This window comes from Rhinolophus sinicus, linkage group LG14 (assembly GCF_036562045.2).
Source record: "Rhinolophus sinicus isolate RSC01 linkage group LG14, ASM3656204v1, whole genome shotgun sequence".
In the NCBI taxonomy this organism is placed as follows: domain Eukaryota; kingdom Metazoa; phylum Chordata; class Mammalia; order Chiroptera; family Rhinolophidae; genus Rhinolophus; species Rhinolophus sinicus.
The window spans coordinates 54,568,979-54,703,946 of record NC_133763.1 but is presented as its reverse complement, the minus strand read 5'-3'; the positions used below and the strand labels follow the sequence as shown (position 1 = coordinate 54,703,946).

The window sequence follows — 134,968 nt, the reverse complement described above, 5'->3', positions numbered from 1 at the left end:
ATCACATTGTATCTGTCTTTCTTTGTCTGACACTCCACTCAGCAGAGTACCCTCCAGATCCATCGATGCCATCGCAGATGGCAAGAACCCATGCCCTTCCCTGGCTGAGCAATATTCCATTGTATATATACACCATCTCTTTATCCATTCATCCATCAGCGGACTCCCAGGCTGCCTCCACATCTTGGCCATTGCAAACAATGCTGCAATGAACATATGGGTTCACACACCCCTTTGAAGTAGCGTTTGGGTTTCTTCCGATAAATACCCTGAAGTGGGATTACTGGGTCCTTTTTCGTCTCTTGTTATAGCCTTTGTTTTAAAGTCTATTTTGTCTGGTATAAGTATTGCTACCTCAGCTTTTTTTTTTCCCATTTCCATTTTCATGAAATATCTTTTTCCATCCCTTTACTTTCAGTCTGTGTGTATCTTTCAATATAAAGTGAGTCTCTTCTAGGCAGCTTATGTAAGGGTTTTGTTTTCTTATCCCTTCAGCCTTCCTATGTTTTTTAAAGCAATTGTTGATAGATATGTAACTATTGCCATTTTATTATTCATATTTTTCATCTTTTTTTTTTTTTTTGTCACCTTAAAGAAGTCCCTTTACGATTTCTTGTAATACTGGTTTGGTGGTGATGAACTCCTTTAGCTTTTTCTTGTCTGGGAAGCTCTTTATCTGTCCTTTGATTCTAAATGATAGCTTTGCTGGGTAAAGTAATCTTAGTTGTAGATCCTTGCTTTTCATCATGTTGAATATTTTCTGCCAATCCCTTCTGGCCTGCAAAGTTTCTGTTGAGAAATCAGCTGACAGTCTCATGGGAATTCCCCTGTAGGGAACTGCTTTTCTCTTGCTGCTTTTAGGATTCTCTCTTTGTCTTTAACCTTTGCCATTTTAATTATGACATGTCTTGGTGTGGGCCTGTTTGGGTTTATCTTGTTTGGGACTCTCTATGCTTCCTGGACTTGTATGTCTATTTCCTTCACCAGGTTAGAAAAGTTTTCATCTATTATTTCTTCAAATAGGTTCTCAATCTCTTGCTTTCTCTCTTCTTGTGGTACCTATATAATGAGAATTCTTATATAACGAGAATGAGAATGATTCTCTATAATGAGAAAGCTGATAGGCTGCTGTGTGGGGGGCTTATCGCACTGAGTGGGATTCGCCCCAGAGGGCCCTGGTGCCTGTTGAGCCTGCCCTTTGTGTGTGCTGCTTGTGGAGCTACTCAGGTGTTGCTCTGCTGTGGGCTAAAGCCAACCTCCAAGTATGTTGGTTCTGGGGCCTCTTGGAAGGGGCTCAGTGCAGGCCCAGGTCAGCCACTGCCTGTGACTAGTCGAGGACTACCTCGTAGGAGCTACAAAGCAATCCATGATTGGTCCCTGCCTGTGCTGGACCTGGAGGCACGGGGGAGAGGCTGCGTTGCTAACTGAGGACATCTGCCACCAGTACCAGGCCTGGGGTAGCTCCACAAAAAGCCAGAACACACGGAGGCCTGCTGCCACCTGCTGCCAGTTGCTGACTCTGATAAGGTTCAGCCATGAGTTGGGTGGGGGCATGGTCCCAGCTGAGTCAGCAGGGCGGAGCTGGGGAGCTCACCAGGCCAATCAGATTCAGATTTGGCTGGAGGGGGCGGGCTCAACACAGAAAAGATGGCGCCCACCTACTGGCTGCACTGGAAAAGGATCCCACACTTGGAAATTGCCGACTGTTCTCCAGGCCGCCCCCTGAGGCCACACACCTTGGTCTGCACCCCCGTATGTCTCCAACACCCCCTGAGTCACCGTCCCTCCGCTGGAGCCCAAGGTGAGCGTCTGTGAGCAAGTGAGTCTGTGTGCAGCTGTTTAAGAGGACATTTGGGTTTCCTGCAGCTTTCCAGCCCACCCGAATGGGCGGAGTCCCCACTGTTTTTCACAGCCAGATGTTGTGGGGGCTCTTCCTCTCAGCAGGAGGAGCCTGGTGTGGGGCTGGGGGAACCTCTACAGCCGGCCGAGATATCCCTCCTGATTCTCGACTGCCACACTGACGTCTGGGGCCCGTTTTGCAGCTCTGTCCCTCCTACCCGTCTCGATGTGGCTTCTTTATATCCTCAGTTATAAAACTTCTGTTTAGTTAGACTGTAGATGGTTATCCAGGTTGATTGTTCTCTAATTTCATTGTAATTTTAACGTGTTCATGGGATGAGGCAAGCACAGCATTTATCTACTCCGCCATCTTGGATCTTCCAGGATGATACTATTTTAAAGCCACATTGATGCGCCCTCACTTTGAGCCAGTTCCTTGACACACAGGAGCTCGTCCACAGCCCACAGCAGCGTTATGACACGAGCACTATTATCTCCCATTTTCCAGATGAGGACACTGAGGCATTGGGAGGTGAAACAACCTGCTCACGGCCACATTCCAGTGAGTGGCAGCGCCAGGGCCCAGAGGCCATCGGGTCCACAAAGCGGGCCGTGGTGCTGGCCCGTGTCCTCTGCCCAGGACACGCGGCCTTGCCCACCTCCTCCCAGGTTTATAAATGAGAGTAAATGGCCGTCATTGCCCTTGTCGGTAAGTGGTGAGGGAAGAGGAACAGTTTCCTGCTCGCTTACTGTTATAGTTGGGCTCCTGTTTTAAAATCGGCTGCAAGGACTGCCTCAAGAATGCAGTATTGTGAAGACATTTTAAATTTATATTAAGGCCAGCTAAGGATGGAGGGAGGAAACAGATAGGGGAAGAGAGAGAAAGGAAAAAGCTCTCCAGGAAGTTTCGAGGCGAAAGGGGAGAGAATGTTCCAGGTGCCAGCCTAGGCGTCACTCACCTCTGTCAGGGCTTAAAAAGAAGTAAATTACTTTTACAAAGCCCGTTTTGGTTGCTTGGGCTGAGAGCTGTTATTTCCGTTTGAAATGTTGCTACTGTAACTAATTTTTTCATTGCTTTGTCTAAGCATCCAGAAGCCCTACTGGGAAAACTGAGTGAGCACAGCAGTGACCCCGGGGTCTTGGCGAGAGGAAAGCAAGTAGTGGGTGAGGCCTGGTCTTTGGGCCAGAGGTTTTGCCTCCAGATGGCATGAGACCCAGACAGCAGTCTCCAAGGCCTCTGCCAGGAGCTGCGAGGTGAGGCCAGAGACGTCATCAGTCAGCCCATCTGTTTTTCAGTTGAGGGTTCAAAGGTCCCCGGTAATAAGCTGTCCCGAGTTGCTAGGAACAGCAAAACCTGTGTATTGTCCCTATGACGGTATCAACCCCGTTCACTGTCCTCCCCCCACGTGGATGGGTGCACAGCATGCCACCCTGCAGGGCTCACTGCTGTCAGGGAGCCACCCTCTCCGGCCTCACCTGCCCTCTCACTGACAGCCCACACCTTCTCTCAGCCGTCTCACCTTTTACACTTCTCAGAAGGCCTTTCCTCCCTGCTCTGGTCCTTTCTTCCAGGCCCAGAAGAGGTTTCATCTCCCCAGTGATGAAACCCCTCCTACCTGCACCAAACAAGGGAGGTCAGGCAGGCTGGTGCTGGGGTTTGGGGGGCTGTTTTCCTCCATGTTAAAATCTTTTCCTTATCCAACCTCTCCTCCGTGTGCGACCCTGCTGGCGACCGTGCGTTCCAGTGGCTGCCGCACTCTCCTATTGCTAAGACTGTTCTTTGCAAGTCCTTTCTGGGCTCCCCTCTGCACCCCGTGTCCTGTGTTCTCCAGAACACTGGCCACACTTACTCTCCACATGTGTCCGAGATGGTTTCAGTTTGTCTTCTCTTCTTGTCTTCACCACCACTAAATGCTGACTGATCCCACATCTACACAGCCAGCCCTGACCTCTGACTAAGCTTCAGGCTCATTGGTCCGCCGGCCCTCCAAGCATCTCTGCCTGGACATGCCACAGGCATCCCAGACGTGTCGCGTCCCAGACATGGCGCGTCACACATGGAACTCTCTGTCTTGCCTCCACTGCTGCCCCTCACTCCCCTTTCCTTTCCATGACACTACAGTGCATCCAGTTACATCCAAGGGTGGGAGGCCATGCTTTCTTCTCACCTACACCCAGCCCGTCACCGAGTCCTACCAGTTTCACCTCCCAAATGTTTCTCAAACCTACACTGTTCTGGACAAGTCTACACTGCCCTAGATGAGGCCCCCACCAGCTTTTTCCATGGTCTAAGCCGGTCCCTCCCCAACCTATATTCAGTAGTGCCAGGACGGTCTGTTTAAAATGCCAATCTGATCATGTGACTTAAAACCCTTCATTAGCTCCCCTGAAGGGAGAAGTTTTTCTCTATACCCCAAGTGGTGGAAACTTATTTGACTATAATGCCATTTAAAGAGATGCAGACATACAACTAGGTATAAATATATATTTATGTCACATAAAACTATGAAAACAGTGGCAATTTACCAATTAAGTAGAAACAAAACTACGAAACCCATACATTTTTAAATAAAAATGTTAATTTACTGCGACAGATACTGTTTTGCGGAAGCTATAGCTGCACAAGCTGTGATCAGGGGGCAGGTTCTCTGGGAGTGGCGGGCGTGTCCTGACACGTCTCCCACCACTTTTCTCCAGGACGACTTCTGCTAAATTTTATCGGATGTATCGTTGGCGAACATCTTCTCCCCTTCAGCAGGTTTTCTTTTAGTTTGTTGGTGGTTTCCTTCGCTGTGTAAAAATGTTTTAGTTTGATGTAGTCCCATTTGTTTGTTTGTTTCTTTTGTTCCCCTTGCCCAGGGAGACACATCCAAAAGCATATTACTAAGAGCAATATCAAAAACTTTACTGCCTATGAGTTCATCTAGGAGTTTTATGGTGTGGGGTCTTACATTTAGGTTTTTAATCCATTTTGAGTTTATTCTTGTATACAGCATTTAAAAAGTGGTCTAGTTTAATTTTTCTGCATGTGTCTGTCCAGTTTTCCCAACACCACTTATTGAAGAGACTGTCTTTACCTAACCATTGTATATTGTTGCCTCCTTTGTCATAGATTAATTGACCATATACATGTGGGTTTATTTCTGGTCCCTGTATTCTGTTTCATTGATCTGTCTGTTTTTATGCCAGTACCATGCCGTTTTGATTACTATAGCCTTGTAGTCCAGTTTCATATCTGGTAACATGATATGAACTTTGTTCTTCTTTCTCAAGATTGTTTTGGCTATTCAGGGTCTTTTGTGGTTCCACATAAATTTTAGAATTATTTGTTCCAGTTCTGCGAAAAATGTCATTGGAATTTTGATAGGAATTGCATTGAACCTGTAGATTGCTTTAGGTAGTATGGACATTTTAATAATGTTGATTCTTCCTGTCCATTAGCACGGTATATGCTTCCATTTATTTGTATCTTCTATTTCTTTCTTCAATGTCATATAGTTTTCCACATACAGTCTTAAACCTCCTTGGTTAAATTTATTTGTGGGTATTTTATTCTTTTTGATGCAATTGTAAATGGGAATTTTTTCTTAATTTCTCATTCTGATAGTTCGTTATTGGAGTTCAAAAATGCAACCAATTTCTAAATATTAATTTTGTATCATGCTACTTTACTGAATTCATTCATCAGTTCTCATAGTTTTTTGGTGGAATCTTTAGGGATATATATATATATATATATATATATCTGTGTCATCTGCAAATAATGACAGATTTACTTCTTCTTTCCCAATTTGATGGCTTTTATTTCTTTTTGTTGTCTGATTGCTGTGGCTAAGACTACCAATACTAGGTTGAACAAAATTGGTAAAAGTGGCATCCTTGTCTTGTTCAGGATCTTCAGGAAAATGCTTTTAGCTTTTCACCGCTGAGTATGATGTTAGCTGTGGGTTGTCATATATGGCCTTTATTGTGTTGAGATATGGTCCCTCTACTCCCACTTTGCTGAGAGTTTTTAATCATAAATATTTGCTGGATTTTGTGAAACACTTTTTCTGAATCTATTGATATCATGATTTTTGTCTTTCATTTTGTTAATGTCGTGTATCCCGTTGATTTGTGGATATTGAACCAATCTTGCATCCTGGGAATAAATCCCACTTGATCATGATGTATGATCTTCTTAATATATTTCTGAATTCAGTTAATATTTGTTGAGGATTTTTACAACTATGTTCATCAAAAATATTGGCCTATAATTTTTCTTCTTTGTAATGTCTTTGTCTGGTTTTGATATCAGGGTAATCCTGGCTTCATAAAATGCACTTGGGAGCCTTCCCTTCTCTTTAATTTTTTGGAATACTTTGAGAAGGATAGGTTTTAATTCTTCTTTGAACGTTTGGTAAAATTCATCTTGGAAGCCATCTTGTCTTGGACTTCTGTTTGTTGGGAGTTCTTTGATTATTTATTCAATTTCATTAGTAGTATAGGTCTGTTCAGATTTTCTCTTTCTTCTTGACTCAGTCTTAAAAGATTGCATGTTTCTGGGAATTTATCCATTTCTTTCAGGTTTCCCAATTTGTTGGCATATAATTGTTCATAGTATTTTCTTATAATCCTTTGTATTTCTGTGTTGTCAGTTGTTACTCCTCTTCTTTCATTTCTGATTATATTTACTTGGGTGCTCTCTTTTTCTTGACGAGTCTGGCTAAAGGTTTATCAATGTTGTTTATCTTTTCAAAGAACCAGCTCTTAGTTTTACTGAGCTTTTGTATTGTTTCTGTTTTAGATTCTATTTCATTTATTTCCACCCTGATATTTGTTATTTCCTTCCTTCTACTTACTTTGGGATTTGTTGTTGTTCTTTTTCTAGCTCCTTTATGTATACCTTTAGATTGTTTGAGATTTTTCTTGTTTCTTGAGATAGGCTTCTATTGCTATGAATTGCCCTCTTAGAACTACGTTGGCTGTGTCGCATAGATTTCTTTTTTTGAGCCGTTGTGTTTTAATTTTCATTTGGCTCAAGATATCTTTTGATTTATTCCTGATATCATTTATAAAGAGAGAGAGACCAAATCTTTGAGGTGTTTTAATGAGCCTTCTGAAAAATTCCAAAGTTCTTAAAAATCTCAGGTCAAGAAAATGACTCTAATTTTGAATCTTAGGAAGTCTGTCAAACATATCAAAAGTTTTAAAACATTTGTTCAAATAAAATTATAGGTCATTATGGAATAATATTTAATAAAATAACAATGATCCATTTAACCAAGTGACAATAGGAGATTTCAAAGACAAATACAGAAGGTTACATGTTGTAACAGAATTTTAGCTCTTTTAATATTAAAAAGACTTAGTTTACTGAAGTAATTAAAGACCTTGTGATAAAGAGTACAGGAAATTCTTTAAATAAAACATAATATCTTTGTTTTCCCTTTATAATTTCTTATTAAGAGCATACCAATAGTATAGGAACATTTTGTTCTTTTAGCAGAGAAATGATATTAAGTATTAGCTTTACATAAGCACATCATTAAAATTAAAGCTTAATTTAATTTTTAAAACCCATATAATAACAATTTAACTTTAGACAGTTTAATTATAAGAGGTAAAATTCTCTTTTCTCTCTTTTGCTCTTTTCATTCTGAAACAACCAGGACCCAATTATTTTTATTTCCCTTAATGAAAGCATTTCTCCATACTTTATACCATCTTATATTGAAAACACATATTAATTCTTTCTATATTAATTAGAATTCTTAATCCTTAAAAACTCCAATTTTAGTGACAACCAAAAGTAAGCAATTATTCTTTAGACTGTCAAATTCATGAACACATTTCATAACCCCTAGAAACATGGGCTCCCTGCCTGGCAATTATATTTCATAAGTTTTAAAAATATATGCTTCCTCAACAAAACACAAATATGACCCAAATATACAAGTATTTAGTTTCTCTGCATTAAGAAGCCCAAAGTAGGAAAACTTAGATTCATTTAGCAATTAATGTTTCAGTTTTTATTTTATTTGGAAATGATCTAGATAGTCAATAATTTTCATCTTTTAATTTAACTTAGTAAAACTCTAAGTTTTCAAGTTACCAAAAGATTTGGGAAGCTATTTTAAAGTACACATACCATAAAACAATTATTACTGAAAACTTTCACCAAAAACCCTTTTATTCTATTTATATCTATTTATTAATTCTCAATAATTATATTTAAGTTACTCATGAAAATTTTATGAGACACAAAGACAATTATTATCCCAGGCTTTTCTTGTTGACATACCCTGTAACAAAGATAATAGGAAGTTACATTTTTATAAAACCAGATAAAATCAAAATATTACATTAAATGTTAATAACTTTTAAAGACATGTCTGTTTTAATTAAACTAAACTTAAAGTAGCTTTAATATTAAATATCTTCCTAGACCACATGATCCTGAAAAGCATTTGGGTTAGTTTCTCTTATTTTTCTTAATTTTATATAAGCACTTAATTTCTTTAAGCCAATGTAACAGCGTTCTTTCTATAAACGGATTCTAATAATTTCCTCTGGAGGTAAGCATAGATACACATTTATAGGCAGACACACCAGAGACCTGATAATTTCATTCAAAAAAATTTTAGCCGTGAAACAGGTACAGCAAAACCCCATTAATTTATAGCAGTTGAATCAGTTAAATTTATTCACTCAGATGGCTAAACTTTTAAAATTTGTATTTGTCTTTGATAAACAATTTTTAAGGAGATGGGGGGCTGCTGAGGCAAGGGAACTGCTTTTCTTCTCCCTTTTTTTTTCCTTTCCTTTGGCTTTTTACTCTTTTTTTTTAGTCTCAGGCTGCTGCAGGTTTTGTTTACATTTCTGATAGCTGTAGGAAGACCTTGGAAGCTACTGAGGTCAAATTTCTGATCACTGAGTTACTGAATTCTTTAAAATATCTCATCAGGTTACAGACAGGACAAACAGTAAGAAATTTTAAAGTACCTAAGTACCTACTGCCAAAATTACGTTGCCTTTTATAAACTTCTGTTTATCGATTAAAGAATGAATTTTATTGTGCCTAAGAGATTTGAATTCCTCTCCTTATAATAAACAACATAACAGGGACAGGAAAAGGAAACAAAGACATGCCACTAAATGAATATTCACCCACTGGAAATCAGTGTCCCACCACATGCCGGCACCTGGGGCAATCACCTCCACCGTTAAGGAGAAAAAAAAACCCTTATCTCATATAAAGGCATTTGAACTCAACCAATGAAGGATGGAGGTGCAAATGTAAGAGGGCTTCACCGGCAGGGAGAAAGCACTCCACGGAAGCAGCAAGTACAAGAGAGGCTCTGTAGGTACCATACCTGGTTCCAGTGCAGGCCAGGCAATAAAGGTGAGGCCACTTTAGACCCTGTTCAAAGACACCAGATATGGTAACCTAAATTAAAAGGTCTTTCAAAGTGAGAGGCAACAAGCATTGATTTGAGATCAATAAGAATAGCTATTTGGGAAGCACTGATTCAGGCAGGAGCCCAAATAGTGTTCCGATGCAGAGACAAAGGCAGTGGGTATTTATGAAAAGGGGAAGGGGAACAATTCCATCGGGAGAAGGAAGGCATTGCTATTGGTGCAGAAAAGCTAACATAGTAATGTTAATTCTAAATAATTTAAATTTTTTTCAGTCCAGTAGTCATAATAACTGCTTTCTTGTCATCTTTGGAGTGTAGCGTTGCATTGGCCCCGTCTGGAGCTTATCGTGTACTGCTTTACCATCCCAGATGTGTAAGGGCGGTCCCTGTGGCACGGCAGCTTTCACTCCATTCTAAAGCAGCTCTGTGTACACTCATGTTTACAACAGTGTCAGATGGAATGAATTATAGTACCCAGCTGGTGCTGGAGAATTGCTTGGTATGGGAAATCCCCCCATCGGAATTGGGTCATTCCAATACCCAGAAATAATATTATTAACATTTGGATGTGTTGCCTAACAGCCGTCTGTGTGTGTGTGTGTGTGTGTGTAGAAATATTTTTGTGTTTCTTGTTTTCTTTTACAAAATTGAGATACCTAACAATCATCCAGAATATAGCTGGGCTGTAATTCAATTGTTTCACATTGTCAGGCATTTTTCCAATTTTTAATGAGTATAAATAATGCTGCTGCAGAGAACACCCTTGAGGATTAGTGGATCAAAAGAGCTGCCCAATAGAATGGAATATTATTCATCCATAAAAAAGAGAGAAATCCTGCCACTTGCCACAACATGGATAGACCTTGAGGGCATTATGCTAAGAGAAGTAAGTCAGAGAAAAACAAAGACCACATGATCTCATTTACATATGTAATCTAAAAACATTGAACTCACAGAAACAGAGTAGGATAGGAGTTACCAGGGGTTGGGGGGATGTGGAAATTGGGAGATGTGGGTCAAAGGGTACAAACTTCCAGTTATCAAGATAAAAAGTTCCGGGAATACTGAACAGCATGGGTGACTATAGTTAACAATATTTTATTGTGTATTTGAAAGTTGCTATGAGAGCAGATTTTTAATGTTCTCACTATAACAACAACAAAATGGTAATTATGTGAGGTAAAGGACTCACTAACTTTATTTTGGTAAGCATTTCATAATATATACATGCATCAAATCATTGCTTTGTACACCTTAAATTTATGCAATGTTATATGTAAATTATATCTCAACAAAGCTGAGGAAAAATATACGGGGGGTGCGAAAAAATGTATACATATGACTTGTATACATCTTTTGTTATCAGTATATATTGAGTATTTACAATTTTAATACAGGTTTTTCCTTTCTTAAAATGTGTATACATTTTTTGGCACCCTCTGTATGTCCACTTTAAGGCTTTTTATTTATACTGCTAAATTGTCCCCCAAAAAGTAAAAATTAATTTGACTTCATTCACTCAGTGAGAGTTTCTATTACATGGAACTCTTCCTCTCCACACTAGATAATCTCATTTCTCTAATGCTTTGCCAATTTGATATTTACAAGCAAACAGTCTTATTTTCATCTGGACCCTCCTTAGAGAGGTTGTACATTTTTTTCGTGTGCTTACTGGTCCATCCTATGTCAATTAAACCCCCTGGCCCCATCTTCAGCCGTATTCCACCCACTTCACCCACCTCGTTTCTCATGGCTTCCCACCAATCTCTAGCCCACACAGGCTAAGCCAGTCTGGTCACACAGGTTTGTACTCTTCATACATAAGGACAGTTAACATTTAATAATTGCCTGCCATGTGTCAGGCAATGCACAAGTATTAACTCATTTAATCCTCATAACAACCCTACAAGGTAGGTATTATCATTATATCTTCATTTTAATGTAGATACAGGCATAGATAAATTAATTCACTTGCCCAAGGTCACACAGCTTAAATCTTGAAATCTGGAGGACCCAAAATTCAAACCCAGAATGTTGGCTCACGAGCCCACAACAGGAGAAAAGCACCACCCTCTGCCCTTCTAAAGATAAGCCTTCCTTTAAAATGTAATTCCACCAATAAAAATTTTTTTCAAATTTTAAGTATAGAGTTGAGGTTTAAGTTTGAAGACAAAGGGCAATGATGGAATGAGGGACTGAATTCAGTTGTTCCAACCGAAACAACTGAAAAATAGACACAATATATGAAACAAGTGTTCTCAAGACATGAGACGCCAGACAGTGAAGGGTCATGATTCCTGGGAGATGGGAAACAAACGCCGTCAGTCCTGGGCAAGGATTCCAGGCCGAGGAGCTCAGTGGTTTCCCAGAGCTCAGGGGACCTGCTGGGAGCCCCAGAGGGCCAAGGGGCTAGAGGTCAGAGGCCATGGTATAGAGAGAAGCTGAACAGAGGGGGGACACCAGAGGTCCACAGGGTCTCTGGAGTATTCAGCTGAGTTTATTTAGATCAGTTAGGAAACTATCCTAGACAGAGAAAAGTACTATCTGAAAGGATTAGAAAGAAGAGTCCTTGAAACTCACACAGAGCCAGAAATGGTGCCCGTTCCTACCAGCGAAAGTGAGAGATTTCATAACTCACAGGACATCAAATAGAGAACACAGAGGGGCAGTAGTGCATGGGGGGGGTGGGGGGGGGATCAACTCCAGACTAAATACTGTCCTCATTCCACCTGACAAAGTTTAAAAGCAGGACCTGAAAGGTCAGACTGTTTCCAAGAAACTTAACTGTGTTCCATAGCAAAATTCAAGCACATATATAGGAATGCAACTCTATCTGGCACCCAACAAGGTAAAACTCACCACATCTGGCGTCCAGTAAAAGATTGCCAGGGGTGCAAAGAAGCAGGGAATTATGGTCCATAATGAGGAAAAATATAATCCATTGAAACTGACCCAGAAATGACACATGATAGAATTAATAGACAAAAAGAGTTATAACTGTATTCTACATGTTCAAGAAGCTAGAAAAAAGACTGAGCATATTAAGTATAGATAAGAGATTTTTAGAAGAACCTAATTGAACTTCTTGGAATGAAAACTATATTATCTGAGATTAAAAATATATTGGATATGATTAACAGCAAATCAGACATAACAGAAGACAAGACTAATGGATTTGTAGATAGCAATAGAGATTATCCGAAATGAAGTGTAAAAAGACTGAAAAAAGAGTATCAGTAAGCTATAGATACTTCGAGTGGCCTAATATGCATGAGTGGTCTCCAAAGGAGAGGAAGACGATGGGGATTGATAAAACAGCTGAAGAAATAACGAACCAAAAAATTTCCAAATGAAATGAAAACTGTATCCCACAGATCCAAGAAGCTCAGTGAACCCCCTACACAACAAGAAATGTTTAAGGAAGTGCTTCTGGCAAAAAGAATGATACCAGATAAAAATCTGGATTTACACAAAGGAATGCAGGGTGCCAGAAAGAGTTACGATATGGGTGAGCATGAAGACTATATTTAATTTAATTTAAATTTAATTTAATGAAAACTAACCCACCAACCCAAGAAGCTCAATGAACCCCAACCACAAGAAACTGGAAGGAAACTACAAGCACATCTTACTCCAACTGTTTAAGGCAAGTGATAAAGAGAAGACATTAAAAAACAGCCAGAGGGGGCAAAAAAACACATTGCACACTGAGGAATGGAGATAGGGATGACAGCAGATTTCTCATCATAAAAAAATGCAAGACAGGGGAACAACATCTTTAAACTACTGAAAGAGGAAAAAATGTCAACCTAGAACCCCTTACCCCATAAAAATGTCCTTCAAAAATGAAATAAAAATGTTTTCAGACATAAAAAAATGTTGAAAGAATTCATCGCTAACAGGTCTTCACAACAAAAAATGTTAAATGTTTCAAGCAGAAAGAACGGTACCAGATGAAAATTTCAATTTGTACAAAGGAATGAAGATCACCAGATATAGTCAACTAGTTTATTTAAATCTCTTTAAAAGGCAATCAATTGTTTAAAGCAAAAATAACAGTGTACTGTAAGATTTACACCACGTGTAGAAGTAAAATGTATATATGTTAACAATAGCACAGAAGCTGAGAGATTAGCACGTGTGAGGTGGTATATCATCACTTGAAGGTAGCCAGTAATAAAATAAACATGCAACAAAAGTTACAGCCCATAAGCCAGTAAGAGAGATCAAAGTAAATCATAAAAGTGCACCTGTACCTCATAAGGAACTAGAAAAAGAAGACCAAACTGAACCCAACGCTGCAGAAGGGAAGGAATAACAACGATCAGAGTGGGCTAAGTCAAAGAGGGAATGAAAAACAAGTCAGTGAAACCATCTTAGTCACTGTGGGTTGCTATCAAAACTACTATAGACTGGGTGGCTTAAACAACGACAATTTCTCTGTTTTGGAGGCTGGGAGTCCAAGATCGGGGTGCCAGCCTGGCTAGGTTCTGGCGAGAGCCCCCTTTCACGTTGTCCACGGCCGCCTTCGCCTGGTGTCCTCACATGGTGGAAGGAGAGAGCTAGCTACTCTCTGGCCTCTCCTTATTAGGGCACTAATCCCATTTATGAGGGCTCCACTCTCATGACCTGGTTACGTCTCACACCCTACCTCCAAAACCCATCACATTGGGATTACACTTCAACATATGAATTTGGGGGGACACAAACATTCAGTCCATAACAGAAACCAAAATTTGGTTCTTTAAAAAGAGCAATAAAATCGACAAACCTTTAGCTAGATAGATGAGAGAGAGAGAGACAGAGGACTCAAATAACTAAAATGAGAAATAAAAGTGGGACAATACCAACTTTACAGAAATAGGATTAGAGTAGAATACTATGAAAAATTGTATGCCACTAAATTGGATAACCTACATGAAATGTACAAATTCCTAGACACACACAAACTACCAAAACTGACTCAGAAATAGGAAATCTGAATAGAATTGTAACTAGTAAGGAGATTGAATCAATAATCAAAAACGTCCTGCTATGGACTGAATTGTGCCCTCCGCCCCAAATTCATGTGTTGAAGCTCTAACCCCACTGTGATGGAATTGGGAGGTGGAGCTTTTGGGAGGTGATTAGGTTTGGATGAGGTCATGACAGTGGGGTGTTCATAATGGAGACACCAGAGAGCTCCCTCCCACTCTCTCCCTACCATGTGAGGACACAAGAAGGCTGCCACCTGCAAGCCAGGAAGAGGGCTCTCGCCAGACCCTGGCCAGGCTGGTATCTGCTCTTGGACTCCCAACCTCCAGAACTGAGAAAGAAGTTTCTGTTGTTTAAGCCATCCAGTCATAATATTGTGTTCTGGTAGCCTAAGCAGATTAATACAATTTCCCAACAAAGAAAAGTCCAGGACCAGATGGCTTCACTGGTGAATTCTACACAAATTTAAAGAGGAGTTAATACCAATCCCTCTCAAGCTCTTTCCCCACCGAAAAAGGAGGGAATATTTTTAATTAATTCCATGAGGCCAGTATTACAAGAATACATGAAGCAAACACAGAACTGAAAGGATAGACAAATCCATAATTATAGTTAGTTCAATCTCTCGCTCTCGCTCTCGCTCTCTCAATAATTGATAGAACAAGTACAGAGGAAAGAAGGCTTGACCAACACTATCAGCCAAATGACCTAATTGACATTTATAAAGCATTCCAGCCAACAGCGAAAGAATTAATGGGACATTTACCTAGATGGACCATATTCAGTGCCATAAAACAAGTCTCAATAAATTTAAAAGAATTTAAGTCATACAAAATATTTCTGTAACAATGTAGAAATTAAAAACAAAGATATCTGGAAAATCCCCAAATATTTAGAAACTAAATAAACCATGTGTTTGAACTGAATAAAAAAATGAAAACACAATATATCAAATTTGTGGCTTGTAGGTAAAACAGTACTTAGACATTTATAATGTGAAAATGTCTGTATTAGAAAAAAAGAAAACTCTCAAATTAATGACCTCAGCTTCAACTTTAAGAAACTATAAGAGCAAATGAAATCCAAAGTAAGCAGAAGAAAGGAAACAATACAGATCAGATCATAAATCAATGAAACAACAACAACAAAATCAATGAATCCAGAAGCTGGTTATTTGAGAAGATTAATAAAATTTATACATTGATGGTTTGAAGGCCCGCTGCCATCATGAACAACACAGTAACTCTCCGGACCAGGGAGTCCATGACCACTAGACGACTTCAACGGAAACAGATGGTCATTGACGTCCTTCACCCTGGGAAGGCAACAGTACCTAAGACAGAAATTTGGGAAAAACTAGCCAAAATGTACAAGACCACACCAGAGGTCATCTTTGTATTTGGATTCAGAACCCATTTCAGTGGTGGCGAGACAACTGGCTTTGGCGTGATTTATGATTCCTTGGATTACACAAAGAAAAATGAACCCAAACATAAACTTGCAAGACATGGCCTGTATGAGAAGAAAAAGACCTCAAGGAAACAGCGAAAGGAACGCAAGCACAGAATGAAGAAAGTTAGGGGGACTGCAAAGGCAAATGTTGGTGCTGGCAAAAAGTGAGGTAGAGATTGGATGACAGAAGGAGTAAAGATTCGTCAGTGACTTTGTGGTGATTGAGCAGATTTTTCATGAGAGGACTAATAAACTAAGAACTTTTATGTGTAAAAAAAAATTTATACATCGATAGTCAGACTGGTTGGGAAAAAAATGACAAATGCCAGTAATGAGAGAGTAGACATCACTCTAGGCTTTATACATATTAAAAATAAGGGAATATTATAAATAACTTTATGCCCATATACTCAACAACTTAGATAAAATGGACAAATTATTTACAAGACTGGATCGGTCAAAACTCACTCAAGAGAAAAAATAATCCAGGTAGCCTTATACCTATGAAAAAGATTTAATTTGTAGTTAAAACTTTACCACAAAGAAAATTCCTCCAAATGGCTTCATTGGGGGGTATTCGATAAAACACTTAAAGAAGAAATAATGCCAATTCCACACAAACTTTTCCAGAAAATTGAAGAGGAGGGAATTCTTCCCAACTCATTCTATGAAGTCAGCATTACTCAAAAACAGACAAGGACATTACAAGAAAAGAAAGTGACAGACTAATGAACATAGATGTAACAATTCTTAACAAAATTTTAGCAAATCAAATCAACATATTAAAAGATTAATATATCACACCCAGGTGGTGTTTATCCCAGAAATTCAAGACTGGTTCATTGAAAATCCACAGTATTAACAGACCAAAGAAGAAAAACCATGTGGTCATCTCAATCAATCCAGAAAAAGAATTTGATAAAATACAAACATCTAACAATAAAAAACAACCACCGTCAGCACGCCAGGAATAGAACTTCCACAATATGATAGAAGACCCATCTATGAAAAAACTATGAATAATATAATATTTAATGGTGGAAAAACAAACGCTTTCCTCCTAAGATCAGAAACAAGACAGTGATGTTTGCTCTTCCCAGTTCTATAAACATTACCCTGCAGGTTCTAGCTAGCACAATAAGACAAGAAAAAGAAATACATATGGGAAAGGAAGGAGTAAAATGGTCTTTATTCACAGACATGATCATCTATATAAAAAGTCTGATGGAATCTACAAAATAAGTGGGCTTAGCAAAATTGCAGGATACAGGATCAACATAGGAAAATAACCGTATTTCTGTCTTAGCAGTAAGCACTTAGAGATTGAAATTTTAAAAATACCCTTCAGCAATGAGTTGATATACTCTATACCCGACAACATAGATGAATCTGAGTAAAGTCATACAAAAAAGAATACATACTCTATTATTTCATTTACATAAAATTCTAAAAAATGCAAACTATAGTAACAAAAAGCAGATCAGCAATCACCCAAGGACTACAACAAGGGCGAGGGGATCCAGTGGGAGGAAAGAATTAGAACGGAGCGAAAGTAAGTTTTGAGGTAATAAATATATTCATTATCTTAATTGTGGTGATTGTTTCAAGTGTGTATAAGGTCAAAATTTATCAGGTTGTACATTTTAAGTATGTGTAATTTATTGTATGTCAATTTTATTTTAAAGGACATTTTTCACTTTTCTTTCAATTTTTAAAGCAGGCTTTGGGCAAGTTTTTTTTGTCTGTTTTTTGGTTTTTAATCCTCCCTTTGGCATCTCACCTTTTTTGTATCTCACATTTGATCCTGGGAACTTTTACTTATTCAAGGGGAAAAAAAATAACACACATACACATTCAACTTCCCAAAATATTAGCCTTCAATCTAAAACTGGTTTTCTTTCACACATTTTCCTTTACAATTTATCTTGGCACCTTCCTTGTTATTCAGTTTGTCTCAGCTACAGGGGTGTTGATGGGAGAAAGTTGGTTTCTAGGGTAACCACAGACAGGAAGGTATCAGCTTGGGAGGCTGGAGTGCATACCTGGGAGGTGATGGCGATGAAGCAAACCGCCCCTCAGTGGGAGTGAAGGTGAGAAGCCCCTCTTCCACTAAATGCCTTGGGGTCCTCAAAAGTGATGAGGGGGCAAATTTCTGGGGGCGATATTTTCAGGGATACTGAGAAAGGAGACGAAGAACTGAGAGCACTAGGTGAGACTTGCAGGTCACTGCAAGGTGGGAGAAAGAACTCTCTGGAGGGCTGAGGAGTAAACCACCGACTTCTACTTCCAGCCCCACCCTCCCGTTTCTCCCCAGCAAGCCCTGCCTGTCTGCTATCTTCCCCCGAATGCTTGGCATAGGGCCTGTAACACAGACGCAGTACGGTTGACAATTCAGTAGACTCTGGGCCCAGACTGCGTGGGTTCCCAGCTCTGTGACCCTAGGCAACTTATTTTACCTCTCTGGGCCTGTTTCCCATCTGAAAATGGGGATGATGATAACTTACACAAAAGGTTGTGGAGACGATCTAAGTCAATACTTGCATTTTATTTACTATTAGTTTAGTGCAAAAAGTAATTGCAGTTTAAAAGGTTAAAAATAATTGCAAACACCGCAATTACTTTTGTACCAACCTAATAGTTAAATTTCAATTAAAAGCCTTAACACGGTGGTGAATGGGATTGGAAAGTACCCTAATTTAATAAATGCAATCAAGGACACACTTGTTCCTTTAGATCCACCTCTGACAAGTATCTTTTCCAGTTACGACAGCCATTAACTTCCACTAAACAGTATGAGTTTTCTCACATCATTCTTTCTTTCCATCTTTTAATATTTCTACTCTTGGGCATGTTTTATAAAGTATGTAATAAAATACATGTAAATAACTGTTTAAAAAAAACATTACATAGGTTAAGAAAGCATGATAAAAAAAAGGCGACTAGTAGTGGGCCTATGGCCACAGAGGAAGTGTCACATTTGGGAGCACGATTGTGCAGGTGGTACGGGGAGGGAATTAACAAGGCCCCGGGCAGTTGGGGCTTCTTGTGTCCTTGGGAGCCCCGGCCACGGTGCGGTGGCGATGCAAGGAAGGCAGCGGGGCTTTCTTTTCAGGGCTAACCTGCACCTGGGATAGTTTAGGGGACGTTCCTGATCACTCCAAGTCCCGTCCCCCCCACCCCCGCCCCGCCCCACGTGATGCTCATTAGTCCCCTGGGCCTCTCGCCGTCTGCAAACCCACTGCCAACACTGCAGGGGCCAGTCGGCTCCCTCCTGCTGGCGCGTGCGTGTGGGTGAATCCGCACGACCTCACACTTCGTCCATCCAAGGACAACAAGGTGGTGTGGCCCGGGCACGGGCAGCCGCGCCACTGCCCGCAGGGCATTTTCCTGAAGCACCTCCCAGTCCTAGCGGCGGTTTCCTTTCTCTATTATTTTTAACCAGAACGCTGGGGACCTTCTGACTAATGTCATGTTACTTGGAAAGATGTGGAAACCGCGAGCCTACGAGAGGGGGTTATGAAAGCAGAAGTGTCCTTGAAAGGCCTTTGCCATGGAGTCCCAACACTCACAGCCCGGGGGTTAAGATGCCGGAACCAACCAGCGACGGTGTCTCCGCGGTGTCGGTGGGTTAGAAGTGGGGGGCCCAGAAGCGGGGGGCGGGCGGTCAGAAGGGCTCCGGACCCCGGGAAGGAGGCCGCGACGGATTCTGAAAAACAGACGAGCACAGAGGTGGAGGCAGCGTGAGCAGCGGCGTGGGCCGGCGCGGCGGCGCGGTGCGCGCACGGGGACACCTGGCCCCGGGGGCGGGGGGTGCACACAGGTCAGGTCTCGAGCGCAGGGCGGTTACAGGAGGACAGCGGGCGGGGCGGGGGCGGGGGCGGGGCCGGCGAGCCGCGCCGGGAGAAGCCGTGGATCCCGCTCTGCACGGGGCCGGCTAGGCCGCGCCGACGCGGGGTTGCGAGGCCGGGAGGGCGGTCCGCCCGCCGCCGGCCTGAGGAAGGGCCGCCCCGCCGCTGCGTCCCCGCGGCCTGAGGGCGAGGCCGCCCCGCCGCCCGGCCTGAGGGAAGGGCCGTCCCCGCCGCTCCGTCCCCGCGGCCTGAGGAAGGGCCGCCCCGCCGCTGCGTCCCCGCGGCCTGAGGGCGAGGCCGCCCCGCCGCTCCGTCCCCGCGGCCTGAGGGAGAGGCCGCCCCGCCGCCCGGCCTGAGGGAGAAGCCGTCCCCGCTGCCCCGCCTGAGAGAAAGGCCGCCCCGCCGTCCCCGCCGCTGCGGCGCGAGGAGGAGGAGCCTGCGGCCCCGCCCCCGCGGAGCGAGGGACGGAGACGGCTCGCGGGACGGCGGAGGGCGCGCAGGGGCGGCCGGCCGGGCCTGCGCCCGAGCGAGCGGCGAGCGAGGGGTGAGGGGCCCGGAAGGAGCCGCGCGCCCGCCTTCCCGGCCTGCGCCCGCACCCGGAGCCCGCGGCCGCCCAGGCCGGAGCGCGGCGAGCGGGCCGAGGCGAGCGGGGCTGGACCCGAGGTCGGCGGCGCCCCGCGCGGGCAGGCAGGGCGGACCGAGGCGGGGAGCCCGGCGGTCGGACCTGCCCGGAGGCGGGCGCGGAGGAGAATCCCAGCCGAACCGACCCCGCAGGACTCAGCCGGCTGGTGGGTCAGGAGCGGCCGCCAGGCCGGGCGAGCGGGCGACGGTGCGGCACGCGAGCCGGGCACCCGTTTCATGGGGGCGGAGGCGAGGCCGGCCCCGGAGCCTGGATGAGGACGAGCGGAGCAGAACCCGCGCAGGAGACGGCCTCCCGCAGCAGGCCGGACCCGGGCCGGGCCTGAGCGCCGGGCGGGGAGGCGCAGAAGCCGGGCGCTTCCAGGAAAGGGCAGGGGCCGCGGCTTCCAGGGGGTCCCTGCTTTGTGGTGGTTGCTACCATTTTAAAGGTAGAACGCTTTCATTTCAGGTGTTCTCCGATTTTTTCTTTTCTTTTTTTTTTTTTTTTTTTGATTTTTTTTTTTTTTTTTGGTGCGATCGGCTCATTTAAGAATCTCAAAACCTTTCATGTAAAAGCTTTTTTGTTTTTTAAAGGAAATTCATAATTTTGGTTCCCAGGGTCGCACTGGACTTGGAAGGAATGCCGTTGTGTACATACTATTGTATGGTTTAATTTATTTTTTTTTTTACTGTGCAAATCAGCTGGAAGATTTTTTTTTCAGGTGCCAATTCGGATTTATTCATCCTTTTTTTGTTGTTGTTCCCTCATATATATCTGTTGTCGTTTTAAGCATTGGAGACCAGAGAATATCTCCCTTTGGAGCTTAAGGCTCTCTTGCCAACAGAAGGACAGCTGGGAAAACTGGATTAAAAGGATGGTTTTTATCTGTATTTTGCAGTAAGACTGATATTTTGAAGGCATATTCTTTCTGTGATTCATTTTTTTTAGCCCATAGCGCTAACCTTGAAGAGATTTGTGGTTGGGTTTTGGTTTTCTAAGGTCATCGTTTTTCCTCTTTTTCTTTCGTTTTTCTTTTTCTTTTTAAGAGGGGGGAGGGGAAAGGGGGGCTAAGAAAGGAGACCATGTTAACTGGTAGAAGTAGAATGGAGCTTCAGTTACCAGGATCCTGAGAGCCGGAGGAAAGAGGACTCAGTCTTCAAGTTGGGAAGCCCTCCTCTCACCTTTCTTAAAAATTGCAAGGATTCGATCCTGATCAAGACGTCAAAACTACAGGACTCTGAAACCGTGGAGACACCGAGAAACCATGAGTGTAAGGTTACCACAGAGTATAGACAGGTAGGTTTGCTAATAATGGGTTTTTCAATACTTGCTTAAGGAAGGACTGGGAGGGAGAGTGTTTGTTGCGTTTTGATCACAGGTTGCAAAAGGAGGGCCTGGGTGGGCAGTGGGAATTGGGGAGGTAGGAGCATGCATTGGTCTGCGGGGACTGTCCGGCATGTGTGTTTATCTTCCCTGTGTGTGTCCATGTTCAAGACACATCTTCTGAGTCAGTGTTTTTTTTCTTCAATAGAAGCAATAGATAGTGAAGCAAGGGAAGGGGGGGGGGCAGGGGGAAGTGCCTGCAGCCGGCTTTGACTTTTGCCAGGCTGAGGCTAAATTTGAGTCCCTAACTTACCAGCCTAGCTGGTGGGAGGTGGGCACAAGTCTTGAGTCTGCAAGGGAGGGTTGGGACTGGCTGTAGGTGTTGGCGCTGCTGGGGGAAGGGCCCTGGCAGGGGCGTGGGCCTCCACTGGGCTGGTTGTTGTGGAACGGTGGGGTTTGGTGGCTCCAGTGGATCCAGGGTCTGAAATGAGGACGATGGTCGTGGCCTGAATGATGGGACAGAAGCACCCTTTGTACCCCAACAGGGCTGGGTTTTCACCAGTGGCTAATGCCCCAAAATGCATAGGTCACTTTAGAATTGTTTCCTCTCCAAGGTTAAATTTTAACTTGAGACCTGCCAACCGGCTAATGCTGTAGATTTAATCTTCCAAGGCGTTTCTAATAAGCTTGACTCTGCAAAATGGACTTTCCCTCTGTCTTGAGCCGGAAGGAGTTGTTTGGGGCTCTTCGGCCTGATGGGCAGATGCCCTGGCCCTTAGAGCCCCCCCCCCCCCAGTCTCTCCAGCCTCGTCACTGGTAACACAATGGTTCACAACTTTGGTAAGGTGTCTGCTTTTCCCTCCCTCCCATCCTTGTCCCCCCACTTTCTCCTTAAGAATCGGGAGGGGGTCATTTGGTGGGTACTGCACACATCGTGACTGGACAAGCAAATGAAAGGACTGGACCTGGAAATATATTACTGGCGAGATAAGGACGACTATTTGCAAAGGAATAGTTGCTTTCTGTGTGTCCACTTAACCTTTGCTAATCCACGCTAAGAATAATTTCTTTTTGGCTCTGGAATGTGGCCTAAGGTGCATATAATTTCTCTCTCCCAAACAGTGACCTCTGCATGGCCTCAGAGCCCTACTTAGATGGGTCCAGCAGTCCCCACACAGGGACCTGACTTGGCAGTGGAGAGGGGAAGGCAAACAGCCACAGAGAACAGAAAGTGCGCGTGGCTGGTTCGAACCTCCATCCTTCCGCTTCTTGTTGGCTTCTCTGTAGTTTGACTCTTGTAAAGGGAGAGCTGAGGCATGGCAAGGCCCGGGCTGAAGATGGTTACGTGGCTGCCGTCCCTGTCATCCTCTCGGAGTTGGGGAATTAGTGCACTTGCCTTTTTGAGATTTGGATGGTGGACTATTTCTCTGAATTCAGGGATGTGAGAAGATAGAAACCTGGGTGTTAGGGGGTGCAAACGGGGCAGCGAGGGTTCCTTTGTTGATGGGACATGTTCCTCTGGGAGTTTGGATAGCCCCACTGTTCTCGGGATTTGTATAGCATGGTACGTTTCTCTAAGTGCTTTCATAGGAACATATCTCATCCGAGCCTCGCAGTAGTTCCGTGAGGCCGACAAAGCAGAGGTTATTCTTCCCATTTCACAGAAGGGGTATTGAGGCTCAGAGAGGACACCTGGCTTGCCTGGTGTCAGACTTGCAGGTGTTCTGAATCTGGACCCGTGGCTCTTCGTGGCCCCACCTGTCTAAACAGGTGTGTGTGCTGGGCCCGTGGCGTGTGGCGGCACTGCTTCATTCTCTTTCTGGCAGTAGGTAAGATGGTCTTCAGCAGTCCCTCGCACTTTTTCCCAGTCTTGGGGTGTGCACCTGTAATTCTCCTGTGGGATAATGCAGCTTTGCAGAGGGAGGGCGTTCCTCACCTCTCTCCGTACCCCATCCCTTCCCCTCCCCATTAGAGGATCCGTTCTGGGCACGGCCTGCTTCAAGGTTCTGTACCCTGATCTTCCCCATCAGCTGTGGGCTCCTTCGTTGGACCTTCTGACATCTCAGGCTCAGGGTCCTATGGATTTGAAGTCATTCACAGTCTAGGCCACACTGGAGGGGCTGAGAGGAAGGAAACGCCCAGCTTGTGGAGTCAGGATTCTCCTTTCATTTATCCATTCGCCGTGTAGAAAGGCTGGTGTAAGGTGCTGTGAGAGTTTTAGAAGGTTAAAGTATGTAGTTCTTGCTCACAGCAAGTGTCAGTCTTATTGGGGAACTAGGGCAGGTCCAGGGGTCCTGTGGCCCCCGTGCCAGCAGTGCTGCCTGTAAGCTGCAGGCTGGCAGGACGGGCTGCTCAGCCCTGCTCAGCTCTGTCCAGGCCCAGCGCCTTGGCGTTCTGTACACAGTGGGCAAAAGAGGGTTGGAATGAATGAGCATGTGAGCAAGTAGAAATCGTCCTGTTGGGGATTTTTCAACGTTCGTGTGCTAATTTCAAGCGTAGCTAAAGTAAGGTCAAGTGAGAGGCTCTAGGTGATGTGGACTTTCCAGAAGGTCGGCAGCATGTTGGAACGAAACAGTCTGTGGAGAGAGTGGCTCAGAGTGAAGAAGGCTTTGGGATATTTATCTGACCCGCAGTGATTCCTGGGTCCAAAGAAACACAAGGTATTTGGGACTCATCTTTATCTTTCAGTGTTAATCAGTTATGAAAAATGGGCTAAGAATCGCTGTTCGTGTTCCTGTCCGGTTTTGTCCGTGGACAGACACCTAGTTGCCCGTTAATGTCTGTTCTCCTCAAAGTTTCTAAAAATACGATGTTCGATATTGCCAGCAGAGATAATGATACGGAATTATTTTTATGGAATGGTAATGAGTTTTGCTAAGTCTTCTATAGCCATTTGCCTAGTTCTCTATGGCAAACATTTTGAGATGGCCAGGTGGGTTAGAATTTGCATCTGTAAATCGGCTTTTCTCTATGCAGATAAGAAGTACTAGATTTCAGCCCAGAGTTCTTGGTTTGAGCCCTGGCATTCCGCGTCACTCTGTGACCTTGGGCAAGTCACATGCACCTCTGGTTTCCTCATGTGTAAAGCAATAGCTCATTTATATGAAATGCTTTCCAGTCACAAACATTTTCACAAACGTAGCGTGTCGTTTGAGGATTATAACATTTATTGCACCTCTGTCACGGGGCTGTTGAAAGAAGCAAATCAAATAAGATAACATATTTCAAATCGCTTTCTAAACTGTAAAACTGTATATAAATTTTAGATGGTAAATTTGGCTTTGATTTGGCTTCATGCACCACTTTCTGAACTAGCCCAAAACAAACTAAGATCTTTCAAGGAATTGAACCAGAGTGAACAGGCTTTTTGTTGCAGACGCGCATGGGGTAGGGTAAGGAACACTTCCCGGTCAGGGTGTGACAGGACCGGAAGAGGACAGGAGAGGAGAGGAGAGGAGGCGGTTACTGGCGGGTGGGAGAGGCTTCAGCTACCTCGGCTCCCTTAGATGGGGATGGGAAGGATTTGTTTTGTGATCTCTGGCCGATCCTTGTTTTAGAAGCTTGACTTTTCCTAATTCAAAATAACCCAGACCCAGCCACTGTTCCTGATCAGGGGTCTGAGAGCGAGTATAACCTTTCCCCAGTCTGTAGCCTTTCTATCTGGAAGAGGCAAGATCACACATCAGGTGTGTGGAGGAGGGAGGGCAGTGGGACGTCGGCCTGTCCTAGGCTGGAGCCTTCAGGCTGGTAGCTGAGGCTGAGGACACGACTTGTGGGGGTGGGGGGTCCCCGGAATGCTACCCGCCTGGGCCTCAGGTTCTCATTGAGTTCTGGAGCAGGAACTCTCCAGACATGCAGCCGAGTTTCTCCCTGGTTCAGAAGGTTGGCCTCCACTGCCCTGTCTGGGGGTGCAGAGAGCTGGCAGGGGACTTGCAGATGGAGCGTTCGGCAGTTAGTCACCATTCTGAGCAGGTGCGGCTAAGCTTCACTGCAGCTACTCAGAATCACTTCTGAAAGGACACCTTTTGATTAACTAATTTATTTAGGGTTTTTTAATGGTCAAAGGACTGTCAGACAGAGCCCGCATCTTCCCGTTTAGAATAGAGAAAAAAATGCAGAAAGTTGAATGACAATAAGAGTTCATCAGAAATCAAAAAGACTAAAGAGCACACAGCTAGTTCCCAAATTAGTATAAAGACATAGGGGTTCTGGAAGCTTATTGCCTCCCTGGAATAGAGTTGGAAAGCTTTGGGGTAGTGCCCGGAATGCCTGACAGGGCTGGCATTCTGCTGGGAGTGGAGGGCTTTCTTAACTACAGGCCGTGAAGCAGGAGGAATTCATCCGTAGTGACTGAATCTACGTCACATCTTCAGAGTGGCGTTGCCTTTAAAAATCCATTGTATTGGTTTGTCAGTTTAAAAATGTAATTCCAAGATTTACCACGGGGTTTGGAAGCCCCTTTTCCCCCTGGACTGTGCGTTCTTCCTTCTCAGTCACCGTTTTGGGAGCGCCCCGGCCCGACCCGCTGGTGGCCTCCAGGGCCGCTGCTCTGCCCCATGGGGCTAAGCAGGACTAAAGAAGCCGCAGATTCTGGTCTGGAAAGGAAACAGCATCATACTTTATTAAAAGTCACCTCAGACCTCCTGTGAAGGGAGGTTTGGGGTTCTGAGGAGAGAACCCCGGCGTCTGAGTTACTAGATGAGGGAGCGAGGCCAGCCGACCCTAGGGCTCTGCTCCCCCAGCTGTTATGTTACGTTCTCGGAGCCTCTGGAAACAAGACCTTGTGTCCTTTCTTTCAGCGAGCCAGGACTTTGTTTTTCAGCAGCCCTTATCTGGCCTTCCTGAAAAACGAGTGAAAATGAAAGTTTGGAAATACCAGGGAACAGATCTGTCGAATGAACTGGAAGAGGAAAGCCGGAGGACGAGGGGAGAAGGGCTGGGCAGTATAGTCCCAGTAGGACTGGAGTAGGGTTTGCAAGGTGCTTGTTTTCAGGGTCTAGAAGAACACCCAGATTTGTGCTCCTAAAACACTGGGCAGATCTGGGGCGTAAATCACAGAAGTTGGAAGGGGTCGCCTTGCCCTTTCTCTTGACTCCAAATAGGGTGTCTCTCGAGCTAGTTAGGACAGTCCTCTTGTGGACGGTGGGTCCATGAGTCCAGCAGTTGTAAATTCTTACAACAACCTTCTTTTGCTGCAGTTTGAGCCCATTTTATTGTCTTTTCATTCCGATTTCAGTCTCGGCCTAAAGCCACTAGTATCCCTCTCTCATCTTCATTGACGTCTTCCAGATTTTTCTCCTCATTCTAACGAGCAGCAAACTAAGACATTCACGTCTTAGTGAGAAAGGGGTTTTGAAAAGTTAGAGTGAAGTGATTTCAGAGTCTTGATTTCCAGCACTTTCTCCTTCAGTATTTGGAGCTACTACAAACTGGTGTGATGGAATCTGTAGTCACCAGTCATGGCCTGGCATCCGAGGGATGGCCCTGACCTGTGCCACTTGGAATCGGTTGGTTGGACAGCAAGTATTTATCAGATGGCTCCGTGCTCAGCTCAGTTCTTGTTCTGGTGGATAATGTGTTAGAGTGTGGAGCGTACGTTCTTGTTGGGAAATGTTAGTAACAAAACAACAGAAACGTAGTGCGTAATTGCTGAATCTTGATGTGCACCAAAAAGAGGAGAAAGTCGGTGCTAAAGAGAATAGCTGGCCGGTGGGGGTTGGGGGGTTAGAAATTACATGGATGGAAGAAAGGGAGGGGGCCATTTCAGACGGGGGCACCATAAGCAAAGGTTCCAGGGCAGAACAGCACGGGGTTGTCTCAGGATGTAAGATTGTGGGTCTTTGTAAAGCAGAGAGGAATTACGTTGTCAAGCCCGGGGGTAAAGGTGTTCAGACTGGATGTGGTAGGAAAAGGGGAGCCAGTGAAGGTTCTGCGATAGGTGGTGACAAAAATCGTGTTCAGAGAGAGAATTCTGATGTTAATGTGGAGCTGCAAAGAGAACTTGGGGCCGGAGGGCCAGCGAGGAGTTTTTGCAGCAATCTTGGCAAAAGATGGTGTGGAAAAAAGAGGGGTGGGATCTGAAAGGCAGTTTGGAAGGAGAGTCGGCAAGGGGTGTTCAGGCCGGTCAGACGTTATTCCTGAGGTTGGAGACCCGCTGACGAGAAGGGCCGCTCTGTCACGCAGAGAAGAGCCATCACTCAGAAGGCGTGTTCCTCCTGACGGTACCCAGCGGGTCACTGAGCACAGCACGTCGAATGGCAGTCGTCCTGCCAAGACCCTGAGCTTGGGCCATTTCTCCCAGACAGTTTGAGAGCCTTTTCCAAGGAGGGAGACGGGGTGAGTTCTGGGAGCCCCCTGAGGAATTCGGGGCCCAGTGTGAGGGCAGCACAGATGTGGTGGACCCTGGGTAAGGCCTTGTTCTCGCAGAGCAGACCCAGCTCCAGGGTTGAAGGGACATCGACGCAGAGGCCACCCTCGTAGCACATTTCGAGGACAGGACATTGAGGGAGACCACTGTGTGAGCCCCAGCTCAGCCCCCAACTAGCTGTGTGCCCAGGGTTACGGCATGAATGCGCTCGTGAATTCTGGAACCAAATATGTGGTGAGTGTTGGTAAGGCCCTGGCTTTGCCAAGGATCCCAGAGGGGCCTGAACGCTCAGCGCCCGCCCCCCCAGAAGGCCTGTGTTTGGGTGCCCAGGCCTGTGCGGATTCTAAAGCTCTGACGGGCTTGGCAGTGAGGCGCACTGAACCAGCACAGAAGCGCAGTTAAGAGTTGGTGCATAAGGCCGTCTCGGGCGCTCCTTTGCTAGGATCCCAGCTTCTTTCCTTCCCAGCCCAACCTCCCCAGCCCGGGGGCCGGGTCCTGGCTTCTTCTGGGACTTCAGCCCACATCCCACTGATTGCAGGTCTGGTGGCTGCACCTGCCGGCCTGCTTCCTGGGCCCACGTCACTCTCCACACCTTTCTTTCTCCCCCAGTCTTGCTTCCTTCAAGGAAACCTTTCCTGGTTAGTACCGTCAAACTCGATACACTCTATTATTTAGCATTGCTTTGGCCCCTGCTTATAGCAGTGCAGCTCTTATTTATGTGTATAAAATAAATTATGTAAAATTTCTAGCAGGATGTCTAGCACAAGGTGACTCATAAATAAATGTTGGTGCTCCTCTCTCCTTTGCGTGTTTTATGTTGGTTGTTATGTCTCGCCTTGTTCCTCAGGGTCCAAAGCGATGCCTCTTCATTTTTCTGGGCTGTCTTCTAGTGCCCTGTCCAGTTCTCTTTACATCAGGAATATTCCTACGTGCTGTTTCCTAACTTGAACTGCAGCTCATTCTTGACATTCCGGATTCCCTCCGTGCCTAGCCAAGGGGTTGCAAGAAAGCAGCTCTAAACATGCTGTTAGGAACTGAGAGGAGACTCCCCGTTCTTCCTGGAGCAGCCTTGTTGGGGTTGCTCCCCTTGGGCTTCTCTGAGCTGGGGTTCCCCAGCCGCTGCCGAGAGGGAAGACGGAGTAGGAGACCGTGTGGCCATCTGGGCAGGAGGTGAGGTGGCCTCCACTAGGGAAGTGACTTGTACATGATCACAAATCCAGGATTTGAATATTTCATGCCAATCTCTTCTGACCTGCAAAGTTTCCTTTGATAAATCAGCTGACAGCCCTATGGGAGCTCCCATGTAGGGAACTAACTGCTTTTCTCTTGCTGCTTTAAGATTCTCTTTGTCCTTAAGCTTTGGCATTTTAATTGTAATGTGTCTTGGTGTTGGCCTCTTTGGGTTCATCTTGTTTGGGACTCTCTGCACTTCCTGGGCTTGTGTGTCTGTTTCCTTCACCAGGTTAGGGAAGTCTTCTGTCATTATTTCTTCAAGTAGGTTTTCAATCCCTTGCTGTCTCTCTCTTCTCCTTCTGGCACCCCTACAATGTGAATGTTGGTACGCTTGACGTTGTCCCAGAGGCCCCTTAAACTCTCCTTATAGTCTTAAATTCTTTTTTCTTTTTGCTGTTCTGATTGGGTGTTTTCTGCTGTCTTGTCTTCCAAATCGCTGATTCGCTCCTCTGTGTCGTCTAATCTACTCCTGAGTCCCTCTCATGTGTTCTTCATTTCAGTTATTGCATTCTTCATTTCTAACTGGTTCTTTTTTATGTTTTCTGTCTACTTTTTATGTTTCCTAGCTCTTTGTTGAAGTTCTCCCTGAGATCATTGAGTATCTTTATAACCAGTGTTTGAACTCTGCATCTGCTAGATTTCTTGTCTCTGTTTTGTTTAGTTCTTTTTCTGGAGTTTCGTCCTATTCTTTCATTTGGGACATGTTCCTTTGTCTCCTCATTTTGGCTGCCTCCCTGTGTTTGTTTCTATGTATTAGTCAGATCTGCTACATCTCCCAGTCTTGGCAGGTGGCCTTATGTAGGAGGTGTCCTGTGGGGCCCAGGGGTGCAGTCTCCCTGCTCACCTGAGCTGGGTGCTCCAGGTGTGTCCCTCATGAGGGTTGTGTGTGCTCTCGTGTTGTAATTGAGCCTTGATTGCTATTGGCACGTTAGTAGGTGGGATTGACCCTCAGGCTGACTGTTGAGGACTGGCTGTGACTACAGTGGAGGAGCTGCTGTGCAGAGGCTGACACCAGGGAGCGGGATTCGATTTACTGGGGCTTTGGTACCTGCCGAGTCCACCCTTTGGGTGTGTCATTTACGGCACTAATTGGGTGGTGCTCTGGTGTGGTCTGAAGCTGCCCTCAAGTATGTTCATTCTGGGGCCTCTTGGGAGGGGCTCTGGTGCAGGCCACGGTCTGCTCTGCCTGTGTCTGGCCCATAGCTACCTGGTAGGTGCTACAAAGTGATCTGCGATTGGTAGCTGCCTGTGCTGGGCTTGGAGGCTCCTGGGAAAGGTTATGCTGAGACCCGAAGCAGGCTGCCCTAGTGCTGGGCTTGGGGTCGCTTAGCAAGAGGGCCAGATGCTGCTTGTTTGGGGTTTGTGGACCTTTGAGAAAAGGTCTTTAGGAAAATCTGCCGTGCGACCCTAGGCCAACTGCTTGTGTGGGTTAGTGTCTGAAATAGATTCGGGCTCGGCGCATGAATTGGGTGGGGACGGGTCTCAGGGAATCACAAGGGTAGGGTGACAGTGCTGTTAGCTGGTTAACGGAGACTCAGCCCTGGTGCCCGCCTGTGCCTCCGCTGGGTGGGGGTGGGCTCAACAAAGAACAGTGGCGCCTGCACTTTATCCAGGAGAGAGCTGCCCCTCCAGTCCTCACCCTGAGGCCAGACAGTTCACCTCCCCATATGTCCCTGGTGCTTTTTGAGCTGCTGTCCCTTCTCTGGAGCTCTGGGCGAGTGTTTGTGGGCAAGTGAGTCTGTACTCGGGCCCTTTAGGAGGATGCCCGGGTCTACAGCAGCCCTGTCTCACCCGGACTGAGTCCCTGCTGGTTCTCACAGCCTGATGTTGAGGGGACTCCTCTTCCTGGCGCTGGCGCTCTGGGTGGGGAACCCAGTGTGGGGCTGGGACCCCTCCCTCCTCCGGGGGGACCTCCACAGCCAAGGTAATTCTCCCAGTTCTCCTCCTCCTCCTCCTCCTCCTCCTCCTCCTCCTCCTCCTCCTCCTCCTCCTCCTCCTCTTTCTCTTCTTCTTCTTGTAATTCTATTTTTTTACATATCCTTCCCAATTCTTAACCACCACACATGGGTGTGGGGCCGGCCTATTTCACATCTCCGCCCCTCCTACTCGCCTCAGTGTGGCTTCTTCTTTATACCCTTAGTTACAGGAGTTCTGCTCAGCTCGTCTTCAGGTGGTTCTCAAGGGTGCCGGTTCTATAGTTTAGTTGTAATTTTGATGTGGTCGTGGGAGGAGGCGAGCACAGCATTTGCCTACTCTGCCGTCTTGACTGGAAGTCCCCAGTGGTTTTTAGTATATTCACAGAATTGTGTAACCATGCCCACTATCTAATTCCAGAAGAGTCTCATCACCCACAAAGAAACCTTGGACCCATTAGCAGTCACCTAGTGCTCCGCCCCTCAGTCAGCCTCTGGTCTACTTTCTGTCCCTATGGGTTCGCCTCCTCTGGACATTTCACATTAATGGAATTACCCAGCATGTGGCCTTTTGTGTCTGGCTTCTTCCACTTAACGTGAGGTTGTCTAGGTCCCTCCATGTTGTAGCGTGTGTCAGTGCTGCTCCTCGCTCCTTCCCAGATGACCCACGGCTCCCAGAACAAGCGTCCCAGACAGTTGCAGAAGTGGCATTCCATTTATGAGAGGTCACCTGGTGTCACTTCTGCCTTCCTCTTTCTGGTTGAGGGAGTCACAAAGGCCCACATAGGGTCAGGAGGGGAGTAGACCCCACATCTGGGTGAGAAGGCAAGCTCTGGGAGCGTGTGAGGATGGAAGTAGTGTCGCGTAGTGACTTCTGGGAAGTCAGGTGGCCAGGTGCATACGTCCTTTCTCACTATATCTGTGTCTCCTGTCCTTCAAATACCAGCCCAAACCCAGTCAGCTAGCGAGGTCTTCATGGTTACGTCCATGGCTCGGCTTTTTCTTCTGCTGTCTCTCACCACATAGGTCCCTGTTGGTTTCTGTATGACATCTGTTCATCTTTTCCTATCAATACTCCCTTTAGTGTCAGCTAGCACCCCAAAATAGTTTACTGAAATCTCCAGTGGGGGGTTGCCCAGTAGCGTTCATCATCTAATTCAAGTGTTGACTGTTGACTGGTTCTCTCTCGGTTAAAGGTTGTTGCAGTTTTTCATACTGACTGACCCCTACCCCTGGCCCATCTGGCCCCTTAGGGAAACCCAAGGCCCACACCCTTTGGTTCCCTCACATGGTATTACATCCGGCCATAAATGCATCCAGGAGATGAGCCATAATGACAACGAGCGTTTGTCCAGCACTTGACTGTGATTTGCAAAGTGCTTTAATAGCCATTCCAATACGTACTCATTACAGTTGTTGTTCTCCTCTCGGGTGAGAAAGCCGGGCTCATGGGAGTCGACTTGGAATCACATTGGCTCTGAATCCTGGGCCCCTCCCCTTGCTTTGGCCGTGGTTTGGCGCTCGTAATCACCCAGAGCCCCGCAGCCCCACGACACTGATCACAGCAGTCCCTCACTCCTGTCCCTGGTCAGGGACGAGAACGTGGCTGCAGTCCTCTACCAGTCTAGCCTCCTTGCTCTGGAACCGTCGTCACTTGTCAATCCGGGGCTCCGAGCTTTGTTTCTCCCCCATGGTCTTGCCTCTGCTGCTTTGATTATTTACCCCAGAGGTTGCGCTGCTTGTGAGCTTGGGGACCTTGTGAGCTTAGTTACTTTGGAGAAGTGCGTTCCCAGTGTGGGGTGGGTGTGTGTGTGTGTGTGTGTACGTGCGTTAATTCCAGGGAGAGGGTCTGAGAAGTAGTGCTGAACAGAATGGGAAGCACGGAAAGAGGAAAAGGATGGGACGGTAACTAGCGAAGGTAGAAGAATCTCCAAACATGGTCATTGTGAAGTTCACTTTTCTTCTGTTGAGAAAAGTACAGGCAGATGTGAAACTGATGCCCCGCTGGTGACCTGCCTCCAAAGTGACACTTCTGTCACCAGGGGTGCTTCACCAGAAGCCGGCTTCCTCTCATTTCCTGTCTCGGCGATCAAATACTCGGTGAGTTTTCCCCGGAACCAGGGTGCAGGGCCGGCACAGGCTGAATCCATTTACTGGCATCGTGCTGCGGTGCCGAGTGATCCACAGGGCTTTCGTTCTTCCCAGCACTCCCATCCAGTGTACTGTGAGCAGACACATCCAGGAGGCAGCGCCTGGTGGGTGACGGGACACCTCTCCTGTCTGTGCCTCGGCCTGGGCCTCCCCAGGACACACTGTTCTGACAGCTCTCCCCAGCTCTGGGAACTGCCCCTTCCGATGCGACTTAGCTCCCCGTCTTCTTCCCCTGAATGGGGTGGCTCCCTCCCTGGTGGTAATTACCAGGGAGCCTACTCATCTGTGTGGCTGCCCAGTCTGTCATCATCAATCTCCGCCAGAGCCTTTTATATGAAAGCTGCAAGATTAGAAAATACATTGCCTGCGGCAGAGAGATTACTGACTCAGAGGCTGGGAACCCACAGCTTCAGGAAGGCATGGAGGGGCCAGCGGGAGGCAAGCATGAGATAGGCAGCTGGGAGCATGAGTCCTGCTGGAACCTGGGGTGCTTTTCCCTCTCGACCACACGTTCGCCCCATCTCATTTTGGCCACCAGCTTCTCCGCCCGCATCTGTTCCTGCCCTGCACTTCGTGCCCATCTCTCTTCTGAGACAGGTGGTCCCTAATGGAGACAGGTGGTCCCTAATGGAGACAGGTGGTCCCTGGCTTTAGGGAACCTCGAGGCTTGTGGGAAAGGCACGTGCAGAAGACCCGCGGATGCTTTTCTGGAAGGGGGCGTGAGGCTCCGCAGGTCGCACCCGGAGCCCCTCCTGTCAGCTTTAGACGGCGTCCCCGCCCTGATTTAACCTTTCAAGTCTTACATAGCAATTCGTCAGCTTCAACAAGAAATGTTGGCACACCAAGTCTGTGTGCCAGCACCATGCTGCAGACTGTGGGGATTTCATACGTAACCTGAGGTAAGTGTTCAAAAATGGGAAAGGAATAGCCACTCGAGATGCCAGAAAAGTGACGTATCTGACACACCTTTTAAAAGATTTTCGCTGCTATTAAGAATAGACCGGGGGTTCAAGAGAAAAGCAGGAAGAACTATTAGTTGTTGCCGTAATCTAGGCTAGAGGTGATGGGCATAAGCCCAAGTCCAGAATCTCTGTTGTTTTCACTATGGCAGATACAGGCCTCTTACACTTGAGGGTGGGGTAGGTTTCTGTGGGGGTCTGTTCCCTGCCCCATACATCTTATCTTTAATGCATCTTTATGGGCTGAAGGTAAAGGGAATTATTACAAATGTACCCTAAAGTCAAGAGATAAATACAATAAGATTAACATGCACGGCAAGTCGGGCGTCTCCCACACCTGCAGACAGATTTGTGGATCAGTGAATGGCCAACTTCATGCTACGTCACTAACCGCCAGGACTTCACAGTCCACGGCTGTTTCTTTGTATCATAGTCATCCGGTGCTCGCGGTGCTTTGCAGTTTTAGAGTTTGCGTGTTTTCATGTACGTTCATTCCTTATAACAGCTTTATTGAGGTATAATTTACCTGCCATAAAATTCTTCCTCAAGGTGTGCGACCATCACCACGCTACCCAATTCCAGACATTTTCATCCCCCTGAAAAGAAACCTCTATCCATTCGCAGCCACTTCGTGTTCCCCCCACAGCCTCAGGCACCACTAATCTACTTCCTGTCTTTCCGGATTTGCCTATTCTGGACATTTTATATAAATGGAATCATACAAGGTATGATCCAAAAATGTGAATGTTTAAATTTTAAAAAATTATTACAGAAAAGACACATTGCCATTAATCCCCCTCAAAATACTCCCCCTCTCTTCGAACACACTTAACCCATCATTCTTGCCGCTTTCTGAGGCAGTTCTGGAAGTCCTCCTGTGTCTTCAGTTGTGCTGTCATGGCTGCCTTGAGGTCCTGAATCATTTTGACTTTGGGGAAAAGCCAGAAGTCTCATCGTGCCAGACCTATGCCAGATCCGGTGAATAAGAACGAGGACACACCGTAATGTTTTTATTTGACAGAAACTGCCATATACCAGAAGTGATGTGTGACACGGAGCGTTGTCATGATGGAGGATAAAATAAAGACACTCAGGAAAGAGGACTTCCAGAACTGCTGCCGAAAGTGGCAAGAATGACGGGATAAGTGTGTTTGAAGCAAAAATATTTGAGGGGGATTAATGGCAACGTGTCTTTTACTGTAATACATTTTTTTAAATATTCACTGTACTTTTTGATCACACCTCATATGTTTGAGCCCGTTTGCAGTTCTCTTGGGTACGTACCTAGTGGAGAATTGCTGGATCATGTGGTATCTCTGTTTAGCATTTTGAGGAACTGCCAGACTGCTTTCCATCGTGGCTGCACCATTGTACAGTCCCGGCTGCCGTTCATGAGGGTTTCTGACTCCACATCCTTGCCAACACTTGCTACATTTGCCTTTTTATTACAGCCAGCCTGGTGGGTGTAAAGTGCTGTCTCATCCCTGTACTGATAAGGGTGTTGAGGATCTTTTCCTGTCCTTATCCGTCGTCGTGTATCTGCTTTAGAGAAACGTCTTATGTTAAATCAGCTTTGCATCCTGGGATAATCCGACATTGTCAGGTGTGTAATCCTTTTTCCATCCTCCCCATCTGATTGTCTGTATTTACTTGATTATTATGGAGAGTCTGAAAGGAGTACATCTGCATAGTTCTGTTTTCGTTCTCTTTAAAACACTGTATCTGGCATGGCGGCAGCTTTGCTTCCAGCCGAGACTCCCCCTGAGGTGAGAGCAGGGCGGTGGGCAGGGCTGTCAGATAGATGCTGGGTGACCGAACGAGGGGCCAGCTGCTGCCTCCTAAGCTCCCTGTGTGCTGGGTGCTGTTGGCCCGATTTCTGCAGTTTCCTTCTGCACTAGGGCACTTTCACATGTGTCCTCTCATGTTTTATTCTCATAGACACCTTTGAAGTCTTTACATTTTTCCTGCCACATACATTTGAGGCAGAAACATGCTTTTGACTTTGCAGCCCCAGCATATTTCCCAGACACTGATGTGTGTGTGTGTTGGTCTCATTCATCTTTAGTCTGGTTGTCCAGCCTTTGGCTCCTCTGAATAATAGATCTTCCCGTTTTACAGACAAGGAAATTTCTCCAGGCCACCAGAGAGTAAACAATAGTAGTGCTTGTATTTATTTAGGAGAGAATTTGGTATTTTATTAGTTTGTAAAATGGTGTAATTTGGGAAGCACTAATCTGACCAGCACGCTTCATTTTGGAGGTGAGGAACCCTGCTTGCTATCCTGGAGGAAGTAGTTTAAAAATAGTGATACTGGAACGAGGTCCATCTTATTGACTGCTCACGGGGCCCCAGGCCTGGAGCGGGTGCGAGACTTCACTCACTCCTGCACACACGTGGGCTGTAGGTCTTGCTTGTGAGTGGCCGCTGCTCATGGCTCCTGGCAAACGTATTTCCTCCTCACCCAGCTCTGAGAACCTAATCAGAACTTTTGTTTTTTTCCATTAGTGACTGAAGACTCAGCAATACTGCTGTTTCTAAAACCATGGCTCACTCTTCCATCACCTTATTTTGAACAGATTCTCTCCCCTTCCTGAACTGAGAATCCCAGAGGTCAGGGGCCACAATAGCACAGCACATGGCAGGCACTGAGTATATGTCCTTGACCGAGTGAATGAGTGTGTCTGGGTCACTGGGCAGCACGACCGTCAGGCCAGCACGCTGAGCATGTAGTGGCCAGTTTCCCACGCCAGTGCTGCTGCTTCCGTGGGGAACACTGACCTGCACTCACCTGAGCTGCACATGTCAAGGCTCTCAGTGATCGTGGGATGGTAGCGAACACGGCCTACACAGCACCCGGGTCCTACGGTACAGCTTTGGCCGTGGCCTTCAGGCCGCAGGAGGAACGAGTCAAGGCCTGCCTGAAGTCGCCCAGGCTTCCTCGTATCTGCAGTGGAGGAAAGTGTGGTGGGCTCAGGGGTACAGGGTAAAGATGGCCGAGCGGCCAGGGGACCGGGGCACGGCTCTCAGCACTTGGCCCTGACAGCCCCTTTGCTCCTCATAACAACCCTGCGAGTTGGTGTCCCCATTTCCACTGAGGCTAATGAGACAGGGCTGAGGTCACACAGCTGGTAAGTAATGGGATGGGTTCAGATGCAGGCGGTGTGACTGGTCTGCTGTTAACCACCGTGCCATGCCGTCTCTTCAGAGGGAAACCAAGAAATACAAACACTTGTATCAGATCGACAGGATTTGTCGTTTAACTAGCTGTGTGGACAGAGAGAAGAAAGAGTCAGGATTGACTGCGGGGGGGGGGGCGGGGTGGTGGTGGTGGTGGTGATTGATGGTGGTGATTGATGGTGGTGGTGGTGGTGGTGGTGGTAGTGGTGATGAAGGTGATGATAGTAACTAAAACGTATATCGCATTTACCATGTGCCATTGTTCTCAATTTTTTTTAATACTCAACAACAATGCTGTGAGAGTAGGTTCTCTTTTTATCCAGAATCAACATAGGTGATGTGGCAAAAATATTGACCCAACACCTAGACAGAGCATCTATTTACTGTGGATACAGGAGGGATAGGTACCCATCTGGAGTAGATAGAATATGAGGAAAGTAGTCGTGAGAGTCCTAGGAAAGACCTTCCCTCCTAGTCAGTAAATCCAGAAAAGTGTGGACGTGGACAGCTGCTTGTTTTTTGTTCGTTATGTGTTTTTTACAGCCTTATTGAGTTCACATGCCATAAAATTCACCCATTTAAAGAATTCAGTTCAGTGGTTTTTAGGATAGTCACAGAGTTGTGAGATCATCACCAACACCTAATTTTAGAATTTTTCAATTCCTCCCGAAAATAAGCAGCCCTGTACTCATTAGCAGTCAGGCCCCTTTCCTGCTTCCCACCCCTGCATCCCAGCCCAGGAAGCCACTGGTCTACTTTCTGAATTTGCCTCTTCTGAGCATTTCACGTAACGGAATCACACAACATGACGTCTTTGTGTCTGGCTTCTTTCACGTAGCCTGTTTTCATCCATGTTGTAGTGGGTGTCACTTCATTCCTTTGTTTGTTGCTGGCTAACGTGTCGTCGTGTGCACCTGCCACCGCTGTCTACCTGTGCATCAGCTGATGGACATTTGGGTTGTTTCCTCTTTTTGGCTTTTATGAACACGGCTGCTGTGAACATTCCTGTGAAACTTTCTGTGTCAATGTGTGTTTTTAGTTCTCTTGGGTATGTACTGGGAGTGGGTTGCGGGGTCACATAGTGTTTTTGTGTTTTGTTTAACATTTTGAAGAACAGTTTTCCAAAGTGGCTGCAGCACTGACCCTCACCAGCAGCGTCTGAGGGTTCCGATTTCTGCACGTCCTCGCCAACACTTGTTCTTTACCATGGTCTTGTGGTGTCTCACTGTGGTTTTGGTTTGCATTTCCCTGGTGACTAATGAGGTTCAGCATCATTTCACGTGCTTATTGGCCATTTCTATGTTCTTCTTCAGAGAACTGTCTATTCAAATCCTTTGCCCGGTTTTAAAATTGGGTTATTTGATTTTTATTGTTGATTTTTAAGAAATTTTTATATATTCTGGTTACAAGTCCCTTATCAGATGTGTGATTGCAAATATTTTCTTCCATTGTGTGGGCTGCCTTTTCACTTTCTTGATGTTGCCCTTTAAAGCACAAAATTTTTTAATTTTAATGATGCCCAATTTTTTCTTTTGTAGCTTATGCTTTTAGCGTTATATCTGAGAAATCATTGCCTAACTCAGGGTCACAAAGATTTACTCCTATGCCTTCTTCTAAGAGTTTTATAGTTTTAGCTTTTATATTTAGGTCATTTTTGTGTTAAGTTTTGTTGTGATATGAGGCAGGGGTCCAGCTTCATTTATCTGCATGTGGATTTCCAGTTGTACCAGCACCATTTGGTGAAAAAACTGTTCTTTGTCCATTGAATTGTCCTGGCCCCCTTGTCAAAAATCAATTGACCGTAAATGTGAAGATTTATTTTTTGATTCTCTTTTATTGACCACGCCTGCGATACTGTTTCCCCGAAAATAAGACCTAACCGAAAAATAAGCCCTAGCATGATTTTTTTTCAGGAGGACAGCCCCTGAACATAAGCCCTAATGCATCTTTTGGAGCAAAAATTAATATAAGACCCAGTCTTATTTTCGGGGAAACACAGGAGCTGGATGTTTAAATAGTTCTACGACTCCCTTCTCCCCTTAGGAATGCTTTTCTCTTGTGCCCTCGTTTTCTCTCTCCTTTCTCCACATCTTTCCAGGTAGCCCTCCATCCCCAGTCTTCATTCCATCACTCTCTTGCTGCCGCTCTCCCCTCTCCTTTGGAACGGGCGGCCCTGTTCCCTCCCCTTCACTTCTGTGGTCCTTCTCTCAGTCTGTTGAGTCCATCTCTAACTCCCCTCCTCCTCTGTGTTGCTTTCCTTCCTTCCTCTCGTCCCCCAGGCCCTGCGATGCACATGAGATCCTAACACCAGGGAGTTGTGTCTCCCTCCCCCACTGGCCCCCTCACTGTGCTGCCCTCAGAACCATGTGACGGGATTGGACAGTTGGTGGGGGTTCAAGGGCTATGTCCCTTGCACCTCGGCCAGTGGGCCCTGCAGCGCCATCCTCACTGGGCCTGTGGCCCGGGGCTCATGCTGCGGTGCCGGGCTGCCCCTCTGGTCCTTCGTCCTCTGGCTCAGGTCCGTGGCACACTTACAGTTATTGGCTTATGGGGCTGGTATCACGTATCAGTCAAATCATTAAAAGCTCAGCGCCATCCAGGAAGGGGGTGCCAGCGGGTAGCAAGACCTGTCATCACCCCTGCCACCTGCCATCTTCTCACTGCCTTTCTGACCGGAGCCCCTTATGTCCCCTGGTGTCTCCAAACCCCAGAGCGGAGTCCCGTTCCAGAGCAGCCAGCATGCCCCAGGCATCAGAGTGGAGTCCACTTGGTGCCCGCAGAGCCCCTGTTCCCACGCCCTGCAAAGGGCAGCAGCCGGTTCTCCCAGGGGTTCCTGAGCTTCTGCCAGGAGCCCCAGGATTGGAAGGAACCCTGTTAGTCCGTGTGCTGGTGAGGCGCCTTCTTGATGATCTCCAGTTCTCTTTGGCTGTCTGGTCCCTTAGACTGGTGGCTTGTGCCTGTGCCATTTGTCAGCCGGTTTGCCAAAGAAGCGGCTTGGGCGGTGCTCTGTGCGGAGAGCCGTGTTTTGCAGTGGGTGCTGTGTGTGGGTGCCGTGCATCCAGCTGGCAGCAGATGGGGCACAGACCCTTCCAAGTGGAAGACATGTCCTTCCTTCAGGGAGTTCACGGCCCAGACATGTGGAGTGTGAGCGTTCGAGAGCCTTAGGAAAGGGGTGTCTGCTGCGTGCGTCTGATGCCCAAGCCAGGCCTTCGCAGAGTGCGCCCCCGCGAAGCACGCCTCTTTTGGGCCACTCGGGGTCTGTCGACTGCAACCTGAAATCAGTGGTTTGGATGGCTGTTTGTCTGCTTTGCACTGACTTTGTTGTAAGAAACCAAGAACACAGCTTATTTATGAGGACTGTGGCTCTGCCTGCCTAAGGGAGGGGCGGGTCAAGGGACGCGAACTCGGGGAAAGCTTCTTGGGGTTAACCGTCTTAAGCCAGGTGTTGATGGGAGAAGCGGGGTCACTGCTCCCCGGCTTCTCTCCGTCTGCTGTTGGCCACAATTCGGGGGCTCTGGTTGACACCCTTCAGTTCTGGCCTCTGAGCTGTAACTTCAAAAGCCCTTTAGGATGTGAAAGTTCACTCCCTACTGGGGTGACACCCCCCCCCACCCTCCCCACCCCGTCCTCTGCACGGTCCAACGTTAACTTCACCTCCGAGAGTCCCTGGAGGTGATTCCAGGGCGCTCAGACCCACTGGAGGCCTTCAACGCTATGGGGGTGGGGGTGGGGACAGCCCTGACTGCTGGCAGCAAGAAGGGACAGCGTTCTGTTTTGTAATGGCGCCCAGGCAGCCTTGGAGCTAAGCTGAGCAGATCCACCCCCGAGCCCGGGGCAGTAACACTGGAGGGAAGAAGGCAAAGTGCCCCTGTGCTGGCGAGTGAAGTAGTGGGCAGTTAGCCCCCCGGCCAGGCTAGAAGAGCCGGCCCATTTAGAAAAGAAGGCGAGGCCTAGTATTCCTTCCCGGGTCACCCGGAGTCGGGGAGCTGGCGGTGGAGGGCGCATGCCCTCCAGGACCCCTCTGGGACCTTGGAGATAAGCCTCAGAATCCTAGATTCCTTTGCCCTTCTAGGTGTCACCTTTCCCCTCCCGTCTTCAGCCCAGATTGTTCTCTGTCTGGACAGACTGAGGTTGCTGTTTCCTGTTCCATGAGATCCTTTTTGTTTTCTCATTTGAGGGTCTCACCCGGGGAGCTCCCTCCTGATGTCATCTTTGTGGGAAGTAAGAATGGAATGAAGGGAGGGACCTCAAGAATGCTTCTCTTTCTGTCAAAGTTGTTTCCATCTCTTGCTGCCATTCAGCATTTCAGCGTCCGTTATTTCCTCCCTCACCCCACTCTTGTTCAGTTTCCTGGAAATAGAGTGGGGGCTGGGAGAGGGAAAGTGGGAATCCCCACTGCATCTCTGCTGTGCAGTGGTCAACATGGGGTGTGGGGGTGGGGGCGAGAGATGGAGTCAGCCCTGGAGGGCGAGGCCCAGAGACTGCCGAGCCCGTGGCAGGGCCTAATTACCGCTCTGCCTTGACTTGGCCTGTAATTGTGGTTTCTGGGAGCCGGCGTGTCCTGGAAATCTGCTGGCACAGCAGAGGTTTGGGATGGAGTTGAATTTTCCACTTGGAGCAGCTTGCCCAGCACCCGTTTTTGGTTGGGGGCAGGGTGGGTCCCTAAAGCTCCAAAGAGAACTACCAGGCCGTCGTGTACCCTGTGAAAGTCTGGGCGCTTTGGGGAAAAGTTCAGAGGCAGGCGAGAGATGGCAGGATGATGAGGAGTCGTTGCCGGAAGTGGAGGTCGGCTCTGCTCCGACCTGGAGCAAGGGACTCGGTGTCCCCAGACCTGAGTTTCCTCAAACCTGTCATTTGACTTGAACATCGGTCTTTTTCAGTGGGGTCTTCCTAAACAATAGATGGGGAAACGCTGGACTAAGTAAGGGAGCCACTGAAGCCCCTTTCCCCGTGGTGGGGATAATAAAATACGTAACACACATCCTGAGTACTTACTGTGTTCCGGTGCCAAATGCTCTAGTGAGTGGCACTATTTAATTTCATAACACTCCAGTGAAGCTGTTACTGACCTCTGCGACAGCTGAGCAAACCGAGGTGGAGAGGTGACACGTCTTGCCTGAGGTCACAGAGCCAGTGTCAGCGTCAGGATTCCCACCCAGGGGTCTGATTCCAAAGCCCTGCGTGCGTCTGGCCAGCAGACATGCACTGCGTTTTCCTCTTGTGCCTGCACACACTCCAGCCAGGCTGGCTTCTTGAGGTCAGGAGATCTGGTTCCCGTCCTGGCACACGCTCTCGCTCACCCTGGGACCTCGGGCAAGGCCATTATCGTCTGCCGTGCAGCTTCATCTATTCAGAGCTGCGCTGAGGATCAGATGAGATATCGCCCAGCCCTGACCTGGCCCCCAGCGGGCGCTCAGACAATGTTAGCAGCCTCTGGTCACACAGCCAATGAAGAGCCCGCGCCTGCCGCCTTGAGCTGCCGGCTGAGATTTCAGAACAGTGCCGTGCAGTAAGGACGGGTCTCTGGCGAATCGAGATGAGTGGACAGGCCCCTCACCAGGGAGCAGAGCGAGGGCAGACAGGCATGGAAGCCGAACGGCTTGGCCCGCGTACAGCTGCCCTGAGCCCATGCCTCGCCTCGTTTCCTCAGCTATGAACTTACGGCGTTAAGAGTGCCAGCTCGTGGCCTTGTGAGGATTAAATAAAGTCAGGAAGAATGGCTAGTAATCTGCAGTCTGAGTGCAGGCCCTGGCCTCTGCAGTTTCTTTTCACATTTTTTCAATAATTCAATCAAATAAGGCCATGACATGGGCACTGTTATTACCTGTATTTTAAGGGAGAGGCACAGAAAGGTGAGTAACTTGTGTACCGTCGCGTAGCTAATAAATGGCGGGGCCAGCTTTATGTCCGGGAGAGGGGCCCCGCAGCCCCCACTCTGTCCTCCTGATGTCTCTGGGAGCGCTTCACACGTGCCCTCCCCATTGGGATCCACCTGTCGGTCAGTCAGCCTTCACTGAGAGCACGTGCTCAGCGGGCAGGGCTGTGGCTCTGGCAGGGCACGCGCAGGGTCTCTGCTCACGTTCGCTGTTTCCTCGGAGGAAGACACCGTCAGTGTGGGTGAGCTGCTCTGAAAACAGTGCAGCCCTAATTGGTGCGAGGGGGGCCAAAATGCAGCCGAGATGGATGCAGTGCCTAAATCAGTCACTGGAGAAGGTGACAGTGAGGTGTTTCCTAGAGAAGGCGGGCGGTACGGCCTCAGCAGCCAAGAGACAGGGCCCAAGGGCAGCGTGAGCTCTTTGGAGCGCTGGGGTTGGGGGAGTGGGGATTGCAAGGCGGGTCCATCAGTCAGCGAATTTTCAGTAAGTGTGTGCTGTGTGCCCGGCCTGTGGAGATCAGTGAGTGTGTGTGTGTGCCTGGTGGGGGGGTCAGTGAGTGTGTGCCGTGTGCCTGGTGGGGGAGTCAGTGAGTGTGTGCCGTGTGCCTAGCCCAGGGGAAAAGATCAAAGTTGAATGCTCAGTTGCCATTGTTTCTCTCCAGGTCAATCCAGGTGTGTTCCCTAAAGATTATGTCTGCAGACAGGCAATTCCCACGTTAAAGTATCTTTCTTGCTCTCCTTGTGCTGACATAATAAAACCTCATTACAATGTGATTGGTTCCTGAATATAATCAGTATGTTTCCCAGGTCCCAGGAATGGGGCTGCAGGGACCGTCCGGTTCCTGTCCCCATCATCCTACCCCATGCGCACGCACCATCACACCTTTTATTTATGAGGAAACTAAGGCCTGGGTTGAGGCTGTAATCCCGAGCCTCAAAGTCCAGGACACTTGGTCTGAACGCCTGTGTGTTGCTGACAATGAACTTGAGTCAGTGTGAGGGCCCTGAAGTGACTATAGGACAGGTGCTCATCTCCCTTCCCCTGCAGAAGCCTTGGTTATAAGCCCATCCCTGGCGCCACTCATTTTTGTCCTAACACCCTTTCCCTGTGTGTGGCCCTCTCAATATGAAAGATTTGATTCACTAGGAAAGGGTGCGTGAGAGAGCCCACTTGCTGGTGGGGCGGGGCCACTGCTCTGAGCCCTTGTCGTCTGGCCAAGTGGCCCCCACCTCCCGGGAGCAGAAGCCTGCAGCTGGCTGCCTCTGTGTGTGTGTGTGTGTGCGTGCTCCGTGAGTGCGTGTGGAAGCTGGATGTGAGTGGGTGTGGAAGCTGCATCCGCAGGCTGGGGAAAGGCCCGGATGGGCGGGGCTCTGGTTTGTGGCCACTCTGCCTCCTATCAGGGGGCATGTAGCTAGTGCGTTGCTTGGAGTAGTCTGAGGCGGGTTTATGTGTCGGTCAGCATGGAGGGTGGAGGAAGGGTCAGCGAGGGCCACACAGGTCCTATACCGGGGAGGTGGCTCAGACTTTCTACCCACCTGTCTGTAAACTCCTTTGTAGAGCTCAGATTATTGGTGGGGGGCCGAGCAGGTGGCCGGAGACCTGTGTGCCAAAGAAACACAAAACAGAAGTCCTTAGTCCCTCCGTCAAAACACGCGTTTTATTAGAGACAGAACACAGACTGCTCGAGCCCCCTGTTAAAGTGACACACACACAAGGAAATGTGCTTACAGCACCAGTCAAATAAATGCTTGAGGCCTGGAAGGATGCAGAGAAGATGGGGACCGCTCCTGGTCATCATTAGCCTTGACTGAGGAAAACCCCTGTGGAGGGCTGTTTCCAGGCAGTTTTTACAAGGGTGGAGCGAGGAGTGTGTGAGAACCTCCCCACCGCCCTCCTCTCCTCTCTGCTTCCATCAGAGCTGCCCGGAGTGACTAGCTAAGACAGTAGAGGGGACACTTGGCCTGCGACGCCCGCGTTGCAGCTGGCTGCTTGGATTCGCTGCTTCCTGCAGTTCCGCCTCCCTGAGGTAGGAGACGGATTGCAAAGAGGACCCACCGTCCCACTGTCCCTGTCCACCCAGGGTGCCCCGAGAGTCTCCATTCATGGTGTGGCTCCCGCAGTTTTAAGCTGAAGACGAACTCTCCGGTGCCACCAGGTACTTTCCTACCGATTCCCTAGATGTTTAGGTACTGTTGAGTTGGGCACTCAAAGGGAAATGTCGGGAGATGCCACCTCGTGGGGTGTCAGAAGGCCTCACTGAGGAAGAGGCGCTCATGCGGAACTGTGAAGAATAGTGTGAGTGGCCTGGCCGAGGCGGGAGAGCAGACCCTGTGGTTGAAATACTGTTGGGGGGGCGGCAAGAGATGAGGCTTGAGAGTAAGCGTGAGGACCCCACAGAGGACCTGCTAGGCCATGTCAAGGACGATGGGAAACCACTGAAGACGGATGTATGTTCCAGTTTGTCTTTTTAAAGATCACTCTGACTGTAGAGAAGGAGTGGGTCCCAGGGGAGTGGAAGCTGGAGTGGGTGTGAGACCAGGTGTTTTAGGTGAGAGATGATGGTGTGTCACACCAGCCTGTGACGGGAGGGGCAGAAGCAGGTGGGTCCCAGAAATGTTCCTAGTATTATCAGCAGGGCTTGGCAGGCGGTTAGCTCTGCGAGGCGGGTCCGAGGTAACACCGATTTCTGGTGTGAGCTACTGCACAGCAGTTTCCTGAGGAAGCAGCCAGGCTGGGCTTGGGCTGCGGAGATTGATTTCAGTGGATGTTCTCGCTTTGGCGTGTTGGTGAAGGAGATTTGGTCCTCCCAACCCTGCTATGAGGAGCGTGGGATTATCCACATTTGTGATCGAGAAACAAGCTCGGAGACGTCGGGCGACTTGCCTGAGATGACACATCCAGGAGATGGCAGGGCCTGAGCTCGAGCCCGGACAGCAGGTCCTCGAATAAAGTCATTTCACTCAGTGTGTGGTTATGACATTGATGAGATGCTGTGGGACGTCAGCTCCTATTTAGATCAGTTAGTCTGCAGTCAAATTGGTTTCGTTATACATCGTTTTGCTGCAGTTGCAAGAAGCTATCGAGGACTTTGAGGACCGGCTGTATTTTATTCCTAAAGGTGTGCTTTCCAAACCGTGCCACATGGGCTGTGTGCTAAGTGTTAAATGTTAAAGCAAGCCGGCCGGCCCTGCCGCACACCAGTTCTCAGCTCCACACAGCCTGCCTGCTCTGACGGTCAGAGCCCCACCATCTCTTGTTCTCTGAGAGACTGTCATGGAAGGAGGCAGGAGAGCGCTCTGGCCCTGCCCTCCGAGAGTTAGAACACACCAGGAGTCGTCTCCCCTTTATTTATTGTTCACTCACTCGTTCCTGTCCTGCTCTGTCACCTCTGACACATGTTGAGCGTAGGTTTCCCCATGGGGACCTGGAAAAGACTTCAGGAAACATAAGAAAGCCATTGGCATGGGACTTGACACTGGCACCAGTTCAACACCAACAGGAATCCAAGTTTGGGGTGCAGTGAAGAAAGAAACCATTCAGTTCAAACAGCACGATTGTGGTACAGCACGGCCGCAGAGCAGCGCGGCTCTGGAGCCGCTCAGTGGTGTCACAGCCGATACAGAGCAGCGCGGCCCTCGGCCACCAGCCAGCCCTGGGCCTGCTCCCCTTGCTCCGCTTCGTTCTTGTCGCGCGAGATGTGGGGTGTTTATGTTCCGAAGAGCACTGTCCTGATTGGCCAGAGTGGAGCTGCTCTGATTGGTCAGTGAAGATGCTGATGGGGATATAGCTGCACAGCTCTCATTGGACCGGGAAAGTCTCAGTCCTACTGGTTGAAATACAATTTCAGGAACCCCTTTATAAGGGCTGGTGCAGAGGGCAGGAACCGTGCAGGCAGGCAGGTCAGCGTGGGCTTCTCCCTGAAGTGTGGCTTGCGTGAGAGGCCCCTGTTTAGAAATGGCTGCTAGGCTGTTTTTTGGGTTGTATTTTGTTTTGTTTTGCTTTTAATTTGAGCTCAATTAGCCACTAGGAGTCTTCTTGGTAGGTTATCTTCTTTCTCAGGGTCCACAATACTTTGAAAGAACTTAACAAATAAATGCTACCTCTTTGGTCCTCACATCAGCTCTGAAAGAAAGGACATGTATGTTCCTTCAGCAAACACTTTTGGGTCAGGCCCCCACCATGCACCAGGCGCTGTGCTGGAATTTGGCTGGTGACACAAGGATGAATAAGACGCCATCCTCCTTGTTCCCAAGGGGTGTCGGGTCTCAGGGAAAACGGACGATAGACTCAAAAGTTCAGGGACTTGTTTTGAAAGTCTCAAAGTTATGGTCTTCTGGATAAGGAATCCCTTGGGCTGCTTGTTAAAATCAACAGATTCCACCCCACAAACTCGCGGAGTCGGATCCCGGGTTGGAGCCACAGGTGATTCAGACAGTGCCCTCAGCTAGCAAACGGCCTGGCTGAGACGTGAGCCTTTCCCGGCCGTGTCACCGGGATGTGCCCTCCATTGGTCTGGACCTGGTTTTGCAGCCAAGAGAACTGGCTTGAGTAGAAGTCAGGGCCTGTGGTGGGTTCGAGACATTGGGGATTAGCGCCCACGTTTCCTCACCCCCAAGTCCAGCCCTTTCCTACACCGTCTGGAAGGTTCACTCTGCACTCTGGTTCTGATCGAAACTGCTTTTATTTGGTCTGTGTCCTTCTTTCTCCGAGTGTCTTCACTTATATAAGCTCTTAGGGAGCGTCTGTGGTGTTCTGTCGGCAGGGGCTGTCCGCACACAGGCCTCTTCTCTCCTGTCAGGTAGACAGGCCCAGGGGGCTGGTCGCCAGCCTCAGGCTGCAGGGGACCCTACCCAGAGGCAGAGTCCTTGGGGCGGTGGGGTGCCAGGAGCTGCTTAAAGCCCCACCCTCCAGACCAGCAGGTGTGGCCAGGGTCGCTCCTTCCTGGTTTACTGATGCTCCTGGCTGGGGAGGGGCTTTCTGTCTCTGTCTGCTTATCACAGGTATGTGTCTGTATATACAGACATCATGTGTGTATCCCATACATCTCGTACATGTATCATGTCACGTTATTGTGTGTGTGCGTATGTGAGCTGTATATATTACATGAGGATACATATATTATGTACGTGTATGTGTATGTGTGCATATAAGAAAGAAAATAGGAGGGAATAGGAGGGAAGGCCTACTAAAGGCCGGGTAGACCTGCCTCTGGCCACAGGTTGTCGACCTTGCTGTTTAGGAGCACCGACCTTGAAGTCAGACCGCCTTTCTGCACACCTTCACTCCGCTCCATTTCTCCGCTCAGTCCTCTGAAAACGAGTGGCCTGCCGTCTTTATGGGGATTAAGTGACACGAGCTAGGTCGGCTGTTTGCACAGGGCCTGGTGGGTAGGAGGAGCTTAATCATTGTCAGGACAGGGATATTCTAGGCCTTTTCCTCACTTAGACGCTTGTGGTGGGACAGATGGGGTAAGGACCCTCCCCTGATGGGACTCCAGTGATTGTCGCCACGTGAGACTGTAAGCCCAGTGGTGCCAGAACTTGTGCCTTTTCATGAGAAACCAGAAACCTGTATTTTTTAATGTGAAATTACCTGCTTTTCAAATTAACAACAATTTTTTTTTTAAATAGACACACACACACACACGCACACACACACACCCCGTAGACCAACAGAAGGGATATATGGGGTGAGCTGATTCCCGGTTTTCACCTTTGCTGTCTGGAAGGTCACAGACATGTCCTTGCTGTGTCACGCACCCTCTAGGTTAGGATGAGGAAGGTGTTTGGATGTGTTTACAGAGTGCCTGCTGCTGCTGGAGAGCATATGAGGACACATGTGACCTTTGTCCTCCAGCATAGAGGCAGGACCCACACTCCAGACGATGGGACACTTGTGTCAGAGTGTGGACCGCACCATAAGAAATGACGAGGAAATGGAAGATTGCCATGAACTGATAAGGAGTTCTTTTGCTTTTCATTTGATAGATCCACAAAGTGAAAAGGTGTGAGGTAAGCAAGAAAGGAAAATAAGAATATTTGGTTAGTTTTACAGGGAGAAACACAGAAAGGAAACCAAGCACAAGTGAAAGTGGTCACTTGGGGAGGAGTGGGACACTTCTGATTATACTTTTAAGTTTTCATTTTGAGTTTTCAGCTATGTCAATGCTTAACAAAATAACTAAGCCTGAAAAAAGCAAACCCTAAACTTAAGCACAAATATAAAAAGAAACCTAAATGCATTTCAAATTGATAACAGTTAATTTAAAGTGACTTTCACACACGGTACCGACTGCATACCTTTAGTGGGATACAGTCTAAGAAATTTCCTTGCAAAATGAATGATAAGGAAACCTTGAACTTTGCTTGGTAAGCGTGTCATGGCCACTGCTACTGGTGCAGTAACTCCAGAAACGGTCCTGTGTGTGTTCAGAGTAAAGCAATGAGTGAAAAGAGCGCTTTTGGGGCACAGGGCTCTCACTATAGAAAAAGAAGATAAAATACTGAATCGTGAAGACGAGGGAGAAGCTTGCAGTGTTGGAGTTGGACTGGAGATTGCAGTGTGAACTCGCCATTTCTTAATAAATGTTTCCTGCTCTGGCCTCTGAAGGCCTAGAAGCCGTGATAGCAGGAGCGAGCACCGGCTCCCAGACCTTGTTTCTAAAGACATTTCCTACCAAGAGGAACAGCTGTATAGAAGATTAACTAAACGGCTGTGGGCATTTGAATGCGGACTCCGTATCAGATAACACTGTCCGAGTTCGCCTGACAGGGTGTGCCGGCTGTGCTCGTGTAGGATTCCGAGGGATGTGGAGGACATATGCTGAAGAAGTTAGGGACAGTGTCATGATGTCTGCAGCTTCCAAACGGGAGAAAAAAGTGTCCTCAGAGAGAGAAAGCCGCTGTGACGAACGGTAATCAGTGGCTCCAGGTGAAGGGAATCCAGCTGTTCATCGCGCTGCTCCTTCTGCTTCAACATAGGCTTGAAGTTTCTCAGACTGAAATGTTGGGTAAAAGAAACATGGGCTGCAGTGGCCAGGGAAAGCTTCCTGGACTCACTGCCATTTGACCAGAGCCTTGAAAAGGGGGTAAGAGACGGACAGGAAAGAGAGGGGGTGGGGGCCATCATAACAGGCAGTGGTTCAAATGGGCCCTGCATCTTCTAGGACCCAACAGGTAGGATATGAGTGCCTGAGAAGGTGTTTGGACCCACCTAATGAAAAGCCGTAATGCCGTGACTGCACGCACACCCCAGAGTGTGGAGAGTGAAGAAGGAGACCCAGGTTCTTGATGAGGGGCTCAAAGAAAATAGTTTTGGGGGAGTTCGTCTGTTGTGGTAGAGTGCCGATGGCCTGGGGAGTGGAAACACAGGACTTAGCCAGCCCTCCAGACTTGAGGCCATGGGCGTGGTTACGGTGGTGGACGTCAGGACGTACAGGAAGGGACAGCCCTGGGAAACAAAAGAACTTACCGGTCTCCATAACTGACTGGATATACATGGGGGGGTTACTGAGAAGTTGGACCAGAAAAACCTGTCTCACTGGTGCCATTTAGAGGCCCACAGATTGGGGGAGGGGTTCTTCACTCCTGGACCTTCTCCATGTCCGTTGCGTTTAGGCTGATTGCAATCTGACCTCTGGTACCAAATTTCCATGGGAATGTCATCAAGGATCGGGAGACCCTGCCATTAAAGTCCTTTCTTTATTTCTGACCACCCTATTTCATGCCAGACTCCCTTCGTTCCTCCTTTCCCTCCTCCTGGTCGCTCAGACTTGGCCTTGGCCGTCCTCAGATCTCTGCTCAGACTCAAAAGCCATTGACCAAATAGCCCGTCAGTCGTTCCCACCTGCAGATCTGCTGCTATAGGCATTGCTTCCTCCTCCAGTTCAGCGGTAGCTCTTCCTCCTCTCAGTTCTCCAAGAGAAAAGGCTGGGCACCTGTTGAGATTATACTTAGTTGTAATCCCCCCGTCCCCGCCGTGCCTGCCCCACCCTATGATATATATGTATTTTTTAAGATTTTATTGGGGAAGGGGAACAGGACTTTATTGGGGAACAGTGTGTACTTCCAGGACTTTTTTCCAAGTCACGTTGTTGTCCTTTCAATCTTAGTTGTGGAGGGCGCCGTTCAGCTTCAAGTTATTGTCCTTTCAGTCTTGGTTGTGGAGGGCGCAGCTCAGCTCCAGGTCCAATTGCCATTTTCTAGTTGCAGGGGGTGCAGCCCACCATCCCTTGTGGGAGTCAAACCCTGCAACCTTGTGGTTGAGAGGATGCGCTCCAACCAACTGAGCCATCTGGGAGGCAGCTCAGCTCAAGGTGCCATGTTCAATCTTAGTTGCAGGGGTCGCTGCCCACCATCCCCTGCGGGACTTGAGGAATTGAACTGGCAACCTTGTGGTTGAGAGCCCACTGGCCCATATGGGAATTGAACCAGCAGCCTTCAGAGTTAGGAGCACGGAGCTCCAACAGCCTGAGCCACCGAGCCAGACCGTGATATTTTTTTTTTAGAGGAACTTTCGATGGCTGCTGCGATGACGCTGTCCAAGCCCTGGCAATCCAGCCAGGCATGTGGGCTTTGTGTTATGTGGAACAGCTCACAACCGAGCCTGGCGCAAACCAAACCAGGCTGTTTCGTCTAGGCTTTAACACGGGCCTGGGAAGCCAGTGCCCTCCCGGGCCGGGCAGATTGAAGCAAGCAGGATGCCAAGCTGTCCCACCATAAAGTGACTTTCTCCTGTGGCAGTTCAGGCCCCTCCTGGTGGCCCAGTGGTGGGCTGTCGTGGATCTGGCCGAAGTCAACAGATGAGCAGCTGGAATAAGGACCTTGAAAGGTCGTTTCTGAGAACCCCTCTGATGGGCGCCAGGGCGGGCTGTACCGCCCATGTTTGCACCAATGTCCCGGCCGTTTCCCTCGCCCGTTTCCTGCAGGTGACAGTCTCTTTCGTGTTTGTGTCCCCTGGTGCCTGGCACAGTGCTTGGGGTAGCGCTGTCCAGAACCTTCTGCACTGACGGGAATGGTTCACTCTGCACCGCACGAATGGCTAGTACAGCTGAGACGCTGGACTTTAAATTTTGCTTAAAATGTAAATTTTAATAGCTGCACGTGGCTAGTGGCGACTGTGCTCGGTAGCACAGGGCCAGCTGGGGAGCGCTCTCCATTTGATCAAGGTGTCACTGACGCCGCGCTGCCTGAGTTCAGGTGTGTAGCTTAGCGACTTCGCTTACTGTGCCGTGCCGGGCGCTCCACAGGAAGCTTAGCGACCGTCCTAGGTTCTAGAACATCTATTAAGTGATGAACTGAGCCGAATCTTTGTCTCGGGAGGAGGTGGGGTGGTCAGGGGGCGGTGGATAGGGTACCTTGAGGAAAGCCAGAGTTGTAGCTTCGGGAAGTTTGTCCCATCTGGCTTCCAGTGCCAGGAAGGGGTAGATTGGGAAGGACTTCTGGGAGCCGGGACCTGGACGGGGACAGAGCCTCAGTGTGTCGGTCCCGGGGACACCGATCAGGACCGCACTGCCTTACGGACCCTGCGCCTCACCTGGACAAGCATTTCCGCTGGATGTCGGTGCTGTGGGCGCCGTGGCAGGTGTCGGGCCCACGCTGGCCAGGCAGCCCGCTTGGTGCCATGGTGGGCGGCTCTGAGCACAGTAGGGAAGCTCGAAAAGGGTTTAGCAGCAAAGTGACGGGTAAATTTGCGTTTTAGTAAATCCACTCCTACTGCCCTGTGGTCAGTTTCCACCCCGCGTCCACGACAGCTTGAGTGGTTTTTCTCTTGAACCAACTGTCTCCAGTGTCTTGTGTAGTTTATGTGTTGTTTTGTGTCTCTTTCTCTTCCTCCGTTCCTGCCTCGCTCTCCCCTGGGCCCCGCGCTCTCTCCTTCCTTGATGTCCTTCTCTCTCTGACCCAAAGATCAGCCAGTAAAAAGCAGCCTCACCTGTCCAGGTAAGAGGGGTACCAGGGTGACGGGGGAGAAGACCCCCGCTTTTAAATTGAAAAGTTGTTTTTTTGTTGTATTTATCATTTGGAGAGACAACGCCTTCACATGACTTAGAATTTTAAAGGCACAGATGGAAATGTAACGAAAAGTTCCCAAGTCCCTCCACGTGCCCCAGGCACTCGGCTCCCTTCCTCAGAGACAGCCAGCGTTGTATGTCTGTTGTGCCCTTTCAGAGAGATTTCAGATGTTTATGCAGGTGTAACAAATACATTAACTACGTAAGCAAATAACTTCCGTCTCCGCTCTTCTACCCACTTTTTCCCGGTCCACCTCATTCTGCATCTTGCTTTTTTCACTCAGCAGCATTTCTTGGAGACGATTCCCCATGTGTAGAAAGAGCCCCTCATTTCTTCTCTCGGCTGAATATTGGTGGTCGCACTGATACACTGCAGCGTATATAACCGCTCAGCCGGTGGGAACATTTCCACGCGCCCAGTGTGTGCCGCTGCAGGCACTGCTCCCATGGCAGCGTCTCCATTGGCGTTCACTGCGGCTGTGCTGGGGGACCCCCTTCCGAGGGGCAGCACTTTAGGGGCTGGCAGTGGGAACACTTGTCTACAGAGGCATAGCAATGGCTCAAGGGGCGCCCGTCCTGCAGGGTCCTGTTAGAGAGCAGGTCAAGCCATGGAGCTTCTGACCGGGTGGGGTGGTCTGTCCGAACAAGGTGCCTCGGCTGAGTGTGGGGTGGGCGGAGCCCGCCAGACAGACCAGCGTCCTGTTCCCCGTGGTCCTGCACCATCAGTGGAATTTTCAAGGGCTTGGGTCAATGCTGTATCCCTCCTCGACAAGTGCACAGTTGCCCAATGGTATTACCAGACACCCAGTTGGCCTCCTCGACACGCCGCTTTGGGGAGGGACGGAGACGTGAAGCTGAAGTCGGGTCTGTCCCTGCTGTGTTCGTGCAGCTTCTGTGTGTTTCTGCCTCCCCACGTCCTCGCCCTCCAGTCTCTCCTTCCTGTGGGAGTCATTGCTGCAAACTAACTCGCTCTTTGTTTTCTCCCGTCTCGCACTCATTCTGTCTGCTGCTCCGTTCTGTTCCATCAGCCCCATTGCAGCCTGGTAAGCCCCACAAGCACGTGTGTGTGTGCACATCTCGTCCTCGCTGTTGTCTCTGTCTCTGACTCCAGGAAGGGCCGGTGCCCTTCACGCCTTGCTGGGGACTAAAGAAACCATGCTTGTCCTGCCAGCCTAGGGTTCCAAATAGGTGGTGTTGCCGGTGGTGTAGACACGGCTAGTCTCCACCTGACTGAGAGGGTTACAGGGTGAGAGGGTTGCTGCCCAAGACCCGGGCCCCTTCTGACGGGGCGTCCTGCCCCTGCCCACCTGACTGATGGGCTCTTCCTCCTCCTCAGGTTAAGTAGCCTGTCTCTGGGCGATTCCACACCTGAACGCAAGTCCCCTTCCCACCACCGCCAGCCCTCGGACGCGTCTGAGACAACAGGTAACGTCCCTGGGGCATGCGCACTAGACACACAGCTGTGCACTCATACAGACAGACCCGTGTGCCCCAGATAGGAAACAACGAACCTGCATACCAGGCTCATGATGTGTGCTGGGCCTGGTCACGTGTTTTATATGAAATCAGCTGTAGAAAGTGGGCTTCACTGTCCCTGTTTTACATGAGGAAGCTGAGGCACAGAGGGGTTAAGAAACTTGCCCGAGTGCACGAGCTTGTAGGGGACAGAATGGGGACCTGAACCGGCGGGGTTTAGGTCGAGAACTCATGCTGTACCCGGTCAGGAAGAGTCGCACGTGCCTGCACACACCCACGAGGGCAGAGGCGTGGCGGGTTACAGCCTCGTTTTCTTTCTTTCACTATGTGTGGGCGCACGTGTGACAAGGGACATTTCTCTTGCCGTGTATCCTTCCCTATGGGCAAGGTGCCAGCCCTGAGTCAACCTGTGTGAGTTGCCCAGCTCTGCAGAGCCAGCAAGCCCTGCTGACCCACCTGCTCGTTCATTGGCAGAGGATTTGGGCTTCGGTCCTGGGCTGCTTCTCTGTAACATTAGTCATCGGCCTGGCATCAGCCCTGCCCCGTCTTTGGCCCGTCTGTCCCAGACAATCCAAGACACACAACTGTGTACAGAGAGGGTACTTCGTTGCAGGGACAGCGGTTGCTGAGGGAAGCGCGTGGTCGCCTTAGTTTGGACAGGCTCCGTCGGGGGCGGGAATGGGGTCTCCAGGGAGGGCTTTTCCGGGCTGCTCTTGCTGGTGCGCACTAACCTTCCAGCCGTACCTCCCACCAGGCCTCGTTCAGCGCTGTGTCATCATCCAGAAGGACCAGCATGGCTTTGGCTTCACCGTCAGCGGGGACCGTGTCGTTCTGGTGCAGTCTGTGCGGCCGGGTGAGTGTTGCAGCCCTCGTGCCCACAGTGAGCACTTGTCACACAGGCGCCCTGTGTGTGACACTACCTTCTCGTGGGGGCTGGGAAGTCCTGGGGTCATGAGCGACTCCCTCTGGAATAGGACCCCCGGGGCTTCTGGGAAAGTCTCCACAGTAGGCCACCAGGCAGGATTCCCAGGGCCGGCACTCCAGGCTCGCCTCCCCTGTTGGGCAGTGTGAAAACGGCGGAAGAGCCCGCAGTCGTCGGGCATGTGCCCGGTTGCCCCACGGAGCCGCTCACTGGGCCAGGGCCCCGGAGGAACCAAAGGGCTGGGCTCGTCCTTGTAGCCCCCATCAGCACTCGGCACAGGCTGCCGCTTCTGCAGCACTGTCCAAGTGCTGCTGCACGGGCAGTGAGCATGAAATAATAAGTTCCCGAAGCTGAACCATGTGTGTCAGACATTCGGGCCACGAGACGGGGTTCGGGTAGTTGGTGGTTTGAGGCATTGTCATTTTTCTTCCGACCAGTTGGCAAAGCCCTTTTCAAAGAAAGAGGATTTCAGAAGTAGTTTGAAAGATAGAAATGAAACACATTGGCAGGGTGGGGATTTGGTGGGGAGGGAGTAAAGAGTGGGGGGCGCTGTTCGCAAATCAGTCAGGAAACCAATTAGGTGTGAAAGCTTCGAATATCTCAGAGCAGTCATGCCAGGTGACAGAACCATTGTTGTGAGTGACCCAGGCTGAAGGAGACAGGAAGGTCTGGGAGTGGGGGGGGGTACAAAGCAGGTGTCACACATGGGGTTGGGCCTGGTGACGTGGAGCATCGTGGGCTTGGCTTGAAGAAGATAGGAGGAAAGGGGTGGGAGCAGGCAGGCGCTTCACTCTAAGTACAAGGCAAAATGGACAGGAACATACATTAAGTAGTTTTGGAAAGATTTGATGTTCATTTACGGGAAAGGCGAAAAGAGAACGTTAAATTTACGACCAAAATGAGGTGTATGGGTCATGCAAGGATGTAAACAACTGCAGCTTCTTTTGTTTGGGAATTAACTTTTATCAGTGAGAAGTTCGTTTTTCATATTCTAGGATAGAGCTCTGAAAAGATGCTTTTATTCTCTGCTTCCCTTATTCTCTCAAGGTTCCTGGACCAGGTGAAACAGAGCTAGTGGGACTGCCGTAACTTGTACTTGGCCTCTTGATACAGAAAATTTGGGGGCCCCTCCAGGGTGTGTGAGTCAGCATTCTGTCAGTTTTTCCTCCTTTTAGGCTTGAGCAGAGTCAGACCCGAGAGAAAGAACAAAAGAAAGGCTTGCAGCACAATACAAGTTTTGGAAGATACATGGATGTATGCGTATTGGGAAGGAGAAAGGCAGAGGTCCCATTTGGATTGGCATTGAAATCGCCAGAGTAACACAACAGTTTTTGCCTTTTCCAGATACTACGTTCCCCTAGTTTACTGTGTGTCAAAGTATAGCCTGTGCTCTGCCTGCATCAAAATGGTTAGGTGCTCAGATGGTTGAGCCCTCGGTCAGGATCGCCAGGTGCTCGAATGGTTGAGCCCTCGGTCCTGGACCCACCTCGGTCCTGGGCCCAGCCCCAGAGGTTCCAAATCACTTTCTGGGAAGGGGCCAAGGACACTGTAACAAATCCCCCTGGTGAGTCTCACGCTTCCTGAAGTCTGGGAACTGCTCTAATACCTTAACTCTGAGGAGTTCAAGTTTTTTAAATCACTAAGTTATTAGAAGTCACATCATGTATGTGTTTCACACATCCAGGCAAAATAGCTTTCCTCTCCACCTTTGGTTTCTAGATGACGGTGTAAGAGCATTTCCAGCTAGAGGCAGGACTCTTCCATAAATAGCACACTTTCCATGAGAGTCGTCTTGAGTCCCAATATTGAGAAGCCAAACTGCAGTGTAGTCGTCACTGTAATTTCTCTTAAGACTAGAAACGTCTATATGTGCTTTGTGGGAATTTTGTTTTGCTCATATGAGTGCAACTTACCGATTTAATGATTATCTTGGGGCAAATTTACAAAAAGCGTAATTTCTATTCTCTCATTACCTAGTCTCAGTGTTAGTGTTTCTTATGCTTCCTGGGCAAATTGAATCAGGATTCCAAGTCATTTAAAACCACATGTGCTCAGAACCACTGCAGCCTCCGGTCAGGTGCTAACCTGAAAAGCTGAGAGCACATTCTGAGCTCCTTAGCCCGTCACAGTCAGAAGCTCTTAACCAGGCCCATTAGAAAGGCTGAAGCTGTAAATAGTTGAAACAATTTTTGAACAGAAAATAAAACCATTACCATTATTGCCTTTAATGCAGTGAACCTCCAGAATGTCTTTATGAACTTCTGCGCGCTTATGAACCAGTTTGGACACTCATATTTTAATCCTTTTATCCATAGCCCTCTCAGTAATGATTTATGTTAGGGTTATGTTTAATACAGTACACTCTTCCCACTGGACGGTAGGAAGTCACTCTTATTTGACCTGGGAACACATCCGGACACATGCAGATAAAGCATCACCTGCTCTCCCAGAGCCGGGCCCCTCCTCTGTCCTGCGGGCCTGGCCCCCAGGAGTCTGGTGTCGGGCCAGGTGGGGAAAGAGCAAGAGGTGTGAGCTGATACAGCCCACTTTGCTTAAGTGGTCTGTCACTGGAGCAGAGCGGGGTGCACACCCAGCCTTTGAGGGACTTAACACAGGGACGTGAGAGAACGTTTTGGAGGGAAGCGATGCGACAGGGACTCGGGTGTACATTAGTGACGTCTGGGCAAGGTGGTTGGGCACTGCTGACCAGGCCTCCTTCTTACAGGAGGCGCAGCCATGAGAGCCGGTGTGAAAGAGGGCGACCGCATCATCAAAGTGAGTGACTCTCTGCGCCCTTGACACCAGCTGCCAGGCAGCCGCTGAGTTAGGGTGCTGCCACGCGAGTAAGCACGGTGGGGGCCTCGTGGTGGAGACAGCCGGGTTCATGTCCTACGCCCTTCTTGACTCTAATGTAGCCGAGCTGCTGGAACAGCTGGTATTACTCCTGTTTTACAAATAACAAAAGCAAGATTAAGAGGTAGATGCTGAGACGCCGAAGGACCCAGTGCCTTCGGGTTCTCGGACTGGTGTTCTGTCCTGCGCACAATGCTGGCTTCAGGTCCTATAGTTGTAACTACTGTCACCTGCCCTGTCGACTAGCACTTTCTTCTGCAGTGCAGTCCTAGAACCGTTAAGGAAACCCTGAAGGAGGAAGCGTGCTGGGTCAGTTGACATGTGTATAGGGCAAATGGTTGAACAAGTATATACCAAAAATGAGGGAATGAATGAATGAGCAAGCAAAGCTATGGGCCTTGTCCCTGCACTTACAGACTAGCTGAGAACAAGAATGAATGAATGATGAATGAATGAGCGAAGGCGCAGGTCGCGTCCCCGCACTTACAGACTAGCTAGGAACAAGAATGAATGAATGAATGAATGAATGACGAATGAATGAGCGAAGGCGCAGGTCGCGTCCCCGCACTTACAGACTAGCTGGGAACAAGAATGAATGAATGAGTGAATGAATGAGTGAATGAATGAGTGAAGGCACAGGTCTCTTCCCCACACTTACAGACTAGCTAGGAACAAGAATGAATGAATGAATGAATGAATGACGAATGAATGAGCGAAGGCGCAGGTCTCTTCCCCGCACTTACAGACTAGCTAGGAACAAGAATGAATGAATGAATGAATGACGAATGAATGAGCGAAGGCACAGGTCTCTTCCCCGCACTTACAGACTAGCTAGGAACAAGAATGAATGAATGAATGAATGAGTGAGTGAATGAATGAGTGAAGGCACAGGTCTCTTCCCCGCACTTACAGACTAGCTAGGAACAAGAATGAATGAATGAATGAATGACGAATGAATGAGCGAAGGCGCAGGTCTCTTCCCCGCACTTACAGACTGGCTAGGAATACAGCACAGGGGGCCGCAAACAGGAACAAGTTCAGGTGGTTTGGGGAAACAGTGACCACAGGTGGCTAGAGGACACTAGAGGTAGCTTCCTAAAGGTGGGGCCTTTGACCTTGTACAAGGATCCCTAGGTTTTGGTCCCCATTACTCAGTGTCATTTGTCCCCAACAGGTGAACGGCACCATGGTGACCAACAGCTCGCACCTGGAGGTGGTGAAGCTCATCAAATGTGAGTTGGAGAGAGCCAACCACTCATGAAGTGGGGAGCAGGTGGGGGGCAGTTGACCCGGAGGCTTCCTTCCAGAGTGGGCAGCATCTGCAGTCACCTCTTTAACCTTGAGTGAAACCGCCCACCTCGACGGCCACTATCCTAGTAGCATTTCAGGTGGAGACGCTGCTAGTCTCTCATCACACTTTGTTTTATCCCATCTGCATGCCCGGTCAGAACACAGCCCCCCGAGACCAGGTCCCACTCAGCTGCCATTCATAGACACTCTTCCTCATTTCTTCCTGTTTGGGGGGAAAAAAGCAAAACCATTCTGTGTGTGTCTGGGAAGACGTGGCCATTGAGACTGTGCGGGCAGATAAAGGAGGTGGGGTGGGTTAGAGGGTGTGGGCGTTAGGGGAGGTGGGAGGCTGGCACCGGAGGGCCTGCCATGTGCCGCGCAGGCTGTGCCCCAGGGCTTCACGCTGGCTGCTTAGTGAGACAGATAGAGATGAGGCACTGGGGGCAGCCCCTCGTGCGGGGCCGGGGGTTCATGGGTAGATTTGGGCTGCGGTCTCTGCGTGAAGAAGGGAGGGAAGGGGGCCTTGTGCTGATGTAGGGCAGGTGAGTGGGGTTCGAGAGTGGAGGAACATGACAAGAGAGGAGAACGCCATCTACAGAGGAGGTAGCTTGTGAGCGGAGAGGGAAGTGCAGCCCTCTAGCCTGCTGCCATGGCCCACGGAGCGCGCCTTCTTTGTCTGTCCTGCAGCCGGCGCCTATGTGGCACTGACACTCCTGGGCTCCGCACCCTCGTCCGTTGGTGTCTCTGGGCTGCAGCAGGACCCAGCCTTGGCAGGAGCTCCCCGAGCCCCCCCTGTGGTCCCCCCGCCACCGCCTCCCCCTCTGCCACCTCCACAGCGCATCACAGGACCCAGGCCTCTGCAGGTAATGGCCCTGCCCCTCTCCTCATCCTGTTGTCCCTAATGGCGTGCTGCTCCGCTGAGACAGGCCAGATGTACCCTCATGCATGTCACGGCACGTGTTTCTAAACGTGTGGAGACGAGGGAGGCCCTCTGAGAGCTCCTCCCGTGGGCAGAGCACACAGCTGCAGGCCTGGACAGAGGCATCTATTAACACTGCCCAGTCATTGCTACGAGGGCACAGAGCAGGCCAGGGTGTGGGAGGGCTTCCTGGAGGAAAAGGCTGCTTGGAGGAAGGAAGTATGGAGCCCCGTCTGTAGGGAGAGTCAGGAAAGGACAAAACAAGTAGGGAGAGAATGCTGTCGGTCCTCCCCAGGACCAGGGAAAGCCGTGTGAGGAGTAGCAGACGGGTTCCCCTGGGAAAGAAGACTGAGCTGCTCAGTCCTGGGAGACTTCAGAGAGCAACAGCAAGGTTTCTAGGAAGTTCTGGAGCGAAATCAAAGTAAGACTTATGTTTACTGAATTCCAGTGAGCTTCCAAGTGCTCTGCAAACACGCGTGGCCCGCTGCTTCCCTTGCCCAGGAGTCAGCAGGTAGAAGAGAATAAAGCTATCGAGCCTGTCCCCGACTCTCACTGCTGTCCCATTTTCCATTCTCAGGATCCTGAATTTCAAAAACACGCCACCCAGATCCTTCGGAATATGCTGAGGGAGGAGGAAAGAGAGTTACAGGTAAGGCCACTGCTGAGGGGCACTGGCCACAGGCGATCAGAGCCCTCCCTGCCAGTGTGTACACCTGAATTTACAGGCCACTTCCTACGACCGTAAAACCTTAGAAAGTAAAGCCCAGGACCACTAGGGAATCGTCATAGGCAGGGGGATCTATTACAGTGGAATGTGACCAACAGTGAAGAGAGTAACGGAGCTCCTGGGTCATGGATTGAAATCCTCACTAAGTACATCCACAAAGCACCAGTGATGAGACGGGTAGAATAAAGTGAGGGAATGTTAGAGCTGAGGAGAATCAGAGCCAGTTGGAATTGATCTTGGTGGTGGGAGAGGGGGTGGGACAGAGGGAGGTGGGGGTGCGGGGGATTCCCAGGCCTGGAGAAGGTGTGTGTGGGGACAGTAAGGTGGCTTTGGCTGCAGGGGAATGACCAGACTCCTGGGTTCGCTGTGGCCACAGCCAGCACCCCGCTCCTTCATTCGGCCCAGCCAGCACCCCACTCCTTCATTCGGCCCAGTAAATTTCTGGATGGGAGGCGTTTTAGTTGCTGTGGTGTACAGAGACGAAAAAGATTAGACACTTCTTGCCCTCAATGTGTTTAAAATCTAATGGGGAAAATTCATGTACAGTAGGGAAAAAGTGGCAGGAACAAAGAGCTTGCAAGAGAACAATTAATTAATAATGGAAGTTTAGGGAAACGTCACAGAGAGGACTGTTGCCACCTGGACCTGCCTTCCTTGCAGAAGAGATGGTGAGTGGAGGAGCTCAGCAGAGGTCAAGGCACAGACAGGAAGTTTGCGTTGATTTAAGCCCTGAGCTCCTGCTGTGTTTCAGTGCTGGGGGAGGGGTGCTAGGGGCCACCGTTGGAATGGCTACAAGATAAATGAGAACTGAACCTTTCCTTGAAGGGTTTGTAATGCAGTGGGACGTCAGGATGAGTGAAGATGAGTTACACTACATTGTAGTATGTGACGTACGTACATATTGACAGGTGTCATAGAATAATCAAGGCGGTGTGCTTCTGAGCTAAGGGTAGACCTATAGATCAACAGGATAGAGTTCAGAGTCCAGAGAGGAGCCCACACATCGGTGGTCAGTTGAGTTTTGACAAAGGTGTCGCGGCAGTTCAGTGGAGGAAGAATAGTCTTTTCAACAAATGGTGCTGGGACAACTGAATATCTACATGCAGAGAATGAATGCAGACCCTTACCTCACACCGGAAACAAAATTTAGCTCAAAGACTTAAATGTAACAGCTAAAACGTTTTTAAAACTATGAAACTCTTAGAAGAAGACGTGTATAAATCTTTATGACCTCGTATTAGGCAGTGGTTTCTTAGATATGATACCAAAAGCACGAACTGAAAAAAAAAGGTAAGTTGGACTTTATCAAAATTAAAAACTTTTGTGCATCAAAGGACACTATCAAGAAAGTAAACAACCAACCCACACAATGGGAGGAAATATTTGCAACTCAGATGTCTGATAAGGGTCTAGTACCGGAATGTGTAAAGGACTATTAAAACCCAACAATAAAAAGACACATCCCACTTGAAGAGCTGGCCGAGGACTTGAATAGACAGCCCAGTACGGGCGGCAAACCAGAGACCGACGGGCACATGAAGAGGTGGCAGCGCCATGGTGACGGCGAGACGCACACACTCCACAGTGAGACCCCGCCTCAACGCAAGGATGGCCAGAGCCAAGTAGTTGGCGGTGAGTTGTGGCGAAATCAGGAATTCTTGTTTTTATTTTGCCTGCGTGTTCACAGCCCTGATCTGTTGCCACCGGTGATGCCGTGACAGTGTAAATGGTGCAGCCACCATGGAAAACAGTTTGCAGTTCTTTAAAAGATTAAACACAGAAACGGCGAGATGCGATGAGCGTTCTGCTCCTACGTGTATGCCCAGGAGAACTGAAAACGTGTGTTCAGACAAAAACCATAATAGCAGAACTCATCACAGCCGGAAAGTGGAGGCCCAGGTGTGCAGCGTCTGATGAATGACCAGCCAGGTGTGGTCGGTCCACTCGATGGTGTGTGTGCTCAGCCATAAAGACTGACACCTGCTAGAACATGCAGGGACCCTGAAAACATGCTGACCGGAAGAAGCGCCTCTGAATATACTAAAAACCACGGCAGTGTACACTTTAAAATGGTGACGTTTATGTTCATGAGTTATATGTCAGTGGTGATTTTTAAAATATGACTTAAAAGCTACAGAAGCCCAGAAGAAGGGGTAATTATTTATGCGACGATTGGAGAGGCTTCATGAGGTGACACTTGAGCCGGGTTCAGTCTATTCACTCTGGAAAGTGCTTGGGCCTTGATGGGCCTGGAGTTTATTCTGAAGACAGTGGGAGTTGACCAGAGAGGATTGTCGAGCAGGGGAGTGAACATGTCTTCAAATGAGCATTCTTTAGAAAAGTGTGTTCAGTGGACTGACACGTAAGGAAGCCATTGAGGAGCCTGTTGGATCAATACGTGCTGACAGGTTGAAGAAAAACGTGGAGTAGGGACACAGTCAGGGGTGGCAATGGGAGACATCTCAGGTCACAGCATGGAGCTTACTGATTGGAGGGGAGGTGGAGGAGGAGAGGGGATAAAGGACGGGCCCACGTTTGGGTGCGTGCACAGAAGGTGACGCCAGTGATGGAAGAGACGCGAGGACCCGGGTCGGGGAGAAATGAGGGTCAGCGCCGTGTGCTGACTGGAAGGTGCCCTGGGACGTCCAGGAAGCGCCTCAGCGAGCACACGGTCACCGGCCGAGCCCCCGGCGGACAGGCTGGCTGACGTAGGCACTGGGTGTCCTCACAGGTGGTAGCTGGAAACGGGAAGTAGGTGACGTCACCAGGGCGCCTGTGCAGACAGGAGACAAGAAAGCTGAGGGTGGGACTTGGCAGCACGCGGCACCAACCTCTGACGGTGCCGCTGTGTCTCTGTTTTACTTACTTATTTGTTCTTCTCCACTGCTGGACCGAGTTCCTTAAAGGCCAGAGCCATACGTGCTATCTGCATCCAAGTATGCCTCTCGCTCAGCCGATGCTGAGTGTCACCAGCTTTCAGAGGCTGGGAGGGGACCCGGGCCGGTGTGGTGTTAGGAAGTCACAATAAGGCAGCATGTTGAGAGACCTGGAAGAGACCGCTGGACTCTGCAGCTGGGTCCTTTCGTTCTTGGAAAGAATGGCTGTTTGCGACCCGGGGAAGAGCCGACTGGACTGTGCGAGCAGTGCTGGGAGGCAGGGAGTCAGGGGGTGCCTGTCGACTCCTGCGTGAGGAAGGAGCAGCTAAGCTGAGGCAGTGGCTGGGATAGTGGTCAGACTGGGTGCCTGAGCTCTTGCAGGAGGGACAGGAGGACATTTGAAGGTCTGTGCCCACCTAGTGCCTCAGAAGAGCCTGAGGCCATGGGCATTCCCTTTAAAAGATTCAGACAGGGTTTCTCTTCTGGGATGGCGGGGAGAAGGCTGCAGGTGTTTGGAAGTGACTAAAGTGAGAAGGCTCTCAGCAGATGTCTGCTGAGACGTGGTTGGGGGGCTGCTTGCTAGGCATGGAGAGGGAACAGAAGCGAGGAATTTGTAAGCAAGGTGCCAGGTAGCCGTGAGGGCCCAGTGAGCCTAGAGAATGTGCGTCCCGAGTATTCATTTAGCTGCGCAGCCAGCATCCTGAGCCGTCCTTTTTGCAATGAAGGAAAGCTGCCACATATTCAGCCACATAATTACACCCCAGGTTCCCTAGGCACTGTACATGCATGATCGTGTTAGATCCTACAGCCATCCCAGGGGGCAGGTACTGTCGTCTCCATGTCATCGATGAGGACGGACCAAAGTCTGCACAGCCAGTAGGGGGAGGCCTCCCTGCCTGCAAAGCCTGCTGGGAATGTCAGGCCGCAGGCTGGGGACTGGAACGTCTTCCCTAGTCCTGCGTCTTCCTCTCGTCCCAGACAGTTCTCACTGTCTGCAAGTTTCCTGTGGCACATTTTTGTGTGCTGACCTGGACAGTCACTTAAATGTGTCACACTTGAGTGGTCATCAGAGAAAACCTCAGTTAGGCTGTGGGACATAAGGCAGGCTTTGAAATGGACAATTAGGACGGCCTTTGTGTGGTGTCTCCTTTCCCCAGTTGCCTCATGTGTTCTCTTTCTCATCATTTATGCCTTTTTCTGCTCCTAAGTGGTGGTGAAATAACATGCTCCTGCTAGAGGGCAGAGACCTCTTCTCGCTCCCCTTTGTTTCGAGATAATTGGTGAGTTGTCCGTTCTCGACTAAGCACCCCTCTGCCTTCTCCCCTGTCCCTGTGCCCCCCCTCCCCCAGCGTATCTGTGAGGTACACAGCCGGAACCCCGGCAGCCAGCTAGAGGAGCAGATCGAAGGTGCCCGGCGGCGAGTCACTCAGTTACAGCTGAAGATCCAGCAGGAGACTGGGGCCTCCGCGGTAAGTGATGGCAGGCGGAGCCAGAAGGGCAGCATGCAGGCGGGCTGGGCGAGCCGGGGAGCCAGCTGGGGTGGCAGGACCCCGAGGCTGAGCTGGTCTGTTTCTACAAAGAAACAGAGGTCAACAGTTCTTTACTTGGCACCAAAGAGACTGAGCGCCATCTGACACTCAGGGCACCACCGAGGAACACGCCTGTGCTCGCCGTCCAGGAGCTTACCGTTGCAATGGGAGGAAGTGACTAGGAAATAAGTCAGCGTCGGCTTCAGTCCCCTCCTGGGCAGTCTCCTTGTAGCTGCCATGCTCCCTACACCGATCTCACTCACGGCCACCTGGCAGCCTTCTGCCACTTGTCCCTCAGGTGTGCTCAGAGAAACAAGTACTGTTTAGAGTCAGCCCGAGGGCAGGGTGTCTGGTCATGTGAGGGGTCCACGGCAGCAGCTCAGACGTGGGGACGGCCGGAGAGGACGGCGTCCTTCCACACCGGTCCCAGTCGGGGGCTTCGCTGTGGCTGTGCCTGCCTTACCTCCCACAGGCCTGCATTCTTTGGGTGTCCAGGAAGTGAATTGCCAGAAACTTTAAGATCTCCATGAGTAATTCTTGCCAAAGCCAACAGAAATTACTTGAGGGCCATCCACTTTCTTTTTTAGCACATCCAGGTCAAAAAAATCTGGGAAACACCAGTTAATCAAACTTAAACTGTTCTGTTTCCTGAAGGCCTTCTCAGTGTCGCGTGTTTGGTCCCAGCTCCAGTGCTCACCAGCTTTGACTGTTGGGCAGGTTGCTTAGTCCCCGGGAGCTGTGGTGCCCTCAGGGTCTGCCTGGGAGGGCTCTTGTCGCAGTTAAAGCATGCCCGCGGCACAGGGCCTGTGCCATGTGCTCTGAGGTGGGAGCCCGAACACCCCAACCCTGGCTTCACGGTGTACCTGCTGTGCAGCTGGGCAGGGTACGCGGGCTCGCCGAGTGTCTGCTCCCTCGTTTCTAGGATGGCAGTGCTATGCCTGCCGCAGAGCTGAGGGAGGACTAATGAGGTGCAGAAAGGGCTTTATGAACAGGGAGGCGCTGTCAGGACAGTCCCCTCCACCGTGGCCTCGCGGCCCAGGCCAGCACCTCCAGAAACCTCCAGAGGTGGCACCTTTCACTGTTCCCTCTGTAACCGGCCTGAGCACTCGTACCCCTGGATAGAAGTTCTTTCTATGTCCAGCCCAACTAGTGCAATAGAGGCTCTGAGGTCAAGGTTATAAGTAAGTGGACTTAGTTTTACTGACAGTGAAGCCCCCTGTCCGCACTAAGGGTCACCGTCCTCTTGAGACTGTGCAGATGGAACACTAGCTGTTGTGGCATTTTGAAGGCCATGAAGCAGAAGAGGCCACTGCTGTTGGTGGGTTCTGTCTGCGGAGGCTGAGGAAGGGTGGGTCGGAGGAAGGAACAGGAAGGGGTGAGGTTAAGGGAATGTGCCACTGTCCGGACCTTTCCTTTTAGGACTTTCTTCCACTGTATGGTGACGCCAGCCAGAAGCCATCAGAAGGTGAGCCCCCTGCAGCCCTTTTTTCCTGGCATGGCTCTACTCCAGGTTTCTTATCTGTTGTCACCGCTCCACCAGGCAGATTCAGGGACAGAAAATGTTAGCACGTGCCCTGGGAAACAGCATGACGAGAGGCACACAGGGCAATGGGGTACAGAGCCAGCAGCACGGGGCAACTAAGTGCCAGGGAGACTGGAGTGCAGCCGGCCTGCCAGCACTGGCCCCTGGGAGCCCCAGAGCCCTGCTGCAGAGGAGACGGCTAGGAACCCACGAGGGGCGGGGCTTGCTGTAAGATGACGCTGTGTGGTCTTAGCTCAGGAGATCACGGGCTGGGCACAGGTGGAGAAGTGGGTGAAAGCTAGGTGTAGAGCGTCCGACTTGAGGAGCCCTGAGATGAGAGGCGAAGGGGCCCTGGGAAAGAAAGGAAGGTAGCAGCTTCCCCATCCCGCCCCGTGCACAGGCTTCCGGACCACGGTCCTCCCCTGACTGTGTAAACCATTCTCTTCTCAGGCCGACTGTCTCTGGATTCACAGGACGGGGATAGCAGCTTGGACTCGGGGACAGAACGCTTTCCCCCCCTCAATGAGGTGAGTGACAGCAGCTGTCCGTTCAGTGTCCCTCCTCCAGCACCTCTGGCTCACCGGTTGTCCCAAGGCCTCTGGCCTGGTGTCTGCTGACCTCATCTATGGTTCCAGCTCCAGGGGTTTCAGTCTCTTTGCTCTGGGTTCCAATGGGGTTTCAAACACATCCTACAGGCAAGATCATCAAATTGGGCTTCTCTTTCCTCATAAGTCTGAGTAAGAATAGCGTGGAGAGAGCGGCCACAGCATCCACTGCAGCAAGCCTTCATGTGTAAGGGAGCAGAGGCATAAGTCATCTAAAACGGGGGCTTGACCAAAAACACATTTCTGCATGGCTGCACGTAATGTCACCTTCGAGTGATACCGTGAGCCTGGCCTCGTTACCAGCAGTGCCCTCCTTCTCTGTCACGGATCTTTTGTATGTGACCTGCTCATCTTTTCTGGAATGGGCAAAGGATTCCAGCTGCGGCCTCAAAGGTTCTCCCTTCCAGGTGTTCTCAGGTTGCGTGTATAAGCTGCAAAGCTAAACGTGTGCTATGAGAATACATGTGAGTGGGAGAAGCAGTGTGGTGCTCACAAAATACATACGGAGCCGTTTAAAGCATGTTCAACCCAAGGATTGAATACTTGGAGTGTTAGGTCCTTCTTGCTCTGTCCATCGGGGTGAGACGCGCAGATGTGAGAGGATCCATGTGTGGGAAGGACACCAAGGAGGGACCACGGCTCCCTGAGTCACCCACAGTCGACGTTGTCTTGAGGCTCCACATCTGGGAGACGACTTAGCTTAGTGACGAAGGCCACGCTGAGACGAGGCTGCCAGGCTGCAGCCAGGACGCCCCCTCAGCAAGTCTTATTGTGCTTGTGTGAAAGTGGAGTCGTAGTCTCCCTCACACCAAGGGGAAAGCCAAAGGAGGCACCATGGAGTCAGGCCAGCAGTGCCAGGCAGAGTGGCACGGTGTCCCCATTGGCTGAAGGGGGTGGCTGTCGTGCCAGGGGAGCCGAGCGCCGAGGGTCTCCTGAATGAGCTTCCTTCTCACCGAATTCTCTGTCCCTGTAGTTACTGACGAACTGGAACTCCGTGCTGTCAGACCCTGGAATAGACAGTCCTCGGACCTCCCCTGTGACCGTGGCCAGAGTGGCCCAGCACCACAGGTGGCAGGGCTCGGATGCACCTGGCACCCCCACTAGCGAGCCGGTGAGTCACTGAGAGCTACCCTGCAGTCTCCCCTTCCCTGTCCACCCGGGTCCCAGTAACATGACTTTGATTAATCATACTCAACCCATTTCGAGGTAGGCACTTAGCTAGAGAACAAACAGTAAAGAAAGAACATGGTACAAATTGGTACCTGAAAGTAAGACGCTCTCACTGCGTGAAGTCTGACTGCATCTGCAGGGAAGTGTTGTCTAAGGAGCAGGGAGTTGGTCTTCCTTGAGTCTCTCTGAAACAGGAAGTACGTTTGTGTAGTGTCGCTGCAGAATACTAATCTTCAGTTTTCTGTCTTCAGCACATTCGTCTTCTTAAATAGCATGATTAGCACCCTAATATAGGAAACGAAAGCTCAGCTACCCTGGGGCCTCCCTGATCCGCTTCTCCCCACCGCCCAGAGGCATGTGCCTGGGGCCCTGAGGTTCTGCAAATCCCGAGACAGCCACTGGGCCCAGGCGCAGTGCAGGAAGACAGCTCGGCTCAGTACGTAAAGCTCACAAAGAACCTGGGCTGTCTGACAATGTGACGGCCAGCCTGAGGTGACAGTGGGACAGCCGGCCTGAGATGACATTGCGATGGCCTGAGGTGACAGTTGGACAGCCTGAGGTAACAGTGGTGGGATGGCCGCCCTGAGATGACAGTGTCACGGTCTGAGGTGACAGACGGCCTGAGGTGACAGTGGGACGGCCTGAGGTGACAGTGGGATGGCTGGCCTGAGATGACAGTGCAATGGCCTAAGGTGACAGTGAGACGGCCTGAGGTGACGGTGGAATGGCCGGCCTGAGATGACAGTGCAATGGCCTTAGGTGACAGTGGGACATGTCGCCTGAGGTGACAGTGGGATGGCCTGAGGTAATAGTGGGACAGCCTGAGATGACAGTGCGATGGCCTGAGGTGACAGTTGGACGGCCTGAGGTGACAGTGGTGGGATGGCCGCCCTGAGATGACAATGTGACGGTCTGAGGTGACAGATGGCCTGAGGTGACAGTGGAATGGCCTGAGATGACAGTGGGATGGCCTGAGGTGACAGTGGGATGGCTTTAGGTAACAGTGAGATGGCCTGAGATGACAGTGCGATGGCCTGAGGTGACAGTGGGATGGCCTAAGATGACAGTGAGACAGCCTGAGGTGACAGTGAGACATTCTAAGGTGACATGTGGCCTGAGGTAACAGTGGTACGGCCTAAGATGACAGTGGGATGGCCTGGAATGACAGTGAGATCGCCTAAGATAACAGTGCGACGGTCTAAGGTGACAGTGAGACAGCCTGAGGTGACAGTGGGACGGCCTGAGGTGACAGTGAGATGGCCTGAGATGATAGTGAGACGGCCTAAGATGACAGTGCGATGGCCTGAGATGACAGTGCGACGGTCTAAGGTGACAGTGAGACGGCCTGAGGTGACAGTGGGACAGCCAGCCTGGGAGCCAGGAACTTGCTTGTGGTGGGGCAGAAGCTGTGGCCACCTGGCAGACACGGAGAAGGCATGTTTTGTGAAGTGTCTCTCGCAGCCCATCCACTACCCCCTGCGTGATGTTTCCTTATTCTCACACCACTGTGTACTGTTACGTAACATCTTCCTACGCTAACTCACTTTTTCACACTTACAGTTCTTTTGTAGGACTCCATCCTTAAAGTCACACGTCACATGCTATTGGGTGTTAGTTTCACCACCAGGGTAGAGCTGGTTCTTTTAGGTCTTGGAGGGGAAAAGGTGGGGAAAGGGATCCAGCATGTACTCAGATGCCTAGTGCCCCAGCTGCATCCTTAAAAGTCTCATGTAATTCTCGCCGGCAGGAAGGGAGGGAGGTGTTAGAGTCTTCACTTGGTCAGTGACACATTTGAGGCACCTTGGGCCGCTCAGGGACCCAACTTGGTCACGTTAGCGGTGTCCGGCTAGCCGTGGGTTCTCCTCCGGAGCCCCTGTGCACAGCTGTTCTGTCCTGGCCGCCCCTCCCGCTGCCTTGGTCGCACTCCAGAAGCCAGTCTGGGTCGCCAGGGCGGGCACGTGCACTTCCTGTTATGCTTAGGGGAGCGTTCCGGTAGGTGGCTAATAGGAGCAGATGTGGAGGAGTCGGTCTCAGGCTCGGAGGCCTTTTCTACTTGCTGTTTTGGAATCATAAGAGCAAATGTAGCACGGTCCCAGTTTCTTACTGATAACCTGCTGGTAAGAACACAGGGGGAACCTGTGCTCCATGGAACCGTCAGCAGCAGGGGTGAGTCATAGGGAACTCACTTTCCGTTACACAGTTCTGCAACGTTGGATTTTTTTTATAATAAACATATTCTGCTTTTGCAATAAAAATTAAAAAAAACTATATATTTGTAAAGACTTAAACAAATCCTCCCCCAAACAAGCAAAAACCCTAGTGCTTTCTGGTTTTAGGCAGAGAGCCAAGTGGAGCCGTCTGACACCCTCTCGGCTCCTGGGCCCCAAGGGGTTCAGAGAGTGTGGTGTACGGGACAGGAGGGCTGCCTGGGAGGTGTCTGAGAAGTGGGTACAGCTCACCAGGCCTGACTCTGCTGCTTGGCACGTGGCGTTCAGGCTCTCTGGACCACATTTTCTCATTTATCAGTGAGGCTCGACTCTGGTCTCTGAGGGACCTGGGTCCTTCACATCCGTGACTCGGTGATTCCAGGCAAGAGCGTATCGGAGGGCTGGCAGGAGGAGCCCTGCGGGGGTGGGTTTGGGGCGTTGTAGGCCTGGGATAGGTTGGCACGACTCACTTGGGTGGGCTGCTGGGGAGCTGCTGGAAATGAGGTGGATTAAACTGTGAAAAATAGAGTTGGTAGGAAAGCTGTGAACACTCACAGAATCTTTAGGAGGAAGGCCTGTCTGTTGGAGCCTCGGAAGTTTCTGCGACACAAGATCTCGTACCTAATAGTGACGGCGTACCAGTTGGGTGGGTTCTTCTAACTGGCAGGAGGGGGAGGAGAGAAGAGTAAGCTAAGAAGTTTGGATTCAGACAGGAAATGGGCTCTGCCGTCGACCTTGAGCAGGCCGGGAATGGCGAGGGCGGTGCCCTTTGGCTGGAGGATGCAGAACTGGACCACGGGGCCCTGCCAGTGCATGATGCAGAGTAGCACTGGGGTAGCTGCCAGGCTTAGGGGTGTTCAGGGTAGGGGTAGCTGTTTAGGAGAAGAACAAAGCCTGCAGGTCTTTTGCAAACAGGAAGAGAGCACTGTGTCTCACTTCCTGGCTTCGTGTGTCATGTGACCATGTGTCACGTGACCACGTGACCAGGCTGCCCTGGATCTGCGCTGCCCCACTCATTCGCAGTTGACTTCCTGCAAGTGGAAATTATGTTTGCTGCTTTCTGAGATTTGGGGGTGGTAGTGAGATGCCAGCCTTTGCCAGTCGTGTGTGGCTCTCCCTGTCTGAGCCGCGCTGTCACCAGTCAGGCTTCACCAAGGGGGTGGACCCCCTGTCCTCTAGCCTCTCATCCCTACAACTTGACTCTCTCCTCCAGGGTGTAGATCAAAGCCCAAAGCCTTTAATTATTGGCCCAGAGGAAGATTGTGACTCGGGTTATTTCAACAACGAGGTAATGGTTTCCTGCTTTTCTCATTTCGTCATGCTGTCGTACCAGCTGCTTTGGGCTAGAAGCAGTGTGACCGTCAGCAGCTGGAAGAGGGTGTGGGGAGGAAGCCACGGCCTGGGGGGCAGAGGACATGAGCTCCCGGCTGCGACAGGCCCTGCCTCTGCCCTGCCTCTGTGCCCCCAGCCTTTCTCGTCCTGCCTTGCAGAGCGACATCATATTCCAGGACCTGGAGAAACTGAAGTCCCGGCCAGCTCACCTGGGGGTCTTCCTGCGTTACATCTTCTCTCAGGCCGACCCCAGCCCACTGGTAAGGCAGGCGTCCGTCTTAAGTGTGTGTCTGCTTGTGCCTGACAAACCTCTGGCCTCTGGCCCTGCTCTGGGTGTCACCAGTCAGATCGTGGGCAGTCGGGCATCTCAGGGACACAGACAGAATTGAAAAGGGCTGAAACTTAAGTGGAAGGCCTTCACTGCCATATACAGCAACAGTGTAGGGAGGGGCGAGAAGACCCATTCTTGCGCTTCTTGCGCAGCGTGGAGGAGATGGCCTCCCAGAGTCTCAGGATGAAAGTGGATGCAAACTGACGGTGGGGAGTTGAGAGAGTGGCCCTTTTAAAATACAGTGTTACTGCAAGAAAGCTTGGCAGAGGGCCAAGACGATAAAGGGCCCTGGTGTGACGGCGAGGATGAGAGGACTGTTAGGCCAGGACAGAGGCCGCAGTGCCCTGGGGCCGCACGGAGCCAACAGCCTTGCCAGAAAGGAGTGGCGTGAGGGGAGAGGGAGGCTGTGTTCCTCGGGATGCACTTGTCGCCCAAGGCCTGGCCTTCTGGGGACACCACTATTAGAAGCCAGAGTCGACATCCGTTTGCTCAGAGGTATTCACTGAGCACCTGTGTGGGGGCCCCAAGTGCTGGGGTCCCGGCAGCATTCCTGAGAGAAGACAGGTACATCAGTCACAGGGAGAAGTAAAGCACGACCCTCAGAAAACCATCTGTCACCAAGCAGGGGACACGGAGTGTCAAGTGTAGAAGGGTGGAGTTGAGGCCATTGTGTTGACAGTGTGTGGTGTGTGCACCTGAGGTGTGTGCATACGTGTGCGTGTGTGTGTGTACGTGTGTGTGTACGTGTACGCAGGCAGAGAGCCAGGGCTGTGCCATGGGCTTCTGAAACACCCTGAGCCAGGGCGCGGGACGCCGGCACTGAAGTTCTGAGCTGTAGAGTTGTGGAGTGTGGGGCTGTCGTGTGCATTACAGGGACTCTGGACGCCCCCTGGAGCTCGTCTCCAGGTGTCTAGACATTGCCAGTTGTCCCCTGGGGGCAGAGTCCCTCGTGGCTGAGGACCACTACTCTGACCCACATTCTCTCCCCTCCCAGCTTTTTTACTTGTGTGCAGAGGTTTATCAGCAGACAAACCCCAAGGATGCCCGGAGTTTGGGGAAAGACATCTGGAGTATTTTCCTAGAGAAAAACGCGGTAAGGCGGCCGTGGGTGGCTTACAATTTCCATCCTCTAGACCGCTCGCAGGCCGAGGAAAACCTAACAGAACGCTCCGGCCGAGTGCAGACAGGCTCTTAGACGTGTGACTAAAGGCGGCCCGGGCGCTGCTCTGCTCCGTAGCTGTTCTCCTCTCTAAGCCTCTTGTCCCACATGGACCGAGGGGGATGCACACAGGCAGGGCCCGGGGGACGGGACACCCCAGAGAACAGCGGGGCAGATGAGCACTACCTTGGGGCTTGGTCCCAAGGATAGAGCCAGGACTCTGCCAGCAGCTGCCCCTCTGCCTGCCCAGGGCCGTCCCCATCTTAGACGTTCTGATGTGACAAGCAAGCTCGTTCCAAAATGGCTGTCCATTCGGCAGTAAGCTGCTCACACTGACGTGATTGTGGACCGAGCAGCTTTGCTCACAGGGCTTCCTTAGCCCCTGCAGTGGGTCTCAGCGAGGAGGCGAGAGCTGCGAGTGGCTTCCTGTCGGTCGTTAGGAAGCATCTCCGGGCCCCGCACATGTGGTGACAGCCCGTTTCCCTGGGGTTGCCGGGAGGCCCCCATCAGAGCTAATAAAGACATCTCCCACACTGCGGAGGCAACGCCAGCCGCTCTTTGGGACGTGTCGGTCCCCTGCCCCTGGTGCCCTTGAAGTTAGAGTGGGAACCACCTCCCGCCCTCTGAGTGGCGCCCAGCCTGCTCTGCAGGCACAGGCTCCGGTCCTCGCCCAGGTCTGGGTGCACAAGTTGGGGAGAGACAAGAGGAGGGTCGGGGAGTGTGGGAAAAGGGGAGAACGCAGGGCGTCTCCACGTGCCCTGGGGTATGGCCTCACCACTTCTGCTCCGCTTTTGTTTTATAGCCGCTGAGAGTGAAGGTCCCAGAGATGTTACAGGCTGAAATTGGTAAGTCGGCTCATGGGTTGGTCCGTCTTGTCCTGGGCACTCAGGAGGCTGCCAGGCGCAGAGGGCATCGGGGCGGCCCCTCCAGAGCGCCTCACAGACGGGACAGGCCGGCCCAGGAGCCACCGCCCAGTGGGCCTGGTCCTGGGCGCACACGGTGTGGCTGGGCGGCCTGGGCTCACTTCTGCCAACCCTCACTTCTGCCCAGAGGCCCTCACTTCTGGGCCTCAGTTGGGTCAGCTGTCCACCCAGGAAGCCAGACGTGAGAGGGTTCCCAGGCCTGGGCAGTCCTCAGAATTCCGTGGGGAGCTCTTTTGAAAACTGCAAAAGCCAGGGCCTCATTGCACCCCACCTGCAGAGTCGGGGTCTCCGGGTGTTTTTATAAGTTCCTCAACGAATGCGGACAGCAGTTGGCCCAGAGGGACAAACAGCCAGGGGACTAGCTGGGCGCCCCGCTCTCCAGCCACCAGCAGAGGAGCTGAGGGAGATGGGGGTGGAAAGACGGTGTCAGCCTGAGGGGGGTCCCAGCAGCTTTCTAGAGGGTGGGTGTCCAAAGCTGCCTTTGGAGAGAGGGTGACAGGGAGGAGAGCTTGTGGGCACGGCGGAAAGGGCAACTAGGGGTTACTGAAAAGCAGAGGGAACCACCACTCCCAGGCACTTGTCCTGGTGTGTGAAGCTAGACACAGGGGCAGCGAGCCAGCGTCCAGGCCTGGTGGGGTCTTGGGTTTCCTGTGATGTGCCCGCCGCTGCCTGGGGCACAGGAGGGGCGTGATGCGCTCTGGTGTCCAACTGAGGGCAGCATCTGGGCAGAGCCGAGCACACGGCATCCCTGTTTGTCCACCAAGCAGAGCACAGCGCATCCAAAGTGTGTGACCCCGCCTTGGGCCTTGGAACATCAGATTCCAGCCTGGGCTCAACACTGACCTGCCAGGTCCAGGCCGGCCCTTCCTTTCGCCAACAGGGGGGCAGGAAGCCGGCCCAGCTGGTGTCCCATCTGTCCTCTCGCTCCCCCACAGACGCACGCCTGCGGGGCGGTGAGGACATCCGTGGTGTCCTGTGCGAGGCTCAGGACGCAGCCATGCCGGAGATCCAGGAGCAGATCCAGGACTACAGGTGGCCCTGCGGCCCTGTCCCCGCACCCCTTCCTGTCCCCTGCGGGCGTGTGCTCGACTCTCTTCTGGGTGTCTGTCTGTCAAGCGCTGTGCACATCTGTCTCTTGTCTGTCTGGCGCAGAACAAAGCGCACTCTGGGGCTGGGCAGCCTGTACGGTGACAACGACCTGCTGGACCTGGACGGGGACCCTCTCCGGGAGCGCCACATCGCCGAGAAGCAGCTGGCTGCCCTGGGAGACATTCTGTGAGTGTCCAGCTCCACTCCCACCCCGCACATGCGCAGGGGGACACTGTGGGTCTGTTGTCCAGCCTCCCCTCTTCCACTTCCTGCCTGATCCTTCCCCTGAAAGGTGGGGCCCCTCTCCTGCTGTGCATCCCAGGCTGAGGGCTGCCGGTATTTCAAGGGGCTTGCGGAGCCCAGGGCTCCTGGCAGTGGCGAAGTGGTTGTTCCTCCTCGCCGAGCGCCCGCTTCCTCTCCCCAGCCCTCCTGCCTCCCGCTAAGGACGCATCTGCCAGCGCGACAGCCACACTGAGTCCCCATGGGTAACAGGCCCTTCAGGAGGCGCTGGCCCCCGGGGAGGTGGCCGTTCTCAGCAGCCCAGCAGCTGGGGCCGCTCCTGTCCAGTCCCATGTTCTGAAGTGTGGCAGGCTCCTGAGGTGTCTTTGTGGGGACATTTCAGGCTTAGAGGTGGTTCTCACCCCAGTACTACTCCCTCAGTGGTGCTGTGACCATGGTCTCACCTATAAAATGACAGAAGTTGGACTAGACAGTGTCCAGTCTCCACTAACGCTGACTTTTCAATTCAGCGAGTGTTTTCAGAGGCCTGCTGTGTCCCTGGCGCTGTCCTGGGCCCCAGGACACATGTGGACTTGTGTGACGGTGGGACGAGGAGGGTGTGTGATGAGTAAACTGTACGGGGTGCTGGAAAATCCTGAGTGCCGGGGGTGGAGCTGGCTTGGGGCAGGGGCCGAGAGCCAGGGTGTGGTCTTCATGAAGGAAGTGGAGGAGGTGTCCTTGAGGGCACTGGCATCTGGCACCACAGGGAACAGCAGAGGGAACAGCCAGGGCAAAGCAGGAGCGCGCTTGACAGATTTGAGGCGTGGCAGGAGGCTGAGACAGTGCGTGCTGGAGTCCCAGCTGACAGGAGGGGCCTCCACGTGGAGCCTGTGGACAGGTGTCAGGACTTCAGCGTTCAGTCTCAGCGAGTGGGGTCCATCGCAGCTCAGAGACTGAGTGTGGTTGGGGTGAGGTGGGGAGCCGGGGGCTGCCCTTCCAAACACCGAGGTCACTCACAGAAGCCACGTGCTGGCGGCTTGGACCACAGTGGTGGCCAGGAGTTTGTGCAAAGACGGCGGTCTTTGGTCTGTTTTGACAGGAGAGCAAACGGGAGGGTTTCTGTAGGAAAGTCAGGGAAGGCTCCGTGGTTCTGTAACCTAAGCTGTGAAAGTCAGTCGGGGCAGGGACAGCTGTGTGTGCAGCGGTTTTGTACTAAACGATCGGGGGCGCAGGTTTGGACCCCTGAGTCTTCTAGACATCAGACTGGAGATTTGGGTGGCAGCTGTGTATATGACGCTGGCTCTGGCATGGATAAGAGGTCTGGACGGGAGATGGGAACCAGAGGAGGTCACCCAGGTAGGGCGCATTCTCTGCAAACACCCTCGGACCTTCAGCTGAGCCCCGAATCCCTCTGGGCCTTGCTTTTCCTGGCAGTCAGAAGGTGGTAGTCACCTGACTGCTGCAGGGATGGCAGCACCCATTCTGCGATCGGACCACCCCAGAATCGAACGGGCTATGGCTGACGGCGTAGGAATCGCGCTCCAAATGGTTTCCCTTTAAAGCCACAGAGCACCAGTCTCCTTACCTTGGAGCTGGACACCTGCTCATAGGTGGTTCTGAGAAGAGACGAGTGGATGCGCGCAGGAAGCTCAGGGCAGAGCCGGGCCCAGGGTCACCTCAGGTGGGGTGACCCTTCTTAAGCAGGCTTGTCTGGGTCAGGTCTCAAGGTGCTGTCCCTGCTCTCATCTCCTTTCCTTACACTCGGTCACCCAGCCCCTTGTTGAGTTCTGGGCACACGGGGTGCCCCTCCTCATGGCAGCTGCAGAGGTGGGCACAGGCCCCGGCCGGAGGCTGCAGGGCCACCTCCCCCTCCTTTTAGCTGCACGGACAGCATTGTCACTGTCATAACTTGCCGATGGGGCCCCTCAGGGCAACGAGAGCGCCCCCCCAGCCCACGCTGGCTGCAGAGGTGACACCGACTGGAGGCCGACCCCCGGCGGCACCCCTTCCCTGCCCTCCCCGCCTGCACAGCGGACCAACAGTCCGCGTCATCTCTTCTTTCTTTCATTCCAGGTCCAAGTACGAGGAAGACAGGAGGTGAGTGAGTCTGTGCTGTTGCAGCGGAGTCCCTGCCTCGTAGCCTCAGCGTCTGTCCCAGGCTAGTGCCCAGGTGTCTGTCCCCACCGCACAGCCCAGGCATGAGGTCCAGGCCCCTGATGCTCAGGCTCGCTGCCTGGGACGGCATCTGCCCTGGGACACGCCGTGCCGCCATCGCTCCCAGCATGCCTTGCTCCTCCCTCCACCCAGACAAGCCCACTTGTTTCTCTCGGCCCACGTGGGCACCCCCGGGCATTAGACCAGCACACTCTCCAGCACACGTTACGGGCTTCTGCCGCCCATACACACGTCTCTGTTCCTCAGCAGCCAGTGTGGCGATGAGCGTGCACTCCTGAGCACCCACACACGAGTATGGGGACATCATGTGTGGGAGTCTGTCCCCAAGAGCAGGGGACGCCAGGGTGAGGCCCCTGCACCCACAGGGGTTGTGGCCTCCAGATCCAGAGCCACATCCATTTAAACCCAGAGCTCTGGACAGCTGCCTCCATGGCAGTCGGAAGCACCATGACGGCTCCTGTTGTCTCTTCTCTGTGCCTGGGGTGGGAGGGGCCCCTGTGCCCCCCATCCCCACCTGAATGCCTCACGTGGGCCTCCAGGCCTGCCCGCAGCTGGCTGGCTTCCATCTCAGGGAACTGGCACGCCCTGCCTCTGACCACTGTCCCACGGTAGGAAGACGTGCTCAGGGACCGATGATTGCTCCCAGGCGACATGCAGCCCTGGCCTAGCCGGCTTCTGCCTGCTGCCCCACTTGAGATTACCAGCCTCCCTCTGGGCGCCCTGGCCCACATCTGCCCCTTGGCCACCTCCTGGATGGGGTGAGGACACACAGCAGTGTCCCTGCTGGCAGGCACCTGACTGGGCTGTGGGTCCGCACCCCCTGTCTTCCAGCGCCCCCATGGACTTCGCCCTCAGCACCTACATGAGCCATGCCGGGATCCGGCTTCGAGATGCTCGGCCTTCCAACACGGCTGAAAAGACCCCTTCTGCTCCTGACAAGGACAAGTGGCTACCCTTCTTCCCGAAGGCCAAGAAGGTGACAGGCTGCCCTGGAAAGGGCCTCTGCAGCTCTCCGCTCTGGGCCCACTGGGAACACCCTTGGGCAGCTGTGCAGCTCATCCACCACCTTTGGCCATGGAGTCAGGGAAAATCCTCAGAGTACAGCAACCCTCCCCTCCTTCCCTCCCGCCCTCCAAACCCGGGAGCAAACATGCCAGTCGGGACAGCGTGAGCCTGCTTTCCACCCCCAGGGCAGCGGTGGGCCAGGGCTTTGGGCCTCCTCCAAACCTGTGTCCCTTGTCTCAGCAGAGCAGCAATGCCAAGAAAGAAAAGGACGTGTTGGAGGACAAGAAGCGAAACCCCATCCTCAAATACATCGGGAAGCCCAAAAGCTCGTCCCAGAGCAGTGAGTGTCGGGAGCAGTGGCCGGGTGGGACCTTCCATGTTCCTGCGAGCCTCGGGCCCAAACCCAGACCACAGCTTCCTCTCGGTGCTGCTTGCCCTGGCCCGCCACACCCCTGCAGGCTCTCAGAGAGACACGTGACTGCCTCAGAGCCGAGGAGGCCATGCCCGTCCCTGGGCTCCGTCTAGGAGCTCAGAACTAGGTGTAGCCCTGAGCAGCCATGGGCAGCAGTACCCGCCCCCAGGACCTCTGAGCTGCCAGGGGCAGCAGTACCCCACACACAAGGTTCATTTCCCCTTGACCTCCATCCCGAGGGCCTACGTGTGGGGAGCGAGTGGGGGCTCTCAGTGGGGGCTTGTCACTGTTGAGCAGAACTAGGTGGAAAGGGCAGGTTTGGGGTGCAGAGGCTGCCCCAATGCCATCAGTAACCCAATGTACTTGACCCTTCCTCGAGCTCTCCCACTGTGTCATTTGCCCTCGCAGCCGTTGTCCTAAGACCCCAGAACTAGCGTGGGAATCTGAAGGCCACTTTGGAGGTGGGGCGGGCTCCTCCAGCAGGCCTGGTGTTTGCCACTCCCTTCCATGTCCCAGCCTGGCGTAATTTTTATTTTGACTCTTAATTTGACTTTTCATGGTTTACTTTTGTTTTTGTTTGTTTTCTTTTAGCATTTCATATTCCCTTGTCCCCTGTGGAAGGTAAAAGGACCATTTTCTCTGGGTTTTTCTTTGCATTATCATTGAGTTTCTTTCCCAGATCCTGCCCCTCCTCCGTCCTCTTCGTTCTTCATCCTCTCCTCTTGTCTGGCCCTCTGCCCTCCCTCCCTGTCCTCACTCCGCTTGTCTTGTTCCTCCTGTTGCTAAAGCTGCTCTGTGACACGAGACCCTGCCCAGGGACTCCTGCCCTCCCCCAGCCTGTCCCAACATCGGGAGCTCTGCCTCCTGGGCCCCAGGCCTCAGGCCTCCCTCGTTCACCTGCCGCCTGTCCGTAGAGGAGGTGCCCAAAGTGCCAGTGTTACAGGAACAAGGAGAGCCACACACACTGACTGTCCTGGACCAGGGCCTCAGGTGTTTGTTTTCAGTGGAAGTGATCATAAAATCTTCATTTTTGAAGGTTATGTAGGTTGTTGTTTTTTGTTTTGTTTTTAGTAAATAATGGGTCTGTACCGGGTTCTTTTGTTTTGTTTTGAGATATTTTTCATGTATGTCCCCTACTCTGCTTCCCCCGTTCAATGGAGCACCCCCAGCTCTGCCTTCATTTTGCCAGCACAGCATAACTACAACAGGGAAAAAGAGCACCCCAATGGTGTCTCAGAGCCTGTCCCGTCTTCCAGAACCTGCGTGATACCACGCAGGCCGTGCGCGTTAGCCCCCAGCAGCCTCGGGCCTCGGCCCGTCACAGAGGCCTGTGCGCTACAGCTGAGTTGCCGACACTTCTAGGTCCTACAATAAAGCTATGACGTGAGAGGGAGTGGCACGCACTCGGGAAATTATTCTGTTGCCAGAATTCTTTCTATGTAAAAGTGGCCATTAAAAATAATGTTTTTTTTAATTATTAAATCCCTGGACTCGTCATGCTATCTTAAGCAACCAAAATAATTATCAAAAAAGTAGTTATAAAACAATAGAAAAACTAAAAGAAACCCAGGCCCTTAGTTTTTAATTCTTACCTCGTCCCATCCACTCTGCCCAGGGAGGCCCGAGGCAGGAGCCAGGCTTCAGGGCACTGGTGGCCATCCCGAGTCGCTCACTGCCGCCTGAGATGGGACAGGAAAGCCCAGCGTGGGCCCGTTGACCCCAGGGCCGGGGTCAGGGTGCCGGTCCCACCACGCCTTCCAGTCATAGCTTTCCATCATCAAATTTCATGACTTGGTTTGTGTCTCAAGTTCCCAGGACGTGTACTCATATCTAAAGACCACAGCCCCCCAAAGCTAGAAAGCCTCAGTATTGAGACTTTTGCCATTTAGGGTCATCAGCTATGCCCCGTTTTTAGTGGACGCATCTGATGGTTAGTAATGTTACTTACTCTTGCTTAGTTTCATTGTCATTCAGAGAATGGAGGAAGGAGAGCAAAGGCTACTACTGAAACTTTGCTCTTTTTAAAAATGTACCGCTTTCTACCCGTTTTTCCCTATACTCTGGGTTTTTCAGTTATACCAGATCTCGGGGCCGCACGTTTCTTGTCACAGCTAGGAGGATGTAACTGTATCCCAAGGACAACGGGGCATTTTCCAAGTGGCTGTGGGACAGAACAGTGGGCTCAGCCTGGTGGCTTTCTGTCATAGGACGTTCCCAGGCTCCCATCACCCAGCCAGAGTGTGTCGGGCTGTGGCCACTCAGCTGGCCCTGGCTTCTGCAGCTCTCCCCAAGCCCAGATGCACTTTCCACCTGGGACAGGCACCTGTGGCCCTAATATTGGAAATGGGGGTGATGATGACACCCCTATTCCTAGCGCGTACACACAGCCCCACCTATTAGGCAGTTTAGAAAAATATTACCCTAGCTACCCGCCTACAGGGTAAGAAGTTGTGAGCTTGAAGAGACCAGCTAATGTTTTTTGTTTCCTCTGGCTTGGAAATTTGCTTGTGCAACTCGAGCTTAGGCATGTGGGGAGACTTGTAAGTTGTGTGTGTAGGTGTCAGAATGGGAAGCACGGCCAGGCCACCCCTGGGGTACTCGCCTCCCCAGACCCATGGGTCTCAGGCTGAGCAGCATTTCTGGCCAAGCTCCTGCTCTGATACCACTGAACTTGGAGCTGAACTAGTTGACTCTGAAGGTGAGAGCCACTGAGCCCCTGGGCCGGCTCTGTATGCGGCATCACAGCTGCCTTTTTACTCTCTCCTGCCCTCTGCTTCTCTGAGCAAGAATAGCTGTCTTCTATCTTAGCTTTGAAAGGAGCTGGGATTTGAATGCCCCAAGTGACATTCTTCCTCTGTCCCCCCTAAGACCCCCTCCCTGGTAATAAAGGGTTTGATTCATTAGTGGTGGAGACCCGGTCTGGGGACACAAGGTCAGAGAGAGCAGGAAGAACGGTCGAGGAAAAACGGAAAGCAGGAGCTCCAAAAGTCGTACAAATTTGGAAAATGCTCGCTATAATTTGGCAACGTAGCCACATTCCATGCAGATACGTTTTTGATACTCCTGGCTATTTTTTTATCCTGTATGTGGCTCTTGGGGAAAACCTGGTCCCGATTTTCAAGCAGAGGAGTCATAGTAGTAAAGAATGTGAGAGCTGGAAGAAGTACCCATAGGAAATGTACCCCTGAACCCTCCCATTTTGCCGACGAGAAAGAGCAGACCCACAAAGGTAGAGGGTCTGCCCGTGCCCCACCACACGTCATTAGAAGAGCCGGACGGGGGCCCTGGGGCTCCCAGCGCCGCAGCCTTCTCAGCGTGCTTGCTCACTGCTCTATCTTTGGGCGCGGGGAGGGGGCAAGTGGAGAGGGCCCGGAGGCGCTGTCCCCAGGCAGCAGGCAGTGTCCGGCATCACCTTTGTGCTTCAGTCAAACCAGGCAACGTAAGGAACATCATTCAGCACTTCGAGAACAGCCAGCAGTATGATGGCCCAGAAGCAGGGACGCAGCGCCTCTCGACAGGAAGCTTTCCCGAGGACCTGCTGGAGAGTGACAGGTAGCAGTGGCCTGCTGGGGTGGGGCTGGCCAGAGCCCAGGGAGGGGCCCAAGGGCAGGGTTTGGAGCTGGGGTCTCTTTCCAGCCACATTGACTACAGGGCTCCCACTGTGGGACTCTCCCCTTCCCCCGGCTTCCCCACCGGGATATCTGCAGCAGACACACTGTGCTGGCAGTCAGGCCGCAGACGAGAGAGCAGGACCCGACCTTCCAGCCCAGGAGCCGCCTGCCTGCCTTCCCCATGTCCTTTGGATTCAGGCTAGAGGAGACTGGAGGGGAAACGGGAGTGCTGGGAATGAGGAAGTTGGGCAACAGGCAGCCTTTGAGGCCCGTGAGGGAGAGAGCTGGACATGAGCTTCTGCTGGGGCTTCAAAGGCAGATGGTGGAACTGTGGGCGTCAGATGTCCTCAGCCACAAAGACATAGAAAGTGCTTTGGTTCAAAACGAATTGCTCTTCCCTTTCCAAGAAGAAACAGGGACTAGAGGCCGTGGCGTCTCCACCTTAGGCCAGGTTTGACTAGAGCCCTTCTCTGGTGTTGGATACACCCTTGGACTTGTTCTCGACTGTGGTGGGACAACAGTCAAGTCACAGCTGAAACTTGACAGTCAGCTCTTAAGTAGACTTTGTCTATAGTCAGAAATATCCTTGCAAATTCCTTAGGTCCCCCTGGAGGAACAGCAATGTGGTCTTGTGTATACGAACATAGTGCTGTGTGCACGCGAGTCCGAGCCCCTCGGTGGGACGAAGGGCAGGCACAGGGCACGTGGTGAGCACAAGCCTTCACGGGGAAGCGTTATCTCTGAAGTAGTTAATCATAAACTGCATCAGATGGTCCTGCTCGTATGCAAGGCACTCCTTTCCGTTAAGTTTAAAACATGTGAGGTGCTTGTGCCAAATGAGAATTAAGATCAAAGGAAATTCTCATTTGGCACAAGCATCAAAGTTAGATTTGTACTGAGGTGAGAAGTTGGGTTCTAATGACTGCGTAAATTAAATACGCAAATTACGTGTTTGCTGGGGTAGGCGTGATCTTACAGACGGATCAAATACACGATTGTGAGATACAGCATGGACGTTCTGAGAACCGCTTTGAGACCGTTCGCAGACTCGTGCTCTTGAAGTTGCTGGGTGGCCTTGCCCTGGCAGTCACTGAGACCCTGAGTCTTCCAGGGCTGTCACTGGGAACCCTGGACGTGACTGTAAGCTCACTGGCGGTCTTAGCAGTGGTATCACAAGGCGGGTCGGAGGTCGTCCTAGACACTTAGCAGATGTCAGGAGCACTGATTCTAGAAGGCAGTGCTCTAGGAACTTTTGGCCGGAGGCTGGTTCTGTCCTCCTTTCTTGGTGGGAGTGTCTCTCACTTCTGGGTACTCGAAGGAAGCTGCTTAGCTCTGCAGCCCCAGTTACCTCCTTAGATGAGGTGTGTCCCATTCAGGGACACTGGTGACAGCATTTGGAATCAGTGTGGGTTGGAATTGTTCTCACAGACCTCGGGGGTGAGTTTAGTGGAGAACTGGCCGTGTGGTTTCTAGCCCTGCGGACAAGCCCTCGGGACCCCCTGGGTGCGAGGCGCCCCATGGACCCTCAGTGGTTTAGAGGCCAAGCCACTTGGCTCCTTGTATACTTCAGCTGGCTGAGCTCTGGGGCAGAGCGCTCTCCAAACTGCAGGCCCCTGTGGGTCTCGAGGCAGGACGCAGAGCGGGAATGTCAGCACGCCGTGGGGGCAGCACCGTCCTGGGCTGTATCGGGGCTGATGGAAAGTGCAACACCGTCGTCAGCATCTCATCGGGCCCCAGAACTTCCTGGCAGGCTGGGGAGGGCATGCTAGGAGAGCGCAAAGACGGTGCCTGTGCTACCCTCGCTGACCCTGTGAAGCGGGGTCCACGGTGGGAGCTGACCCGCTCCCTAGACGAGGGCAAGACATGGGCCAAGGGACGGGCAGGGTGGGACCCGCTAGTCCCTGTGGGGGCCTTTGGCATCAGGACACACCACAAGTCTATCGTGTCGGTCCCAGATCTGCCTTCCTGGTCGCCATCATAAGGGAGATGACAGGCTGGGGAGAGGGAGGCTTTGTAGAGCAGCAGGGGTCGTTTGCCATGAGAAGCATCTGTGTCAGGCAAGTTCTGGTGTCTGGTGAATCCAGGTGTCTGGGCCTGTGGGGCAGGGGGCAGTCTGCAGCGTTGAGGTGCCCTTGACACAGGCAGTGGGTGAGGCTGGCCAGCGCTCTGGGTGCGAAGGGTTCCTGCCCCTCCCCCAGCTCGCGCTCCGAGGTTCGTCTGGGCCGCTCTGAGAGCCTGAAGGGCCGCGAGGAGCTGAAGCGCTCTCGGAAGGCGGAGAACGTGCCCCGCTCCCGCAGTGATGTTGACATGGACGCTGCAGCAGAGGCCGCCCGCCTCCACCAGTCGGCCTCCTCCTCTGCCTCCAGCCTCTCCACCAGGTGGGCAGGGGCTCGGCCCACCCACACGGCGGGGCAGGGGCGGGGCCGAGGGTGCTGAGGGTTGATGCTCTCTCCATAGGTCTCTTGAGAACCCAACCCCTCCCTTCACCCCCAAAATGGGCCGCAGGTATGTCACGGGTACAGTAGCACCTGTGTTTGGTGTCCGTGTCCCAGCCATGCTCAGCCGTTCCTCCCCGCAGAGGCTGGGTGGGGGTGCACTCATGGCCTGGGCAAGCAGGTGGGACCGGAAAGGGAGGGACAGACCCCACGTGTGACTTTGCCTCTGAGTGAAGCTGAGCTGCCCGTTTTCCCCCAGAAGCGTCGAGTCCCCCAACTTGGGCTTCTGCTCAGACGTCGTCCTCCCCCACCTCCTCGAGGACGATCTGGGCCAGCTGTCTGACCTGGAGCCAGAGCCAGACACGCAGAACTGGCAGCACACAGTGGGCAGGGACGTGGTGGCCGGGCTAAGCCAGAGGGAGATCGACCGGCAGGAGGTCATCAACGGTGAGGCTGGCCCCTCCCCCGCCACCCCAAGTCCTGTGGGGATGGGGGCCAAGTGTGGGGCCTGGGGCGGCACCTCCGTTCTGGCTCGTGGGTGACAGGAAAGTCACTACTGTTTGAAAGCAGCACTGTTCCCCAAAGGGACGTGGTTGGGGTCACGCTAGTGACGCTCGCTCCTCGCTGATGTTTCCTCCCCACCCAGAGCTGTTTGTGACCGAGGCGTCCCACCTGCGCACACTCCGCGTGCTGGACCTGGTCTTCTACCAGCGCATGAGGAAGGAGGGCCTGCTGCCCCGGGACGAGCTGGCGCGGCTCTTCCCCAACCTGCCCGAGCTCATAGAGATCCACAGTGAGCCCCCCACCTGGCAGCCCCACGGGTCCAGCCCCTCGCCCACAGTGCTGTCGGGCCCCGGTGTGGTGGGCAGGGTCCTAGCGGTGCTGAGCCCTGGGCCCCTTTCCTCCCCTCACCCCAGATTGCTGGTGCGAAGCCATGAAGAAGCTGCGGGACGAGGGTCCCGTCATTGGGGAAGTCGGTGACCTCATGCTGGCTCGGGTATGAGGCACACGGCGCCCCAAGGCCTGCGGGTGGGGCGGGGCGGGGGTTCCCGAGCAGGGCGCTGATGCCTGGGCTGCTGTCCATTCTGCTCTCAGTTTGACGGCCCCGCCCGGGAGGAGCTGCAGCAGGTGGCCGCCCGGTTCTGCTCGTCTCAGTCGGTGGCCCTAGACCTGGTCAAGGCCAGGCAGCGCAAGGACAGCCGGCTCCAGCTGTTCCTGCAGGTGCGCCCCTGCTCTCGCCACCCCGACACTCAGCCCAGCCGTGCTGGCTTAGCGAAGCCTGGGGCTCACCAAGGGGCCCCAGCTCCGGCACTGGGGAGCCCCCCGTGTCTGTGTCCCCTCCAGAAACACTGACGCCCAGTCGGCACAGACCACTGCTCACAAAAGGCGCCAGATGAGCGTCCGTGGCCTGGCTCGCCTGCTAGTCCCTGTGCCCGTAGACGGGCCTGCTTCCTGTCTTAGACGTGGGCACCGTACCTGCTCCGTGTGGCTTCTGTCCCCCTGTGCCTACCACCCGTCCCCTAAATGTCAAAGCGGAAGCTGCCGACCCCCCCTTGACGCTCCCTCTCTGACCCCCCCGACCCCCCCTCTCTGACTCCCCCCCGCCCCCCCGACGCCTGCACCTCCTTCCTCAGGAGGCCGAGAGCAACCCCCAGTGCCGCCGGCTGCAGCTGCGCGACCTCATCGTGTCCGAGATGCAGCGTCTGACCAAGTACCCGCTGCTGCTGGAGAGCGTCATCAGGCACACGGCGGGTAGGCCGGCGTCGGGCGGGCTCAGAGACGACAGTGACTGTGAGCGCGCTGGGCACAGCGGGTGCTCGGCACGGGCAGGATGTGGCATGGCTCAGGGCAGCCTCTGAGTGGACACACCTTGGCGCCTCTGATGGCCGAGGTCCCACAGCAGGGGCCGTGACTGGCTTTTAGTCCCCCGGACCCCACAGGGCACCTCTGTGCACAGAGGACACACCATATGTGGTGCCTAGAGGAGTAGCGACTGCTGAATGCAGGCCTGGCCCCCAGTTCTCACTGTCCTGGGATCCTCACCACCCTCAAATTTGGGGCACGAGTCGTTCCACAAGTGCTGTGTCAGTGCTCCTGAGGCACGCTGCCTGCCCGCAGTCACACTCAGCCCTGTCCCTGTCCCCACACACCTGTAGAGCTGGTGGAGGTGTAGCACACATGCTCAAGAGCCGTAAGTGTCTTCAGAGCGGTGGTCTGAGGCCCGAGGACCGTCCGTACATAGGGACCGTCTGTACAGGAGCGGCGTGTGTGTACCATGCCTGCTGGTCCGCGGTGGTCGCCAGGGCTGTGACACGTGGGGACGTGGGACTCGGACTGACTTCTCGTGCAGGATCCCCACCACCGCCTCTGCACTGTTGGCAGGTGGCACCTCTGAGCATGAGAAACTGTGCCGGGCCCGGGACCAGTGCCGGGAAATTCTCAAGTTCGTGAACGAAGCAGTGAGGCACGCGGAGAACCGGCACCGCGTGGAGGGCTACCAGAAGCGGCTGGACACCACCTCCCTGGACAGGGCCAGCAACCCACTGGCCGCAGAGTTCAAGGTAGGAGCCAGGGGCGCCCCCGGGAACAGCGCTGGTCAGGGCCCGGAGCGGGGCAGGGGTCGGGGGCCGTCTGTGAGGACAGCGTTACAGAACTGGGCATGTACACGCCCGGGGGGTGCACGGTCAGCCTGTCCCCAGGGCGATGCAGCCGGCAGCCCGCCAGGGAAGACACACATGAGAGCGGGGGTGGCACTTTAGACTTGAGAGGACTCTCCGTTGGGAGGGACTGAGCTGAAGGGACAGGCGGGGAGCCGAGCTCCAAGGAAGGTGTGGGCCCGTCGGCATGTCCCCCAGCACAGGGCTTCGCAGGGCCCTTTCTGCCTGTGTGTGTCCCTCACAAGAGTATGGGCAAGGGACGCTTGTCACCCTGGTCCCCAGCAGCTTAGCCTGGTGTCAGGCGCGTAGCGGGTTCTTGAATACTTGCTGAGTGAGTGACTGAATGGATGAGTGAATGAACGAACAAACAGACGGACAGACGACAAGTGAGTGGCTTCTCCCTGACAGAGCCTGGATCTCACCACCAGAAAGATGATCCACGAGGGGCCCCTGACCTGGAGGATCAGCAAGGAGAAGACCTTGGGTGTGTGCCGGGCGGTCCCGGGGCGTCTGGCGGCTGGGCTGCGTCCCTGGGCACCTGGATCCCGGCCCGGGGGCAGGGAGGGGCCACGGGGCAGCGTGGCGCACACTGGGTGAGGCGCGGGCGCTGAGCACCCACAGCCAGGCCCAGAGCCACTGGTGCCGGCACTGCCGGGGCCGTGGGGACAGTGCCCGCCTCGCCTCGCCCCCACCCCAGACCTGCACGTGCTGCTGCTGGAGGACCTCCTGGTGCTGCTGCAGAAGCAGGACGAGAAGCTGCTGCTCAAGTGCCACAGCAAGACAGCCGTGGGCTCGGCGGACAGCAAGCAGACCTTCAGCCCCGTGCTCAAGCTCAATGCCGTGCTCGTCCGCTCTGTGGCCACAGGTGCGCCCGCGGGCCCGCCAGCCTGGGCGGTGCAGCCTCGGACATCCCCCTCCCCCTGTTCCTCCACCGCCCTGCCCCATCCAAGCACGGGGTGAGGGGTGGGCTGGGGGGGTGCCCAGATGACAACAGACAGTCTGGTGCAGACAGGACGCCACGGCAGCCCCCGCCCGGGTGAGCGAGGGTCAGGATGGGGGGATGGGCAGCGGGATGGCTTCCCACGACAAGTGACGGGCAGGGGACTGGAGCCCACAGAGCCCAGCCCAGTGTGCACAGGCGTTTCTGGGGGAGGCAGGGCACAGGGAGCGCTCTGGGGCCAGAGCCCGGCCACCACAGCCCTGGGCTCGCTGTCCTCAGCTGTGCCGCCCGGGGCACCCACCCTGCTCTTGGGAGCTCAGAAGGGATGGTGGGTATGAGAAGTGTTACAAAGCCGAGCACCGTGCACATCGGCCTTTGCTCTGAGGGCCGCAGGAGGGTGATGGCAGGGCCCTGAAAGATGCCAGCAGGGGTTCCAGAATTCCCTCTGTCCCTGTTGTAAGGGGTCCCGATGGCTCTGATGACCCAGGTGTGTGTCATGCTGCGTTCCTCCCCCGTGTCGAGGGTCCGGGCTCCGGGCCTGCACTGTCGCCTGGCTGCCGGGTGCCATGCCCTGGCCACCCTGCTGTGCCCAGTGCAGACCTTTGTACCGTCCCGTCCTCGCAGACAAACGGGCCTTCTTCATCATCTGCACCTCCGAGCTGGGCCCCCCCCAGATCTATGAGCTGGTGGCGTTGACGTCTTCAGACAAGAACACGTGAGAATTGAGTCAAGGGTCCTACGTAACTGCTGCCCCCGTGGGACCAGGGTGGTGTGTGTGAGGACAGAAAGGCAGGGATGGGCCCCAGAGCCCTCAGAGGACGGGCGTTGGGCAGGAAGTGCGAGATCGAACGGACTCAGAGAAGCTTGTGGGGTCGCAGTCCGTCCCCTGCAAGCAGGCCTGTGGCAGGGAGGCCTTTGCCAGCCCCTGTGCTGTCTTCCCTTTCACTGGCCCCACTTTCGTCCTTGTCCCCAGCGGGTGCTGTAAATTCAGGCGTTCTTCTCAGCTGTCCACCTCCAGGACCCTCACCCCCCCACCACCGGTTCTCTACCCACCATGCTCCCTAACGGTGCCTGCCGAGGTGGCATGGCGCAGAGGGAGGACAGGCGAGACAGGCAGTTTCTGACCCTCAGGGTGTCCATCTGTGGGGTGTGGGTGATGAGGTATCGTGAAAGAGAGCAGATACAGAGGCTCTGAGGGCAGGTGGGAGCCGCCTGAGGGCCGCTGGGACAGCACCGAGAAGGGCACCAGGCCCACGAGGGTGGCCGGGGGTGCCGTGTGTGCGCCAGCTCTTGTCCTCACAGCCCCCCGTCTGCCGAGTTGCAGGTGGATGGAGCTGCTGGAAGAGGCCGTGCAGAACGCCACCAGACGACCTGGGGCTGCGCCTACGCCCGCCCACCCCCCACCGCCAGGCCCCCAGGGGCCGGCCCACCCGAGCCCCAGGCCGCACAGGTGCTTGTCCTCCAGGCCCCTGCCATCCCCTGCAAGCCACTCGCTTGCCGCTGCCCTCTGCCCTCATCTCTGGGCACACCTCCGCCTCCCTCCCTGTGTGCTGTGCCCAAGAGCCTCTACCTGCTGTAATGGCCACTACACTGAATGTGGGGTGGGGGCAGAATCGGGACGGGAGAGGCTTGGTCGGCACCCACCTCTGTGCAGGCTGCCAGCAGGTGCTGAAGCCTGGCCCTTCTTGGGCCCTACACCTTCATTGCCCATTCTCAGTCGGGAGGGTGGGATTCCACAACCTCTCCGCCTCCTGGCTGGCAGAGAGCCAGCGTTCTCAGCAGGTGACCTGCCACCGCTTGTCGCCCCCAGGGCAGAACTGGATGACTCAGAAGTGTTCCACAGTGAACCAGAGCCTGAGGGGCTGCCTGGAGGTGAGGGTGTGGTCCCCCGTCGGCTGCTCCTCCCACAGCACTCCCCACTTCCTGACCCATTTTACTCTGTATCTGGCCCTCGCACTGAATCGGAGCTCCTCGGCCACGGTCTGCCTTACTCACTGAGGTCTGCCAGGAGCCCGGGCCAGGACCTGGCTGTAGTAGGTGCTCAGTACTCTCTGGCCCTAACGGGCCAGGCCCCCCAGCCCCTGACACCCAAGCTGGCGTGGGATCAGCCACACGCCCTCCCTCTTCCCTGCCTCACACCGTCCTCTGTGTACTGCAGGCCCTGGGCCCCAGCAGAGGGCCCAAGGGGAACATCCGGCGCTGCCAGCGGCCCCCGAGCCTGGGGGCAGCACCAAGGATGAGGGGCCAGGTGCCGGGCCTCCCCCCTCCGCACCCCTGCATGGAGCGAGCAGGGGCGGCAGGACCAGGGACCCCATCGTCCTGCCCCTCCCAGGCCCTCTGTTCATGGATGGACTCGCCGATGCTGCCCTGGAAGATGGTGAGCCCCCCGTGGCCCCCCGTGTCCACCCTCCACCTGCCCGAGAGTCCCTGGTACTGCTCCAAGAGACACGTTGCAGGGCCACAGCTGTCATTTCCGTGTCTGAGCCCTGTGACGGGGGTTGGGGAGGTGTGGCGACCCTCCCACCACCCTGGCATCTAGCGCCTGTCTCCCTGCAGTGGAGAACCTGCGTCAGCTGATCCTGTGTGGCCTGCTGCCGGGTCACCCCCTGGGACCGCAGGCTGCCGGGGACCCCGAGGATGACCTGACACCCACACCGTCCATCGTCAGCGCCGCCTCTCACCCCTGGGACCCAGGCTCCCCCGAGCGAGCTCCCAGTGGGGGTGGAGGGGACGGCACCCAGCTCCCAGGGTCAGAGGGGGCCCAGCCAGAGCAGGAGGATGTGGCTCCCTGTTCTCTGGGGCACCTGCCCCCCAGGACTAGGAATTCTGGGATCTGGGAGTCTCCCGAGCGTGACGAGAATCCCGGGGAAGAGGCTTCGAGCACGGAGGCCACAGGAAGCTACCAAGTCGTGCGAAGAGGTAAAGTAAACGCACCCACTGGAGGAACAGGCACTTGTGGCTAGGACAGAGGCCAGTCCCCCCAACACCTGCTTCCTTCCCCACCACGGGCCAGAAGCCATGCGCGGGCTGTCCCTGCATCCCGGGCGGCACACGTGATAGCCGGCCACAGCTTTGGGGCTGCACGACCCCACTCCGTCACTTCATACCTGGGTGACTGTAGAGCAAACTCTGAGTCATCTCTGAGCCTCATTCTGTGATGTGAGGGCATCACCCCTGCCTGGCACACATCAGCCATCAGTACAGGTCCCTGCTCACCCCGCACGGTGTCACATCCCTCAGACAAGGACGGTGCGTGCAGCCAGTCCCTGCAGATGGCAGGTCGTGGGGTTGGGGCAGCCGGACCTGACAAGCTAGGAGGGGCCGTGGGCCCGGCTGAGAGGCCGAGGACAGGACGGGGAGTGGCACGGGACCAAGTGCAGGGGCCACCCCACCTGTGGACAGAAAGGCCCAGACTGGCCATTATGGGAGGGGCCGTTGAGGAGGGGGCACTGGTCTGTGGAAGCAGCTGCAGCAGGAGTTGGTGCCGGGGGTGGAAAGGGTTGCCCCGCCGTCCCCAGCGCTCGGCTCTGCCTCCTATCCTGGGAGCCTTTCTCGCTGGGAGCCTTTCTCGCCCGCCCGCCTGCCGGAGGCCCGCCCTGTCCTGGGTTTCTGGGAGCTGCCCTTCCTTCTCTCTCCTTCGGTGAGCTGGTGGGAGAGCTGTCTGCGGCTGTGGTCACATGTGACCTTGCGTTCACTCTGCTTTTCCCGTTTTCTTTGTCTCCACCCACTGCTGTCCTTCCCGCTCTCCCCCTCCCTTCTCTTTCGTTCTCTGCTCTCCCTGGTGGTGGTGGTGTTGGTGCAGCTGAGGGCGCAGGTGGCAAGCCTGTCCCTGCCCCGCCAGAGAGCCGCCCGTCAGAGCCTGAGCCCCGTGACGTGGAAGGCGGAGCAAAGGCTGCGGGTAACGAACCCCTCCCGGGCGCCGTGTGGTCCCACGGACACACTCCCTCGGCTGGCGGGTCTCGGTGATACAGCATGTGGACCAGAAGCTGGCAGACCCTGTGCCATCCTCACACAGGCCCCTTCAGAGCAGAGGCGTGAGCCCCTGTGCTCAGTCCAGGGGGCAGGGCCCGCCCAATGTCCTCTCCCTGACATTTGGGACCACTGCGTCCCTCCACCAACCACAAGTCCTGTGTCACTGCACACATGCTCATGTGGCCTCTGGGTTCCCGGTGTCTGCCTGTGCTAACTGTCCTGTGTGACGCCCGGTGAGCCCGAGTGTCTCCAGGACCGTGACGGAGGTGGCAGTTGGGACGGGCGGTGCTGAGTTCATCAGCAGAGCTGGAGGTGGGCCGATGGAAAGCGGCCAGTGCCCCTGCTTTTCAAAGGTGCCTGAAAGCGGCCACCATCTCTTTTCCCTCCAAGGGATGGGACCCCCTCCCGTCTCCCACATGATACACAACAGCCTGCCACTTGTCCCTCCATCCCGTCTCTAAGCTTCTTTCCTGGTCTGGGCCACGCTAACGCGAGGCTGCCATCTGGAAGGCTCCCTGGAGGCGGAGGGCTTTAGGAGCTGGTAGTCAGTGTGAGGCCACGGTCTCTTGCCAGCCGGCATAGGGACCCGAGCGAGGGAGGGTGGCTCACGTGCTCTCTGCTCAGCCTCCTAATCTCTCTCTTGCCACGGGACAGGGAACTGTTTTTACGTCAGCATGCCAACAGGACCCCTGGACTCAAGCAGCGACCCTCCCCAGCCAGACAGCCCCCCTGCCTGGTTCCCAGGGCCTGGGCCCCAGCTGCGCAGGGAGAGTGGGGATCGGAGGCGCCCCAGCCACTCAGCCCCCAGCCTGGCCCTCAGGGATGTGGGTGTCATCTTCCACACCATTCAGGAGCTCACCCTCAAGCTGCACAGACTCAAGGTGAGGCCTCGGGGTGTGGGCCACGTGTGTCCCCGGGAGCCCCCCTCTGGCAGGAGCAGCGCCCGACAACAGACCTCCCTGTCCTCTGCAGGACTTGGAGCTGGCCCACAGAGAACTGCTGCTGTCCCTCGGGGGCGAGTCCTCGGGCGGCACCACACCTGTGGGCAGCTCCCATACGGAGGCGGCCCAGTGGACAGACAGCTCCCTGTCACTTTCAGCGAAGGAGCCCCCGTCATCTGACTGCAGGGACAGCTGTGAGCTGGGGCCCTGCCCTGAGGATGGTGAGTGAAGCTTGGGCACTGGGCGTCCAGCTGGTGAGAGGTCCTGGCACCACGCAGAGCAAGGACACAGCGGGGTTCTGACGGGTCCCCAGATGCATTAAGTCCCTGGCCCTCACGAGCTCAAGGACTTTCCAGGCGAACCCTAAGAGGGAGGGTCACCTAGGGGCCAGCTGCTCACTGTCATCACCGTGTCCTTCACAGGCCCCAGGTCCCCCCTGGAAGACAGCTCGGCACATGCAGCCACATCCCCGAGACTGTGACTGTCCAAACCTCCAGACCGTCCCCCAGGGCCTGGCCCGAGGCAGGGCAGGGTGGGACGCCCGCATGTCCCCTGGGAGTCCAGCCCCGTGTCTTCTCCTGCCCTTTGGCCCCTCCCCTGCCCCCAGACCCCGTGTCCCTGGTCCCCTGCGCATGCTGACTGCGTGTGAAAGGCCCCTGGCCCACGTTGCCTGTGCCTGTGCCTGTGCCTGTGGACGGCTGTGTGTGGGCGCCCTCAGACGTGCGAGGGGAGGGAGGCTTCTATGTCAGTGCACTTTGTTCCCCTCCCCGTCTCCACAGGGCCCAGGGCTGGGGGGGCGCCTCCACCTCTCGGTCACATGGTTTCCTGTAAATATGTATGTATGTATGTATGTGCGTCTTTGCTGTTGTAAATACCTGTCCTGGGTGCCGGGGCAGCTACAGAAGCGACTGCTAAGGGAAGAGGGGGCTCCCTGTATCTCCTAGTCACCGCCCAGCACCGGGACCAGGTCCCAGGCCCATGGGCCCAGCTGGCACAGGGGCCGGCCAGACTCTCCCTCCCCAGGGTCGTCTCCTCTGCAGGGGTGTTCCTACCCCACCTGTGTCCACCTTCCCCACACCCTCACTACAGAAAACCGGGTATCAGGTACGGAGCGAATGGCCCCAGGAGCTGGAGGCGGGGCTGAGTGCTGGAGCGTCCCCAGGGCCACCGCAGCACTGGCCTGTTACCGCGTCCACTGCAGTCCCCACTGACTAATAGAATATACACACTGTGCTAGGTGTATATATACATATATATAAATATATATATAATATATAAAATATAGATATGGAAATGACTGTTTTGTTGTTAAAATGATGTATACGCTTTTATTTTCTTCCTTTCATGGTTAAGATTTTTTTTTTTAAGAAAAGTTAAATATTCTTCACTGTGGCGGTGTGTGTGTGATTCTTGGAAACGCTGTGATAAAGGTGCAATGGTTGTCCCAAGACTGGTTCCAGTTGGCTGTGGGGATGGAGCCCTCCCCCTGGCAGCCCGGGGGAGGTATGTGCCCACTGGACCAGGCTGGGCACGACCAGCACAAGACGACACGCACTCCCCATCCCCCCCCAAGGAGTTTTGGGCCCAGAGTCACGAGGCCACTGCCCCCGGGAGCTTCCAGGTTTTACAGCTCAAGGCCCCGGCCCAGCCAGCTCCTGCTTCATCGGCTACACACCCTCCCTCAGGCTCCGACCCCCTGGAAGGCAGCAGTGGACCTGGGACTGGACCCGTCCAAACCTCCGCTGTGTCTGCCCTGCCTGTGGGCCTACAGGACACACTGTCAGCCCTCACCACCAGTGTGCCCCGATCCTGGCACAGTGCTAGGTCTGCAGACCCCTGGGGTGCTGCCCTCTCACAGTGACAGTGCAGGGGGACGCGTGGGCTCTGGGAGCCTTCGCTGATGCTCCAAAGGACTCCAGCCGGAGTGACAGGAGTGGCAGGGGCTGAGGGGACCCTGGGTGAGCACCTGCAGTGAGCTTGCCATCTAGAGTGACCGAGGTTCCCGCCGCCCAGCCAGCTGCCCTGGGGAGGGGCTGCTCTGGCAGGAGGAGAGGTCCCTGTCAAGTCAACAGGAGGAGGAGACATGCACCAAGTCAAGTCTGCCCAGAGGTGAGGAAGGGACACTTCGGGAAGCTCCCGGATGTCGCTCCCCAGAAGCCAGCCTGCATGCTCTGGGCCCTGTGTGTGGGTCCTCTCGGGAGGCAGCCCTGACGTCCCCCCACACCGTCGGCTGCCCCTAATAAGCCGACGAGGACATCTGCAGGCACGTGTCCTCTAGGGAACACAGGTAAGAGTGACTCTGTCCAAATGTTCCAAGTACCAGGGTTTCTGGAACAAAGTTTAGAGACAACCTCGCAGAAAGAAGTACAAAGCCTTTGTTAATGATGCACGCGCGCTGCGCCCAGGAGCTCAGCCCGCAGGGACAGCAGAGGCCTCGGGCCGCAGGAGGGACGGGCTAGGTGGGGGGTGCCGTGGCCTCCTCCTCCCTGGCCTTGGCCTTGCTGAGGGGGTCTCTCGGCAGCAGCAGCTCCTGGATCGTGGTGTACGCAGGACATGGCAGGGAGAAGAGGTTTTTCTGAAGAGGGAACGGTAGGCTGACAGCTGACCCAGGGGCCGGCAATGGGGGTGTCCCGGGACAGACAGAAGGCAGAGTGACTGCTGAGGTTGCACCGCGACAGATGGAGGTTGTGTCATGATGGAGACAAGTGGACAGCAGAGCCACGCCAGGGTCGACGGGGACTCACCGCGAGGCACAGCCGGAGCAGCCCCACGGGGCCCTTGGACGCACTCTTGGACTTGAGCAAGTGGGCCTGGCACTGCACCGAGGTGAGGAAGCCCTCCAGCCCCACCTCCGTGATGCGGTTTCCTGGAGGAAGGAGCGGGCCAGCTTCCTCCCCGCCGGACACACGCCCGCCACTGTCTGTTGCTCCACAGCCAGCTCCCAGCTTGCCAACCCAGGAGCTGCTCCTGCCCTGCGACCACTCCTTTGGCGGCTTCCCTGGCCTTTTTATATCCCGCCCATCTCTCAGCTCCCTCTTTACCCGAATTGTCCGGCCCTGGCCTGACTTCCCCTCCCCCAAAGCCCTAGCAGAAGGGCCTCCAGCACCATGATGCCCAACCATGGGACAGGCGGGTCGGGGTGGGGACGGCAGGGGACCCAGGCAGCAAGCGGCAGGGGGCTTAGCACATACGGACGAGGTTGAGGTACAAGAGGACCTTGTTGCCAGCCATGAAAACTTTGCCGCCGCGGTGCTCCACCGGCTCCAGCAGAGGGCTGAGCATCTCAGTAGCTTCAGCAACCAGCTGCTAAAGGAGAACATAACTGCAGTAGGGGACAGGGCGCTGGTCACCAGGCCAGTCACTCATTCAACACACATGTTTGCAGGGCCGGCCATAGTCCAGGCTTTGTGCTAGGTGCTGGGGACACAAAAATAAACACACGCATACCCGCAAGAAACAACTGTAGGGAAACCAGAAAGTGTGTGTGTGACAAGTGGCAGAGGCAAGCTCGGTACTGTGGGAGCACAGGAGAGGGTCACCGAGCCCCGCCTCCCGGACAGACGAGGTGGCCTGTGAGCTGCAGTTGGGGTGGGATGTGGTAGTGCCCAGACAGAGATACGGGGCGGTTCCAGGCAAAGAGAAGAGGCGGCCAGAGGACTGGATGGCGGGGGATGGGGAGGCAGTGCCACAGTCCTGTGCAAAACAGCAGCACAGGGTCCACCTGACCCTCCTAAGACCTGCCTGGGTGCCAGAGGGCTGTGGGAAGTGGAGGCCATTTGGCCTGGGGTAGGAGTCTCCCGGGGCAGCTGGCTCCACCCACAGCTGAGGGCTGGCAGGCGTGGGAGCTGTGCAATGGGCAGTCGGGGAGCAAGGAACGGACGTCCCGGTGGACAGGGAAAGGGCGGCTGGGGCAAAGGAGGGGAACTGTTCCCAGAGCAGCTGTGCGAGCAGGTAGAGGAGGTGCTGGTGAGCCGAAGGCCAGACAGGACCAAGGGGGCCTCCTAACAGGCCCGGAAAGACCCAGGTGTCCCGGAGCCTGAAGGGGAGAGGGGCAGCCGGTAACCCCAGCAAGCCCAGCTCGGGCTGCGGGTCAGTGGTTGGGGCAGGAGTGGAGGACCAAATGTGAGCGCAAGTGGCTGGAGACGGCAGAGTGGGACGGGCGCCCGGCAGCCTACCTCTGAGTCCAGGAGGGTGTTGCGTTTCTCCTTGCTCCCCGTCTTGGGCCCTTTCCCCTTGGTCACTTTCTGCTCAGGGATGGTTACCTCTGGACGGAAGAGGAGCCAGAGTGCAGGCCTGACACCACCCGGGTCCCCAGAGAAGGGCTGGGTTTGGGTGCAGCAGAAACAGAGCTGGAGGGGGCCCCGCTGGGGGCTGGGGGGCAGCCTCGGGAAACCAGTGCGGAGCACGGTGGGACAGGCCAGGAGACCAGCTCCCCACTCCTGCCTCCTGGCCCGGCCCCCAGAGCCGCTGGCACTTACTCCCCTTGCCTGCCTTTGCGGGGTCTTCCTTCTTTGGGGTTCCTTGTATGGGTGACGGCCCAGACCCCAACTTCTCCTCCTTCTTCACCACTTCCTGTGGAGGACGTAAGAGACAGGTGAAAGTCCTCCCTCCCTGGGGGCCGGAACGCAGGTGGGGAAGGGCCAGTGTTAGGACCCTGGGCAGGAAGTGGGTGGGACCTTCACTCCCGACCTGTTCACCTCCAAGCCCCACAGCTCCTCGAGGCCGAGGCCGAGGCTCTCGTGCCCACCGCTCACCTACCCCCAACTTCTCCTTCTTCTTGCCCAGGCCCTTAGTTGCCTTCACTGCTGGCATCTTCTCTGTCTTATCCAGGGTGACAGAACTGAGCCCCATCAGCTGATTCTTCTCACGGTCCGTTTTGGAGTCCCCATGCCGAGAGCGGGAAGGCTGTGCTCACAGAGGGGAGACAGTGGGGGGAGAGGCCGGTGCCCTTTAGTGAGGGCGGGGGAGCCTCCCGCCTGAGTGGAAGACCCACTGGCAGCACCCACCCCCATCTCCTGGCTACATGCTAAAGTGGTTTCTTTGGGAGGTGCTGTGAGGAAGAAATGGCAGGGAGCCTGGGGTGGGGTGGGGGCTCCGACTCATACGTTCCCGTGCGCTCCTCGCATCAACTCAGTCAATCCTCTCAACAAGGCTGAGAAGTAGGTACAGGTGAGGAAGCAGGGCCAGAGGCTAACATGCCAAGGTCCTGAGCCGCTGTGTGGCCGGGCGGGCTAAATCTACTGCTTCCTCTTAGACGAGGCACGCTGCTGCCCTGAGGGGCTGGCGTTCGCTAGGCCTGTGCAGGCGGACCAGGCGCGGAGCGGGCCAGGCTCACAGAGGGACAGGCCTGCGCCGCGGGCGGCGGCTCACCGACCGCGAGCGCTCCTGCTCCCCCTTCGCCAGCAGGAGGCGCCGGCGCTCCACCACCTCGCGGTGCTCCAGCTCGAAGGGCCGCAGGACCTGGCGGGGCCGGGCGGGGCGGGGCGGCGGGTCAGACGCCGGAGCAGAGCCGTGCTCTCCACCGGCCGCCCGCCGGCACACCCACCTCGGCCAGCTTCAGGGCGCCCTTGTCCTGGATGCGGTTGTGGGCCAGGGACAGCCAGAGCAGGGAGCGGTTCAGCCGGAGGCCCTGGGGGCAGGACGGGGCAGAGTGGGTGTGAGTGAGGCCCTGGGTCCCTCCCGGCGCCGGGGACCCCTGGGTCCCTCCCGCCGCTCACGCACATTGGCGATGTGGCCCGCGCCCTCGTCCCCGATGTGGTTAAAGCCCAGGTTGAGCGAGACCAGGGTCCGGTTGCAGCTGTGCAGCGTCGACAGAGCCCGGCCCAGAAGCTGCGCCCCGCGGTCATCAATGTTGTTGTTCCGCAGAGACAAGTGCACGACCCTGGGCAATGGGAGAGGAAAGAGGGTCCCAGGAACCCGGAACCTCGGGGAACGTGGCGGCATGAGGAGGTCCATCGGGTCTGAAGGTGGAGGGACAGGAATTGAGGTTCCCTGGGGAGGTGCTCGAGGGAAAGCAAGGGTAGAGACTAGGGGTGGCCTGGAATGGGGGCAGGCCCAGAGAAGGGGGTGGGGTAAAGGAGTCTCACGTGCTGTCCAGCGTCATTAGCTTGTGATAGGGCTGCTCCAGCAGTGGGTTCCCCTCCAGAGATACCTTCCTGAGGGGAGGAGGGGGTCTGAGAACCAGGAGGCCACCACCGAGGCCAGGTGAGGAAGCGTGGGACTCTGGAGAGCAGCTCGGAAACAGTCAAAGGATGGCCCCCAACAGAGGAAATTGTGAGACAGTTCTCCAGACTAACAGTCCAGAAGAGTGGCACATAAAGGGGTCATTTCATCCAGAGTTAGCCATCACTCTAGGATGTCACTCTAGGACGACCCATGACCCCCACTTCTTGGTTCCTATGCTCTCGTGTAATCCCCTCCCCTTGAGTGTGGCAGGAGTTAGTGACTCACACTGATGAATGGGATATGCCCAAAGTGATGGGAGGCCACTTCTAAGCTTAGCTTCCAAAAAAACTGGCTTCCATCTGGGTGGTCTCTGGCACTCTGGGTCACCGGCAGCCATGTGGGCAGGGCACTCATGCCTTTGGGGGAGCTCACGGGACACTGCGACCACCTGAGTGAGCTGGGAAGCACATGCTCCCGCCCAGCTGATATCACCGCAGCCTCTGCAGGACTCTGAGCCAGAGGCACCCAGCTACCTACATGGATTTATCTCACAGAAACTGGGACATAATCAATGTAACAACACATGGTCCCTCTACAAAGCTTCTATATTTTAAAAATCTCTCCCATGATGTTATCATTGCTCAACCTTTCAGGCTGGCTCATCTTCCATCCTTTAAGGCTCAGCTCCACACCACCTCCTCCAGGCTGTCTCCCAGGACACCCTGCCCCACACCCATGGGGGGTGCCGCCTCCACTGAACCAGTCTTCCACCACCACAGTGCCCCACTGCCCTGTGGTATCTGTTCCTAAATCCTGTCCCTCCCCCCTCCCGGGACTGCCAGGTCCTGGAGGATAAGGACCTGCCCCTGGTACAGTGTCAGGCCCCGGGCAGCGAGGAACGGGAAAACCTGCAGGGAGAGAGCGTGGACGGCGGTGGGAGGAGGGGAGGAGGTCCCAAAGGTCAGGCTCTTCGGCACTGCTGTAGGCAGAAGAGGGCAGCCGGCGTCGTGGCCCCTGGGAGCTTCACGACCAGCCAGACACCGGCTGCGCCCTGTCTCCACAGGGATGTGAGGCCCAGGCTGCAGGAGCTGGGAGGGCCCCTCCCCTCCCCAGACTGCGCGCTCGGCCGCCCACTCGGCCTGCTTCCGGCACGGGGGCCTCCCCGCGTGCCTGCCCCGCTGTGCTGACCTGAGCGTGGGTGAGCAGAGAGGCAGAAGAGCGATGAAGGTATCCAGGGTCTTCTCAGTCAGCCCCGCCTTCCACAAGCTGCTGGTGGCGGTGGGACAGGAACACAGCTGTGTATCACCTTCCCGCGCGGCCCTCGCAGCCGCACGCTTCTCCCGCCTCTCCAGGTCCCCAGGGTCTTCCCTGCGCCCTCAGCTCTTTCTGGCGAGCCATCCCCCACATTGGTCTCAGGTCCCGTCCCCGCCCCCTCCGCCACATCCCCTCACTTGATGGCCTGCAGCTGGCCGAGCGGGGGCAGACATTTAGAGAAGATGCTCAGGATCCGCTCCTCAACCTTCCAGCCTGAAGAAGCGGAAGGAGGAGGGCGCCTCAGGCCTCGGGGGAAGGGGGGCGCGAAGGCGAGGGGGATCTGCGGAGGGGCGGGGCGAAGGCGCGGAGGGGCGGGGCGAGGACGCGGACGGGGCGGGGCGAAGACGCGGAGGGGCGGGGCGAGGACCGACGGGGCCCACCGCGGATGTAGATTTCCTTCACCGACTTGTCCTCCGAATCCAGTTCCACCTGGACTGTGGGACGGAAGTACACGTATTTGCTCTCCACGCTGTTGAGGCTGCAGGACCCCGACAGCCGCTGGTCGTCTAGCAGGAAGGGGTGCGAGGGGACCGGGTGAGGCGGGAGAGGCCGTCCCAAGGGGGCGCGGCGCTGGCGGGGGCTGCAGCTGGGGCCAGGCTGAGGTCTGCCAGTGTGGAGGGGAAGACGGGGCATCCCCACCTCCCCAGCCGCCCCCTGAAGCCACCCCTCACACACCCCCTGCCATGCGTCCCGCCATTCGCCCCGTGCGACGGGAGGCTGGGGATGGACGAGGTGTCCCTGAAGGGGCTCCACTGTCACTCACCTAGGGTGGGCTTTTCCGACAGAGACGTGGACGGGACGAAGTTAGGGTGCGGGCGGGGCCGGGTGACAACTTTGGGGAAGTCCGTGTACCCGGAGCGCTTGCAGAGCTCAGCGAAGTCTGTCTCCAGGGAGCCGGTGCACTGGTACTCCTCTGCGGGCGAGGGGGCGCAGGGAGCGCGGGTCTGTGGTCACAGCCCCAGGCCGCGCCCGCATGCGTTCCCACGCTCGACCACGCGGGGCTTCGGACCTCACGATGGGCCACCCCTCCGAGGCGGACAGCCTTACAACCATTTTAAAATGTGAGTTGCGTTGTAAGGACCAACGCTGGAAACAGTGGGAAATCAAGACCTGGAAGGAAGGGGGCCAGGAGCGCGGGGCGTGCCGGCTCCGCCACCCACCCCATGGGTCAAGGCCGCTTCCACTGGGCTCTCCGCTCCTGGGGAGTCTCCGCCTCCCACACGGTGTCTCCACCCCAGGGTCACACGGAGAAAGAAGCCCCAGGCCTGATGTGAGCAAAAGGAACCCTCTCCACTCCCATCCCCACCGCACATACCCCCAGGTCCAGCAGAGCGCCGGGCTTTAGTTTGTTTGGCGAACATTTATACAGCAATTTCTCCCGCTCCACTGTTCTAAACACCTTAGAAATACTAATCAGTGAAGCACTGATGAATTCAGACAGCTGCCCACCACACCCCACCCTGAGTCCCTGAGACCCCGCTGTTTCCTGCTCCCTCGTGGGCATCCGGGAAGAAGTGTGGCCTGGAAGTGGGAAGGGTGTCCCTGGCGAATGGCAGAACCTGGAGGCAGAGGGCTGGCTTGGTACCCGCTGGCTCTCCCACCTGCTCGGCGGCCTAGAGCCCCAGCAGCACCACCACCCAGGGCAGGGGGAACTGCGGCTAACAGCAGGAGCCTGCCCGAGGGTGTGGAGAGACTGGGGGGGGGGGGGCACGATGCAGAGAGCTTTGAAGGTGCCTGCAGAAAAGGGGTGAGACACGTGCTCCTCATGCGCCCAGGGGGACGCAAACACAAGAAACGTGAGCTGATGGACAAAAGGTACCCCAGGCCCGCCTCGAAGCTGACTCCTGCACACCCCTGCTTTCCTGGGCTGTTCCCTCTGCTGGGAGAACCCTCAGCCCTTCCTCGCTTCACTCCTACCACCTTTCTCTACAACAGATTCTTGAACTGTAAGAACACCGGAAAGCCTGTTACAATAGTCCCCTGGGCGGGTCTGCGCAGACTCCGATCCCTGAGCCCAGGTGGAGTCCATATTTGCATTTCGAACAAGCTCGCGGATGCTGGGGTGAGGAGGGCCGGAGCAAGCGCATTTTAGCGCTGCACCGTCCGCTGGATCACTGCTAGCTAAAGCGCAGGCAGAGGACATTTCGGAGGTCACATTAAGTTCTGTTGGGCATTGCTTTCTAGAGCCTCGCTTCTCTTCTCAAGGAGCTTTCCTGGGACCCGCAGCTTTGCCACCGGCACTGACGAAGAGATGGCGCCTGGCCAAGCAAGGCCTTTTCCCACGTTGTTTTACCCTGACTGCAGGACCGGTAAGTTTTGTGGGGTTTTTTTTAACTTTTATTTACTTAAGTGTCTTTGTCCAGGACCCATTAGCAACAAGTCAAGTAATCTAGTTGTGGAGGGCTCAGCTCACGGTGGCCCATGTGGGGATTCAACTGGCAACCTTATTGTTAAGAGCACCGTGCTCTAACCTGCTGAGCTAGCGCGCTGCCCCAGGGCCGGTAAGTTCTTTTCCGTGTCTGGTGGCAAAGCTGGTGGTTATGAATCAAGAAGCCTTCAATCAGTTCCCCTCTGTGGATAATGCGTTTCCGTGGAGGTTCTAGCACTTCACACTCCTCTTGGCTCTATTTTCTCAGAGCATGTAAATCCCACGCGTGCAGGACTGTCTGCATTGGACCAAAGAGGGGGACCTCTCCCGGTCCTCCCAACGCCTCTTATTGCGTTTGTCAGCCCCAAACCAGTGTGGCTTCTTTAAGATAGTTCATTTCAAACATCTGCCAAGCTGAGATTCAGGAAGTTGATGGGAGTCAAACTGGGATCCTATTTCAAGATGGAACAGGGCGCTCCGCACACAGTGGGGGCATAATGCATGCTTGTTGAATGAACACGAATTTGCAGTTTACAAAACGCTTTCTCACCATCAACTCCATTGCAACTCCTCACCGCCGCAGGCGGGCAGGACTCACATTTCCACATTACAGAGAAGAAACGCGCCCGGCGCCACACACCTGATGATGTTACCACTTGTGACACTCTTACCAGGAGCCAGGAGCTAGCTACACTCATACTGAACGTGGCACCAGAAAGTCTATTATTACGTCCCGGCTGGGCCGTCTCGCCCACCACAGCGTCCTTCTGCACGTCCAGTCCGGTGCCTGGCGCAGGGACGCCGCCCCATCCCACCTGGCCAGCCCGCGCGCAAGCCGCAGCCCCCAGGCCTGATCCCCCAGCCCCGCCGCCTGCGTACCAGGGTTTTTGGGCTCCTCCTCGCCCACCTGCGGCGGGACGGTCGCCGGCTTCTCCTTGGCTCCGCGATCCCCCTTCTTGCTCACTGTGCCAGACGTCTTCTGGGTCGCGGGACGCGGGGCCCTGGGCGAGGTCCCCGGTGCGCTCCCTTCTCCCGACATGTGGGTGCGGTCGGCAGCGACTCAGGGAACCCTCACGGGGACGAGGAGGCAGGACGGGTGGTGATTCTTCAGGCAGTGGATGAATCAGGGGTCTCTATTCCGCGTCCACCGACCCGGCGATCCGCAGTTGCGTCGCCTCCGCGTCCCTCTCCACGACAACCGCGCGAGCTGGGCGGGCCGGCGGATGGGGCAACCGCTGAGCGCACGCGTGCGGACCCGGCGCCGCGGTCTTAGATCGGGGTGGGGGGCGGGGCCAGAGCGGGCGGCCTGAGGTCCCGGTGACAGGAGAGCCCTGGAGGGCCCGGCCCCGCGGACTGCGTGCGAGGAAAGAAGGCCAAGGGCGGCCCAGGACCGGGGCCAGGGATACGGTGGGCGCCCAGCCATCCAAAGTCGCCCAGGAAACTGAGCCCAGGAAAGCGGGGAGCTGGCCCGGCCTATCAGGGATGGTGACAGTCTGAGGAACCTAGGATGGGAGAGTCCGGATGGGGGCAGATCCTGTCCCTGGGCCCGCCCTCCTAGGCCTGTGAGCAGAGGGCTTCTGGTGGGAAACGTTCAGAGAGACCCACAGTGAGTTGACGTGGCGCCGGCTTTCCATTCTAACCGCATCTATTTAGCCTCCTGGCGCTCTGGGGCCTTACTTGATCTGCTAATGAATTAATAAGGCAGGTCACGCTTCCAGAAATCCCGGTGTCGAGGTCCTCAGGTAGTCTAGCCTCGCGGGCTCCCCCTGCTGGGCCCTCATTCAGTCCACTCTCGCCTGTCTACCTTCCTGCCTCCCGCCCCCACAGCCCCACTGTCACTCCCAGCCCTTGCCGCCCTTCAGCCTTGCTGCTTCCCCCGTAGCAGTGCCAGCTTGGGGAAGGTGCCCACCTATGCCGTCGGTTAACACTCGGAGCATGCCGTGTGCCCATGTTACCAGTGTCACTGCTACTTTTAATTCACTCAGCCACTCAGCCTTTTGGGGACGTTTATTGAGTGTCTACTCTGTGCCAAAGGGAACCAATGTGGAGCATGAACAGAGGACCCCTGCTTGCAGGGAACTTACAGTCCGGTGGGGGAAGCAAAGATTAATCAAAGAAGCACATAAATAAACGACACATTGCAGGGTATCTGGCACCCTGCAGGCCTGCAGGTATCTGCGGAATGAAGGCAGCTGTGATCAGTGCCAGGAGAGAGACGCACCTCCCAGAGGACGGGATGTGAGGCACCAGCGGGAGTTAGCGAGTGAGGAGGAGGAAGAGGATTCCAGCTGTGCAGTCGCAGTGGCAGGAAGGCTTCTCTGCGAGGAGGGCTGAGAGGCCAGTATGACTGGGGCAGAGGGACAGCAAGCAGTCCCAGTGAGGCTGAGAGACAGCCAGGCCAGCAGAGGCTTTTCTAGGAACTTGGACAGTTCTGAGTCTGGCCCAGGAGCAGTGGGGCACCCATGCAGGTTTTCAGGCAGGGATGACATTAGCCAGCTGGGCTGGAGCGGGTACCAAGTGAATGCAGGGGGCCAGTTAGGAGACTAGTACTAGTTAATGGAGTTTAGGCTGCCTCTCTACTAACTGGTGAGGGCCGAAGGGCAGGGCCTGTGCCTGGACCCCACTGAAACCACACATGCTCATGCTCACGCACACACACACACACACACACACGCACACAGAGCCCAGCCTGGGAGTGCATAGGAAAGGTACCCAATATACACTTTAGACATCAGTCTGAAATCGGACTCATCCGGCAACACCCCACCCACCAGGATATGTACACAGGCCCTGGGGGCCTTGGGGTGCGGTGGGCTGAGGAAAGGGAATGCAGGCCTCCTGCCAGCCAGTGTCCCAACGTGGAACCGGGAGCCTGGCTCCCATGTCTCCATTCTCTTCGTCTGTTAGACGTGTCCATGTTCTCGGCCTGCCGGTTCTCTCCCTCTCCTGGCAGGGCACAGCCGGCGCTATCCCCAGCCTTGGGCAGCAAGAACAGGTGGGCTGGCCTCTGCACACCATCTGGCTCCTCAACGGTCCTGGTGCCGAAGTGGGGGTAACGTGGGATGCCGCACAGGGGGCAGGTCATAGTGTCCGGGGATGTGGCTATTCTTGGGGGAGTCGTAGTGGCCAGGTGGCAGGCCCAGAGGCAGGGGCGGCAGGGAGCCCACGGAGTCTCGGTCTGGAGACAGAAAGGGGACAGGACAGGGGCAGGTGGCTCCTCACCTCCCTGGCTCTTCTGCCCCCAGACAGAGGGCTGGTGCCTGGCTGTAGGCCAGTTTGTGCAGCATCCCAGCTGCCCGTGGACAAGGCCACCCAGACCTGCCCTCCTCATAGGACAGGAGGACACTTTGTTACCCGCCTTGTCCCCACTTTTCTGGGTATCAGAAAGTTCTTGCTGCCACATCATGCTGCCTCCAATGCTCTCCCTGTCCCTTCCCCTCCCTACCTCCCTGTCCCAGTTCTCTCCGGCCCCTGCCCCAGTGGAGGGCTCACCATGGGTCAGAGGGCTGGGCTGCTCATAGGTGCCACTGTCCCGTTGCAGCCTCTGGCTGTCCCTGAGCTGAGGGGGCTGCCTGGGGGCAGACCCTGACGGAGGGCCTTTCATCTCCATATAGCTGCTCTCCCGGGGGCCCCCCAGCAGGCTGGGCAGGTCCCGGATGGTGGCGTAGGGGTTCTCACTGCTCAGGGAAGCCACACTGGCCCCCAGCCCCTCTTCAGAGATGGGCCCTGAGGAGAGGGAAAGCAGTCAGGCTCAGGCCAGCCCTGGCCCATTTGCCCCAGGCAGCCCCCCTCCCCTGCACACACCTTTACTACAGAAGGGGCCCGGGCCACTGCTGTTCCTATAGCTACAGCTGTAGCTTCGGTCCAGGCGGCTGCCACCTGAGGAGCAGGACACCACGCAGCATCAGACCCCTGGCCCCTCCCCCGGCTCCAGCCTCCCCCAGCACTGAGGCTCAGAACACGGTCCACAGACACACACTGAGACGGGGCGGGTGCTGGGCTGCCAGGAGGCCTTGACCTTCAGGCTCCTACCCCTGTCCGGAGGCCCTGGAGGCGGCTCCCGGCGGCGCTTCCAGTCGGCAGGCAGGGTGGCGTGGTTATCATGCCCATGGACCCCCCCTGGCCGCTCAGGTGCCTGGAGGCTGGCAAACAGCTGACCACTTGGAACCTGAGGGGGGACAGGAAGGACAGGGAGAGAAACATGCAAGCAGGGGCTCTCCAGAGAAGCAGGTGGACACCCGTCCGTCCGCAGCGCACGCGTCCCCCAGCACTGACCTTGTTAGGAGGCGGGGGGCTCGGGGAGCACTGGGACAGGGTGTGGTAGCTGGGGTTGGAGTAGTAGTGACTGTAGCTGGCGGGGACATCTGCAAAGACAAACTCAGGCATGGGGGGCTGCCTGGTCAGAGCCAGGCCTGGGCATTCTGTCCCAGGAGATCGGGGGTCGGCCCTGAGCCCCCTTCTCCCTCCAGCGCCCCACTTCCCCTCTCCTGGGCCCAGGGAGGGATGTAGGAGCCCTGCTGTGTGTCCCCCACACTCCTATGTGCCCCCGCCCGCAGGCCAGCTCACCTGGCATGACGTACTCAGAGCTGTCCAGTCGCCCGCTGCTGTAGGCCACTGCCAGGTGCTGGCGCTCCTTGCCCCTTTGCCAGTGGCGGTAGCCAATGACCAGCGCCACCAGGGCCACCAGCAGCGACCCCAGCACAGCGATGCTGATGACGGCTCCCAGCGAATTATAGGCTACTGGAGGGCTGGGCATCATGGTGAAGGGTTCCTGGCTTCCTAGTTGGGGGGGGGGTCACTCAGGACAGCGTCTTGGCTCTGCTGGTGACCGTGGGGCTCATGCATGCACGAGACCCATAGAGTAGGGGTCCAGATCCTGGCAGAGACCCGGGCAGGTAGGTGCTCGCGGTGTCCTGGTTCCCTCGGGACCATGGGGGCCTAGAAAGCTCACCAATCCTGCAGGGGGCACCACTGTGCCCTGGGGGACACACGCAGGCCCCAGTTTCCGGGTGGCACTTCTCTCCAAAACCACACTGGCACGGTTGGGAGCAGTTGGCACCGAACATCCCTGGAGAGCAGCCTGGGAGAGAGCCAGGGAGGCAGGCGTGCGTCAGAGGTTGGCAGGACACTGCAGTCTCCTTCTTGGGTGAGGGCTGACTTGGGGACAGGCATGGAGCACTTCTTCCTTCTGTGGTACCTTCCAAGCAGAGGTGTCCAGTCCAGCCTGGGGGGCAAAAACAGCTTCCATCCTGGGGGTGGCAGGTCCCACCATGGTGACACTGGCAGGGCTGGGCGCAGTTGGCTCCCCAGTGTCCAGGAGGGCATGCTGCAGGAGAAAAGGTACCTGTCTGGCAGTCCAGCCCAGCCGTTCCCCCCACCCCCGCATCCTCAGCCCCCAGCGTCACTGAAATCGTCCCCTCAGCTTTGGAGCCTTGGTCTCCCCAGGGACACGAAGGCCTTGAACAGTATCTACACTGGACACTCACAAACGCTGACCTGCACACGCGCACGCCCAGTTGCCCACTCAGTGTCTGCACTTGGCTGGCTAATAGCCATTCAGAGCAACACAGGAGTTTCCCAGATGGCCCCACACTGCGTACATCTGGGCTGCTTTCTTTAAATACGACAGAAGTAAACGTCCACACTATTTAAGGCATAATTCTGCATATCTGACATTAGCAAATAACCTAACAGTAGTTGCTCCTGAATTCTATGGAAAAACTCCACTGAGATGCCTTTCCTGTCCGCCGCCTGCCGTGAGCTTACATGCAGGCTTTTCCACAGGAAGAGCTTCTCACCACCTTTTCAAAATGTATTTCATTGGTGTTTTTTGACTACTCTTTTCTATGATGTCCTTCATGTATTTATGTGGGAAAGAAACCATGTATAAGTAAATAAATTGAAAAGTGCAAAAGGAAAAAAAGAACACGTTCAAAACTGAGCTCGTGGCCCCGCCCCCAGGCCTCCCGCAGACGAGGGCCGGGTTGGTTTTCCTGGTCTGTTCGTGCTGCTTTCTCAGCGGCCAGCCTGCACGGGACACCCAGTATTTGTCTATGTTGTTTATATGACTGAATGAATGAAGGCAGGTCCAGAGGCTTTACACCCAGGGGCAGGGGAACACAGGCCTCCGTCCTCAGCCCCCGAGTCTGGGCGTGCACACGCGCTGACACACAAGCTACCGCTAGGCAACCACGCACGTACGCTGGGAACAGTCGCGGCCAGTCCAGCCAGCCAGGCAGTAGCAGGTCCCGTCCGAGGGGTGGCAGGAGGAGTGGTTCGCACACTTGCAGGGCACACAGCGTTTGCCATAGCGGCCAGGCTGACAGGCTGCAGGAGAGGCTGCTGGTGACTGGGGGCGGGGCCAACCCTCAACCAGCCCTTGATCGCATGATGGTCCTCCCTCCTTCCCACTGGGGTAACTGGGGGCACATTGGAATCAGCGGAAGAGACCAAGCTGGGTAGAGTGGGGATTGGGGCATCTGACAATGCACTGCCAGCAAGGCTGGCAGGCGGAGAGGCCTCGCGTCTCTGGAGGGAGGGCGGGGAGGGGCCTCACGTCTCTGGCAGGAAGGGCCTCGGAACCCCGGTGCACACACGCAGTTGCCGGTCTCAGGGATGCAGGTGCCCCCATTCTTGCAGGTGCAGGTGTTGCTACAGTTGGCTCCCCAGAAGCCCTCAGGGCAGGGCAGGTGGCAACGGGTACCTGTGGGAGAGAGGGATAAGGTGACCTGGCCCAGCCCCCCTCCATAGGGGTTCTTCTGGACCCATTTCCTGTGAGATGCACCCCCAACGCCAGAGGGGGCCTGGGGCCTGGATGCCCAGCGTGCTCACCCGTCCAGCCAGCCTGGCACTGGCAGAGTCCATGAACAGGGTCACAGCCATCAGAGTGCTCACAGTCACAGCGACTGGCACAGCCTTCTCCAAACTGTCCCTTCTTGGAGAGAGCATGGAGGGCAGGGCAGTCAGGGGGGAGGGAGGGCGCTATGCCTCCCTTCCCCCAGGCAGCAGGCTGTTGGACACTTACCAGGCAGGGGAGCTGGCAGCGGGCCCCATGCCACCCAGGCGTGCAGGTACAGGCTCCAGTTTGGGGGCTGCAGGCTGCCCCGTGGGCACACTGGCAGCTGGCATTGCAACCGAAGCCCCAGGTTCCAGGTGGGCAGGGCACAGAGCAGTTACCACGCTGCCAACCTGGAAGAGGAGCCTTGCAGGTAGGCCTGGGGACCCAGCTCCCCTCCCGAGCAAGCACACACTGGGCGCTGGCTGTGCCAGGCTGTGTGCTATGAGCTGGGGCGGAGTGGGGGTGCTCCTGGCCCAATGCAAGAGACACGCATATACACTGGAGCAGAAGGCTCCGTGGCTGCCAGCCAGGCACCACCCCCTTCTGGGTCTTGCTCGGCTCTTCTGCAAATGAAGGGGGCTGGCAGCAAACCCCACAAGTAACTAAATGAGTTATCGGATCCTGTGTAAGACAATAGGAAAGAGTGGGGACTGGAGACTGGGTTTGTTCAACATAACACAGCTGACCAAACGAAATACGTCTGTGTCAGAGTCTAGCCCAAAGATCGCCATGGCACCAGCCCTGGTAGACTCGGAGGCCCTGGCCTGCCTGGCGCTGCCATTGCCTGGTTCTGTATGACTGAGGGTGAGCAGTGTTCTCCCAGGAGAGGCTTTCTGGCCTGGGCCTTTAAGGACGAGTGGGAATTTTGCAGTTGAAGAAAAAGCCAAGTGGAGATTCCAGGAAGGAAGTAGCCTGGCTACTTTCCCACCGACCAGCTGCTGCTCAGTGGCCCCGCCCCTACCCTGCAGCCTGCCCCTTGCCCTTGGCTCCACTCTTCTTCTGTGGCCCCGCCCCCAAATCGCTCCTCCCTGGGACCCGCCCCATTACCTTCCTTGCACACGCAAGAGCCGTCGATGGGCGAGCAGGCGATGGCATTCTCGCAGGAGCAGTGCGCGGAGCAGTTGACTCCGTAAGTGTCAGGCGGGCAGAGGCTAGCGCAGTGAGGGCCCTGAAGGCGGTGGGAAGACTAGTAAGGGGGCCGGCTCTTCCGCCTGCCCCCCACCCGGGTCCTGGTCGCCGGGCGCGCCTCACCGTGTAGCCGGGCGCGCACCGGCAGAGGCCGCTGTCGGGCTGGCAGAGGCCGCCGTGCAGGCAGAGGCAGTGCTCCTGGCAGCCCGGCCCGTGCGTGTCGTGCGGGCAGCTCTCGTTGCAGTGGAGGCCGGCCCAGCCCGGCTGGCACGAGCACTCCCCATTCATAGGGTGGCAGCTGTGGGCGGAAGCGGGCTGCTTTGAGCTGGGGCCATGGGCCGACCTCCACACCCCTCTGCAGGGGACAGCCCGTTGCTGAGTGAGGGGCAAAAAAGGAGTCTCGGTGCTGTTCCGAGAACGCCCCCTTCCCCATCCCCGAGGCCCCTCTCTTTTCTCTTCAGTGACATCTGTCCTGCCCCTGGATATGCCCCTGCCGCTTTTCGTGACTCCCAGGGGCTCCAGCACAGAATGCGTCTCCCACGGCCTCCCGAGCCCTTGACCAGTGTCCCACAGCCCACCTGAGGCTGTGCTCCGGGTCGCAGGTGCACGGCATCTGGCAGCTGAGGCCATAGAGGCCGTCGGGGCAGAGGCGCTCGGAGCAGCGGTCCCCGCTGAAGCCGTGTTCGCACAGACACGCTCCGTTGGCTGGGAAGCAGCGGGCGCCGGGGGTGCAGTCGCACGTCTCAGCACAATCCTGCCCGAAGTGGCCCACGGGGCACTCCTCACGGCACCTGGGCGCCTCGCTGAGTGAGCCTGGCCACTCCCACCCCTCCTGGCCCGCACCCCGCGGCTCCCACCCTTGCCAGTGCCACTCACCGATCCCCGGTGTAGCCTGGAGCACAGCGACACTGCCCAGTGAATCGATCGCAGAGGCCACCGTTGTGACAGTGACATTCCTGGGAGCAGTTGGGTCCATGGAAGCCCTCCAGACAGGGCAGGGAGCAGATGGTGCCCTGTGGGGTGAGAGGGCGACAGAGCCCCAGGTGCCTGGCCCCCTCCCGGAGGCCACAGGACCCTTTTGGTTCTCCCAGACCCAGAGCCCTTAAACCTCTCCAGGGCCCAGAGAGCCCACCCCCTCCTGGGAGCCCTGTTGAGAACCACCCACAGAATTGTCCCCAGACTCTCACCCCATCCCCACAGGCCCCACCCTTCATACCATCCAGCCAGGTGGGCAGCTGCAGGAGCCGTGGTAGGCCTGGAAGACACCTCCATTGTGGCAAGGAGAAGTGCTGGGGCAGACGGTGCCAGCAGTGTCCTGGAGACAGGACACCTCACAGCTGCCCGCAGAGCAGGTGAGGTCGATGTGTGAATAAGCCCTTTCTGCCTACCACACACAGGCCCTCCCAGGGGGAAAGCCTGGCCTCACGGCGCTTTGAGTCCACCTCACCCCTCCCTGTTGGGGACTGCAGGCGTCAGAAGGCAAAGGTTTCCAGGACCGGAAATGGCAGGGACACATAGCTCCACCAGGTCGGGTGGGGTGGACAGCCCCGTGTGCCCCTCCACCTTTGCTCATGCGGCTACTTCCGGGGGACACCTCTGCCTGCAGGGGGTCCCAATCCCGAAGCTCCTCATGCAGCTGCATTTTTGGTCCCCACCAACGAGCACTTCCTCCCTGCTGTGATTCCCCAGCTCTCCCTGTTCCCTGCCTCATCTGGAAACAAGTACAGTGTTCTCTGGGTCCCTGTCTCTGCCCCACTCCACAATGTGCTTTCACACACATGCTCTCTCGTGTTGTCTACACAGCCACCCTCCCAGGTGGGCAACACTGTCCCCAGTGCACACACAGGAAACAAGCTCCCAGAGTCAACGATTTGCTCAGGGTCAGCCAGCCAGCCAGTGGCAGAGCCGGGACTAGGACGGTGGCCTCTCAAACCCATCCCCATGTTTGGGGCCTTGTCTGAGTTCCCTCACATGCTCGTGTATGCCTGTGTGGTGCTGTGTCTGTGACCCATGAGTGTGCATGTCCCCCATTACGTACCTGGGCCCAGTTCTGTCTGGGGGGCAGAAGCAGGCTCCAGTCTGGGGGTCACAGGGTGCCCCATGGCAGTGGCAGCTGAACTGGCAGGCAGGGCCATAGCGGCCAGGGGAGCAGGGCTGAAGGCAGTGTGGGGGCTGCAGGCCAGACGGGCAGGAACATGCCCCACTCTTGGGGTCACAGGAGCTGTTGTTGCCACAGCTGCAGGGCTTGTCACACTGTGGCCCCCACACTCCTGGGGTGCACGCTGTAAGGGGAGGAGGTTGGAAGGGGTCACCAGGGGCCTCACCCCTCCCCAGCTTCCAGGCAATTCCTCTCTGTCTCCCAGCCCCACACAGAGGCCTATGCCTGCTTTGGCCCAAAGCCCACACCACATCCCGGGAAAAGCAGCTGGCTGCAATGGTGGGTGATGCCCTGGGGCCTGAAGCACCTGTTCCCTGGTAGGAGGGTGTACTGAGGGCACTGCCGTCTTCACCAGCCACTCACCACTGGAGCAGTCGTCGCCTCGCCAGGCTTGCACACACTGGCACTGATCGGGCGCCACACAGCGGCCATGGACACAGTCCTGGGCGCAAAGTGCTGGGGTGGAGAGGGGGTGAGAAGACACCTGCACCTCCACCCGGACCCACCTTCATCCTCTGAGCCCATCTTCCTCCCTCCCACACCAGGAACCTGGCGTTCTCCACCAGCAACGCTGCCGCTAACATGCAGAAAGACAGAGCAGCGACTCAGACCAGAGCTGGACCAGACCCCAGGGCCGGCTCTCCAGCCCCTTTCTGTGACGTTCTCATAGCACTTCGGGAAAATGGGGAGCGGGTTCCTCAGATAGCGACTAGGCGGTGGCTGTGTCCAGAGAGAGGGAAGGGGTCCAGGGCACGTCGGGCTGGGCAGGGGTCTCTGCAGGGGCTGGTGACAGGCCAGGGCTGAGGGAAGGGGACAGGGGCAGAGCAGACCCCCCAGTCTGGGGGTTTCAGAGTGTTGGGGCAGAAGGCACTGGACAGCCACAAGTCAGAGACAGATAGCAACAGACAGGGACAGGAAGCGCCAGAGATGGACGCAGACACGGAGCCCTCAGACACACAGTGGCAGAGACACAGGCAGCCCAGAGACAGAGGGAGAGCTCTGGAGAGACAGGGACCGCTGAGGGGCATGGAGAGAGGGGAGGGGACAAACACGGGGTCAGCCAGACAGACGGAGGGATTGGCAGCTGTGTCCCTAAGGAAGGGAAGGGCAGAGGAGTAGCCGCCCCCATAGGCGCGGGGCTAAGAGGATGCGCTAGGCCCCGCCCTCCCCTCCCCCCCACCCAGGACTCACGGACACAGGCCCCGCCGCTCTCGTAGAAGCCCTGGCAGCACTGCAGGCGCCTCCGGTGGTCCGTCTTCACCACCTGGCGGTACACAGTCCTGTAGACAACCCTGGGGAGACCCGGAAGGGCCCTCAGTCGTTGACACTGGCGGCACCGCCCAGTACTCTGCTGGGGAAGCGGAGCACACTCCCGGCCTTGAGCCCAGCGGCCTCCTCTAAACTGAAGGTCCCCAAAGAAAATGCGGGCGTGGAGGGCCAGCCGGCTACCCATCCGCCCACGGAGGGGTCAGGCACTCACGTGGGCTGCGGGCAGGTGTGGGGGCTCTCCCAGGGCCGGTCGCAGGGCTCCGAGGGGAGCAGGCTGAAGGGGCGGGAGTAGGACTCCTTGGTGGTGGTGGTATAGCTGCGAGATAGGGAAAGGTCAGGGGCCGGCCCGCAGGGAGAAGCCCCAGCTGGCACAGGTGCCAGGGAGCAGGGCTGTGAGGCTTGGCCACAGGGGCAATCCCCACCTCAACATGTGGCCTTGCTCCCCCAAGCCTAGGGTGGACTCCATCCTGTCCCCAGCTGAAGGGGTCCTCCCAGCACTGGGGTATTCGCGGGACACCCCCTTCTCACCCTACAGGACCAGAGCTATCACTTTCCCCTCGTCCTCCACGACTCTGAGCCCAGTGGGTGGGGCTGGGCTGAGGCATTTCTGGTCAAATCCCACGCTAGCCTTATCCCCCAACCCTGTTCTTTGCTCCCCCTAGGCCGGCCCGTCTGCTCACCCCACAGAAAATGGCTCCCACCCTGCACTCTGTCCTGCAGCCAGCCTCCCACAGGGACCAAGGGACGACGGGGATAAAGGAAGGACATAGGCTCAGAGCTGGGGTGGAGATGGAAAGCAGGTCAGAGCTGGGAGGGAGTCAGGCAGCCCACGGAGCAGAAACAGGAGGGAGGTGAGGGCTGGAGAGCTGGAGGGCGGCAAGGGAAGGACCCGGGAAGAGGAGCCCCGGCGAGACAATGGGGAGCCCTCACCCCACAGCAGGGGCCCCTCACCTTTCCCAGAAGCTGCAGGTGTTGGGGTCATTGGCATCCAGGGCTCCTGCCAGCCTCAGGTTCAGGGCCAGGAGGAGGAGGGAGGGCAGCGGCGACGACATTGCAGAGGCCTGCGCCAGGGCTGGTGAGGGGTGCTCCCAAGCCTAGGGGACCACGAGTCTGCAGAGACCTGAGCAGGGGCAGGAGAGGGGCCGCAGCTGCTGCTTGTGGTTGGGGCCATGCTGCCTGTGTCCTGCCGTCCTGCCTGCCCCGTCTCACACCTGACCTGGTGAGCGCACAGCTTTGGGTCTTCCTCAGCTGCATCCTGCCCTAGCCAGCCTCTCCCTCCACCGGTCACCTTGAACACTTGCCTTTCAAAGGCTGCCTGAGCGCCACCTGTGTCCTTCTCTGCTCCCCAACCCCCACTGGCAGACGGCCCCCCCCACGCACCCCCCCACCGCTGTCCTAGCCCTGTTCCCTGACCATGACCTCCAGAGGCAGGGACCAGTGCCTTTTATCTCTGAACCCCCAGCCCCCAGTCCAGCTGCAACCCCTGGCACTTTTATTTTTACACCAAGGGGCAGTTTTGTGGGAGGCCTGACTGGGGCTCAGCTGGAGGAAGAACTTGCCAACAGTCAAAACAGGTGGTAAGCTCCCCATCACAGAATGTATGCAGGCAGATGTGGTTGTGGGCTTCCTGCCACGTGGGATGGGAGTAGGTAAGGCTGGGCCCAGGTGACCTTGAAGGAGACCCCTCCCAACTACTGGTGAGCGGGCGCTGAGGTGGACCCCCGAGAACCAATGGTGCTGTCCCTTCCCAGCTCCTGGTCCAGGATGTTACTCGGTAGCTGTAAATCAGGCATGAGATTATTTACACCATGGAAATGGGCCAGCTCTCCCCCACCACCACCACACCAGAGTTAGCTGTTAAATATTTGCCAGCACACCACTGCACCTGACCCCAGGTGCTATCTCCCAGGAGGTGCCAGCCTGGCCTCAGACGAAAGGAGAAGCACCCTCCTCCCTCTGGCCACCCATCAACCATCTGCAGATGGGCCCCTGGCCACCTCCCCCACCCCTGGCCTTGCCCACTGGGTGGGAAGAGGGTCAATACCTCAGCTGCATCTTCCCCTGCAGGTCAGGGAGGCCCAGCTCCTGAGCGGCCGCCCCCACTGCCGGTTTCAGATTTCGCTCAGTATTCCTAAAGCTCACTCTCCGCCTCCCCAGGCACCCACATCTGCTTATGATTTTCCCCAGCAGAAAGGTCGGGTCGCAGGCCTCTTACCCCTGAGTATCTCTGGAATGCCTGATGCCTGGTCCCACCCCATACCCCCGCCCACACGCTCCCAGGGTCCCCACAGCCGCCGGCCAAGTTCTCAGCTGCAGTCAGGCCCCTTCGCTCCGGGTCGTGGAGCCAGAGCCCTGGTCTCTGACTCCCCCAGTCACAATCACCCTCCAGCCCCAGCCGCTCAGGTGTGTGGTGTGTGCTGTATGCAGCCCTCCCACCTCTCCTCCCAGGTGTCCCCCCCCTCCTCTCCTCCCAGTGTCCTCCAGGCACGCAGAGCAGCAGGGGCCCCTCGAGCCACTTGCCCCCATCACAGGTCCCTGGGGGCAGATTGCCACCTCAGCCCCACCTAACTCACTGCAAGTAACTCAGCAGGCCTGAGAAACTCGGTGAGCCAGGGCCCCAGGGCCTGGGGGGCAGAGAGTGTCGGGTGCTCAGGAAATGGAGGCTGGCTGGAAAGTGTGTATGTGGGGGCAGGGAGTGGACGGCTCTGCCCTCCCACTGCCCTCACCTCCGAAGGTGGGATGTGAGGGGTCGGGGCCAGAAGCCTCTTTCCTGTGGCTCCCTCTGAGTGGGGGAGGGCGAACGCAGCCCATCCTCAGGGACCAGGCCACAGGTGGGAGTATCCAGATCCCACCGACTATCCCAGTGCACGCCCCACAGCCTCCCCCACACATGTCCCTAGCCTCCCAAGCAGCTGGCCCCTTCTCCCAACGTCCCCAAATGACTCCCTCTGCTCCTGCCCGGCTCTGGCCACCTTGCCAGGCCCAGCGCCCACCTCCTGTGTGCCCCCAGCTGACTCCCCCCCCAGGCCACGCCCAGGACCCTGAGCCCTCAGTCCCCAGCGGGGGGCGGGCTGTGGCCGTGGCCTGGGGCCCTTGTCCTAAGATTGGAGTTCAGTCTGTCTGGATCCAGGGTGATCTCCAGACACACCAGGACCCCAGGCGTCCCCTGGCCTGGATCTGTCCCCAGAGCAGCTCGAGGCTACAGTGAGGGGACAAAAGCTGCCGCAGGTACATTGAGCCACAGGAGGGGGGCCCACAGAAAGTCCTCCCTCCATTCACATCAGCCCCCATCACCTCCTCCCAACCCACTTCTGGGGCTTTGAGAGGACGGGGATGGAGGTGGGCAGGGGCGACTCCAGCAGCCAGAGGGCAGCTGCCTGGAGGGGGGAGACCCTTTCCCAAAAGGCCCTAGGGAGGGCTGCAGTGAGGAGGAAGAGGCAGCTGGTGGGGCCCCCCCCCCCCCCCGGGGGAGACCAGTGGGTGGTCAGCAGGGAGGGGAGATGGGTGGGGAGCTGGGCAGGGAGGGAAGGGCTTGGCCTGAGCGGCTTCAGCCCCTGAGGAGAGAGTGCAGCCACCACCACCCCCAACAGCCCAGAGCGCCAGCCTGGCCTCCCAGGCTTGTTCCCATGGAACCTGTGTTCCCGAGGGGCTCGGGCCCTGGGCCTGGTCCATTCTCTCCCAGCCCCCTCCAGCCCCACAGCACTGGGCCCATGCATTGCTTGTGCCCCTCAAGGGGGTTAAATCAGACAACTGCTAGCTCCCCATCCGGCCCAGGGCCTTCAGTTCACTCACTGAGATGTATGCCAGTCTCTTCACTGCAGGCTCCTTCTTCCCACACAGATGCCCACGCCCCTCAGTCCCCTTCCTCCAGTATCTCAGGGTTGGGGGACACAGATGCCTCCCCAACCCCAGCATGTCCTCTGCTGTGTTCAGTAAGGCAGGGTGCTGAGCGATTTACATGGAGCATCTCATTTAAATCTCACAGCAGTCCATGTGGTAGCTATTGGTATTCATTTTACAGACAAGGAAATGGGCACAGAGAAGGCAAGTCACTTGCCATAAGCCACACAGCTAGTAGTATGGAGCTGGGCCCCATAATGCTGGCAGAAGTCTCTCAGTCTTTTTGGAGCCCAGATGGGAATCCCAGGGGCTTTGCATCTCTTTTTAATAGCCTGTTATGGGGAGGGGGAGCCTGGCAGGGGGCCGGTCAGGAGAAGGGGGTAGGGGTGAGGGCTGCTGCAAGAAGCAATCAGAGGCAGCGATCAGAGGCGTGGGAACTGGGATGTGTTTACAGTCAAGAATGAGCTGACACTTCTTTCTCCTCCACCTCGAGATGCAAAGCAGCTGGGCTCCCGGCCAGGCCCCCAGCCCCCAGTCCGCCTGCACAGCCCCCAGCATCCCTGCCCTCTCCGCTTCCAAGCCTACACTGAGCCCAACCCAGCTCACCCTGCCCTGCTCCTCTCTCGTGGGGAGCACCCTACCTTCAGTGGGCTGCAGCTCCTCAGAGGAGGATGAGGAATGAGTCTGGGGTCTCTGGGAGGGGTAGAGCTCCTAGTGGACGGGAAATGATCCACTTCTACAGAAGACAGACAGCAAGAGTGGGACTGATGGAAGTGAGACAGCAAGAGGGACTTCCCCACCGGCCCTCCCAGCTTCTCTTCTCTGGCAGGTGGTGCAGCCAAGCGTCCTTCGTCCTCCGAGCCTGTGCCCCCTTGCAGCCCACTCAAGCCTGGATGTGAATGCCAACTCTCAGTCTCCTCATCTATAACATGGGGAGGATAAGAGGACGTCCCTTCATAGGGTTGTCATGCCAACGATCACTGAGCCAGTGCAGATAAGCACTTAGAGCCCAGGGACATGCTCACTTGGTGTGGGGGGAAGCTGCTCCAGCACCCATCCCCACACCCTTGGCACTGTCAGACCCTTCGGGTATTGATTCCAGGAAAAGCTGTTTCTTATTTTTTCTGAAGAACCCCCAGGGCAGTCCAGGAATAGGAATGGGGCCGTAGATGCTGACAGAGAGAAAGGAAGTGGGAGTGGGAGGGGCCAGGCTCCCCAAGAACCTGATCCCCCAGAAGGGTGGGCTGCCCGCCAGGTACTGCTTCAAGCCAAGGCGGTTGATGGGCAGGTCGCCTGGATTCTGTGGGTTCTGCCTGTTCGGTTCCGCTGGCCCCTCTCTCCCGCTCTCCCTCCCTCTCTCCCTCCCTCTTTATCCCCCTGTCTCTCTCTGTCTCCCCCTTCCCATCTAGGAGTCCAAAGGTTCTAGTCCTTACAAGCTGTCACAAGCTGTGTGACCCCAGGCACAGCAGTTGAGCCCTGGGAGCCTGCATGTCCTCATCTCTAAAGTGGGAGCGTGACCCCCACATCTCCCATGGTTCAGTGACCAGCCTGGACAGAGCCTCAGGCCAGAGGCTGCTCAGTGCACGTGCGCTGCCGCACACACAGACGCCCCCAGTTCCAGGCTCTCAGCCTCTTGCTTTCCGCCTTCTACCTTGTTCTTCAGCAATGCTCTGCTTTCTGCCATTGTCTCCCTGCACCAGTCTCTCGGTCTCTGTCTGCCTGCCTGTCCCCTTCCTTTCCTCTGTCAAGGCTGCCACACACAGCGCAGTCCGCTCACTGCACTAGGGGCCGCCTTCCAATGAGTGGACGCAGGACTGCAGCCACGTCGTCCGCTCACTCAGCCCTGTGCCCGCTTGGTGCCAAGGTGGCCATGGCCTGGTACCGCTCCTGGGTGTCAGTCTCCCTGTCTCTCTGTTGCTCTGCGCCCTTTCCTAACTTGCCTTTGCCATGGAGACAGGGTCACTTAGTCCTCCCCACTCAGCAGTGAGACCCCAGTCGGAAGTCACCCTGTGTCCGCGACCCGGCGTCGGGGGACACGCTCTGACTCAGCTCTGCTCCACAGGTCACTCAGTGCACGTGTGTACAGGCATGCACACGTGTGTACAGGCGTGTGCACGTGTGTACAGGCGCACACACGCGAGTGCACAGCCCCTCCTACACCGGATGGAGGGACAGGAAGCCTGCGTGCTTTCGTGCCAGAGGCCGGCGGGAAGGGGGCAGGGGCAGGGGCCGGCCTGTGCTCTCCGCGGCTCAGGAAACAGAAGCCAGAGGGTCGTCTGTCCCTGAGACCTGTTTACTGCTCAGGAAACGGGAACTGCAGACTCTGATTCACTGAACACCTGCCCCAGGGCAGTGCCAGTGCCACCCGCCCTCGCCGCTGCCCACAGGTGCCAGTGGCTGTCACTTCACAGGGACACCACAGGCCTCAGGTAAAATGACTCTCCCAAGGGCTGACTGGTTGTCAGAGGCAACAGGACCAAAACCTGCTTCAAAGCAGTGGGTGGAGGGTGACCCCTGGGGTGACACAGGCAGGGAGCAGCTCTTCCCAGGGTAAAGCCCCCCTGTGCCCACCACCGATAGGTGTCATCACTGCCCCCTGACACCCCCAGAAAGCCCAGCCCTGCTCTGGTCACCACCCCTCCCTAAGGCCCCTGTGGCTCCCCACACCACAGGAGAGGGTGCCCAGGGGCCAGCCCCACCAGTGTCCAGCCTCATGGCCTCTGTTGCTGCGCTCCCATCACACTGAACAGCCGCTGCCCCCCCCCCCGGCGTTTCACCACACAGCCCCCCTGCCCGGGCCACCCCTGGGATGCCCAGGTCCTACTCAAGCTTCCCGGCCAGCAGCCTCTTCCAGAAAGCTCCGTCAGTGACGCCAGGCCTCACCCACTCCTCCCTGCCCTCCACCACGGACCCCCAGGCCCCCAGCCCAAAGGAGACCAGAGCTGTTCTCCGCAGTTCTGCGTGTGCTGAGGCCAGCTCCAAACTAGACACGGACCCACACTTCCGGAGACCCCAGCCCAAGGCTTGGTGCCAGGGTCCCCCTCTGGGGGCAGGTGGGACTAACCCAGAAGCTCACAGCCCCTGGAACACCGCAAGTCTGATGGACTGATCGGTGATGGGACCCCACCTGTGATTGCCGGCTTGTGAGTGTGGTACCCCACTGGGCTAGGACCCCCCATTCTTACTCCTCTCCGAGCCTCCATTAGCGGGTCCGCTGCCCCCCCCCCCCCATGTCCCATCCCATCCGTAGCCATTATGTTTTTGTTAAGGTCCAGCTTCCTCACTGGACTGGAACTGTGGGGTCAGGGCACTTCTCTGCCTCCCTCCTCCCCCACTGTCCCCAGCACCCCAGCAGCACAGGCACACGGAGCAGTCGCATGACAGACCCTGAGATCCCACCTTACCCCAGCAGGCCTGGCCCTCACTCTGTGGGGAACGGGAAAGAGTAATGTCAGGGGGCTGTGGCTCCCCCCCTCACCCCACAGCAGAACGGGCCTTCCTTCCAGGGCCCCTACAACACAACGTTGGTGAGAGGATGGAAGGTAGGGTTCAGAAAGAACTTCCGGGGCAGCCCGGTGGCTCAGGCGGTTCGAGCTCCATGCCCTAACTCCGAAGGCTGCCGGAAGGCTGCCGGTTCGATTCCCACATGGGCCAGTGGGCTCTCAACCACAAGGTTGCCAGTTCAATTGCTCTAGTCCCGCAAGGGATGGTAGGCTCCGCCCCCTGCATCTAAGATTGAACGCGGCACCTTGAGCTGAGCTGCAGCTGAGCTCCCGGATGGCCCAGTTGGTTGGAGCGTGTCCTCTCAACCACAAGGTTGTCGGTTCGACTCCCACAGGGGATGGTGGGCTGCTCCCCCTGCAACTAGCAATGGCAACTGGACCTGGAGCTGAGCTGCGCCCTCCACAACTAAGACTGAAAGGACAACAACTTGAAGCTGAACAGCACCCTCCACAATTAAGATTGAAAGGACAACAACTTGACTTGGAAAAAAGTCCTGGAAGTACACACTGTTCCCCAATAAAGTCCTGTTCCCCTTCCCCAATAAAATCTTAAAAGAAGAAAAAAAAAAGAGTCTGGCCATTAATCTAAGAAAATAAAATTCCATTAGAAAAAAAAAAAAGAAAGAAAGAACTTCCGTGGTTGGTTACAGAGCGAAGGCGGCTGCAGACCTAGCCTCTGACCCTGGCGGGAAATACTCAGGGCTGTCCAGTTCATCTGTGCATCTCACTGTCCACCACACCTCCTCCTAAACACAGGGATGGGCTCCGACGCCACTGTTTTGGGGGTACAGTGGGAGGTGAGGCAGGAGAGGCCCCAGGAGGGGCCGCCCCCCCAACCCCGTGCTGTTTCTCTCTGGAGACCTCCATCCTGCCACAGGTGGGCATTGGAATACCAGTCACCACCCCTTTTTCAGTGTACACTGTGGGTAGATCCTTTCTTTTCATTCTCTCAGCAATCCTAGAAAGTAGCTGCTATTATGCCTCCCATTTTATAGATGAAGAAATTCTCCAGGGAGGTTAAGGCATCTGCCCCAGGTCACACAGCCAGCCAGCCTCAGGGTGGGCTCTGGACCAGGTTTATGGAGCTCCAAAGCCTGCGCGCCCTTGTAGGTCCTCCTCTCCCTGTGCTTTCTTTCCGTCTTCTGACTGTCCGTCTTTCCTTCTGTGTGCCCCCCCCTTCCTGTTCTTCCTCTGGGTCTCTGCTCTGTTTTTCTAAGTCGGCCTTTTTTCCCTCCAGGCCTTGTTGTTTTCCAGGAGTTTCTAGGTCTCTGTCTCTCTGTATCTCTTCTGTCTGTCTCTTGTCCCCTGCCTTCTCTTCCTCCTCCCGCTGGCTTCTCCCCAAAGACCATCTGCCAGGAGTGCAGCCAACACCCTCCTCAAGTCAAGATGGGCCCCAGGGCCCTGAGGCACCCCAGGAACCCACTTTCCCAAGACCACTGGAAGAGGAGGCGGGGGGCAGCTGGCTGGAGGCCTGGCCTCAGCCACTCCCCAGCCACTGTGTGTGTGGGGGGCGGGGGAGGGAGGCGGGCAGGGAGCAGACAGCAGCCCAGTGACCTCTATCGCTGTCCAGGTTTCCGATTGGTGGATGGGGCTGCCTGGAGAGCCAGTTTCCTCTTCTGGGAAAGTCTGATAGGGAATGGGGGACAGTGGGGAAACAGATGCCAACTTGGGCTTCACATCCCAGTGAAGACAGAAAGGCAGAGAGGTGAGCCTGGCCACCCGGCCAGCTCCTAGGCAGCAGTGCAGGTAGCCCCAACTGCTGCGGCAAGTATGGCAGCTAGATTCTGGGAGACCTCAGGGTGACAGAGGCAGTAGCAGGGGAGAGGTGACAGGACAGCTGCCCCAACACACTGGCTCACATACAGGTCCTATATCATGGACTGGGGTGGGGTGGGGTTCAGTGAACAGCTCCCCAACCCAAGGCCCAGCTTAGGCCTGGGTTCAGAGCCGACCTCTTGCCCAGTCTTGCCAGGAGCAGAGAGGGCTGAAGCCGAGGTCTGGCCGAGCCTGGGAACCTCGGGCCAGCACAAGCTGTTCCCATCCCCGGGGATTGGGGTCACAGCCCAGCCCCGGGAGAGGCCACTCATAAAAGGCCAGGAAGCTAGAGATGGGGGGTGGGGGATGGCTGTGGGCCTGGGCTCCTGAAGCTGGACCTGCCCCCCACCTCACACACAACCCCCCCATACACACACCAGCCTTGATGTCAGCACTACCTCGGGTGACCCCCCCAGCCCACGCGGCTGAGGACGCAGGTACCTGAGGCCTTTAGACAACTTCCTAGTCCTCAAATCTGGCAGAACTCTGAGCGCCAGGGACCTGCAAACATCGGTTCTTTCCCTACACCCTCCTCCAACATCGGTCCTGGCAGGGAGAGGGGCCACACTGACGCTGAACACTGACCAGGCACTGTCGGCAGCAGGAGACATGGTTTTGCTGGTCTAAGCCTACAACACCCCAAGGCGCAGGCAGTGTGTGTTACTATTTCCCTTCTAGAAGTGAGACACCCAGGCACAGAGCTTCAGTCTCCTGACCAAGGTCCTACAGCTAGTAAGGAGCAAGTCCAGATTCCAACTCGCCACCTTGACTCCCACGTGGGTGCTCTTCACAGCTCCCTTCAGCCAAGTAGGGGACCTGGTACCCTTATCTCTCCAGCCTGGGCCGGGCGGCAGGGGAGGCTGCCCGGGGCTCCCGCAGTCACCGCAGGGCATCTGTACGTCGTGGACCTGTTGCTTCATTGGGGATGGCAACCCCGCTCCCCTGGCCCCTCTCCACTGTGCCACCCCTTCGCGTCTCTGTCCCCACTCCTCGCCCAGGAGGCTCGGACTCCAGTCCGGAGGGGACCTCGGAGTGCGCACGCCCTGCCCTGGGGCGGGGGCGCGCAGTCACTCACCTGCTTGGGGTCCTATCTCTTCGTGGGCCTGGGGTGGGGACCGCCAGGGCGGCCCGGAGGACAGGACGGGGGTCCCCAGCCCGACTGCGGAGCGGCGGGAGCCTAAGGCTGTGGCTGGCGGGCGGTGAGGCGCGGAGGGGCGGGGGCAGGAAGGAGGTGGGACTCGGGCCGCGCCGCGGCAGGAAGTTTTGACAAGGAAACCGGGAGCCGGGGGCGGAGAGATGCAGAGGACCCGGGCGGGGACCGGCTCTGGGGTGGGACCGTAGAGGCCGAGCGGCGCCGGCTCCCGGCCGCCGGGACCGGAGCCCAGCGGGACGAGAACGGCGAGGAGCTCGTGACTGCAAAGTGGGCTTGCGGAGCGGGTCCTCGAGATGGCATCTTGCCAGGGCGGCCAACGACCGTGACCCCATTCCAGACAAGCCGGGGGCCGACCGGCCGCACCCGGGCTGGGAGAGGCGTCGGGGGGACCGCCTGGTCCCGCTCCGGGTTCCTAAGCACCCAGGGCTGCTGTGGTCAAGGGCAGCCGCCTCCGCCGAGCGCCACCTGGCGGCCAGCGTCCACCTCGCACAGCTCGCACCGCCGACCTGGGCGCAGGTGCTCGCTCCCGAAGTCGTCAACCTGGTCCCCACCCTTCTTAGGGCACCCGTATCAGTCTGTCTGATCGGAGGGGACAGACAATTTTACAACATTTGCCGTCATCATCACCAGCCCTTTATGTGTATTGCTTCCTCTAATCCTTAACCCGAGATTCGTTCCCTTTACACGGTGACACGGATGTCCCGCGTCTTACGACACTAGTAAGTGGCAGAAGCGTAATTTGAACCCAGGCCTGTGGTCCCTCTGCAAACCACCGCCTGCGACAGAAAAAGCTGCCGGAAGACCAACACAGGGGCAGTCCTCCGTGGAGGCTTTTAAAAATCAGCTTTATTGAGGTAGAATAGACATCTGGTAAAAAAAAAAAAAATGTACCCACTTAAAAGTGTACTGTTCCATGACGGTTGTTTAGATTTTATTTATTGAGGTAAAATATCCATAACACAAAATTTACCATTTTAACCACTTTTAAGTGCCCAGTTCAGAGGCACTAAGTACCTTAATATTGTACAACCATCAATCACCTCTGTCCATGTCCAGAAGATTTTCATCACCCCAAACTGGAACTCTGTCCCCATTAAACACTAACTCCCCATTCTCCCCCCACCCCCAGCCCCTGGTGACGGCTATGCTACTTTCCCTCTGAATTTGCCCACTCTGGGCCCCTCACATATGTGGAATCATACAGTATTGTGTCCTTTTGTGTCTGGCTCATTTCACTTTGTTCGATGGCTTAGCTGGATGAGTTTCAGCAAATGTGTTCTTTTGTGTAACCACCAGCCCAGTCAAAAAACACAACATTTCCCTCTCCCCCCATATTTCCCTGTGCCCTTTTGCAGATCATGCTGCACCCCAACTCCATCCTCCCCCAAAACCAACCCCTATGAAGTCGCTGATCTGCTCTCCTTTACTGTAGGTTTGTTTGTTCCAGAATTTCACATGTGACTCATACAATATGCACTCATTTGTGTCTGCCTTCTTTGTCTCGGCCATGAGGCTTTTCCAGAGCTCATCGCTTCTATAGCTGTCCATTGTATCGTGTACCCACATTTGTCTTTACACCAGTTGATGCCACTGGGTGTTTCCAGTTTGGCTACTATGCATACAACTACTGTGAATGTTTGTGTAAAGTCTTGTGTGGACATACGTGTTCATTTATCTTGGTAGCTACCTGGGAGTGGGGTTGCTGGGTTATGAATTCTTTGTGTATTCTGGTTTCAAGTCCGTTGTCAATCATATGCATTGAGAATATTTTCTATCTGAGAGACAAGCATGCGTTGTTTAGTTTGGTGCTGGAGAGGTGGAAGGTGCTGGGGAGATGCGGATTGGATCATGTTGCCCACTTTGGGTAAGGAAAGGAGGCAAGGTGGGACGATGCTTTTCCTGACTTAAGTGCCACCAAAAGTCTCCAGCAGGGGGCAGCAGAAACCAGAGCACAGCTCCAGGGCCTGGAGGCCAAAGACCATCGAGTTGCAGCATGTCAGACGCCAGAGAGGCCTTATGCAACCCTTTCAGGTGTCCAAGGGGGAGACTGAGGATGAGACAAGAGGAATAGGAGCTCCTGCCTGCCTTCGCCTGGCTCACTTGTTCTCCTCCTTGCTCATTCAGCTCAACTGCCCTTTATCTGGGAGTCTTTCCAGCCTCTGCCCCTCCTTCCCCACCATACTCTTCTGCATATGAAAGTTTAACTTGCCTCTGTCCCTAGACTGAGACTGAGGCCAGCTCACAGTGCTTTGTGATCCCAGGGCCTGGCACAAAGGGAATGCTCCATGAACGTGCGCGTGAATGGCTGTCACCCCGTCAATGTTCCTCCAGCAATGGGTCCCCCAACAAGCTCCTGCACCCAGCCCTACAGCTGGAAGGGGACAGACAGTCCCCTGTTGCCTCCCAGGGAGGCCCAAGGTCCGCATTCACCCTTTTGTTCAACATGCACTCGTTTTGTGTTTCCCTGGTGCCCAGGATACAGAGGAAATGACATGACCGTGTTGATGGCAACTGCTGAGTTTTACTGAACAAACCCTACTGAGTGCCAAGCACTCTTTTAAGACCTTTATATTTAATAACTTATAATAACTTATTACGGGGAGAAATAAAGGTTTCCTGTCCTCTACGAGCTGACATGCTAGTTGGGGAAAGACTCAAATATTCATTCAGTCATTGAATAAAGATTAGTTGAGCACCTACCATGTGCAGGCATTGGGGCTATAGCTGTGAACAAAAGAGACACAAATCTCTGCCCAAATGGGGAAAGTAAAAATATGAAGCTTACGTTCTAGTAGTGGTGCTCTGGAGAGATGTGTAACTTAACTCAGTAAGATCAAGACATTAGGTGATGGTAAGTGCTATCCTAAAACATAAAGAGAAACAAAATGGGGCAGGGGGATAAGGAACATTAGGGGTGCCCTTTTGGAAGGGTGCTCATGGAAAGCCTCACTGGAAGTGTAACCTCCAGATGAAGACCTAAAGGAGGTGAAGGAGGGAGCCACGCAGATTTCTGGGGGCAAAATCCTTCCAGGCAGGGGAAGAGTGAGTACAAAGGCCCTGAGGCTAGAGCCTGTGCCACGGTCAAAGACCAGATGGGAGACTGGAGCCCGGTGAGTGACAGGAGCATTGCGTGGTGGAGATATCGCGACGGAGCTGTGATGGGGCCAATCCCGCAGGGCCTTGGGGGCGTGGTGAGGCTGTGGAGTCTGTCCCGCCCGCCCTGGGGAGCCCCTAGAGGATTCTGAACAGACCGCAGGGTGCAAGTCAGGCTACAGGAATTGCTGTTGTGTTGAGAATGGGCTGTGGGGGGCATGGTGGCAGCAGGGGGACGCTCCAGGTGAGCAGAACTGGTGGCTGGGACCAGGGGCGGTGCCACAGAAGGCGTGGGCTCAGAGCACAGTAGAGCATTGACAGAGGGGCACTCGGGGGCAGCGTGTGGGAGCCCTTCCCTCCAGGCTGTGAAGGGGTGCTGACGAGGCCTAGCGGCAGCTGGGGACAGCACCCTGAAGCTTGAGCACGAGGCTGGTCTCTCTCGGACACACAGCTCACCTCAGCAGGCCAGGGGTCAGCTCCCCACCTGCCACGCCCTGTCTCACCCAGCCCTACTAAGTGCTCACCAGAAACCGGACAGAGCGAGGGTGGCTGCCCTGGGCAGGAGCTGCAAGGAGCAGCCAGAGCCTCTCAGAAAAGCCCGGAAGGATGGAGCACGCCTGTCCCTGCCTCTCCAACCAGGCTGGGGTACGTGCTTGGCAAAGATGATGATGGTCAGGATGACCCACTCTTGCAGGACGTGCCCAGCTGACCCCCTCTCTCACCCTCCCGCTCGTGTGCGTTGGGGGTGCTGAAAGATAAGCTATGACCCCCAGGTGCCCACCTTCCAGCCTGGCTTGCCCTCCCTATTTCCAGCTCCCAGGTCCCTGCCCCTGGGTGGTCCCTGGCCTGGATCTGCCCACAGGCCCCCCACTCCCCCCGCTCCGTCTCCTGGCCCTGCCTATGGTCTGCTGGCCAGTCTGCCTGGCACTCAAGCATCCCCCTCCACTCTAGCTGTAATCACAGCTCAGCCCAGACCCCCCTCCTGTGAATAACTGGGGCTGATTTAGGGGCTATCAGGGGAGGGGGGCTAATGGAGTTCGTGGGGGGCCGCCCTGGTGATGAGGGGAAGGTTGAGAGGCAATTAGCAGGGCTGACAGCCTAGGGAATCACCTAATGCGTGCCGCCTGCCGCAATAAGGGCCAGTGAAACCTTTGGGGGGGCTGCCCCACCCCCAAATCCAAGGTGGACTTGGGGAGGGATCCTGGCCCTCCCTCAGCAGGAGGTCAGAGGGCAGACAGCAGCAGGGACTTCCAGAAAAACAAGGCGGGGGTGGGGGTGGAGAGAGGCTGACAGGATGAGTCAGGAGCTCCTGGTGCCCCATAGCCCCCCACTGGCCAACACACACTCACACACACACAAATACAACACACACAAGCACACTCACACACAGTGCCCCAGCTGAATCCTATCCCTCGCTGGGGACCAGATTCTGATTAATACCAACATTAGCCCTGAACACGCTCCCCTCCTGGCCTTGCCGTCATTAATTACCTCCTCTCCAGCCCAGCACAGGGGAAGCCAGCTCCTCTGGGGCCAAAGAACCAGGTCTGACCCCAGCCCAAGAAGCCACTCCTGCCCCCTCCTCCCCACTTCCGAAGAAAAAGAGAAGAGAGGAAGAAAGTAATCAGAGGAAAGAAGGAAGGAAGCAGGGAGGGGAGAGTGTGTCCCCCTGTCCCCAGCACCCCCACATCTCTCTGTCTGCAGTGCTCACCCCTTGAAGTTTTGCTTCAGTCTAAGTGCCATCCCCACCCCTGGAGGCGGTCAGCCAAAAGCTGAAGAGCCTGTGGCTGGGCGGCTGGGCAGCTGGGCGAGGGGCCACCCTGGAGAGGACAGCCAGACCCCGGACCCCACCCGTGCCGACATGGGACCGGGGATTTGCTGAGACGTGTGCAGAGAGCCACAAACCTCCACACAGGGCCTGTCACATACAAACACAAAAGCACACACTCTGGGACCAAAGTCACCCTGGGTGTGAGAAGCAGGCAACTCCACTGCTAGGTGCCACCCACCAGAAGAGGCAGGGACAGCTGCTTGAAGACTGGCAGGGACGGTGTCAGCGCACCAGCTGTTAATGGGGCACGCTCTGCCTCCATGACGGGCTCGGGGGGCAGCTACTTGTATATGAACCTCAGGACAGTGATCTCTGCCTTCTCCCCCTCGTGCTGCCATCTTGAATCTCTCCCTCCCCGTCTGTCTCCCTCCCTCTGTCTCTCCCTCTCTCTCTGTCTCATGCACACATATGCACTCACGCACGCACATTAAAGCAAAGTGTAGAGAAATGAAGCTAAGCCCACATCCACCCCGGAGTCTGCTCCTTGCCCAGGACACCACAGCCTAACTCTGCTCTCAACCCCTCTGCCTCCAGAGCCCTTACCTCCCCAATTCTGTCTCCCTGTCTTCATTTGAAAAGACCCAGGCAGCCCCCTCCCACCTCCTATCGGCTGGAGGCTTCATGAGGTTCCTGAGCCCCTCCCGTCACCCCCAGGAGCCCCCTTAGAAGACCAAGTGAGCCTGGAGACCCCACAATCAATACTCCTCAAAGATGAGGACGCTAATAACTCTCTCCCCTCTTGTCCCCACCTCTTGCCTACATTAGCTCTGACCACAGGCCCAGGCAGCTGGGACGTGCCATGGGCGGGCCTGCAGCGGACTAACCCCTTCAGGTCCAGGTGGGAAGCTGGAGGCAGCAAATGGACACCGGAAGGGCTTCTGGACACTCAGGAATGACAGGCCAAGCGAGGGACGAGAGACAAAGCCTCGGAAGCACCCTCTATGGAGACATTGGACGCCTGCCTCAGTCTGTGAGGACGTGTGACCTCAGAAGCACCCTATGGGGGTGCCAAGGTCTGGGTCTAATCCTGAGGGCTGCCCAGAGGAGGTGAGCTGGGAGGGAAGTTCCCGCTGGGCCAAATCAGGGCTCAGGTAACTGGAGTTGACAACGGCAGGCCAGGCAGTCGGAGGGGGCGCTCTGGCCCTGCCCCCCTGCCCTACGGGGCTTTTCCTGTTGGAGTAGCTCAGAGTCCTACAGGCCACAGCCCTTCAGAGGGAGGAAGGGGTCCCTCACCTCACACACCCAACAGGCAGGTCCTCTGGAGCAGTGCAGCTGGAGGGGTGCTGGGGACCAGGGGACACGAGCTTCTCTTCTGTGAGCCCTATCACCCCAAAACATATCCCTGCCAGCCTGTCCTGCCCCACCCCCAAAGACCAGGGCCTGGACTGGGGGCGCTCAAAGCCTGTGGTAGAACCAAGAGGAAGAGGAGGAGGAAGACGGAGGCCTGGGAAGGAGAGTGACACAAACCGCAGACACCCAGAGCAGCTACGACAGGCCAGGCTCTTGGAAAAGCTGCACACACGAGCTGAGCCGTGTTTGAACCTCCCAGCAGCCCTCTGAGGTCAGCACTATTTTATCCCTGTTTTGTAGAGGACACTAAGGCACAGAAAGGTTGAGTAACTTGCTCACATCACACAGCAGGCAAGTGCAGGGCCAGGCACTCTGCTCCAGAGTCTAGAAGCTTCAGCTCCAGGGAAGCCAGCCCTGGAAGAGCAAGGACCCAGGTTAGCAGGAGGCGGAGCCTCCGACTGGACGTAGGGCTGTCAGTCAAACGCACAGCCTGGGCTCTGCTCCCCCAGTGTGTGTGCTCTCCCTCTTCTCTGTGCCCCTTGCATACACAGCCTGTCCCCCTGCACTGCCCTGGGCCGTCTGTCTCCGTGCCCCTCCTTGCCCTCTGAGGACGGTCCCTGCAGCTCTGGCCCTGCCTCATCTGTCCCTCCAGGCTCCAGAGCTGTCCTCCCCAGCACCCCAGAGCCCAAGCGGCTCAAACTTTCCATCTTGGAGGGGGAGGACAGTCGGAGCTGGATGGGGCGGGGACAGAGAGAGCCGGTCCGGGAGGGGCTGATGAGAGGAGCAGTGGACCCAGCTCCCTCCTCGGGGGCTGGGCTGCTTCAGCCTGGCAGTAGCTGGAAGTCCAGCTTCCTGGCTCCTGGCTCCTCGGGCTGTCACCCCTCCCCCACTGGGCAGCCTGTCCAAGGCCACTTTAGGAATTTGGCAAGACAGGCTCAGTCTGGCTGGTAGTTAGAGAGCCCAGGGCCTCTGGAGTCTGGAGTTCTCTCTGGGACCCCTCTTCGTCTTGGGGGTTCCAGGGGGCACAGGACATTCTCTCCCAGACAGCCCAGGGCACTGCCTGCACTGTTCCTGGAAACCAGAACACACTCTGCTCTCCTTGCGGGAATCTAGCCCCTGAGGGGGCAGGACAGGGAGGAAGCTGGGGCTGCTTAGAAAGGCTGACGGGGTCAGGATGGCCTGGACCCTGGGTTCTCCAGAGAGCCCGCCCCCAGGTGGGGGGGCCTGGGAAGCCCCACTGGCTTCTGCCCCTCACCCCTCTCCAGTGGGTATGGAGGAGCTGGCAGAGCTTCCTCAGACAGGGGCCTGTAGGTTCGTCCTTCCTGGGTGCCCAGGCACTATCTTTCTGAGCCTCTATCTTCCAGCCCAACAGCCATTTCCGAGAGGGAGGGGCCCATGCCAGGTCTGGGGGGCCCAGATGTCTGATCCCCACAGCTTCAGGTTGCTGTCCCTGTCCCAGCTCCCCATGGGGTCCTCAGGGTCCCAGTCCACTGGTCCCCTGCAGGCATCCATCTCCGCTCCTGGTGTATGTGGGGTGCAGCTAATGGACTTGGCACGGCCAGGAGGTAATTAACAGGGAGGGGGCGCCATGAATGACAATGAAATCCAGCAGCTATGAGTGATAGAGGCTGTGAGTGTGCCTGTGGGTGTGCTATGCTGCCCATCAGGGGGGCTGGTGGTGTGGGGCGAGCACCCTCGTCCCCACCCAGGACAAAGTCCAGCCCAGATCGCCTGAAGGGGGCCAAGTGACTGGCTTCCCCTCTGGACCCAGGTCGATGAAAGCTATCCAGTTCCCTCTCCATGCCCTCCCGGAATTTTCCCTGCTCTGTCCTAACCTTGTTCCCAGAACCCCTCACCTCATCTGCCCAGCTTTTCCAGTAAGACCTCCAGATGTGGCTTTAAGGGCGGATGCCCTGGTGTTCTGGACCTTGGAAATGCTCCACGGTCCCTGGCAGGTCCCTTCTGCTCCCGGCCCTCCATCCCCTCTGCCTCAGTGATGGCCTCAGTCCTGCTCAATGTGGGCTGGACCTCAGAGCCCTGTGCCTCTAACCACAGAGTCTCCCAGGCTGGGAGCATCCCCGCTGCCCCCATCCCTGGAGAGAGGCTCAAGGGGCAGAGGAGGTGGGAAGTAGGGAGACTGGGTGAGACAAATGCCCCGAGTCCACACTGTTCTCCAGGACACTGTCTGATTCTGCTGCCTGTCCCACTCATCTGTCCCCCTCCGTCCGTCCATCTGTGTCTCCCATCTGCCATCTCCTTCTGTAGTCTCTGTGAGTCTCCACGTCTGCAGGTCCTGTCTGTCTGTCTGCACTCTCTGTACTGTCCCCAGGCTCACCTGTCAGACCTGACCCCACCATGTCTCTCCCACCAGGTCCCCACCCCCTCTCTTCGCAATGACCCCACCTGCTTAAGCCCTCACAGGGTGGTGCCGACCCACCCAGCCCACCCCAGGGCAGGACAGGGGGGCCTGCGAACTTGCCCTCAGCAACCAGACCCCCCATCAATCAGCCTGCAGCCCTGGTCAGACCTCCATTAGCATTAAGCGGCCTGGACAAGAGGCAGACACCATCGGGCTAGGCCTAGGGGTGATAAGACCCAGATTGAATCACCGTGTGGGGGGAGCTGGGCACCCAGGGACACGAGGCAGCCATGCCATTAGCCCTGAGGAGCTGTGGGGAGCATGGGTTATTGCAGGAGCCGGGCAGGTGATTGGAAGTGATGGGCTGGGTGGGGGCCACTCAGTGAGGCCAGTGGGGGCGGAATGGG

The 134,968-nt window shown here is 54.9% G+C and overlaps 4 protein-coding genes across 31 annotated transcripts; 2 read left to right on the top strand and 2 right to left on the bottom strand.

The window, feature by feature from the left end:
• The first annotated feature begins 15,440 nt into the window (after window positions 1-15,440).
• Window positions 15,441-15,903, top strand: LOC109434292 (small ribosomal subunit protein eS24). The gene has a single exon (XM_019711113.2). It carries the CDS (start codon window positions 15,441-15,443, stop codon window positions 15,831-15,833), a length of 393 nt encoding a protein of 130 aa, XP_019566672.2. The 3' UTR covers window positions 15,834-15,903.
• A 2,981-nt stretch (window positions 15,904-18,884) lies between these two features.
• Window positions 18,885-95,719, top strand: ARHGEF11 (Rho guanine nucleotide exchange factor 11). 14 transcript variants are annotated; one of them, XM_074318693.1, is made up of 43 exons: window positions 18,886-19,288; window positions 53,037-53,069; window positions 54,169-54,183; window positions 54,477-54,565; window positions 55,371-55,469; window positions 58,264-58,313; window positions 59,566-59,623; window positions 60,369-60,544; window positions 61,178-61,249; window positions 65,553-65,672; window positions 67,152-67,197; window positions 67,705-67,781; window positions 68,833-68,970; window positions 72,450-72,524; window positions 72,727-72,828; window positions 73,894-73,992; window positions 74,861-74,903; window positions 75,917-76,013; window positions 76,134-76,256; window positions 78,363-78,386; window positions 79,296-79,440; window positions 79,710-79,809; window positions 80,473-80,502; window positions 83,307-83,433; window positions 85,691-85,870; window positions 85,950-85,997; window positions 86,187-86,374; window positions 86,574-86,720; window positions 86,845-86,924; window positions 87,023-87,148; window positions 87,562-87,679; window positions 88,310-88,488; window positions 88,993-89,068; window positions 89,282-89,449; window positions 90,149-90,239; window positions 90,849-90,974; window positions 91,335-91,396; window positions 91,683-91,901; window positions 92,081-92,443; window positions 93,327-93,422; window positions 94,151-94,377; window positions 94,469-94,658; window positions 94,860-95,719. In XM_074318693.1, the coding sequence occupies exons 1-43, from the start codon at window positions 19,182-19,184 to the stop codon at window positions 94,916-94,918; spliced, it is 4,788 nt and encodes a 1,595-aa protein (XP_074174794.1). In that variant the 5' UTR covers window positions 18,886-19,181; the 3' UTR covers window positions 94,919-95,719. The 14 variants fall into 14 exon arrangements, with proteins under 14 accessions (XP_074174802.1, XP_074174794.1, XP_074174796.1 ...); XM_074318694.1 differs by having other exon boundaries at window positions 18,887-19,288; window positions 79,713-79,809; XM_074318699.1 differs by lacking the exon at window positions 18,886-19,288 and adding an exon at window positions 20,059-21,428.
• A 1,070-nt stretch (window positions 95,720-96,789) lies between these two features.
• On the bottom strand, window positions 96,790-106,129 carry LRRC71 (leucine rich repeat containing 71). 12 transcript variants are annotated; one of them, XM_074318711.1, is made up of 15 exons: window positions 105,164-106,129; window positions 102,680-102,829; window positions 102,297-102,422; window positions 102,054-102,129; window positions 101,791-101,871; window positions 100,524-100,592; window positions 100,159-100,318; window positions 99,983-100,066; window positions 99,808-99,897; window positions 99,196-99,342; window positions 98,916-99,009; window positions 98,613-98,701; window positions 97,629-97,743; window positions 97,182-97,303; window positions 96,790-97,012 (listed from the first exon to the last, which is right to left on the bottom strand). In XM_074318711.1, the coding sequence occupies exons 1-15, from the start codon at window positions 105,321-105,323 to the stop codon at window positions 96,893-96,895; spliced, it is 1,683 nt and encodes a 560-aa protein (XP_074174812.1). In that variant the 5' UTR covers window positions 105,324-106,129; the 3' UTR covers window positions 96,790-96,892. The 12 variants fall into 12 exon arrangements, 11 of the variants coding, with proteins under 11 accessions (XP_074174812.1, XP_074174817.1, XP_074174809.1 ...); XM_074318716.1 differs by having other exon boundaries at window positions 96,790-96,967; XM_074318708.1 differs by having other exon boundaries at window positions 97,654-97,743.
• Window positions 106,130-106,273: 144 nt separating this feature from the next.
• On the bottom strand, window positions 106,274-126,093 carry PEAR1 (platelet endothelial aggregation receptor 1). 4 transcript variants are annotated; one of them, XM_019711185.2, is made up of 24 exons: window positions 125,911-126,093; window positions 120,159-120,253; window positions 116,629-116,797; window positions 115,889-115,993; window positions 115,600-115,700; window positions 114,772-114,864; window positions 114,289-114,532; window positions 113,467-113,587; window positions 113,127-113,263; window positions 112,829-113,041; window positions 112,374-112,548; window positions 112,170-112,290; window positions 111,309-111,472; window positions 111,116-111,218; window positions 110,841-110,987; window positions 110,486-110,611; window positions 109,482-109,610; window positions 109,236-109,364; window positions 108,851-109,063; window positions 108,560-108,648; window positions 108,317-108,452; window positions 108,089-108,163; window positions 107,777-108,010; window positions 106,274-107,462 (listed from the first exon to the last, which is right to left on the bottom strand). In XM_019711185.2, exons 3-24 carry the CDS (start codon window positions 116,727-116,729, stop codon window positions 107,311-107,313), a joined length of 3,108 nt encoding a protein of 1,035 aa, XP_019566744.2. In that variant the 5' UTR covers window positions 116,730-116,797; window positions 120,159-120,253; window positions 125,911-126,093; the 3' UTR covers window positions 106,274-107,310. The 4 variants fall into 4 exon arrangements, with proteins under 4 accessions (XP_019566744.2, XP_019566745.2, XP_074174808.1 ...); XM_019711186.2 differs by lacking the exon at window positions 120,159-120,253; XM_074318707.1 differs by lacking the exons at window positions 120,159-120,253; window positions 125,911-126,093 and adding an exon at window positions 119,470-120,063.
• Window positions 126,094-134,968: the final 8,875 nt, after the last annotated feature.

Bases quoted from the DNA above. Each gene is read 5' to 3' on its own strand.
- LOC109434292 (XM_019711113.2), top strand. From the start codon at position 15,441: ATGAACAACACAGTAACTCTCCGGACCAGGGAGTCCATGACCACTAGA.
- ARHGEF11 (XM_074318693.1), top strand. From the start codon at position 19,182: ATGAAAGCAGAAGTGTCCTTGAAAGGCCTTTGCCATGGAGTCCCAACA. The intron at 80,503-83,306 runs GTAAAAGGACCA...TTTGTGCTTCAG, and splicing joins TCCCTTGTCCCCTGTGGAAG to TCAAACCAGGCAACGTAAGG. The intron at 85,871-85,949 runs GTGGGCAGGGGC...CTCTCTCCATAG, and splicing joins GCCTCCAGCCTCTCCACCAG to GTCTCTTGAGAACCCAACCC.
- LRRC71 (XM_074318708.1), bottom strand. From the start codon at position 105,323: ATGTCGGGAGAAGGGAGCGCACCGGGGACCTCGCCCAGGGCCCCGCGT. The intron at 100,067-100,158 runs GTGCGTGAGCGG...TCCTGCCCCCAG, and splicing joins GCGCGGGCCACATCGCCAAT to GGCCTCCGGCTGAACCGCTC. The intron at 97,744-98,612 runs GTAGGCTGCCGG...GTTCTCCTTTAG, and splicing joins ACACCCTCCTGGACTCAGAG to CAGCTGGTTGCTGAAGCTAC.
- PEAR1 (XM_019711185.2), bottom strand. From the start codon at position 116,729: ATGTCGTCGCCGCTGCCCTCCCTCCTCCTCCTGGCCCTGAACCTGAGG. The intron at 111,219-111,308 runs GTAAGTGTCCAA...GCTCTCTCCAAG, and splicing joins GCTGCCAGCTCCCCTGCCTG to AAGGGACAGTTTGGAGAAGG. The intron at 110,612-110,840 runs GTGAGGCCCCTC...CCTCTCCTGCAG, and splicing joins AGGCCCTTCCTGCCAGAGAC to CCTGTCAGCCTGGCCGCTAT.